This window comes from Castor canadensis, chromosome 5 (genome assembly GCF_047511655.1).
Source record: "Castor canadensis chromosome 5, mCasCan1.hap1v2, whole genome shotgun sequence".
Lineage (NCBI taxonomy): Eukaryota > Metazoa > Chordata > Mammalia > Rodentia > Castoridae > Castor > Castor canadensis.
In genome coordinates, this window is record NC_133390.1 from 157,182,798 (window position 1) to 157,290,257 (window position 107,460).

General features: G+C 49.7%; 2 protein-coding genes and 2 long non-coding RNA genes across 6 annotated transcripts; 3 read left to right on the forward strand and 1 right to left on the reverse strand.

The window, feature by feature from the left end:
- Positions 1 to 4,875: 4,875 nt before the first annotated feature.
- Bpifb3 (BPI fold containing family B member 3) lies at positions 4,876 to 18,746 on the forward strand. 2 transcript variants are annotated; one of them, XM_020151320.2, is made up of 15 exons: positions 5,063 to 5,394; positions 6,214 to 6,370; positions 7,714 to 7,818; positions 8,213 to 8,353; positions 9,232 to 9,295; positions 10,926 to 10,986; positions 11,690 to 11,781; positions 11,909 to 12,088; positions 13,260 to 13,313; positions 14,675 to 14,845; positions 15,407 to 15,474; positions 16,410 to 16,452; positions 17,076 to 17,139; positions 17,624 to 17,700; positions 18,458 to 18,746. In XM_020151320.2, exons 1-15 carry the CDS (start codon positions 5,283 to 5,285, stop codon positions 18,485 to 18,487), a joined length of 1,419 nt encoding a protein of 472 aa, XP_020006909.1. In that variant the 5' UTR covers positions 5,063 to 5,282; the 3' UTR covers positions 18,488 to 18,746. The 2 variants fall into 2 exon arrangements, with proteins under 2 accessions (XP_073928513.1, XP_020006909.1); XM_074072412.1 differs by lacking the exons at positions 7,714 to 7,818; positions 8,213 to 8,353 and having other exon boundaries at positions 4,876 to 5,394.
- Positions 18,747 to 26,311: 7,565 nt separating this feature from the next.
- On the forward strand, positions 26,312 to 50,046 carry Bpifb4 (BPI fold containing family B member 4). Its single transcript, XM_020151315.2, has 16 exons — positions 26,312 to 26,426; positions 27,353 to 27,415; positions 28,232 to 28,733; positions 29,573 to 29,677; positions 30,410 to 30,553; positions 32,607 to 32,670; positions 33,010 to 33,070; positions 34,065 to 34,156; positions 35,630 to 35,830; positions 37,074 to 37,127; positions 39,201 to 39,371; positions 39,844 to 39,911; positions 40,858 to 40,900; positions 43,072 to 43,135; positions 44,921 to 44,997; positions 49,798 to 50,046. Exons 1-16 carry the CDS (start codon positions 26,312 to 26,314, stop codon positions 49,819 to 49,821), a joined length of 1,848 nt encoding a protein of 615 aa, XP_020006904.2. The 3' UTR covers positions 49,822 to 50,046.
- A 19,802-nt stretch (positions 50,047 to 69,848) lies between these two features.
- On the forward strand, positions 69,849 to 73,563 carry LOC141423131 (uncharacterized). 2 transcript variants are annotated; one of them, XR_012447782.1, is made up of 4 exons: positions 69,849 to 70,213; positions 71,536 to 71,606; positions 72,535 to 72,577; positions 73,268 to 73,563. It is a non-coding gene; the product is annotated as an uncharacterized lncRNA (long non-coding RNA). The 2 variants fall into 2 exon arrangements; XR_012447781.1 differs by lacking the exon at positions 71,536 to 71,606 and having other exon boundaries at positions 69,852 to 70,213.
- A 12,528-nt stretch (positions 73,564 to 86,091) lies between these two features.
- LOC141423132 (uncharacterized) lies at positions 86,092 to 86,848 on the reverse strand. Its single transcript, XR_012447783.1, has 3 exons — positions 86,780 to 86,848; positions 86,298 to 86,352; positions 86,092 to 86,181 (listed from the first exon to the last, which is right to left on the reverse strand). It is a non-coding gene; the product is annotated as an uncharacterized lncRNA (long non-coding RNA).
- Positions 86,849 to 107,460: the final 20,612 nt, after the last annotated feature.

The following is a 107,460-nucleotide window of genomic DNA, read 5'->3' on the forward strand; positions in this document are numbered from 1 at the left end:
AGGCCAGGTCAGGAGATCAGTGCTCCCCGAGCACTGATAGGCCCTGGCAGATGGGCCTATCTCAGCCTGGCACAGGTCCATGCCAAGGAGGAGGGAGGCCCGGATGTCAGGGCTGTGCCTTGTCCTTCACATCAGCCTAATCCTCTCTGCCAACACCTATCCAGCTCCGGGACAATAGTAGCCTTGAGGCAGATCTGGCAGGTCCAGGTGCCTGGGTAATCAGTGGATGGTGACACCTGATCCCGGGAACACCGGTGACACCCCCTACCCCCGGCTCCGCCCTGTGTGTCTGACAGCATTGTTCATGGCCACCGACAGTCTTTCTGCCACTTTCCCAGTGTGCAGACAGAGAAACCAGGCACAATGCCCTTAGAGTGGGAAGGTCTTTGTTGCCACCAGACCTTGGACACTGTGGCCTCAGATACGCAGAAGCTCCTCTCTGGGCCTCAGTTTCCCTGTCTATACAATGGCAAAAGGGTTGGATGTTTTGACAAATCTGATTCAATAATCATTGAGTGGTCAGCTACTCTGGCCTCACTCTGAGCTGGCAGAGTGTCCCCACTCCCTGGAGAAGCTGTGATGGACATTCTGTCTCCCTGGGCGCTGCTAATCTTCTAGGACCCTCCAACCCTAAGTTGAGGAAGAGCAGGACAGAGTGGCCTGCCTGAGGGCTTGCCCAAGTTCAAGCCTCCTCCCCATTCCTTCACACCACACTCCGCAAAAGGGTGCACCGTCACCTCAAAACAAAACAAAACTGAGGCACAAGATCATGGAGGGAGAAGGGAGTAGAGGCAGGTCTTTGATCTTGGGCTGCAGCTATCACCCCCCAGGGACAAGTTGGGAAGAGGGAGACCTTGAGACTTTCCACCTACCTCACTTCTCCCTTCCCCACCCACTGTCCACTGAGGGGCTTCTGGGAGGACTTTCTGGACATCACCCTCATCTGAAACCCCCTGGCAACCTCGATGCTCTAAAGTCCATTTCCAGCACCTGTCCTCCAGCAGGACCAGGCAAGTGAGGGTGGGCGCCTTCAATATTAGCCCCTTTTGCAGACAGGCAAACTGACTCTGGGAGTCACTCAATAGTGACAGTCCAGGAATTCTGTCCCCTGATTTCACTGAAGGAACTGTGCTCAGGGTATTTTCCTCCTTTGCTCAGTCCTTTCTGGGACGCCCGTCACCCTCCCTGGGCTGCATATCCATTGTCTCTGGAGACTTGTTCTAGGCCTCCCATCCCCAGTCTACTGAGTCAGAGCTGCCAAAGGCGGTAGGGGGAGGGCAGAGGAGGCATTTTAGTGAATCTCTTCCCACATGCAGGTCCGATCCCTGATCCTGCTTTGGCACCTGAAGGGTGTGGGGATCCCTGGGGAACAGGTGAGGTAGGATGGGAGTGGGTCTGGAAGGAAGAGGGGAGAAGGGCAGGCATTTTCCTGCCTTTGAGAGACTGGCAGGGGCTGGGAGAGTGAGTGTAGAGTCAGACAGCCTAGCTGGACTCCTCTGTGGCCTTGGCCAAGACGCTGCCCTTGCAGAGCCATGGCTCCAAGGAATACGAGCAGGAAATAATAAAAGTGACTGATCTCTCTGGATTAGTGAGGTGACTAGATGTGACCACATGTGTCAGATGCCATGGACACAGTCAATGCTCAGTAAAAGCTAGATTTCCTTCTTCCTCCTTCAAACAAATGTCTTCAGAGCATTGGTGATGCCCCATGCTGACCAGGCCTGGGAGCAGCAGTGGTGAGTCTCACTTACTCAGGGTAGGAGAGAGTGATGGCTTCGAATGACGACTTGGGAAAAGCAGAGCTGTCGCTAGTGGGGCTGAGTGTGCTTGAGCTGCTTGGATCCAGCAATTCCACTCCTGGCTGAAAAATAAAACGCATGTCTCCTCAAAAGACTTGACAGCAGTCAGAGCAGCTTCACTGTAAGAGCCAAACTGGGGAGCGAGGTGCCTCTGGACCTGGAAGGCAAAGCGAACCAAACGGTGGGGTGCTCAGGCAGGAGAGGTTCGTGGTGAGAATTCACCGTTGCCTCCTGTGGCCTCGGGAATGAGTTCCACAGACCCCGTGTGCGGGGAGCCACTCGTGAGGGCCCATGGGCCACTGCACTTGCATGACTCTCCCCCTCTGTGTCAGGACCGTGGTCACCCTTGGGGACAGCGACCTGAGGGGACACCGAGGGCTTCTGGGGTGCTCAACTTAAAATTTGTGATCTGTGCCCCTTTCTGTCCGTGTCTTATATTTTAAAAAAAACGTTTATTTTGTAGGAAGTGTGCTTGCCCGGGGCCCTGCTATCAGGGAAGAAGGTGTGGGGTTCAGAGGCTGCTGAAGGAAACAAGGTGACTGCCACTCCCCTCCTTGTCTCCCAGGCAGGGACTCAGGGCCTGTTCAGGAGACAGACCCATGTGTACAGTCAACACCCCTGTCATGGACTCTGAGACCAGAAAGGCCAGGGGACTGTGGAGCTCAGAGGCCTCAATCCAGGTTGAGGGCCAGAAGGGCTTTCTAGAAGAGGAGATGCCTAAACACGGATCTGCAGAAAACCCGTGAATAAAAGACAGAGTCCTTAAGGCCACGCAGTAGCCTGCAGGGCCACATCACCTCATGGTCCTATCTCGCCCACTTGCCCCCCTGCTGTTCCTTACCTCAAGAGTTCCAAATTATGATCCTTCGCCTGGCACACTCCACCCCGAGACCCTTCTCCTTCGGGTCCAGCTGACTTTAGTTGAGGCCTCGGGACTGCCATATTGAACACTGCCTGCCGTGCGTGCTCCTGGGCCTCTTCCCTGATTTATTTCTGGCTATATCATTGTGTTTGCACCCTCCCGAGCGATGCGTCCACTACAATGGCCAACAGCCACACAAAGCCACTGCTTCAAGTGTGGCAAATCTAAATTGTGGAGGGTTGTAAGCACATCTGGAAAAAAGGGAAGTTACCTCACTTATAATTTTATGTTGAATACATAAAATGATAATATGTTGTATATACTGGGTTAAATAAGCTATACGATTAAGCTTAATTTTAGGGGCTGGAAGTGTAGCTCAAGAGGTAGAGCACCAGCCTAGCAAGTGTGAAGTCCTGAGTTCAAGCCCCAGTACTGACAAAAAAAAAAAAATTACCTTCACCTGTTCCTTGTCACCTTTTACAAAAAGTGACTGCTAGAAGGCCTTAAATGGTACTATTTCTACAGGCCAGCTCCCTCAGGACACAGGCTCATGTCTTGTTTATGAGGGTAGCCCCAACAGACAGTAGCAGATAGTAGGTAGTCCACAAATGCCTGCTGTAGAATGAATGAGTGAATGAATTTCTCTACACTGTTGTCTGGATCAGCCTCAGAAACAGTAGAGGTAGAGTTGGTGACCATCCTCCAAGTCTGCCCTCTCCCCAGACCCATGGCCATCTCCATGTTAGGCCTGGGGCCCATGGCAAGGGTCAGGAGGCCTGGCCTTTAGCTGCTTCTTTCCCTCCCTGGCCTTTGTGGGGTGCAGGGGAAGGTAGGTTGGATTCTGTTCCATTGGGGTGGCTCTGGGGAACCTGGAAAGGGCCCAATAGGGGCTGAATGGGGTGGCACAGCTGGGGGCGGGTTAGGGAGATAGCAGCCTCTGCAGCCCCCATGACTTCTCCCCCATGCCTGGGCACCGACCCCAGTCTCCCTCTCCCCCCAGAAGGAAGGCTTAGTTCAGGCCCTCGGGGAAAACCGCAATTTGCTTCTGACATGACATATTGACGGATTTCTGGCGACTGGGCCCCCTTTGTGTCCCCAGAGCTGCCGTGGGCATATAAAGGCCGCTCCTTGGCTCGGGAAGGTGGAGAAACCAACAGGAGGCCTGGACTCCCCACCCACCTCTGTGGAGTAGCAGGAGCAGGTCGGTAAGACAGCCTTGGCCCTGGACCCAACTCCTGCCATCTACCCTGAGATCTTCTGGCATCCCATCTGAAAAGCAGGCACAGAAATAATTCACTACGGGGGCCTGGGGTATCTGGGGGGTGGCAAGAGAAAAAAAATCCATTTTCCAGATCTGGGGCCCTTCATGGCAGGGATGGGTGTGCTGGGGACAGACTGTCCTATGGACAGAGTTGGAGGGTGCCTATTTTTATCTAAACCTTGGAATTCAGCTGGCTTCCCATCATGGGGACATTTCGTTCTGTGAGAGACCCAGGGGGTGACAGGGCCACTCTTACCTTTGGGCCAAGGAGGAGAAGGTGCCCACCAGGGCACATGGTCAGTGAGTGAGTTGCTGCTGGAATTCCACCCCAGGGCCCCTCAGCAGACACCCCTTCAGCACACACGGGTGAGCCATGTGGAGGCCCGAGACACAGTCCCCGCCTTTGTGGGGCTCACAGAGATGGCAAACAAGGACATTAACACATACTGCATAAATGCAAATTGTCACCAGCAACTTAAAATAAATATTCTGGGTGCTGTTTAGTGATGGGCAAGATTCTCTTGACAAAGTGAAGCCTCTCCCGAGGGGGTGGCAATTGGTCACAACCTGACAGATAAGGAGTCAGCCATGCGGTGACCCAGGGTGAGAGCCTTTCCAGCAAAAAGAACAGTATGTGCAAAGGTCCTGAGGTTGGAGGGGACTTGGCAACTTAAGACAAAGAAGTCAAAGAGGCAGGAAGGGACTATGTGGGTAATGGAGAGGAGCCTGGGTTTTATCCCACAGGCAGTGGGAGCCACTGAGGGTTTCAGAAATGGTGACATGAGGGAATAGTTGGGTATATGGTCAGGTCCCTTCTATGGAACTAGTAATTAGCCATGCTCCACCTCCCACCCCATTTCCATTTTTGGAAATATTTGGAATGGAGGTGGGGAGGAGGAACATGTTAAGTCTAAGTTTTGCATGTCCCTGACCAGTCACTCCTTCTGAGCCAGTGGAAAAACAGTCTGGAACCAGAGCTCTTATCCTGCAGTCCTGGAGGGGCCCAGCTGAGGCTCTCGCTCCACGCTTTGCCATGGACTCGCAGTGGAACTCTCTGCCCCTTCCACAGATTCACTCTGTGGCCTTAGTCAAGTCTCCTCTAATCTCTGGCCTCAAGTTTTCTCATCTGTGAAAGGGGAGAAGGCAAGGCCTGTGTGTGCTGGAAGCTGAACAGCAAGGTGCAGGTGATGGTTGCCATGCACTTCACTGGAGGGCTTTCCTGGGAGAGAAGCTGAACTTGGGCTGTGCCACGTGGGCCAGAAGACTCCAGAGTGATGATGGGCAGCAGGGAGGGAAAAGCCTGGGCACGAGGCCTGTCTCCAAGGTCCTGCTTCAGCCCCTTCTAGGTGCTAAGCCAACGATGCTGGGTGTGTGGTTCCTGCTTCTGCTCTGGGGCCTGGCCGCTCCATGCCAGGGGCTGCTTGAGACAGTGGGCACGCTTGCTCGGATCGACAAGGATGAGCTCGGTAAAGGTGAGCTGGAGGCAGGTGGTCTGGGAGGGCTCGGGCTGCCTGTACGGGCTGTTTAGACAGCGTATTCTCCCAGGACCCTGGGAGTGGAGGGCACAGCATGCTCGGAGAACTTAGTGGTGCCCAAGGCTTGGGGACAGGGGCAGGGTGGGGTGGAGGAGTCACAGAGAAGTTGCTAACTGGGTCTTGCCTCTGCCCCATGTTCCTGAGGTGTGGAAACTCTAGTTGGCATTTGGTGCTGCAGGACCCAGTGGCTCGTGGTGACAATCTCAAAACTGCAGTAGAGTGGTCATGAATAAGAAACACTTCCGAGAGGCCACCCCGGCCTGCTCCGATCCCAGAAAGCAGTCTCTTCCACCTTGTCCTCTCATCACACAGGCTGGGGTGCTATGGGAGGACCACCCCCTTCACAGCGAATAAGCCTCAGTGACTGTGGGCCCCTCCTGCTTTGGTTCTGCCCTCCTTTTAATACAGGGCAGTCCGGGATCGGGAGCCCAAGCCTGATTTGCTGTGCGACTTTGGGCAAGTTTGTATGTGTCCCTAGGCTTTCATTTACCCACCTCTAAATGAAGGAATTGCCAGGGAATTCACTCGATTAACTCCAGACACTCACTGGGTACTTTCTGCATGCCAGGCAGGGTGGGTGGTCACCCTTGCTGTGCTAGGAGTAGGACACTGTCACAGTTCCCACCACTTGAGTGATCTCTGGGTCAATTCCAGTAAAAATGGAGTTACTAAACTCAGAGGACAGGGGCAGCTGGCACAGTCCTGCAGATAAGGTAGAAATTTATTATGTCTTCCTACTTCTCCCCTTCTCTGCAGCCATTCAGAACTCCCTGGTCGGGGGGCCTGTTCTGCAGAATGTGCTGGGCACGGTGACATCTGTGAACCAGGGCCTCTTGGGCTCAGGAGGGCTGCTTGGAGGAGGTGGCCTGCTGACCTACGGAGGAATTTTTGGTGTAGTGGAAGAGCTCTCTGGGTAAGTCCTCCAGGGCCTGTGCATGCCCCACAGGAAGGCTTGACTTGGTTTGCTTCAGGGAGCAGAGGGGAGAGGGACTCTAATTTGCTGGAAGGCAGTGGGGGCGTGTGGGGAGGGTGGTGGAAATAAGATTCTACTGCATGCTTGGCAGGACAAGAATGGCTGCATGCCACGGTCATCCAGGGTTCCTGTGCTGAGGTCAATTTTTGTTACTCCCTGTGTGATCTAGGTCAGGTTGCTTGGTGGTAATGAGTCTAAAGGTCAAAGACAGGCCCCGGAGAAGACTCAGGGCCAAGGCCAGGGCCGGCAGGAGGGTTGGGGCCGGGAGCAGAAGGGAGATGGTATCCATCTCCTAAAATGGCACGAATGCCTGAAACGGGGACTGATGGAGGCTGATGTGGCTCCACTCCATGTCAGTCTGGTAGATGTCATAATAAACCTGGAAAAACCAGAGCAGCCCTGTGACTTGCCTGGAGTCCCATAGTCAGTAGCTGCGCTGGTGTTTGAAGCAGCTGGTGCTGACTGGCTGCAATGTTAGCAGCTACTTGGTGCCAGGAAAGAATTAATCTGTCAAGCAGCTAAAATAAAGCCTGGCACACAGGAAGTGCTCCATAAATGCTATTGCTATAATTATATTCAGTATCTCTCACCCTGTAGACCACCCCTGCTGGGTGAGTCTTGGGTCTGAGACAGGAAGCTGACATAAGAATCCCACTATGTAGCAAAGCCTGATGTGACAATCTCACCAGCTCAGGCAGTGCAAGAGTTAATTGGGTGATCAGAAGCATTTGCCTATGGCTTTCAGTCAGGGAGGCTTCCTGGAGGAGAGGACATCCCAGCTGAAATCAGGAGAGCTGGGAGGGCTCAGCTAGCTGGAGGAGGATGCAGAGGGAAAGAGCCAAGAGAAGGGCGTTCTAGGCAGAGGAAAGAACCTGGGTAAAGACAGAGCACAGAGGATGAATTGTTCAGAGCCTTGTCTGAGAACTTTCTTGGGTTGCATTTGTGTGCAGGTGGGGGACAAAGTCAAGGTCAGAAACCAAACCAAACCAGGCTGAGGCAGTGGGATAGCCTCTGATTGTGATGCTGGAATTATATTTATTGAGCACACAAAGTACTCGTGTCTGCACTGCATAGGCTCACTTTCTGGGCACTTGTACCACCCCACGTTACAGATGAGGACACTGAGGCTAAGAGAGGCAGAGTCCCTGGCTCCAGGGGTCTCAGATGGTTCTTCAGGCTGCAGGTGGGATAGGGGACTGCCCAGACTCCTACCCTGCCTGATCAGGGACATCCAGGCACTGGGCGTGTCTGGGAGTGATAGCTCACCTCCACTGCCACACCAGGCTGAAGATAGAGGAGCTCACACTGCCGAAGCTGTCACTCAAGCTGCTGCCAGGATTTGGGGTACAGCTGGGTCTGCACACCAAAGTGGGCCTGCATGGCTCTGGGTGAGTATGCCCTGGGAACCCCTACCCTAATTATGCCTTGAGTCCTAACAGGTTGCTCCCTATCCCCTGTTCCTTCTCACCCTACTTCCTTCCCAAGGGACTCCCACCCTGCTCTTCTCCCTGGATCCTACTCCATTACCCTGTTCCAGAGACCACTCCACTGACCCCCAGGAGTAGCATCCTCACTTTCCAGATCCCCTCTTCACTGCTGGGGCTAGCAGGAGGACAGGGGCACGCAGACGGCAGGGACGCAGAGTGTGAGAAGATGGCAGGACACTGGACTAGGCCACTTGCTGCCTCTCCCAGGGCTCAGAGGGACCCGAGTAGATGTAGCTGGGCATGGGCAGGTGGGAGAGGCTGATCGCCTGGCCACACCCACTGTCCTGTCTCCCAGCCCCCTGGGGGGCCTCTTGCAGCTGGCAGCCGAGGTGAATGTGTCATCACGGGTGGCGCTGGGCATGAGCCCACGGGGGACACCCATGCTGATCCTCAAACGCTGCACTATGCTCCTGGGCCACATCAGTCTGGTTTCGGGGTGAGTTGCCACTCCATTCTGTGTTCCACCCACTCAGAATCAGCTCTCTGGCACCTGGGTGTCTGCAGGGTATCCCAGGAACACCAGAGTTGTCCCCACTGCCAGATTCAACCCCTGCACAGAGGGCATACCAAGGCCCACCAAGGCAGAGTCTCCCACCCCAACCACTGCTTGTGCCACCCACTTCTGGGTGTCCTTCCTGCTCCCAGTTACAGCAACCCCTATCTCCCTCATCTGGGATCCCTCATCTGAGGTAATCATTGTCTCTGCTCTTAGCACACCAGAGGCCCAGCTGTGCCTTGATTTGCTGTGTGACTGGAGAGAGACCTCTTCTCTGCCTGGAACTCAGTGTCCCCATCTGTATAGTTAGAGGCAGGTTTTGGCTAACCAGAAAACACTTTTACGTCCCTGTTCAGGACACCATGCCCTCATTTCATTTGTGTTGAATGACGAGCCCCAGAGATGGCAAACTTGCTCAAGGTCACATACACAGATGAGGCAGGGACAGTGATGTGCTGGCCTCTGACCAGGTCCGGGCCAGGCACTGTTCTAGAAAGAAGCAAATGCCCCTTGTCTACAAATGTAGGGGCAGACGGGGGACCAACAGGGGGGCAGACGCTTTTTCGAGCACAGATCGCCTACCAGACACATACCAACTCTCTTAATCTGGGCCACAGTACTGTGTAAGGTGGGGAAACTGAGGTCAGCCCTGGGTCCCATGGTGAGGTGAGCCAAGGGTTGAAACCCAAAGCCCCAGCCAACCCCACCAGGAGAGGAGACAGAAGAAATGCAGAGCCCCCAATATCTACCTGGCCCGACCATCCATGTGGCGCTGTCCCTTCATGGTGGCCACAGCCTCTATGTCTCCCTCCACCCAGATTGCTGCCTGCACCACTCTTTGGAGTTGTGGAACAGACCCTGTGCAAGGTGCTGCCTGATTTGGTGAGTGTGGCCCCGGGCCAGGCTTGTCCCTCCCCTTGGCATTCCCCTCTCCAGTTTTGGATAAAGCTGGCGCCAGGTAGGATTAAGCTGCGGTTCCCTTCCCAGCCCTTGCCACCAGGTGATCGTGCCTGGCCTGCTGATGGGCCTCCCAGGGGAATCTGCTAGTCTGGGGGTACAGCACACATTCCTCCCCAGACCTCCAGCCTGTGTTGGCAGCATCTCCGCTCCCAAATCTGTCTCTTTCTTCCTCCTGCTCTATTTTTGCTACTTGCCTCATAACTGACTTTATGGTTTTTTTAATTAGCTTTAAATTATAATTGGGTCATAAGCACAGTATGCTTAAGCTGCTCATGTATGTGCATCCCTGGCCCACCCCAGGCCATCCCAGCATCCATCACTTGGGTCTGGCCTGAGCCCATGTCACTGAGGAAAGGGTAACACACACCAGGGTCACACAGATAGCCAAAGACAGTCAGGCTGGCTGTCCCTGTGAGTTCCTGTGAAGGGTGCCTGTGTGGGTGACAGGGCTGGAGGAGGAAGGCAATGTGAGAAATCAGGGGGGCAGCAGAAGGGGCAGTTCCAGTAGTCCCCACCCCCAGACCCATCTCAGGTGGATTACAACAAGGGGGTGTGATTGCATTTACAATTTACACCGCGCTTCCACCTCTACCAGATGCTGAGTTCTGTGTGACACAGAGGTCTGAAGATAAGAGTTGATTGCTAACATCAAGAAATTGTGGATCTCTCTCTCTCCCCCACCCTCGTAGAACTGGGGTTTGAATTCAGGGCTTCACACTTGCTACACTGGTTCTTTCCTGAGCCATGTCTCCAGCCTGAGATTTCTCTTAACAGTCAGACTTCTGGCTTCTCTGAGCAGATGCTCCTGAGCTGCCCAGTGCCTCCCTCCTATAGTCCACACCCAGCTGGCTGCCACCTCCACGCATGCCCCTCTTCTCTCCTCCTCTAATTTCTGTGACGTGCCTGACCTCAGAGGCCTGGAGTTTGGGGTCCCAGGTTTGCAGTTGCCCTCTATTGTCTGTCTGCAAATAGGCAGGTGGCCTTTCTTCTCTGACACCAGCTATAGAGCGAAGGCACTAGACTGGGGTCCCACTTTGGTGGGTGATGGGTTCTGGAAGCTAAACCACTTGCTCCCCGCTCTCATTTTGGCACCGGGTTGGTAAACACATGGCGGATGGGCAGCAGGTGACCTGACCCAGACTGCCTCTTAGGTGGAAGAGAGGAGGTGCTCCTCTGTGGGCTCTTGATTCTAGGCCTCCAGGTGCCCACCTGGGATGGCAGGACGGGCCTATGACCTCAGGGGGAACCATATCTGCCTTTGCCTCCTCGGGTGAGGGCATTGTCCCCACGCCCCAACTGGCCTCTTAAATATCCTTCTGGCTCCCCTCTGCATGCTTTGGGGTTTCTGATGGGGCTCGGGTAACAAAGGGGTGTAGGCTTGGAGGCCCACTCAATCTGTCACTGCTCCCACTCGTGTCCCTCACACTGGCACCACATTCTGCCTTGCCTTGGCTCTCAGCACCACAGAGCCAACCATTTAGAGGAAACGCAGCTATCCTCAGCACAAGTGGGGTCTGCTTATTTTCCCTGTAACATCTGTCTCCTCCGGCAGCTGTGCCCTGTGGTGGACAGTGTGCTGGGCGTGGTGAACGAGCTCCTGGGGACTGTGCTGAGTAAGTCGGGGCCTGAACCCTCCTCTTTGTCTCTTCTGCTCCCTGCTTCCATCATCCATACAGGTTAGGTACTGAGAGATGCAGAAGGGCACGGGATCTCAGGACCTCTCACTTCCTCCTCAGACTGGCAACGCTGCCACTTCATAGAGGTCTGAGGAGGAGCATGGGGCCGAGGCCTGTTGGGCAGGCACAGAGGCTCTGAGGGCATGGAGGCTCAGAGCATCTGTGTCAGTGGTCCCCAAGCATTGACTGCTGCAGGCCAATGTTTATCGGGCACTTATGGTCAGAACCAGGAGGAAACTATTAGTCTCTGGCCAAACAACCAGACTGAGACCCAGAGAGCTTAAGTAAGGCAGCATGGGCCCATAGTCACAGTGAACCTGTCTCTCTGCATCTTATGGAAAAGGTCAGAGCACAGCTAGGAAAAGGAAAGCGTACAGGGGAATTAGGTAAGAGAGCAGTGCAGCCGGCTCTGGAAGACAGGAGCCTACCTCTGCCACTCTGGGGTAGTGTGACATTGGAATGGTGACCTCCTCTGTCTGAGTCTTGGTTTCTTCCCTTGTGAAAGAAGGTGACAGTAGCTGACAGCCAAATGAATATAGAGTAGAGGACTAGGCATGCATGCAGCAGGCACTCAATAAATGCAAGTAGGGGACTGGACTCATGGGGTCTTTCTGCCTCTGCCCCTCCTTTTCCCTTGCAGGCCTGGTGCCCCTTGGGGCTCTGGGATCTGTGGAGTTCACTCTGGCCACACTGCCCCTCATCTCCAACCAGTACATAGAGCTGGACATCAACGTGAGTGGCATGGAGGCCCTGTTGAGGCTCAGGCACGGGTGTTACAGAGGGCAGGACGGGGTGCTGGGACAAGGCCCAGTGGATGAGTGCCCTAAAACCCTCCCGTGCCTGCTTCCTGCCTCCACAGGCCATTGTGAAGGGTGTAGCTGGTGACATGGTTGATTTCCCCAAGCCCCACGTCCCAGTCAAGGTGCCCCCTAAGAAGGACCACACCTCCCAGGTGACAGTGCCATTGTATCTGTTCAACACTGTGTTTGGAGTCTTGCAGACCAATGGTGCCTTGGACCTGGACATCACCCCTGAGCTGGTAAGTGTGGCACTAGGGGAATTGGGGTGGGAGCTCCCTGCCTGGGCCCTTGGCAGTGCCACATGGTCACTGATTAGCCTTGCTGAACCCTTTTCTCTGTAACAGAGAGCTGGACATGTTTATAGCGTGTACACTGCTAATCCTTAATGGCCCCAGACTCAGTTACACCTCAGTGGAACCTCTGAATCCTTCTCAACTCAGTGCTTCAGGAAGTCGCTTTCAATTGGTCCAAACTGGCCTAGAAAATGAAGCCAACTTGGACCAGATGAGCCCTTTTTGAATCTAAGCTCATTTTTACCCTAAAGTGTGAATGACTAACACCTTCACTACCTGCTCAAGAGCAGATTGAGTTGGAGGAAAGAAAACTAGGGTTGGACCACACCAAAAATCACTTCACTTTTGTTCTGCCTCTTCTGGGACCTCCGTGCTTCCACTGTGGCCCCTCTTACACCCTCGTGGCTTACAAGGCCCAGCCCCTTGATACTTCGTGCAAGGAGGTTCCACCTGCAGCTTAGGCCCCAGGGAAGAGGGGTTGTCCTCTCAGATACTGCAGGTGAGGCCTACAGGGGACAGAGGTGGCCTCTGGGAGGTTGAGTTGGGAGGTAAGAGTCTTTAAACAAGGGCAGTCACAGCCAGGCAGAGACTGAGGGTGAGCACGCATGTGTCTGAGCAGCCTGTGGATGTGGGTGTGGGAATATAAGTTTTGTGGCAAGATATCAGACCCCGGAGGCCGTCCTGGTGCTGTGGTCCTCACGGTATGTTGGGTGAATCTAGGAGTCCAGCCTGGAGGCAGCGTGTATGCTGATCCTGTGTGAACTGGCCCATTATGAGAAGTGAGAATGTACAGTTACACTGGGGGTGGTGAGTATGGGGGTGGTGGGAGGGTACAGGCTATAAACACGTCCAGCTCTCTGTTATACAGAGAGCTGTGTAGTCCCTAGTTCTGAGCTGCTGTACAGGTGAGGTGAGCGAGGGCGTGCAAAGCCCTTGGCATGCCTGGTGTGGCACGTGCTCAGTAACCACTGCTCAGCAGGAACTTGAGTGTTGGTAGTGTCGTGTGGTATAACAGCAGGTGGAGGGTGGGGGTGGACAATCTGCTTTGTGTCTGCTGAGGGACTCTGTTCTCTCTCTGTGCTCACCACCCTCCTCCCCCATTTGGTCTTATGTCCAGGTTCCCAGCAATGTCCCACTGACAACCACCAACCTGGCAGCTTTGGTCCCTGAGGTGAGTGGTCCTCCGCTGGGCTTTGAGCGCGGTAGCTTCTTCCCCAGGAAACTAAATAGACTCCGGAAACTCTCAACACAGTTCTGCAGACAATTGTGATTGGTGGTGAGTCTGAATTCACACTAAGGTGTGAGAGACTAAAACCATATCTTTTCCTGATACAGAGTTGGCTTAGAGAGGAAAGGACCAGGGTGTGACTGCCCTACAAGCCACGTGGGCATTTGTCCTGTGACTGTAGATGTTCTAGCAGGCAGAGAATAGGCGCCCCCTCCCTGCAACTGCCTTACTTCATCTTGACCTTAGATTTTCTGTCCTCAGAAAGAAAAGGGAAAAGAGTCAGGGAGGAGAGACCAATGGGATTAATGAGTGACCCCAGGGCCCACCTCAGCTTTCCCATTCATTCAGCTGGACCGGCCACTTTTCAGCAGTGAGGGACTGAATTCCTACTGAGGTTGAAATGACTACTCTCAGGTCCTTATGTAACAGCAGATTCTGAGAGCGTTTGGAGAGGGGCCCAGAGACCATGGGTGTTCACCAGAAAGGAGGCAGGTGGCAGCTGAGTTTGGGGTGCAGAAGATAAAGTGTGTGGGTCTGTGAGGTTGAGGCTTTCACTTCTAAGAGTCCCTGGGCTACAGGGCAGAGGAGTCTCAGGGAAGGAGCAGGGCAAGGATCAGACTTTCAGAAGGACCTCTCAAGGGCAGGACCTGTGAGGTGGTGGAAAGGGACTTGGGCAGGGATTTGTGGATGTGGCCACTGGGCTGCAGGGAGGGTGGGCTCATCTTAGAAGCCAAACCCTTTGGTTTCCTCCAGCTGGCCTGACAGCTCCAGGGCCCCATGGCCCAAGCTGTGTGTCTGGTTCTGTGGCTTCAGACTCTGTGGAACCAAAGAGGATCTTAGACTTTCCTGATTCTGTGATTCACTCAGCCGATCAACTAACATCCCTTTAGCACTGACTGAATACCAGGCTCTGTACTGGTTCAGCTGGTTCAGGGATGTGCTGCTCCTCACCATGCAGAAGCAAGAAACAGAGGACAATGGATAAAATGTCCCTGTGTCCAGGGGCTGTTGTGGGGCTACCATGCTGGTGGGGGCGGCAGACATTGCAGAAATAAACAAGCAGACTCTAAGAAATGTCAGAGGTGGAGGGGATGGAGTGGCAAAGGTGGGGTGGGGTGCCAGGGTGTGCTTTTCACGTGGGGTGCTTGCAAGGCTTCATTGAGGTGACACATGAACAGAGGCTGTAACCTCAGTGACCAGCATGATGCCTGGTGCCCAGTAGATGCTCAATGACTGTTTGTTGATTGACTCTGATACCGGGGCACTAAGCTGTCCTCACTCTACTCTGTGCCTGCCTTTCCCAGGCTCTGGGGAAGCTACCCCCAGGTCGGCACCTGCTGTTGTCACTGAAGGTGAAGGAAGTGCCCACGGTCATGCTCCAGAGCAAGAAAGCCACAGTCTCCATTGCAGCCATCATCCATGTTCTGTCCTTCATCCCTCAAGGGACCCCTGAAGCTCTCTTCCAGCTGAATGGGGTGAGTGGGCCCAGCACTGGGGTTCTGAAAGAGTACCCTGATTGCAGCGTGGGAGGCCCATGTGGCATGGAAGGCCTCGCCCCCATCATCATCTCCAGGCTGAGCCCTAGAGCACCCGCCTGGTCTCTCCTACCTGCCCCTCGTCATGCCCAGGCCTGTCCATGAGTTGCTCTCACTTGCCCAGCTTCTGCTCAGCTATCTCTTGGATGAGCCTCTAGCTCCCTAGCCTCTACTCCAATCTTCCTCCTGCCTCTACCCAGCCCCCTTCTCGGCATCCTCCTTCCTTGCACCCTAAGCCTCAGTTGTGCAGGCTGCCAGGCTCTCTTCCTAAAGGCTGCCTGGAGCGTCCCTCCACTTCCCTCTGCTAGCTCCTGGTCTTTTGAGGCTCAGTCTTCCCTGAGCCTCTCCAAGCTCCCATAGCCCTGAACTCAGCACAGACCTGACACCCAGCAGGGCCTCAGCAGGGCTCTTGGAAGGAAGACATGGCAGAGATTCACCTGCTGGCCAGCGCAGGCTGTCCTGTGCTCTTCGGGCATGACCTCTGCTTGTTCTTCCTATCAGGTGTTGACTCTAAATGCCCAGCTGGCTCCCTCAGCCACCAAGCTGCACATCTCCCTGTCCCTGGAACGGTAATGTGGGATCCTGGGAAAAGGAACTTGCTCCTGTCACTAGGAACAAGAATTAGGGACCATCTCAAGCAAGAGTCACTTGCCATTTATTGAGCATTCACTAAGCTGGGTGTTTCATCAGCATCGTCCAACCTAAGGGGACATCTTTCTGCCAGGGAGGGGACAGTGGTGACCAACCTGCTGCTGAGACAGTAGGGCTCAGAGAAGCTGGCTGCAGTTTGGGGGCCTCCACAGCCCCCACTCTGCTCTGAGTGTCTCTGGAGGATGAGCCTACACCAGGACACAGAAGTTATATCCCTGCAATGTCAGCCTGAGCTGACCACCAGGACAGCTGTCCTGGACTGTAGGCAACACTTTGTTCCTCACATGACTTGTTATTTCTCTGCTCTGCCCATCCCCATGGCGACTAGGCGTCTTGATAATCATAGTAGCCAAGATGATGACATCACTGACAGCTCTTCCTCACACACACACACACACACATACACACACACACACACACACACACACACACACACACAGCACTTTATAGTTTGCAAAGCTCACTGTGACCCAGGCTCACAGTGGCTCCCTGAGCAAGTCTGCAACCTCGGCCTCACTCTCCAGGCCAGAGCTCTTGTGGCACAGGTTTTCCCAGGGGCCTCAGCTCTGCGTGCTTTGCGCTATAGGTGCCTGGAGCACCTAACTGCATTTCAGTGTCCCCCTCTCACTGCTGCCCCAGATAACTTCGCCCGAGGGCCTGGCCCGTGCCTGGGTCCTCCTCTTTCTGGTGGCAGTTCTTGTCTCAGCCTTCCAGGAGCTGGGCCTGTAACCCCATTTCTGGACCCTGCCAAGCTGTGGTGGGGGTGGGTTCGGGGTTGGCGGGGGGCAGAACAGATCTCAGGAGGGGCCACTGTGGCCATGGGGACCCTGAGCATCCCTCTTCTCTCTGCCAGGCTCGATGTCAAGCTGGCCTCCTCCTTTTCTCGTGCCTTTGATGTAAGTTCCTGGAGGGGTGTAGGGGCTGGAGGGGAAAGAACAGGGCTGTCAGTGCTGAGCTGACCTCACTGTGGGCTCTACCAGAGCAGGCGGTTCTCAGAGCAGGTGTGCACAGGGGTAAAACAAGCACCTTAGGAAAATGAATCTTGCGTGGATATCCTCAGCCCCTCACAGAGCTGTAAACGTCTAGAACTCACAAAGGTCCAAAGTTTGGAACGTCACACAGGGACTAAGGTCCCAAACTCAGGGAGTAAAAGCATTTCAGGGCATCACAAAACTCTGATGTTCCTGCTTCTCAGAGTGCTCCATTCTGGAATGCCATGAGCGTCTTGGGTTCTAGAACATTCTAAGAGTCCCTAAACTGACAGGAACCTAAGGGCAGCCTTCCACCTTTCTCAGGCACTGTTCCCTACAGGAAGGGCACCTGTTCCGAGATAAGAGGCCAGTGGTGAAGCCAGCCTAAATCAGGATTTCCTTTAGTGTCACTAGTGCACCCCCTCCCCCAGGGCTGGGTGCCTGCCAGGAACTGTGTCCTCACATTTGGGGGAGGCTGGGCGGCCGGGCCTCTCTGCCCAGGACAGGGGCGGAGCTCCCCGTGAGCCCCGCCCACTGCGCTGTTGCAGGCATCCCGGCTAGAAGCATGGCTCAGCGATGTGCTCCGGACCGCGTATGTGCAGAAGCTCAATGGTATGGCTGCCTCTGCTATCTTCCTGGACACACAGACGGTCTGAATTTGGGATCATCTAATTCGTTGCCTTTTTCCATTGCTGTGATTCCCATTAGTAACATGAGAAACTGAAGCACTCAAACAACATGGATTAGTACCCACCTCATGCAGGCTCTGGGTTTCCTCAAGGGCTGATCTGACCTGAATCCTGCTTAAAGCGCCCACAATCCAGTGGAAAGCAGTCAAATCAACAAATGATTAGAATAAAGACCACTAGGGTATGCATGCCATTGATGAGCTTCCAGGAGGCCTTGCCAAATCAGAAAAGGGACTTTTCCATTTGGGTGTAGGAGGATGAGTAGGAGTTTGCTAATAGGAAGCAGAGTTCCCAAGAAAAGAAATGACTGCTTCAAGGATAGTTATATAATAGAGTCAAGAGGATCCAAAGGTCCCTAAGGTCTGAGACACCAGAATATCTTTGTCTTCAATCATCCCTCTTCACAGTGGACCTGGAGGTTGGGATTCCCCTGCCGAAAATTCTCAATGTGAATTTTGCCAATTCGCTTCTGGAGATCATTGAGGTGAGTTTTCCCTGCAGATGTGATCCAGGTGGCCGTAGCTTGTGTCTGGAGAGCCCCGTTTGACACTCACGAGGGCCATTATCCTCTGGTGTGTCCATGCACCATTTTCTAAATCATTCAGAGAATTAGAAATGACTTAAGTCGGGAACAGCAAAAACATGGCACGCCAGCTTTCACTCCTCCTTGCCATGCACAGGGCAGGCATTGCCAATCAATCACAGAGCTCTTTCTTGTTGAATTCAGACTCGTCTGGACTTTAGAATGAAATCGCAGATGCGCTCACAGAATCACAGTTCTCCTGGTTCTGGGGCAGCAAATACTTGTGCTCTCCCTCCCTTATCCCGTGGCTATGGCAGACATGGCTAACAGTGTGGTATTCCTTCCTGTTGAGTATCAACCTGCCCTCACAATCCTGTTCAAACCAGTACAACTCTGAGTTGTGGGACAGTTCTGGGAGGTGGACAGAGCAGGGAAATCTGTACCCATTCTTCAGGTGAGGTCAAATTTCTGATCCAAGGGTACACAATACGTTACTGGCAGAAAAGGCTCTTGAAATTGAGCCTTTTAAGTCAGCAACCTAACCCACACTGGATATCATTTATTTATCACTCATCCATTTAATGAGTGCCTGCAGTGTTCCAGGCACAGTGTCAACTGCAGGGTGCAGGTGACCGATGGTGCAGAAGGCATGGGAACAAGGTAAGGATGTTGGGGCACGAGGACTCTGAGGCCTGACTGAGAACTATTATCCTTGCAGAATGCTGTCGTGCTGACTGTGGCATCCTGAGGCTGGCATCACCGCTGCCCTCCCTCTTGACTACAGAATCCTCTCTACCTGCCCATTCTGCCTTTGTTCCCCTCCTTGTCTCTAGCCTGCGTGGGTGACAGTATAAGTGCCCCCTCTCCACCCAGGTCCACCTTGCCGCTGGTCCATCTTGCAGTATGCCCCAGTCTGGGATGGGATCTATCGGGACACCACAGTTCTGCTTCAGAGAGCACTCTAGGGCCTCAGTACAAGTCTAGAGTGTCAATAAACATCTCTTTGGTCTCGGTCTCGTACCACTTTGTTCCCCAGTCACACAGGGCTGCCTTGGCTCAGCCTGCCCTCCCAGCTCCAGGCAGAAACTCCTGGGAGGTAAGAGGACTTGCAGCCCAGTTGCTGCAGTGTTGAGTCTCAAACTTCCCTGGTGACCTGGGCAACCTCTGGGTCCCCTTCTTCCCCCTAACCTCTCTCTGTGTCGCTCCTCTCCCACCCCTGATACCTCTGTCTTTCACTCCGTCTCTCTGAGTCTCTATCTTTGTCTCTGATTTCGGGACACTTCTCAGAAGGTACATGTGAGTTGTATTTGGGAAGGGTGAGGAGGAGGTTTCCAGGGCAAACAGGAGTCTGTACTGCAGGAAGAAGCAAGGATGATGAAGCCACGCCCTACCCTGGAGGGACCCCATAGGCCGAACGGCAGATGTGGATGCCCCTAGAACAGAAGAGCTATGCCAAATGCTCTTGGCGCACATGGGGAAACTGAGGCTGGAGCTGGGCCTGGCTCACTGGGCTGCACAGAAGCAGAATTGGGATGAGAGACTAAGGGTCCTGTCTCTTGGTCCCAGGCTCCACTCTGCTGCTAACAATGGGCCTTGTTGGTGAGGAAAAGCCCCATGAACAGCCTTGGCAACTGGCTTAGAGCATTTGGGGCTAAGGACAGACAGAGGAGGGCTTGAGCCCACTGAAGGACTGCCCACCAATAGGAAAGAGCCCGAGACTTCCTCCCTCCCCCCTTCTTCCCACCCACCACCTCACATTGGCCTCTATCATATGCTCATGCAGTGCTGAGTGACATGTCTGGGGTGACCTCTGATCCCTTCCTTCCCAAGTCTCTCTGACCCCCACCTGGTGAAATGAGGGGCTGTGATTCCTGCCTGTGCCGAATCCCATCCTGACTGCTGCCTAGTGACATGGCCTCAAGCAAGTCATCTCACTCGTGATGCTTTGGAATTAGTGCCCAGTGGGGTGTTAAACCTCTGACACAGCATCTGGTATACAGGAAGTGCTCAGCAGACATTGGCTGTTCCCAGCACTCCTCTGCACAGCCACAGAACTCACCATGACACACAGACGCTATCCCCGACTCTAGGGAGCTCTGGCTCAAGGCGGAGAAAAAGACAGTCAGGAACCATCTACTGTGGCAAAGGCAGTCTGGCCCTGCCTACTTTCTGGGTTGGTGGTGCCCTGTGTGTAAGGATGGGAGGAGTGTGCCCTGCACGCCTGGGGAGAAGACTCCGGGAAGACACAGCTGTGCAAAGGCCTGGCTGCGTGTTACTCACCACGTGTGTCGGTCCCTCGCCCCAGCACTTGACGAGGGGTGCCAGGCTTAGTCCTCCAATGACTTGAGTACACTAATGTTCCCATTTCACACAAGTACTTGCTATGGTCTGAATGGTTCCGCACACTTCCTGTGTTGGACACTCTCCCCCAGTGTGATGGTGGGGCCCAGTGGGAGGTTTCTGGCTCATAGAAGCACCACCCTCACCAATGCATTAAAGCCACTGTGGCAGAGGTGGGTTCATGAATGTGGGAGTGGGTTCCTTAAGAAAGGACAAGTCTGGCCTGCTCAGATTCTCTCTTGCCCTCTCTTTGACCTTCTACATGCTGTCAGGATGGCACAGCAAGAAGGCCCTGCCAACCAATGCCTTGGTCTTGAACTTTCCAGGCTCCAGAACTGTGAGCCAATACATTTCTGTTCATTAAATAAGCCAGAATTGGGTAATCTGTTCTAGTCCAGCAGCACAAAATAGACTAAGACAAAGCCTGAGGACCAGGTGTGGTGTGCACACTTGTATCCCAGTACTCAGGAGGTTAAGGCAGGAGGATCATGAGTTTGAGGGCAGCCTACGCTACACAGTGAGACCCAGGAGTAGGGACAACTGATTGGACCCCTCTCCATGCCTTAGCAGGAGGCCAGGCCATGGGCAGCAAGGAATGCCCAGCTTGGGAGCTTGGATGGTTTCCTGCTGGTACTGAGGAGCTGTCACTGGGGAGGGGGCAGCAAGGCCAAATGCAGTTAAGAACAGGTGGGAAGAGGAAAGGGTGGAAGAGGGGCTGCCAGGGGCTGTGAGTGGAGGAGGGAGTAGGTGTACCAGAGAGGAGATGGGATGGTGCCGTAGTGACAACAGCAGGCAAGAATTGGGCACCTCTATGGATGAGGCACTGTCCACAGTACTGATTTAAAACTCCAAGCCCGTTACTGCATCATCCTGTGATGACGTGTGAAGAAACCCTGCAGGGCCAGACGGTCCCTGCCCTGTTCTCGTTCTCCCTCTTGACCCAGAGCTCCCTAGAGTGTAGGACAGTGTCTGTGTGTCATGGTGTGTTCTGTGACTGAGCAGAGGAGTGCTGGGAGCAGCTAATGTCTACTGAGCACTTCCTGTATACCAGATGTCAAGTCAGATGCTTAATGTCCCACAAGGGGTGGGGGTTTCCATTCTGCTATGGTTTGGATATGTGTCCTCCACAGGCTATGTGTCCCTAGCTGGTGGCGCTACTGAGGGGTGATTGGATTAGGAAGCACTAATTTCATCACTGGGTTGAGGCCTGGTTGGAGGAAGTGGGTCAGTAGGGGTATGCCTTTCAAGGACACATCTTGTCCCTCTCCATGCCTGTTGCTCTCTGCTTCCTGGCTGCCATGAAGTGCCATGCCCTTCTGCCATGATGTTTCTGCCTTGTCACAAACCTAAGAGCAACGGAGCCAACAGACTGTGGACTGAAACCTCTGAATCCATGAGCCAAAATAAATCCTCCTTTAAGTTGTTTTCTCGGGTATTTTGTCACAGCAATGGGAAAACTAACACCCATTCTATTTTGCATATAAGGTGCTGAGGAATGGGACTGGATACCTCCTGGTGGTAGGAGCAGGAAGTTCGTGACTCACACCAGATTCTTCTGCCCTGAGCCCCAGCCTTTCATGGCAATGCTGCAAAAATGATCCCACTGCATTTATTGTGCACCACCAGACACCATTGTATGCGCTTCAGGTCCCTTATGTTACCACGCCTTGAATTAGCACCCCTTCTAGAAACTATTGAGGAAACCAAGACAGAGAGGTTCAGTATCAAATCAAGGCACATGGTTAGGAAATGACAAGGTCTGAACTCAGTCCTGCCTCAGTCCCCAGGGCCAGAGCCCAGTGAACCCCTGCCCTTCGGGTGGGGGGATGGAGTTAAGCAAGTTGTGAAGGCCTCCTCCCACATGGGCAACCTCTGCGGCCTCTGTGAGCTGACCATTCAAGAGGAGGACAAGGGCTGAGGGGAATGGTTGGTAGTGGGTCTGGGCTTCTTTCCTGATCTCAGCACCTCTGGGTGACCCTGCACACATGCACACACTTGGCCCTCTGTGTGACCAAATGACTTTCAGGGCATATCACCTCCCCTGCAATCTGGATGTCCTTCTGTCATCCCCATCGTGTCGCAGCAGTTCCAGACAAAGGGGCCTTTTGGACGCTAAGCCCAGGTGATCTCCCAGGCGCCAGGTTACACTAATCCTCCCGTGATGGTCAGAGAGTCCCCAGGAGACAGGCCTAAGGGCGGAAAGACACCAGCCATCTCTGTGCAGAAACTGCCCTCTGCTGTTGGCAGTGTGTATTGATCCCTGCTCTCTTGGGTGGAAAGAGGCAACTTCAGTCATTCTGCATTTTATTTCAATGTAAAAGGTTTTATGTTTTTTTAACAAGCATTTATATCGCACTTACTAAGAGCAAGCATGGGGAGCACACATGCCCAAGAGCTGACTGACCCTGTGTCATCATTTTAAAATTCTCCCATTTCACAGGGGTGGGGATGAGGTACAGAGAAGAAAGGTTACTCAGCAGGCAGCAGAATTCACTCCTATGTGCCAATTTGGGGGCTGCAGTATAGTGAGCATCAGGCACATTCCAGACTTTTCTTAATCCTTGACACCTCATTGGGAAAGAGAATTATGCCCATTATGCAGGAGGCCAGACAGAGATCAGGGAGGAGGTGTGACCACCCAGACTAAGGGGACAGATGGGGCATGGAGAAATGCAGGTGTGTGGGGCTCTTGGGGTCTCTGTCCCCAGAGCTCTCCAGCCTCCACAAGCAAAGTAAGGCATCCCAAACCTGGGGCTACTTTCTCATTCCCTCCAGGGTCTCTCCAGACTTGCTGCCACGTGGAGCCAGCAGGGAGCCCGGATGATGGGGATAAAACTACCACACACCGAACATTGCTGTGTGCCAGGCCCTATTCTCAGAGCTTCCCAAGCCTGGAAGGTTCTCATCACCATATTATACCCAAGGAAACAGAGAGCTGGCAACAGAATTCAAGCCCAGCAGCCAGCCCCAGCCATACCTTCGACTATTCCATTAATGCACCTGCTGCAGATGGAGAAACTGAGTCCCAAAGCTAGGCTGGCCCAGGGGCACAGATGACACTGGTGGTGACATAAGCCAAGCTTGGTAGGCCTTGATGTCAATGCTACCTGTCTTCAGAGCCCCTCTACTACCAGGAAGGGGCAGGAAGCATCTCCTTGTGGAGGGCCTGCAGTGCATTTGAGAGTGGCCTTGGTTGGAGAGAGGTCTTCCCAGTTCAGTGGAGAGCAAGAGGTTCATTCATTCACTCATTCATTCATTCACATGCTACTGGCATCAGACCAGGGCTGGCCTCGGAGCATGGCACATACTGGATTTGCCTAGAGATCTGACGCATCAGATGGGGCCCAGGAATCCCAGTGGTTCAGAGGGAGAGTAGGGCTACTGAAAACTTCTCCAGCATCTGACAATTTGACCAACGGAGTCAGGAGAAAGACATTCTAGATCACACATGCATGGGCCCCAAGGCAAGGAGGCAGGGGGAAGGAGGGAGGTGACAAGAAGATGATGGAAGGAACAAGCAGCACTGTGTGAGGAAAGGACTGAAATCTGAGCGTGGACAGCCTTGAATGCCAAGGGCAGAGTCTGGTTCGTGTTCAGGTAGACCTTGTAGGGGGCAGAGGAGGCCTCTAAGTAAGCAGGGATTGACTGGGGGAAAGAAGGAGGGAACTTTTGGGTGACAGAAATGCAGTGTGTATGAACTATGTGTTTGGGTGGGTGTGGGGTGTGGGCTACATTTGCATGAAGTTGTCAAAACTCCTCAAAGGATCACTTAAGGTTAGTGTGTTTCACTGTGTGGATTTACAGCAAAAGAAAAGAGTCATGGTGGCATGCATGTGGAAGTGTGTAGTGGGTCACCTACTGACATCTGCACCTTACTTCAAATGCATAAAAAGATGGACTAATGGGTGGTTGCCTAAATATGTGGCCAAACAAATATAATAGGATGCAGATGGCAGATGTAGCTGCAGTACAAGATGATAAGTGTATGTCACTCACTGTGCAATGCTTTCAACTTTGCTGTATGTGTGAAAATTCTATGACAAAATATTTGGGGAAAACCTTCTGCAGGTCCAACAAAGCCCACCTGTGCACTGGCACCATGTTTGAGGAGTTGGATCCATATTCATCTTCCTTAGTCTTCGTATCAGCTCTAGGAATCAGGTGTCAAATCCATTTAACAGATGGAAATAATGTGGGTGGCTCAAGGTCACCCAGTGAGGGTTGAGCAGGGTGTGAAGCCAGGTCATATGATGCTGAGTCCAGTCCTGGGCACCCCCAATCTTCCCCCTCCCCCGATCACCTGGAATGGGGAGGGGGTGTCTGCTAGGGGCTAGAATCTAGATGTGTCCATTTGGGGACCTTTCAGGAACTCCAGGAATATACTCAGACCAAGGCTGATAAACCCTAGCTCATGTAACACCATCTGGGGCTGAGCACACTTCTTGGAATTAGTCACAAACAACAAACTCTTGTGGTTTGGGGGCTCAGTGCTCACTTTACAGAGAAAATCTGAATTCCGGTCTCTTGTAATTGATCTATCATAATTACAGGTGCTTCCCTCTCTGGGTCCTGGCTCAGACTGCAGGTACTATATAAGGGCAATCCATGACCAGACTCAGCTAAAAGCAGCGTCTGGTGAAGGGACCTCTCGGGACTGAGCTACAGGACCTCTTGGGGTAAGGAGGAGCCCCTTCGCTATTCTGTGTCCTGGCCGGCAGTGAAGGCTGAGGCCTGGGGAGGTGATGAGGAGAGAGCCCCAGCTGGAGACTTGCTGGATGGAGCCCCAGTGTCTTGTCTGTAACATCAGCTGAGTCAAGGGCATCAACAAATAGGCCTGAATTGCACCAATTACACATATGAGCAGAGCCCCACTCGGCTTTCCCAGGGATGCTGGCTACCTGGGACCTTTGCTAGCTGCTACCTCCTACATGTCTCAGCTGCTGGCTGATCAGAAATCCCTCCGCTGGTACCCAGCTTTTTAATGGAGGCACTCATTTTTAGAGCTCTGAACCTCCAAAACTCTGCTGGGAGCAGATGGGAATGGGAAGGTTGGAGGTTTTGTGACGTTCAAGAGAAGTGGAAACAAGGAAAAGAGAAGAGAATCTGTAAATGAAAAGGGCTGACACCAACAATTTCAGTGTGACCCACACGGGAGACTGTGATAGAGCTGACTCTCTGAGGCAGGTGAATAAGTAGCCTGGGAGATGGAGTGGGAGAAGTGGATAAGGGCATGGAGGCAGCCAGAGTTTCCCAGAGGCTAGCCAGCTCACCCCAAATGCAGCCTTCACCCTCCAGTCTCATATTCCCCACCCACTTCCTGAGGGTCTGAAATAACAGCCCAAACAGTAAATTCAGTTTACTGAATGTCTGCCATGTACTAGATATGACATGTTTGTCGTTATGAAGCAGAGGTTCAAAAAAGTAAACCCAATTGCCTAGGGATTAGAACCCAGCCAGATCTGACCCAGGGCCCTGGATCTTAACTATGTGGTATAGAACCTACCTATCCAAAGCAGTGGGAAGGGTATTTGCTGGCTGGCTGGAGGTATGGAAGGGTGACTAGATGAATGGGTTGGTAGTGGATGGTTGATGGGAAGATCTGTGGATAGATGGATGGATGGATGAATGATTGGATGATGTGGGGGTGGATGGGAGGAAGCATGGATGGGAGGATGGATGGGTGGATGATATGTGACTGACTTGCTGGTTGTTTGGATGTTGGATAGATGATTGATGGGTGGGAAATGGATGGATGAAGGATGGATGGATGGATGGATGAATGGATGAATGGAGGGAATGTGTAGATGAGCAGATGGTGGGTACATGGTTGGATGAATAGATAGGTAGATCCTGGAGGGATTGCCCCAGAGTCTTACTGCTACCAGTTGATCATGGTTGGAATTCCCATAACCCCTCTGCCTGGGGCTCAATTTATAAATTCCTTCTTAGGCAATAACCAGATATGCAGGCTCGGGGACAACTTGGTTAAATGACTCTGCATTGTCTCACCAGATTCATTTCAGTCTGAAAAATTCAAAAGCTTGTACCAGGAATTCTGGACCGTGCCCTACTATGTGACCTTGGTCCATTTTCCCTGTCTCAGAGTCTCAGGGTTCTGATGTGACTCTGGGCCAAGGGTGACCAGCTCTGCCTGCTGACCAGGGTGGTGATGCCTGGCCACAGCCATGAACCAGGCAGCACACTGTGTCCTCAACAGGGAAGCAGCGCCAACATGTGGACAGCATGGTGTGTGGCTGCTCTGCTCACGGCAGCTATGTGTGGCGTCCACACCCAAATCCAAAAGACAAACACAGTCCTCAGGGTTACGAAAGATGTGCTGAGCAACGGTGAGTCCAGCCCCAAAGCGAGTGGTGGGTGGCATGGGGTGGGCTGAGGGCCCAAGGACCTTCCCCACTAGATTCCATACCGTGTGTCTAGGTGACTTCTCCTCTTTGGCCTAGTTTCCCCTTTTTCTTTCAGCTGCCATTTCCTGGTACTTACTGTGTCAGGCATCATGCTGGGGGCTTTCCACTCGCTCTCATGAGGCAATAGAAAGCAGTGGTTATGAACTTTGGCCTTGGAGTCAGCCTTCCTGGGTTTCAAATCCTGATTGCATGACTTGACTTCTCTGAACTCAGTCTTCCCATCTGAAAAGTGGGTATAATTATCCATATCTCCAAGGACTGGCATACGGATTAAATGTAATGACCCATGGAGACACACAGTTCCCAGTGCACAGAAGGTCCTCAAATGCGGGCACTGTCATTATTCCTGCCCCCAATCCTTAGGTCCCTACTTTGTCAGCTGGCGAATGAGGCCTGGCTCCCAGCCCCAATCCTTGCCTAGGGCACAAGGAGAATAAAAATGAGAGCATTTTATCCCACAGTGGTCTCCAAGCACTCACAGGCCTTAATGTCTCCATCCATCAAGTGGGGACAGTGATTCTGGCTTTGATGTTTCCTAGCGATTGCTAATGCATGAGGAAGCAGATTTTTTTTTCTTTTTTTAATGCTGCAGTGAGGACCACTTGGAAGGGAAAGTGATGGGAGGAAATCCACCAAAGTTTGGCTGAATGAGGTGGAAATTTAGATAAAGGGAAACCAGGCAAACCAGGATGGATAATGAGCTTATTAGATAGGGATGTGCACAGGCCTGGAGAGTCTTCTCCATCCGCCTCTGCCTTTACTGGGGGGAGAAGTGAGGCCTGGACAGCAGGGAAGGCCCAAGGTGGGGCTGGGAGGAGACCCTGACTGACTGCCATGCCTCTCCACAGCCATCTCCGGCACGCTGCAGCAGAGCGATGCTTTCCGCTCAGCCCTGAGGGAGGTGCCCATGGGTAAAGCCCGTGGTGACGGTGGCGGGCCCCTCCTGGGAGGGCTGCTTGGTGGCAGTGGAGGCGGAGGTGGTGGGGGAGGAGGGCTTTTGGGGGGCCTGCTTGGTGGTGGGAGTGGAGGGAGTGGTGGTGACCTGTTGGGTGGAGGCTTACTAGGAGGCAGTGGAAGCAGAGGTGGGGGGCTGCTGGGGGGGAGTGGGGGGCTTCTGGGTGGTGGTGGTAGCCATGGTGGGGGGCTGCTGGGGGGCGGTGGTAGCAGTGGTGGGGGGCTGCTGGGAGGAAGTGGGGGGCTTCTGGGTGGTGGTGGTAGCCATGGTGGGGGGCTGCTGGGTGGCGGTGGTAGCAGTGGTGGGGGGCTGCTGGGAGGAAGTGGGGGGCTTCTGGGTGGTGGTGGTAGCCATGGTGGGGGGCTGCTGGGGGGCGGTGGTAGCAGTGGTGGGGGGCTGCTGGGGGGAAGTGGGGGGCTTCTGGGTGGTGGTGGTAGCCATGGTGGGGGACTGCTGGGGGGCGGTGGTAGCAGTGGTGGGGGGCTGCTGGGGGGAAGTGGGGGGTTTCTGGGTGGTGGTGGTAGCCATGGTGGGGGGCTGCTGGGGGGTGGTGGTAGCAGAGGTGGGGGGCTGCTGGGAGGAAGTGGGGGGCTGCTGGGAGGAAGTGGGGGGCTTCTGGGTGGTGGTGGTAGCCATGGTGGGGGGCTGCTGGGGGGCGGTGGTAGCAGTGGTGGGGGGCTGCTGGGAGGAAGTGGGGGGCTTCTGGGTGGTGGTCTTTTGGGCGGTGGCCGACACCATTACAACGACTACAGACGCGCTGAATTCCCCCGAGGTGTCGGTGGCGTTCCCTACAACGACTTCCATGTCCGAGAGCCTCCCCCAAAATATACCAATGGCAGACAGCTTGGCGGTAATTACAAATATGGTCACGTTGAGGCCAATGACAACACCGCCCAGCTGGGGGGCAAATACCGGTACGGTGAGATCGTGGAGTCGGACGGGAGCACCAGGGACCTCCGGCGGGAGGACTACCGCTACGCGGAGGGCGCGTACGGCGGCCACCGGGGCCACGGGCGGTACCGGGCGGCCGCGGCCCGGCGGAGGCGAGAGCTGCGGCCCGGGGAGCTCCCGCCCGGCGTGGCCACCGGCGCACTGGGACCCGGCGGCTTGCTGGGCACCGGGGGCATGCTGGCGGCCGACGGCATCCTGGCGGGCCAAGGCGGCCTGCTGGGTGGAGGTGGTCTTCTTGGCGACGGGGGACTTCTCGGAGGGGGAGGCGTCCTGGGCGTGCTCGGCGAGGGCGGCATCCTCAGCACCGTGCAAGGCATCACGGGGTGAGCAGGGGCCAGGCCCTCCCTCCCAGACCCTCCCTCCCAAGGCCGGGTGCACAGGGGCGACCACCCCCTGAGGTTTTCAGAGAGCCCCGTGTTAACGTGGTTTGGGCTCTTGGTCTGAAAAAGAACTCAGTCTGAGACCCAGTTCTGCCTTTTATGTTTGTGTGTGACCTTGGGCCATTCCTTTCATCTCTCTGGGTCTCAGTTTCCCCATCTGTAGAATGGGCAGAGTAATACAGGGTAAGTGGAAAAAGCGCAAGGATTTAAAATTACAACACATATGTAGCATATCAGATGATTTTACATATTGTTATATGATAATGTAATATAATTATATCATAATTATAATTTCAACCATGCCTAGGCTCCTCTTCATAGCCATTTAATTCAACAACTTAGGCAGAGCTCCTATTACGTGACAGTGTGTTGGCTCTGGGGACAAACTCAATGGCTAGCTCAGAAAGGACACATCCCTGAGCCCATGAGCTTGAGCTGGTGGGTTAAGTGGATAAAGAAGCCAGGGAATAGTGGACTGATCACATGGTGCGGAGAAGTTCCCGGCCAGTGGGAGGTGCAAAATGAGGGATTTGCTTGAGGGACTTGCTTATACAGAGATCAGACAGCGTCCTGGAGGATGTCCTTGCTGACTCTGAAAAATGTGTGGGAGAGACAGCTGAGGGCCAGAGACAAGCAGAGTCATTTTGACAGGGAGAAAAAGACCAGAAGAGCCGCAAAGAGTGGAGTCAAGGGATGGAAGGGGTGCAGAGAAGGGGTGCGAGGGAGGCTCTCCAGGCAAGTGAGTAGCAGTGGGCCGCCTTCTCACCGACCTCATCCCACAGGCTGCGAATCGTGGAGCTGACATTGCCTCGGGTGTCCGTGCGGCTTCTGCCTGGTGTGGGTGTTTACCTGAGCCTGTACACCCGGGTGGCCATCAATGGGAAGAGGTGTGTGGAGGGGTCCCTGTCACTCTGTGCCCAATGGGGGAGCTTGGTCAAGTGGCCTCCCTCTCCTCTCTACACTGGCCTGCGTAGCTGTAATGTGGGGACCAGAAAATCCCATGTCCTAACTCGAAGTCAGCCTGTGGTCTCCATCAACAGGGCAGGCAGCCGGGTTAAGCTCTGGATGGTTGGAGTCCAGGGCACAGCTTGGGTTCCATTTCTGTTTTATAAGCCTCATGACCTTGGATCAATCTCTTCACGTCACTGAGCCTTAGTGGCTTCACCTGAACAGGGATACTAAGACCACCCATTCTTCCAGGTGGCCATGGCCACAGACAGATTCAGCCTCCCAAATGATACCTGCCATGCAGGAGATGCTTATTAGAGGATATCAGAGCGTGGACTCTGCATTGTTTTGTTCCCAAGGGATAAGGTCATGTATACAAAGCTAAGTGACTGGATGGTTACCTTGGAAACCAGAGTTTACACTGACCCCTGTTCCCAGACTTTGATGCTCTCATGGTCTGAGTAGGAGAGAGATTTATGCGTGGACACCTTGAGGGATCCAAGATGGCTTCAGATTTGGGACCCCTGCAGATGAGCGAGGGGTTTAATAGATGACAGAGAGAGCCAGGGCTCAAGCCTGAGGTCCAGGTGCCAGTTAGGCCTGTGCAAGGGTGAGCTGCCTGGTGGCTGATCTATGGCTCACTGTCTCCCTGGCCTCTTGGTTTCCTCCAGTCTCATTGGCTTCCTGGACATCTCGGTGGAGGTTAACATCACAGCCAAGGTCCGGCTGACCATGGACCGCACAGGTTATCCTCGGCTAGTCATCGAGCGCTGTGACACCCTTCTGGGAGGCATCAAAGTCAAGCTGCTGCGGGGGTGAGCACCGCTGGGCCTTGGGAGGTGCTGAAGGGATCTGTCCCTGTCAAACAAAATTGTACCACTCCCCTGCCCCATGGCCCTGGGGCAGCAGAGCAGTGACACTGTGGGGACAGTGAGGACTCATGCTGAGCCATCCCAACTCCCTTTCTGGCTCTGGTCTGGCACTTGCTTGTTGGGAATTCAAGGGCTGTGCCATTGAGCCCAGGATGTGGGCTTCAGCTAGCCTGAGGAGGGGGTCATGACACACCACATTAACTTTGAAAAGACCTAGATCATGTGCTCAGGAGAACACCTGGGTTCAAAAATCAGCTCCGCTATTCCTTGCTGAGTGACTTTGGCCAACATATGTACACATGCACACACACAGGCACAGGCACACCCTCCACCCCCCACATGCATAGGCATGCACACACACATGCACATGCACAGGCATGCGCGCACGCACGCACATATGCGCACACCCCCACATGCACATGCACACCTGGGCACAGGCATGTACACACATGCACACAAATGCACAGGCATGCACACACACACATGCACAGGCATGCACACACACGTACACACATGGGCACACACCCCCACAAATGCACACACACACATGCACAGCACAGGCACAGGTACACACACATATGCACACACACATACACAGGCACGGACACACACGCACACCACACACACATTCACACATGGGCACACACACATGCACAGGCATGCACCCACACCCGCATGTACACATGGGCACACACACATGCACAGGCATGCACACACACATGCACACACGCACACACACCCACATGCACAGGCATGCACACACACATGCACACCCCCCAAATGCACAGGCATGCACACCCCCCACATGCACACCTGGGGACACACGCACACACACATGCACAGACATGTACACACATGGGTACACACACCCACACATGCGCACACACATGCACACATCCATACATGCACATGCACAGGCACACACACATATGCACACATACGCACAGGCATGCACCCACACCCACATACACACATGGGCACACACACATGCACAGGCATGCACACCCCCCACGCACCCCCCCACACACACGGGCACACACATGGTACATACACATGCACATGTGTTCTCAACCATCCAAAGAGGACTAGAACCTGGATCAGCCCCCTTAGGACAAACCCACTTTAAAAGGGGACTGGCATGCACAGTAGGCTTTGGGGACTTACTCTAACAGGACTTTGCGTTGTCAACCTGGCATGGCAGTAGACAGTCAGCTGCCACCTGGGAGGAGGGAACCAGGCAGTGTCCAGTGGGGCACCTGGGGGCATTTTGAAGGGGCAAGTTCACCAGGGATGCTTTTGTGTTAGGGTTGTCTTGCTTCCCTCTGCTCCTTACTGCAGTGCCCTGAATACAAATTCTTGGATTACAAGTCTGTCTGTCTGTCCATCTGTGTGTCTTGTCTATGAGTCATCAACCCATCATCCTCCTTAGTCACTGGCTAGGATGGTTAGTTAGGAGCCTGCTGGGGCACTAGAACTTGCTCCAGGTCACTTTTCAGGACCTCAGTTTCCTTGTCTGTAAAATGGATCACACATATCCTGATGTTTTTAGCACCATTATCCTTTAAGTGTGGACCACAAGAGCACATTTTACCCACCACATTTCTTCCTCCATCCCTTCCACAAATATTTGCTTAGCCCCTGGAATGTTCTAGATACAGTGTGTTGTGCTTGGATAAAGTAATGTATTCCTCTGCCCTCTGGGAAGATTACACAGGCTGCAGGGCATGGATTTTGCAGCTGAGAATCAGGAACACCCCAGTTCATGCCCGGCATGCTGGAAAGCCCAAGCAGCTTTTGTTTGTTGAGTGAATGAATGAGTGAAAAGATAAGCAATTTGCTGGTGGTCTGTCTAGGTCCAGTGAAGGGCATGCATTCTGTCCTTTTTGTGTGACCGTCCAGTGCTCAAAGGCTCTCTGTACTCCAGGACTGGGCTGGGCACCCTGGTGTAGACATCCCTGGGCCCCTCCATGGCTACACCCTGCTCCTCTCTCCTTAGCCTTCTCCCCAATCTTGTGGACAACCTAGTGAACCGAGTCCTCGCCAATGTCCTCCCTGACTTGGTAAGAACGACGGGCGTGTGAGAGCTGCATCCCTTGGTGCACCCGGAGGGGTGGAGGAGGCAGGGGCCTGGCATGTCCTTGGAAGTTGGAAAGGACCCTGGGAAACATGGAAGGACAAATAGGCCTGACACAGCTCTGGGCTCCACCCCACTGGGCTCTTCCTAGCTGTGCAGCAGGTGGCATCACCTCCCTGAATCCCAGCTTTCCTGTGTCTAAGAGCACCCTGGGCTGTGGGAGGATAGGGCCTGGCCTAGTCAGTCAGCATCAGCAGTAGTCAGTATTACAGGTGCCTATCCTTTCCCAGCTCCCTGCAGAAATCCACGCCTTTTCTCCCCACAGCTCTGCCCTATCGTGGATGTGGTGCTGGGCCTCGTCAATGACCAGCTTGGTCTTGTAGACTGTGAGTGCTTCTGCTCTGTGGCATTTGGCCAGTGTCTGAGAATAGCTGCTCAGGGCCCAGCCCCAGGGACACAGTGGCACTTGGGAGAAGGTTCCAGTATGGGGGGATTGCAGGCCTGCCCACCAAGTCTTTCCTCTTGTCCACAAATACCCCATCAAGCCCCAGAGGCAGGAGCTCCCACCTGGACCAGGGAGGCTCCAATCTGAGACTGCAGCATTGCTCAGTCCTGGCTGCTGTGGACATGAGAAGACCCCCAGTTTCCTTGTCTCTAAAATGAGGGGGGTGGTTTCCACTCACAGAGGGACCTGAGAATAACAGCAAGAGGCTGCACAGATACTGATAGGACCACAGAACCTCAGTCCTGGATTTCTGCATGAATATCCGCAAAGCAAGGCTGCCCTGTACTGTAGTGCAGCTTGTGCACTGCACAATTCTTGGCCCCCTCCTTTCTCGTAATGACGACACCTCAAGTTGTGTAGTACTTAGTCTCTTCAACCACACAGTGCAGCCCTCTGTGAAAGTGATCCACATCTCTGGGATCACCAGGCAGTTTGAGGATGGCTTTTCTGCACAGGTAGAGCTCCCTTTGCAGCCAGAGATGAGGAAGGAAAAGCCCAGAGTGACACTGCCTATTACAGCAGTCAGGGAAATACCAGATCCAACTAAGCACATTGTGGAGTGCACAGCACTTCACAGTTTACAAAGCTCATCATCAGCTGGGATCTCAACCCCCCAAAACACCATAAAGTCCAAGAGGTTACATTAACCCTTTTTACAGAGGATGAAATGGGTCCAGAGAGGTGCACTGACTTGCCTGAGGTCGTACAGTAAGGAAGAGGCAGAGCTGGGGTTTGAGCCTGGAATGTTTGCTCTTTGTTCCTGGAGCTGGAACCTTGGTCCACACCCCACACACAGCCATCCACAGGCACAGGGAGGACAGAGGGTGTCTGGGTGGGTGAGGGGAGGGCCCTGTGACCCCTGCCTTTGCCTGCAGCGCTGGTGCCTCTGGGGATCCTGGGGAGTGTGCAGTATACCTTCTCCAGCCTGCCGCTAGTGACCGGGGAGTTCCTGGAGCTGGACCTCAACGTGAGTGCTGGGGCTCGGCCAGGAAGCAGCCTCCTCCCTGAGCGGGGTGTGGGCGAGGCCGGGGGCTTAGGGGCAGATGGGTGGGAGCACTGTGTGAACAGACCCACTTCTGATTACAAGCGATGCCCTAGGCATTGTGCCAGGATACCTGACGCTGGCTCTCTGTGCACCAGACACATTGTAAGTGCTCTGTGTAGATGGATTCAGTCTGTCCTCCCAGCAACCACATGAGGGCTTACTGAGGAAATGGAGACACAGAGAGGTTATGCCACTTATCCAAGGTCACACAGCTAGTAAATGCAGACCTGAGGTCTGAATCCAGGCAATCCAGCTTCCAGCTGCTAGAAGCTGCTGCTGTGGCTTGGGTTTGCTGGAGGAATGACTGGCCTTGCGGTGCTGGTAAACGTTTAGCAACCAGCTTCCATGAGTTCTTTCTTTCTTTTTATAAAGTCCTGATGGGCAGTGTTTTCTGCTTTCCATGGTAGAAAACCTGCCATGGCCAATTGCAAGCTGCCAATGTGACATCCCTGAACGTGAAGCTGAGAAGAGATGTGTGAATTGAAGCTGGTGTGCACTGGTGTGAGCTGGCTCCTCGGCCCCTGTGGATCTGGCCCTGATAGCACACAGACACAGTAATAACTACCCCAGGCCACACAGACGTAGGCACCTCTCCACCAGCTCCATCAGCATCATGAGACTCACCTGCATAGACAGGCACGCCTGTGCACACGCATGCACACCTAATATATGCATAAACAGAGACACTTGTTGCTGACCTGCTGTGTGCCAGGCCTTGGCTGGGCGTCAAGAGGTGCAGTGATGAGCAAGACAAAGTCTCTTCTCGGAGGGAAATTGCAGTCTATTAGAGTCCAGGCCACAAAGAATCAATTATTGATCTAGGGCTGGGATAGAGTATAAGGCAGGGGAAGGTCAAGGAGGACTTCCTGGAGGTGACTCTTGAGCTAAGATCCACCAGACAAGAGAGACCATCAAGGGAAGAGTGGAGGAGGGGCTTGTCCTAAAGGCTGCCTCCATGTCAGGGGTAGAGAGATGGTCAGAGGACTGACGAGGCCCTGGAGGCTGAGCTTCAGACAGAAGGCAAGGGGCAGAGGGCCTGGAGAGGAGGCTGGAGAGGCCCCTGGGGCAGATTGCACAGAACATCGTAGGCATGGAGAGGACTGTAGTCTTTGGGGAGAGGCAGTGTCAATGCGTATTGAGCAGATGCACACATGTGGTGTGACTGAGACAGAGAATCTGTGCCATATTGTATATCTATGTATGTGTGTAAACTTGTAATTACAAGTGATCGTTAGGCAAGGACCATCATAGGTCCCATTCCATCACGGGCCAAAGAAGAGCTGGAGCCATATGTAAGTGGCCAAGACCTCTGGGCTTCATCAGGGTAGGCTTCCTGGAGGCCTCTCTGCAGTCCCCAGCCTCCCTTCTTGACCCACAGCCTCTCTGCTCCCACAGACTCTGGTTGGGGAGGCAGGAGGAGAACTTGTCGACTACCCGCTGGGCCGGCCAGCCATGTTACCCAGGCCCATGCCAGAGTTGCCCCCCATGGGTGACAATACCAATTCCCAGCTGGCCATCTCTGCCAACTTCCTGGGCTCCGTGCTGACCATGCTGCAGAAGCAGGGTGCCCTGGACATCGACATCACCAACGGCATGGTGAGTGCTGTCCCCGTAGGGCGAGGCGGGTGAGCCTGTGATAAGTGCCTCCCCTCATCCTGCCTGGCCTGTGGCCTTGGAGAATTTGCTTCTGAGTGAACACTGGGGACGGCTGCCCCTGCCTGACCTCCAGGTTTCCGATGGACATCTGTCATGCCACCCATCCACATCTACCCATCATCTCTCCCTTCCTCCCTCCTTCTCTCCCTCCCTCCATCCTCCCGCCCATCTACTCAACCACCTACCGTCCACTTATCCATCCGTCATCCTCTATCTGTCCATCCTGTGTAGTGAACAGTTTCGGGTGATTTTAATTAATTAATTAAGTTGTAGGACTGGGGATTGAACTCAGGGTCTGTGCATCCTAGGCAAGTGCTCTGTACCACTGCAGCCACGACCCCAGTCTTTTCGTATTTAGTTTGTTTTTCAGATAGGATTTTATACTAACTTTTCCCCTTACTGGCCTTGAGCCATGATCCTCCTACCTCTGCCTCCTGAGTAGCTGGGGTGACAGGTGTGGGCAACCACCTAGTTCTACAATTTCAGTTTTTTGAAACATGGCATTTGGCTCCACAAACTTCATTATTTCTCCTAGGAACAAGGTGTTCTCAAAAAAAGCTACACGAATTTTGTCAGTCTTTGATTCCATTGAGAGGAAAGTCTCCATTTAGTGCCAGTGTATAGTTAACCCTATCCCCTTTGTAGTTAAAAGAGAACAGAACTCATGGCAGAGCTCTCCACAAACTGTGACATTTGAGCAGGAGCTTACAGCCCTGCCTCATCCGATTGCCTTGGCCTTTTCTCTTTCTGTCAAGTGCACTGCATCTCCATCTCTTAGCATCTGAGCTCTTAGAAAGTGAGTTGATTTGAAGGAGACACAAAGTAAGTGACAGTACAGGTGGCTGGGATTATAGCAGAAGTCAAGTGTTTGGTGGATACTGGGTTACGAGAGTGGACTCAACAACGCTTGCATTTTAGGAGAAGAAAGATTTGGGTCTTGCTTCCTGTTCTTAAAATTACAGATCCGATGAGTTTAAGTGGCTGCCCTGCTCACTTAGCCATGAAACGGCCATGTGGTCTACACGTGGCCATTGTTGGAGGATGGGGCTCCCCAAAGGATGGGTGGAGAAGACAGACAACCCTGCTGGCTGTCTTAGAGTGTGTAGGAGTCTAGCCATGTGTTAGCAGATCCAGTCTGTCTCTGTCACTTGGGACTCACACGACCCTTGTCCTTGTCTCACAGTTTGAAGAGCTTCCTCCCCTCACCACATCCATGCTGGGGGCCCTGATTCCCAAGGTAAGTAAGTAATCCAGGCGGGGCCCTTGTCTTCAGCCTCTCTCTCCCTCTCGCTGCCCTAGGAACTAGGGTGTAAGGTAAGAGGTTTAGCACTAGAGTGGCTGCTCTAACCTGCACCCCTGGAGTGCAGTGACAAAGCAAGGAGGCCAGAGCCCTGGGAAAAGGTGCATCCTGAACCCCAGCAGTGGACCTGCCTGCTGAGGTCTAATCCTGGCCTGGCTACCCCTTTACCGTGTGACTTTGGACAAAAGTCCTGTTATCTCTGAGCCCTATTTCCTTCATTTGTTTAAAAAAAAATAACAAAAGCATGCTAACACCTATCCCATGGTCCAGGTTGTCTTGAAGGGTAGAGGCATGTAAAGATGCCAACACAGATCCAGGCACACACGGGCACGTGGGAACTCAGAGGGAAAGAGTCAGGTTTTGGAGATGACAGGCTGACTCAGCACATCCCAGTTTTATCACCACAGGCAAATGACTCATCTCTCTCAGCCTCAGTTTTCTTATCTGGAAAATGGGGGCAACAGTGCTCACTCTGCAGGGTGACCTGGAATCTGAAACCCAGGCCCAGAACAGGCATTGGGCAAATGTTAGCTACTACTATTGTTAATAATTGCAATTTCTTTAAAAAATAAAGTATGTTTTTGCCCAATTAGTGGCCACATGTAGGTAGAACAAATGCCTATCTGACGGCATAATCCGGAAAACAGCTCTGTGTAGGACATGCTACGCATTGATGCTGTGGTCTACAGCCATTTTAGGAATTTTCCATCTCTTTCCTGTCCTGTCTAGTTTGGGTGGAAATCGAAGGAGTGGGATGGGAGGGGGGTGATGTTAGAGACCAAACTCAACAAGTGGTCACTATCGCCCTCGTGTGGTTGAAATCAAAATGGCAGAAGCACTATTCTCCCAAGTCCTAAGCAGCAGCTCCGGCCGGCGGGGGGAGCCCTCCATCCCCGAACCTTCTATTAACTAGACTGCTTCCTATGCGCACTACACTTTACAACGTATGAGGCGTTCTTAGAATCTGCTCTTGCGTGTGGGTCTCACCACCCCTCCCACTCCCACAGGAGCACTAGGGACAGGCTCAGAGAGGTCTCACAACGAGGAGGCAGTGCAGAGCTGGGCTAGAACAGAGGCCCAAGGCTAGACACAGAAGCAGGTGTCCAGGTGACCCAGGCTGGGTGGAGTCACCCAGCGGGTCGGGCTGCCTGCCGTTGAGGGCAGACAGTGCAGGGTGCTGAGGGTCTCTCAAAAGGAGCCTTAAGTCTCAGAGATGCCGAATTTCCGTGTAAATGGGCCTCTTTTTGTTCCTTTAAAAGTAACTACATCTGTGCTCTTTTAACACACTGAAGAATATTCCTTAAAACGTATCTCTTGCAAACCAGTTGTTTAGTAAATACGACAGATGGGTCATTTGGCAAACTTTCCCTTAGCAAATCAGCTTTTGGGGAAACAATCTGCAAGAAGGGCTCCAGCCCCTCCTAACTCCACCATGCTCTCTAACTGAATTCAGGTGGGTGGGCAGCCCAGGCCTTGCTTCAGGAAGTCACTGGGAGATGTCCCAGGCACAGACTTTCTCATCCCAGAAAGGGTAGCAAAAGGCCTGGGCTCTGAGCTGCAGACCTGAGCTGGGCTTCCAACCCAGCTGCTGGCCTCGGATGGCTTGCTTGACTTTTCCTCCAGGCCTCAGTCTTACTGTCTGTAAACTGGAAGAAAAATACCCCCACAGAGCTGTGGTGACTGAATGGATGGAATTAAGACTCAGCCCCTAGCCCAGGGCCCCAGGAGATCCTGCTGGGCTCAGTGCTAGGTTTGGAGTTTTTGCATGTGTCCAGGATTGAGCAATTTGACAATCTGCCAACGTTGTCAGAGGTAATCCTGATGATTCCCCATGTGACTCGAGATCTCAGCGCACAGTAGTTAGTAGGGTTGGCTTTGCTGGGGCTCAGGACTGGAGAATCTGAAGGTTCCATGTGGGAAACACTGTGCTCTGTGGTTGGAGGTTGTCTGAGGACCCCTAGGTACTGCCTACTGTGTAGGGCTCGGTTCACAGCCTGGTGTCACCCACAGGTGTTCCAGCAATACCCCGAGTCCTGCCCACTCACCATCAGGATCCAGGTACCCAATCCACCCTCGGTGACGCTGCAGAAGGACAAGGCGCTGGTGAAAGTGTTTGCCACCTCTGAGGTCATAGTCTCCCAGCCTGGTGATGTGGAGACCACCATCTGCCTCATTGATGTGGTAAGTGTCTGGGGATGCAGGAGCTTCCAGCTGGGCCTCATGACAGAGTCACGTGGTCTCCTGAGGCTCCCAGACCCCGGCACATCCCCCAACACAGTGACTACTTGCCCAGATTTGGGCCAGAGTATCTACTTCACATCCAGCCCTTACCACGTCTAGCTGTGTGACCTTGGGCAAGTCACTCCCCGTCTCTGGGCCTGGTTTTTCCTCTACTACATGGAGGTGTCAAGAATGGATTAATAAGAGGCTTGGAGCAGTACCTGGTGAGGCATAAAGGCTCCCCCAAGGCTGTCATTCACCTTGCAGGGTGTATACCACAGGGAAGGGCAAAGGGCCATTTGTTAGGCAATATTTATGTCTTATGCTCAGGGTTAATGAGGCCCTGAGTGGGAGCCAAGGCCCACAGTGAGCCCTCACCAAGCAGAGGCCCCTACGTGATGGCAGTGGTGTTTCACTCTCATTCGTCCCCCAGGACACAGACCTCTTGGCCTCATTCTCCGTGGAAGGGGACAAGCTCATGATTGACACCAAGCTGGACAAGTGAGTGGGTTTGCTGCCTTGGCTTTCTGCCTCTCAGAAAGAGCTCTTTGACACTGCACTGGCCAGTACTGGCTCACAGAGGGCCACCAGGGATGGACTGAAGTTTCCTGCCTCACTGTCATAGCTGGGTAAATTTGAGAGGCTGCAAGGTGAACCTGCCAGACCACTGTCAGAGACCCACCAGGGGGTGAAGCCATGAGCTGAGCAGAAAGAACCTGCTGACACTGGCAATTGTCACCATGCTGGTGTGGAGGCACAGCTGCTCTGAGTCCTTCATCCATGTGTTGCACCCTCCCAGGGAGCCTGTGAGTCAGGGCCATTATTCTCCTTTTTAAAGATGAGAAAACGAGGGCCTAGAGAGATTTACTGACAAGCAAGTTCAGAGACGGGCTGGCAGCCTTCCAGGTCTGTGTGACCTCCTTCCTCAGAATCGTGCAGCAGTAGAGAGCGAGCACTGGCCTGGGCGTGAGTTCTGGGCTCCTGCTGTCCAGCTCTTCCACTGTGCCATGTCACCCCAGAGCCTCAGGCTCCCCCTTCCCTGGCTGCTGTGAAGATTAACTGAGGAAGTGATGATACTGTCCACGCAGGGCACCAGTGGTGTCACACATGGTTCCAAGTGCTTTACCTGAACCCCGACTTAGCCCCAGCAGCCACCTACCCTGCAGATGAGGAAACCAAGACCTAGAGCGGTCATGTAGCTTAGCTAATGTCACACAGGCAGTAAAGCTACGACTTTACTTACATCCATGGTATATAAAGCCCTTAGCATGGCATCTGGTCTGTAGCCAGAATTCAGCACATGGAAACCAGCATTGTTCTTCCAGATTCCCTTGGCCAAGAGCCTCCAGAGGGTGAGGGTAGAGGGACTGTGACATCTGTTTAGTTTGCAAGTGTTGTGAGTTCCAGGGGAACACTGCTTCTAATGGGTTGTTTCCATCATCTGCAGGACCAACCTCAACCTCAGAACCTCAAACGTGGGCAACTTTGACGTAAGCACCCTGCTTGCACCTGGGGCAAACAGAGCCCAGATCTTCTGAAAATAATCTCCGTGAGGCTGGCTGGATCCAGTATGGGTGCAAATTCCAGAGGGCTAGTATCAAATGTCAGGTCTCGTTTTACAGATAGGCAGATGGAGAAACTGAGGCCCACAGAGCAAGTGAGGGGCAGAGTGAAAAGTCCCGGCTCCTGCCACTCTTCCAATAGTGCTGTTCCATCTTAGCAGGCTGTCCCCAGGGGCCCATGGCCCAGATCTCTGTGCTAAGGGCAAGGAGGCCATAGGGGTCCTAGAGGACCTCTTTCCTCCTAGATTTGGGAGAACACTAATCCCCGTGTAACCTTGAACACCACTAGCCCTGACTGAACCTCAGTTTCCACTCCTGAAACAAACAGCTTTGGACTCATTTCAACCCTCTTCTCATCCCTAGTTCTGGAATTCAGCTTTTCTAAGGACCTGTGAGTCTGAGATGTTCAGATTGTAGGATTGGGGTCCTGTTTCATCTCTGCTCATTCGTGGGTCCCCGGCTTGCCTAAGGCTTCAAAAGTTCCCTCCCTCACTCGCTCTCTCTTTAAAACCAATTAACAGATGCTTGTTTTCTGGGGTAAGCTTGGGTGAGATTTCTGCGTGTGCAGAGAAAGGGAGACTTACTCGTTTTGTTGCTTGTTTTTGAGCTTTTTTGACCCCCAAAATTGCAGCCTGTGAAGTAGGTGTCACTAGCTCATTTTTAGGTGGCGAAATTATCCCCAGCTTCACAGCTGGCTGGTGCAGAGCTGGAGCAAGACTTGAAATCGCTGGACTCCAAATGAAGGAAGGACTATGGCTTGGTGTGACATGAGCGCTACTCACACAGGGCTGTAGAGATGTGCACCCAGCATGAAAATAAGCTCTTTTTTTTCTCTTTAATAAGTTCTTCTCTTTAAGCCTCACAGCCTTTGTATGGTTTGGGCACTGTTAGCAATCCCACTTTCCAAACAAGGGAGCTGAACTCAGGGAAGCGACGTGACCTGCCCAAGGTAACAGAGTGGCGAGGGAACTTGTCACTCACGAGTCCCACACATTCACCCTGTGCAGGTCATGGCAGGTTCTTTACACACAGGTGCTTGTATTTGTTTTCAAAACCATCCTATGAGATAAGGGTTATCTACTCCCACCCTCAGATATGGAACCAAAGGCTTAGGGACATTAAGAACATTGCTCAGTCACTCATTGGTGTCCCCAGGGGATTGGTTCCAAGGTCCCCAAGTATACCAAAATCTGAGAATGCTCAAGTCCCATCTACAAAATGGCGTTATATTTGGATGTAACCTGTACACATCCTGCTGTGGACCTTAAGCTATCTACAGATTACTTCTAATACTTAATTCAATGTAGATTCATTCTAAAAACACTTCAGTCAGTGATTGACTGCATATATGGTGGTCCCACAAGATAATGTCACAAGGTTATATGACATTGTAGCCATCTTAGCTCATGAAGCACACTCTGGTGTTCATACAAGATGAAATGTCCCAGCCACACATTTCTCAGAAGCGTCCCTGTGGTTAAGTGCCATAAGTAACATATACTGTAGATGTTGTGCTGTATGTTTAGGGAATAATGACAAAGGGTCTGTTCATATTTAGTACAGACACAATTTTGTGTCAAATATTTTTAATCCATGGCTGGTTAAATCTCCAGATGTGGACTCCATGGATGCAGAGGGTATACGGTGCACTAAAAGCTCAAGGGCAGGCATGCTGTGTGAACTGCCCATATCCTTCCTGCGTCCTTGCAAGCTGACGGTCTTAGAGCTGAGGGTCAGGAAGGTGCTGGCCCCAACGGGGCTGAACTGAGATGGGTCTCTGGAGTGTTGGCTATGGGGCCAGAGGCCTCCAGTGATGCTAGCATGTCTTCAGGACAGGCACCCTGTGCCTCCCAGAGAGGCCTCCCTCAGTCCTTGGCATAGGAACCTTGGACCAGCACCTGTCCCCTCCAAGCCTCAGCCTCCCATGTGTAGGGTGAGCCCTGGGACTGTTGGCTGAGAGTCCCGGGGACTCTGCTTGTCAGATGCCTGGGCTCTCCCAGAGCAGCAGCAGCTATTCATCTTGGGCTGAAGGGAGGGGTCCCAAGGGGCCCTTCAGTCTGGGTGACCCCCTGCTAGGCTCAGTTCTCTCTCTCCTGCAGGTGTTCATCTTGGAGAGGCTAGTAGGGAAGATTTTTGACCTGGCGTTTATGCCCGCGATGAATGGTGAGAGTGGGGATGTGGGGGACAAGCCTCTCTGGGGCACATAGCTTGGGGACATGGTGACTGCTGGTTTGTTGGGCACATTGGATGTACAGCTATGCTACCTCAATAGCATTTCTGAGAACCTCATTCATTGACTTAAGCCTCTGAATGCAAATGTTTTCCAGGTTTTAAAAAGTTAATTAATTTAAAACATTTTTTAGATATATTTATTTTGAGGGAGGGTAGCCCAGGCTGGCCTCAAACTCTCAATCCTCCTGCTTCAGCCTTCCCAGTGCTGGGATTACAGGTGTGAACCACCATGCCCAGCTTAAGATTTATTTTTATATAGCAAATACTAATTGTGTATATTTATGGGGTATAAGTAATGCTGCCCCATGATGTGTCAGCCTTCGTATTTTCTTCTGTCTTTTCTGATTACATATGAAAATTGTACGTGTGCAAATTTTAGAAAGTATACAATGATTTTTAAAAAGCTCTCGCTTCCCAGAGGCGATTCATTTGAGCAAGCTAGGTGTTCCCTGGCTTCCTTTAACTGCGTGTGTACTTTTAGGCCCAGCACAAATGGCTTCTGTTGTGAAAGCTCCACTGGAGTGTCCTGACCCATGTCCCTCCTACTAACCCAGAACCGTACCCTCCCCCCCACGGCTATATTATCGGTGGGAAGGGCTGCTTGCTCACTTCATAAACAGGGCAGACTGAGGGGGCTTTATTCTCTCAGTGGCATCCTAAGAACACTGAGGGAGGCTCAGTTGAACTGAGGCTGGGAGCCCCATTGTGATCGGGGACCTCAGCCCCACTCGAGCTGAGCTTCATGAAGGAGAAATGAAGGGTGGTATTTCCTGCTCATGTCATCAGCCATACCAGTCGCGGCTCCTTCAGATACCTTGATGCTAAACAGACCCTTATTCTGGGACCCATCGCCAGAAGAAGTTGGGTGTCAATGACAGAGAAAGAACTGGTCACAAAGCCCGTGCCTATTCCTCAGGGAGAGAGCATAGTGTCAGGAGCTGGGCTGGGCTGGCCTGGGAGGTGAGTGCTGGAGAGTGCACTTGGGGCAGAAGTGAGAGAGTGGACTAGATCCATGATTCACCAGGTAGCCACACAAATACTTGGAGAAGGTGCTCTGTGGCTAAACAAGATCAAGTTGCTGAGTGTAGGCTACTGTGTCCTTAGCTCTCTGAAAAGTCCTGCTGGATCAAGGTGTCTGTTTAACTTCACTTAATCCCTGTCCCCATCTGTCTTTCCCTCCCCGCTTCTCCTTTCTTCTCTTCTTCCCTTTCTTTCTAGAACATTAGCCAGTGAGTCTAGTTAGGCTCGAACAATCTAAAACCAAACAGCATTTCCGTGGCATTCATGTGTTAGGGTCCCACATGTGCCATGTCATTCCTCATCTGTCCTCTCCTCTGTGCTGGACCAAGGGCTCCAGGATGCGGGGGACACAGTCCTTGTCTATAAGGAACCACAGTGGGGCAGGAGCGACAGGCACAGAAGCAGAGAATTTGTGCTTTGTGACTTCTCCATAGTGGAATATAGAAGTCGGGTCTGCCAGGGGCCAGGAAGCCCCAAAGGTGACAGGACATAAACAGAGTCTCAGGGAAGGCTTGGAACTCACGGTGACCAGTGACCTGGTGTGCTCCAAGGCAGGAGGACCTGCCTGGACCAAGGCAGAAGCACAAGAGAAACTGCTAGGCTTGTTGCGAATGCTGGTGACTTGTGGCAAGGCTGACACCTCTCAGCCACACTGAACACACTTGACCTTTTCTTTCTGTCTTTTTGTTTAAACAGCCGTGCTGGGTTCTGGGGTCCCTCTCCCCAAGATTCTTAACATTGACTTCAGCAATGCTGACATCGACGTCTTGGAGGTAAGGGAAGGTGGAGCCCATTATGCCTTCTCTCTCTGCCCTTTGCTGTCACCTTTGGCCACTGCATAAAGTCAGGCCAACGACTGGGAAGAGGAGAAGAGGAGGGACCCAAGGCCTCTCCCTTCAACATAGAGGCTGAGGGAACAAGGAACAAGGCTGTTACAAATCCTTAAAGGAAACTCATACTCATGATCCTAGTTAGTCCTAACCACCATGACACTGCACCCATCTTTCAGCAGGGAAAACTGAGGCTCAGAGCAGTGACGTGTGTGCCCAAAGTAGAAGTGTGATGTAGTTCATTGGGAAAATGTTCACTGAGCACCTACTGTGTACTGGACAGTGTGCAAGGGCTGGGACCCAGCAGTGAGCCAGGACAACCCTGGCCCTGACAAAGCTCCCCCAGCCTGGTGGGGAACCAGGACTTCAAGTAAATATTCCTGAAGTAATTAACCAATTAAAATTATGGCAGGTGCCTTGAAGTTCAGATGCAGGCGCTTGTTTCTACGATGAAAACCACACGTGCTCAGCATTTGAAATGTGGAACATATGCAAAAGATGAAACTAACACCTGTATCTTCTCCTAGACATGCACGCACCCCAGAATCATCCCTCAGAACACTTTGCTGTTTGTCATTCAAGTCTTTCTGGAGTTTTGGCTTTAAATGTGGCTTTGATCAGAGTCAGGAGAGCATTGAGGCTAAAGAACGGGGGCTTGGAGCCCAACAGCCCACATCTAAATCTTGCCTCTACCAGTTTGCAACTGGGAGAGCCTGGGCAAACTACTTTACTTTTCTCCTCTATAAAAGGAGGCTATTCAAGACAGGGTGTGGTGGCTCATGCCTACAATCTGACCTACTTGGGAGGTGGAGATAAGGAGGGTTGTCGGTTAAGACCAGCCTGGGTATAAAGTTCTCCAGATCCCATCTCAGTCAATAAAAGCTGGGCATGGTAGTGCATGCCTGTCATCCCAGCTACTCGGGAAGCATAAATATGGGAGGACTGTGGTCCAGGCCTGCCCAGGCATCAGTGTGGGGAGAAATACTTAAAGCAAACAGGGCTGGAAGCATGGGTCAAATGGTAGAGCACCTGCCTAGCAAGTGCAAGGTCCTGAGTTCAAACTCCAGTACCACCAGGAAAAAGAGGTAAAGAGAAAGGGGGGCTAATCATAGTATTTTCCATAGGGCTGCTTTGAGGATAAAATGATTTTCCATGTGTAAAGCACTTGCACAGCCCCTGGACGGTAGTAAGCATTCTGGAATCGTCCACTCTTACCAGGACCCCCCTTATGATAAAGCTGCAGTGAACATCTTGGTGCCTAAAAATGCTTCCAGATTCAGAATTTTGTTCCTTGGAACACATCCCAGAGATGGAATCCATGGCCCTATGCTCCAGACTGGAAATTTCCTTCCTAATTCACTGCACCCATCCACCCTGCTATTGGCAGTGTGCAGAGCACCGCTCCTCGCACGTGCACCAGGCTTGGACCTCAGCCAGGGGAGCAGCCCTCCCCATCACGTTAGGGGAGTGGTGAAGGGAGCTGGACAGTGACCTGGGGTAAGCAGTGTGAGCTGGAGTCAGAGTAAGCTCTGAGACAGTCCCCAGGGGTGCCTGTGCTGGTCCCAACCTGAGCTCCTGTAGGACTCGGACACCGTTCTGAACCTCAGACACTTCATCTGACAGTGGGGATCAGTGGTCCCATCTTGGGAGTTTGTGGTGAGTCACAGGATTGTATTGCTAACTGGTATCATTCACTTAAAAGAAAGGGTCAGGAAGTAAGAATAGGATTGGTACAAAGTTGTCACCGTTGTTCAGCACGTGCTCCAGGCACTGTTTGATTTTAGTTTGGGGCTCGCTACAGCCCTGGCTGGTGTTTGTCTTCACAGGCTGGGTGAAGGACTTGAGTATCTATCAGAGAGCGCTAGCCATTTACCCAGTTGGTGAGGGGTGGAGTTTGCACTGACAAAATGTGAAGCAGCTCAAACCCCTGGGGCTGCACTGTACCCCACTTTTCTCCAGAGCCTTTAGGACATTGATGGGAATGAAGTTTTCCTTCCTAAACAATCATGGTTTAGTATTTTCATATCAAAATACACATTGTTTTATTATAAATAACTTATCTCTTATCCCAGTAAAGGGAATTATGCTGGTTTTTAAAATATATGTGTAAACAGGTTACATAACCCATGGGTTTTATTCCAGAACCGTAAAGGAGATGATTCAGGTACTATAGGAATTGTCATCGGTGTTAGGTCAGCAAGTTTAAAGACAACCTCAGTCCTGTGTCTGCCTTTGCAGCCCTGTAGATGGCGCCTTGACTTTTCTTTTACCATTTTACATCAATCTAGCTGGCTTTTACCTTTTTTATTTTGATATGATTTTAACCTTTCAGAAAAGTTGCAAAAATAGAACAAATTGTTACAGAATATTCTTTTCCCAGCTTCCCCTTGTGTGAGCATCTTATGTAACCAGAGCACAAGATGGAAAGCAGGAAATGACAGTGACACATAGTCAATCCACAGACCTTACTGCCCTGTCTCCCACATGTCCGTTGTCAAGTCCAGGATCCCAGCTTGGATTTTCTTGTCAGTCCTCGAATCCTCCAACCTGGACAGCCCCTCCCTTTTTCTTATGTTTCATTACTGTGCCATTGTGATAAACCTGCCTGTTTTGTGAGAGGGACCTCAGTTTGGTACTGAGGTTGTGTCATTTGGGCAGGAGCCTCAAGGAGTGGTGCTGGGCCCCTCTCATCTCTGTGCTGTGTACACACACTCAGGGCACATGGTGTCCCCTTGATTATTTCCCAACAAGTTCACTTTTGTCACTTGCCTCAGGCTGTTCCTGCCAGGCTTCTCCCAGGGGAAGTTCCTATCGTTCCCTTGTCACTAATAAACCTCTTGGAGGACTTACTTTGAGATAATGCGAATAGCCCGCTTCTCACCACACATCTCCCACAAACTGTGGCTTCACTAGTGGCTCGCCTGCCACCATTATGTCCACGGTGGTCACTATAGGGGATTTTCATTCCTATAAACCCTTTTATGTTTATTAGTTGAATTCTTCGGTCAGGAAGAGCCGTCCCTTCCCCCATTTATTCATTCACTCAGTTTTTTATTTGCATTATATCCCATGGGTTACAATCTATTACTTTTGTTATTTATTTTGTTGTAGAAATTTTTTTGGGGGGGTGTGGTAGAATAGCTTTATTTACCTTTATTTATTGAGTCACCTGTTCTACCACGTGAGGAAAGAGAAAAAGAAGGGCTGGAGTCTTTTGGTTCGTCATTTTTATATCACCTTGAACTTGGAGGTGGGAAGAGAATACATCATCACCTGACTCCTCCCTGTGGGCTAGGGAGAGGAGCCCTTGAGTCAAGAGGGGGAGCAGTCCCATCCCAGACTGTCCCTACCCTAGCCTGCCTCACCATCCGTTTCATCTGTATTTATCCAGTACACTTTCTGACCATTTGTTCACAACGCCAATACTGGTACCCACTAAAAATGAGTAGGTCCCGAGTCTCACCAGCTATCTACTGACCAGTTGTTTCCTACTGTACTCATGTTTTACTCTGTTTGAATAGGGATCCCAATGAGACTGGTGATATGTCTAAGTCTTTTTCTTTTTCTTTTTTTAATTTTTATTTTATTCACATGTGCCTACAATGTTTGGGTCATTTCTCCCCCTTCCCCCTCCCCCTCTCTTACCCCCCACTGCCCCCTCCCTCTCCCCCCCATCCCGTTGCTACCCGACAAAAACTATTTTTCCCTTATCTCTAATTTTGTTGAAGAGAGAGTATAAGCAATAATAGGAAGGACCAAGGGTTTTTGCTGATTGAGATAAGGATAGCTATACAGGGAGTTGACTCACATTGATTTCCTGTGCGTGTGTGTTACCTTCTAGGTTCATTCTTCTCGAACTAACCTTTTCTCTAGTTGCTGGTCCCCCTCTCCTATTGGCCTCAGTTGCTTTAAAGTATCTGCTTTAGTTTCTCTGCATTGAGGGCAACAAATGCTATCTAGCTTTTTAGGTGTCTTACCTATCCTCACCCCTCCCTTGTGTGCTCTCGCTTTTATCATGTGCTCAAAGTCCAATCCCCTTGTTGTGTTTGCCCTTGATCTAATGTCCACATATGAAGGAGAACATATGATGTTTTGGTCTTTTGGGCCAGGCTAACCTCACTCAGAATGATGTTCTCCAATTCCATCCATTTACCAGTGAATGATAACATTTCGTTCTTCTTCATGGCTGCATAAAATTCCATTGTGTATAAATATCACATTTTCTTAATCCATTCGTCAGTAGTGGGGCATCTTGGCTGTTTCTATAACTTGGCTATTGTGAATAGTGCTGCAATAAACATGGGTGTGCAGGTGCCTCTGGAGTAACCTGTGTCACATTCTTTTGGGTATATCCCCAAGAGTGGTATTCCTGGATCATATGGTAGATCAATGTTTAGCTTTTTAAGTAGCCTCCAAATTTTTCTCCAGAGTTTGTTGTAGAAATTTTGTAAATTATGTAACCTGGATTTTTGGAAGACTGCAGGGAGGGGCTCAGGCCTGCTTTTTTTTTTATTTGGGGAAGAAGGAGATGCAGGGCAGAGGGAAATGAATTGCCCAAGGTCCTCTAAACAGTGTAAAATAATGGCACAGCTTTTAATGTCAGGTCTACATGACGCTGTCCATCACTGCTGCTAAGAGTCACTGCTTCCCAGATACAGACTCACCCCATCCAAGGCAGGCAAGTCCTGGCTACAGCCAGAGCCACCCCACCCACTCACCTGGTTCTCTGCTTTTCCCTCCAAGGATCTTCTGGTGCTGAGTGCATGAGCCACAGAAAAAGAGACACTGTAAGAAGCCAGAACTTGCCCTGGAGAGGATTTGCCTGGATACAGTCCTTGGCCTTGAGTCCCTTCAGCTTCACCAACAGGTCCCTCCCACCCTCTTGCTCACCTGCCCTCAACCTGGGAAAGGTTCCAGCCACAAAGGATGCTATGCAAGCGCAGCTCCGACTCCGTCGTGAGCATCTTATGCTGTCAATAAAACATTCCATTTTCCCTGCAGTTGCTGAGTCTCAGTGAAGGAACCTCCCTGGGGTCTGCATGGTTTTCTTCCCTCTTTGGCTGCTCCTGAGACATTGGCAGCCAGAGTTACATCTGGGTGGAATGGTGCAGCCTAGGACTGAAAAGTGTCAGAAGCAACAGAGGAACCCATGGATGTGCAGGAGGGGCTTTGGTTCAGTTCTTTGTGCCTTTGTTCTGCATTCACCTTGGCTGATCCCTCTTGCCTCGATTTCCCCCATGAGATCTCAGTGCATGGGGAGGGCCAGGACTCAGGAGCAATAAGTTCAAAGTCATCAGACATCAAACTGTCAGAGGATTGTCATAGTCTATTCCCAGAGTCACTGCTTCCCAGACTTGCCCCACCCAAGTCATAGCCTATTCCTGGGTGTCATTGTGACAAGGGTCTTCTCTGCTTCGTGGCTTTCATTTGCTCTCTCTTGCTTTCCCCCCCTCCTGTTTCCCTGCTATGACTTGTCCAGGTCTGGAAAGGGTGTGTGCCAAGTCTCAGAGGAGAAGTGAAAGGGGCAAAAAACTCAACATCCTACCCCCAAAATCCAAACCAGGACTGGCATCTGCCCCATCCCCCTGAGAGCTCAGGTCTACTAAGTTCTGACTACCCAGTACTGAGACTTGGGAGTCCACCTTAATATCCTCACAGTGGGATAGGCACCAGGATGGCCCTTACTTCACAGATGGGGAAACTCAGACACTGACAAATGCAGGGACATGCCCAAGGTCACACAGCTGAGGGTTGCACCTGAGGAATTCACCCTAGGATCCACATGTTAACCTCTCAGCATCTCAAAACAAGTGGCAAGGGCCTTCTAGGCTGAATTTGTCCTCAAAGTCACAGAGTTTCCAGGCAAGAGAGCAGAGCAGGAAAACATCCTAGCAGGGATGTTTCTGCTAGGAAGAAATGTCAGCTCTGCTCACATTTCATGGCAAAGGAAGTCACGAGCCCCTACCTGACCTGCCAAGGCAGGGAAGGACAACAGAAACGCCGGTGACCCCCATGAGTTTCCCATGCTGTCCTGGGTGGGTGGTGCTGGTGAAGCACCTGAAGGGGACAGTGGCTCTGCTGCCATGGAGATTGTGCTGTGGATCCAGAGACTGTGCAGCCGCCCAGAGAAGGTTCGAGGGGGCTCCAAATCACCCTCTGGTTCTAGATATAAAGCCCAACGGCGGTACACTCAAGGAGACTAGACCCTGGTCACCTCATTGTCCCTCAGGACTTCCGGAAACCCCAGCTGCTAGACAGTGGGGGAAACTGCTGTCTCTTCACATTAAGAATGGTCAGCAGCATTGTATGAAGGGTCCCCTGCAAACAGGACAGCTTTGGACACCAATGCCAGAGGAGCAAGAATTTTGGAGCCAGGAGGAGGGGATTCAAATCCCACCTCAGGCTTGTGACGGGGTGACATCCTTGGCCTTTGAATTCCAATTTTCCCAGCTGGGAAATGGATAATAAACAATGACATGCTAAGATGGGCAGGGGTATTAAGTATTTCTTTCCTGAGGTGCTTAGCACTGTGGCTGGCATACAGAAGGTGCTCAATATGTGTGCGCTGTGGCTAGTAACAGAACTAAGGCCTTGGGCCTCCTGGCCCCTGAGCAGAGCTGACAGGGTAAGTGGAGGCATTGCCACATCTCTTGGCCTAGACAGTGTCCAGAGGATGCTCCCAGAGCAGAGCGGAGGCAGGGCTGCGCCCACACATCTCTGTGCCCACCTGCAGGCCAGTTTGAGGGGGGTATTTGATCCCAGCTCTCGCCTTGGGTGGGATAGGGGTGCAGAAATATTGAAGTCGCTGTTATACAATAAAGCTGGTTCTCCTTCTAGTGATTTTTAAAGCTTTTTTTCATGTCTTGTTTGCTTTCTTTCACTTAAGAATCAGGAAGTTACACCTGGGTTGTCTGCTTCAGTATTTGACTCATGGCTTCATCATTCCCTGAGCCCTAGCACTGTTTTAAGCACTGGAAACTGGATGCTTGACAACAGAGATGGAGCTTCTGCCATTGAGAAGCTTAGGGTCTGGTCCACAGGCAGATCTTAAGGAATGAACTCTCACAGACAATAACAAGTAAACAAGGGAAAGAGAGACGGTTCTGAGATTGCCGTAAGGGCTGTAAAGACAATAACCAGGCGAACATGTCAGGAAGGGAGGGAAAATTAGGGGCCACTCTTGGCTGGTCAGGGAAGGCCTCTCTGAGGACCACTCTGGGGCCTTCTCTGTCCATCACCCAGGGATCTTCCACCTCCCAGGAATCCAGTCTCTGGGTCTCTCCTGGTCTCCTTGATAACACCCAAGCGAGGCTCCTCTCGTAGGAGGAGCTCTGAGAACGGTAGGTTGAGACTTCCATTCAGTCTGTGGGAAGGGCTGGAGATAAGGAAGCTGGCCTCTGGGGAGGGGCATTGAGTTCCTCTGGACGGTTGCTCTCTCCAACCACATTAGACCCAACTCCTGTTGGTCCTCGTGCGTCCATCCATTTGTTCCTGGCACTGTTCTATCCATCATCTCTCCCATGGATGCTTCTCCAGGCTCCTCACTGCTTCCCCTGGTACCCCTGCAATCTACCCCTACTCAGACGCCATAGGTTGGGTTCTAAAATTGCAAATGCAATCCCCTCTCCCCCCGCTTCAAGCCCTTCTCTGGGTTTTCATGGCACGCAGGGCGACATCTGGACCTTTCAGCACTGCCCCAGGACCCTGCAAGCTCTGCCCTCCTGCTGTGTCACTGTGTTCTCCTGGTCCTCTGTTAGAGGGCCTCCTCTCTTTCCTCATGAGGACCAAGGGCCAGAGAGCCAGCGCTGTTGTGTCAGCCATCTTAAAGCACATACACACCCTTGAATGGTTTGACTCACTCTGCTATTCAATTTTTGAAACTTTCAATAAAACTTTTTGGTTATCAATAACGCATTTAATTTTCCTTTGGTTATGATTTGACAAAAGTCAGTGGTCATGTCTGGGATTCTTACAGAAGGAAAAATGGAAGGATTTGGAGAGTAGAGAAGGAGGAAGAGACTGGGTTGGGTTAGAATGGAATGCGGGCAAAGTGGCATGGACTCAAAGGTCCTGATGATGTAGATGGTCTAGAAGGCTTGGCCTTCTTCCCAGAGGAGTGAGGCATGATGGGATTAGGCTGTTGACTCAAGAGTGGGGCCTCAACACTCCACCTGATGGTTCAGGCCTCAGGTCACACTGATCGCTCCCCTTCCTCAGGGTGAAATGGATCAAACCACCATTGCGCCCTGAACCTGACAAGGACAAAACCAAAAGAGTGTTCTTTTGTTGCTGTGTTTGAAATTCTGCATGCAAATGCTGCTAAGCATCTCTACCATCTTGGGGTGATACACCCGTTTTGATGACAAAACTGCTCCTCAGGACTGCGGGGATCCCATGCCACTGTCTGGTCCTTGTAGCACAGGTGACAGCAGGTCTCCTTGGTGAACCTGTGTGGTTAGGATGAAGTCTTCTAGTTGGTGGTGGTAGTTTTGCCCTTGGTGGTGTTGGATTGGGTTGTGCTTTGGGGTAACAAGCATTTGGTAGAGTGAGAGGAATGCTAAGGGCTGCGTGTGTGTGTGTGTGTGTGTGTGTGTGTGTGTGTACACTTTTCTTGGCCTGGAGGTGGTGGTCATCTTCATTGTCCAGTGGCCAGTTTGATGGGACTGCCAATGGGTTCTCTTAGTAGGTCAGCTGGACACTGATGAGCCAACAGTACACAAACTCCTCAACCTGGTGCCAACACTCCACACACTGAGCACAGAGCACCTCTGCTCAGATGGTCCTCACTTGTGTCAGTGCCACCCCAGCCCTGCATCCTGACACTCTCCCCAGCACAGCGCTGGAGCCAAGTGTGCCAAGAGTCTCAGCTCTCAGCTCCAGCCACTTTCTAGGCGAGAGGTGATTTGAGAAAGGGCAGAAGCAGGTTGGCTTGATAAGAACCAACCAGGAAGTGGCCCCAGGGGAGCATCAGACTTGGTTCTAAGGAGCCCTTGTTTTAAGCCATGAACCCATTCTCCAGGCCACCTCTCTCCCTGGCCCTGAAGGCTGACACCTCACCTGCTGGCCAGCCCTATCCACATGCCCCTGGGGAAATCTGCCTCTCCCTCTGCCCCTCACCAGGCTGCCTGCAGCTCTCTCAGTCCCCACCTGTCTTCATCCCTCATCCTGCATCCCCTCCAAGGGGACCAACTCAAGCTGTTTGGTTGCCACTGTCCTGGTTCTGGCCTTTGTTCCCTGGTTTCTGTCCTGCCATCTCTCCCCCTCACCGGCCATAGACCTGCCTTGTCCTCAGCACCCTGTGTTGGCAACAGTTCTGAGCAGTTCATGTGGGAGAGGAGACAGCTGCCTCCCTACTGGCCCCAGTTTGAAAGTGGATCTGCTATTTGGGGGCCAAGTTTAGGCTGGGAAAACTCGGACAAAGCTGGGGACTTGACACCATCTTCTGGGACCTGTCATTTCTCCAGGGTGCTGTAGGGCCAAGTGCAGCTCCAAGGCTCCTTTCCAGCTCTGACACCCCTCAGGCCCCCAGAAGGTTATAGTGCATGCTGTTCTTGACTGGGGAGGGATAAACAGTCCCATTTCACAGATGGGGGAACTGAGGCACTGGAAGCACATGCTTTGACCAGGCTACATGGTAGAAAAGGATGGCACCTGGAGACCAATCCAGACCTCCCGAGCTCTATAACAGCTTACCCGAATCCTAAGAGTAACAAAAGATGGAGTTTACCTGGTGTCGGGCAGGTGCTAAGGTCTTGGCATGAGATTTACTCAACTGTTATGGCAGACTTCTAAGCAGGCACAGGCAAGAAACTGAGGCTTGAGAGGCAAGCTGAGGCCCTGTGTATGAGAAGCAGAGCTAGGATTTGAAGCAGCTTATCCTGGCTTCACAGTGCTTGCCCCTGACCTAAGCCACAGAGACTAGGGTGGAACTGAAACCCAGCCTGACATGGGGCCTGGAAAGTGGCTGGAGGATGTGGGCAACAGTGAGAACCAGCAGCGCCCAAATGGACCCTCTCCCAAATGATGGGAAAACAAATGGCAATGGTTGTTTGGGTCACAGGGGGTGGTGCTGGGACCCCTCATCCCTGGCTAGCCCCCCATGAACGAGGACTTTCGTGGTAAGTGTTATCACCGTGACAGCCAAGATTCTCTGAGCACTTGCCAGGTGTGGGTGCTACATTGCTAAACCTTAGCATCTCCTTACTTATCTTCTTTATTGATCAAATTGATTGAATGATTGATTGATTTTCTTGACAGCCTCAATCTCTCACTCCTGCCTCCACCTCCTGACTGCTGGAATTACAGGTGTGTGACATCACACTCAACTACTTTCTTGTCTCCATTCTACAGATGAGGAATTGCTACTTGGCCAAGTAGTTTGAGCAGTACAAGAACACACAGATAACAAGTGAAGACCGGGTACCCACAGCTGCAACTTGCGGCAGAGATACAACTTCCCACGAGTTGGAAATAGCAGAGGATTTAAGGGAAGTCCTTTGCAGAGTCTGAGCAATGGTGCTCTCTTTCCCAAGAACTCACCTTTCAAGACTGGCTTCTCCTCTTGCACCTTCCCTTCCACACACATTTTCCCTCCCTCTTTAGGGAAGAAATCCATGTTCGTCTTTGTCCCTAATCTCTGTTTGGTGCATTGCCTGGGAGCAGCAGGGCTCTGAACAAAGGCACTGTGAGTGACCCTGTCAGGTCAAGGAAGCAAGCCAGGTGGCTGTTAATCTCCTGGAGTGATTGAGAAACAGTTTCTGATCATGCATCCTTGAGTGATTGTTGGCACAGACATTGACTCAGTTCTAAGAACTGAGCAGCACCGTTGGGTGAAACTCCTTCCATTCTTGTCTGCTTGCAGAAACGGAAAGTTTTTGATAGCACCTGGGTCACTAAAAGTGACACTTAGGTATCTAGGGTGCCGACCTTGCCTTTTTCTAGCAATGAGTGAATCCATTCACAGATAAAAGAGCTGATAGGAAAACCCTCTTCTTCATTCAAAGATCCATTTCCTAAAGCATATTTTTTTGTATTTCATCATTATTAAATTCACCTTGCTCTTAATCATAACAATAACAATCTAAAAGTTAGTGTTAAATGTTTTGTGTCTTATGGTCCTGAGAAGGTTTGAAAAAAAAGTTTATCTTTTTTTATTTGAAATTTTAATCAAGATATATGTTCTTTTTTCTTTCCTTCTTGTTCTTTTTCTTTCTTTCCTTCCTTCTTTTTCTTTCCTTCCTTCTTTTTCTCTCCCTTTCTCTCTCTCTCTCTCTCTCTCTCTCTCTCTCTCTCTCTCTCTCTCTCTCTCTCTCTCTCTCTCTCTCTCTCTCTCTCTCTCTCTCTCTCTCTCTCTCTCTCTCTCTCTCTCTCTCTCTCTCTCTCTTCTCCCTTCCTTCATTTCTTTCTTTCTTCTACACAGTCTACAGGCCTTGACCTCTCAATCTTCTGGCCTGAGCCTCCTGAGTGCTAGAATTACAGGCGTGCACCAACATGCCTGGTTGTAAGGTGTTTTTAAATGGATAATGGTGAGAATCAAATCTTTACAGTATTTACATTCCATTTGATATATTTACACATGTATACAATTAAATATGAAAGCAGTGTTATCAATATGTATAATACTCCGAAGATAATAAATTTTGCAACTACTTAACTCATGCTGAAAATTTTGAGATATCAGCTTACAATTGTTGCATGTCACCTGATACTGCCAGAATGGCTCAAGTGAATAAGATGGAGAATGCCCAGGGTTGGTGGCTGGTACTTCATGGAACTTCATGAAGTTTACCACATGGCAATGAAAATGAACAAACCACGGTCTCCCTCAACAACACGGATGAATTCCATAAACAATGTTGAGGGAAAAAAACCAGACTCAGAAGATCATGTTCCATAGACTTCATTTACGTAATATTCAAAATAGGCAAGATAAATCTGTGGTGTGAGGACAGTAGTTGCATTTGGGGAGAGTAAGAGGATAGGACGAGCCCAGGGGAGGGTTTGTCTGGATACAGGTCACGTGGGGTTTGAGTCTGCTAGGCTGCCATAACCAAGTAGTCATGACTAGGTGCTAAGCAGCAGAAATTCACTTTTTTCCAGTTCTGGGTTTGGAAGTCCAAGGTCATGGTGCCAGTGGGGTTGGTTCCATCACGAGGCCTGTCTCCTTGGTTTGTAGATGGATGACACTTTCTTTTCCCTGCCTCTTCACATGGTCATCCCTCTGTGTGAGCGTCCTGTCTCTTCTTACACAATAGTCCTATTGATCAGCCACCACTGTGACCTCATTTTAAACTAATCACCTCCTTAAAGATCCCATCTCTGAACACAGTCACATTCTGAGGCCTGGGGGGCTATCACCCCAGCATATTAATTGTAGGGGGGGAGCACAGCTGAGCTGCTGACACATGGGGTCACTTTATAGAAAATCCTCTGGCTGTATGCTGATGACTTAGGCCCTTTATGTGTGTGCTCAGCTGCGAGGGTCACATGGTATCTTAAATTCTGTAACAAATCAAACAAGAAGTTTTGGAGTCCATCCAGAGAAAGTTGCCCCAACTAGAAACCACAGGAGTCCTCCAAAGGCTATAGGGTAACGCCCCTGTAACTCCAGAAGGGAAGAGAAAGGCCACCAGCATACCAGGTCAAGTTCTGGGGAAAAGCTGGAAGGAGGTGGGGCACTGGGAAGGCCACTCCATCAGTCCCCAGCAGATAAAGTTGTGACCAGTCCAAGAGGAGGCTCTGGCCTTGAACAGAGGCTCAGGCTTCCTGTGTTGCTTGCAGATGGTGCAGCTTGAGACTGGGGAGCAGGAGACTGGGCGCCTCCTCCCTGCACAACGCCCCTCACTCAGCCTGGCCACACTGACCTGCCCCCATGCCAGGCATCCCTCACCCTAGTGGGGCTGTTTATCTTCCTCTTGTGACATGGGAAATGGCAAAGATACTGTAGGCAGGCGGGAGGTCCACCAGCCACCTGGTCATGCACCCCGTGGCCTGGCCACCTAGGGACTGATTCTCTGTTCTCATATCAGTGTTACCCTGAAGGCACTGGGTACGCCAGGCTGCCTGGGAGGCACAGAGGGTGCAATAACAAAGGTGCTCAGATCCGAGCACTTGGCTCTCTTCCAATTTGGCCCTTATGGTGTGTTCTTGTTAAGCCCCTTCGCCTCTCTGGTCATAGGCTCCTCTGGCTCTGGCGTTTCCCCATCCCCACCCTGCAATTGTCCAGATAGAGTCACATGGAAGTGGAGTGATGGTGACAACAGCCCCACCTTTCACAGTTTGCACATTACCTCCCTGTTTAACAGGGTGTGTAAAAGGCCAGTTCCTGGGGGGGATCTGAGAACCAGATGGGAAAGGACACAGTCAAGGACACACAGCTGGCCACGAGTAGGAGTAGGGCAGGACCACCTGTGAAAGACCTCGATGCCCCCTAGGGAAAGAGAACTGGGAACAGTAATGGGCGATTCTTGAGAAGTTCCAGACTAGCCAGAGTCAGAATCCTTTCAGGAACACCCACATTCCTGAGGAACACTGCTGAGTCCTGGGGTCCCTTAGCATCTGTGGGGCACCCCAGAGGCTTCCACCTTCTCATGGTGCCACTGTGTACCAAGGAAGCACTGAGCTATTGCTGGAATTCTTTCAGAGACAAACCAACAATCTTCAGAAATAGAGGCCACCAGTCCTCAGGAATTCGGGGTGTTTTGTCAGGAAGATGTAAATTGTGAGGGAATTTTGACATTTTTCTGAGGAATAAGAAGACCTCAAAGGAAGGAGATGGTCTTCCCTAGTCAGTGTCTGTTCCAGAAAGGAGACTCCACAGTGGCTCAGTCACCTTAGAATTGGGAGCAAACTTGCGTGGGTCAGGTTGGGCACCTGAGGAATCAGGTCAGAGGTGTCACCTCTTTCCACAACTTTGTACATACTCATTCAGAGCAGAGTCCAGACACACACACACACACACACACACACACACACACATGCACAAGTCTACAGACACAAACACCCACGTGCAAGCACACACACAGACACACACAGCCACATATGGATCTGTGGTGACTTCAGGAAGTCCTGCTTCCCACTCAAGTCACAGGCACTCGTCACTATGGTCTCATCTTCCTCAGGCCCCAGGGCACAGCCCTTCCCTGCCCTCCCACCTTTGCCCTGGCATCAGCAGATGTGGCCAGTCCTCCAAGAGCCTGCTCAGGTCTCTGGGGTGTCTGCCAGGCCCCTCTGTCCCTGGCCCTTCCCTTGGCCTGGTCCTCCTACTACTTAAGCCTCCCTCTGCTCCTGGCCCTCACACCAGAGGCAGGTGCAGGAGAACCGCAGGTACTGGGTGACCAGAACCATGTTCCAGGTAAGGGCCCTGCATCCCCCACTCTCAGGTCTGGAGAAGAGCCAGGTGGTGGTAGTGAGGAAGGAGTTGGAACCCTGAAGTCTAGTTCTGTCTCTGTCACTGACTTGCCAGGTGACTCTGGGGCCACAATTTCCAGATCTGCAAAGTGGGGAGCCTCTGCCTTCTGTGTATTATGTCTGATAAACAGTGGAGGAAACCTGGCTCTCCTGAGAGCAGAACCCTATCAGCTCACGACGTTCTGTGCTCTTTGTGCTCTCAGTAGGTAGCCTATTTTAGAGGCACAGGGAAGACTGGTAATATTGTTGGTAATTTCTTATTCTGACAATCACAAATAATGATTCATCAGCAAGAAGAAATCAAAATAGTTCTGTTAAATGTGACTGAAAACAGCACTCACCAGATAAGCTGAGAACACAAGAATACAACCAAATGATCTGAACCAAATGCTGGGAACAGGGCCTGGCAGAGTCTTTGTCATTGTCTTGCCATTGTTCAGTGGGCTCTGCTGTTGACCCCAAACAGAACAGGTGCGCTGTTTTTCAGGACTTCTTTGAGCTGCTTCAGCAAAAAGGTCAGGTGAGCAGGGAGCAGAGACAGTTGCAGGACTGAGTTCAGGCCAAGGGTTGGGGAGGGGGGCAGCAGTGTAAGAAGCCACAGATGGAGTGACTGTTAAGCTGGAACTTTGCAGACAACAGTTGTCGTTCTATTTCTCTGTCCAATGTATGAAGAGAGCTAATTCCATCTACTTCATCAGCAGGGTCCCACGGGGGGGGGAAACTGAAACGACGCAATAGATCACATGCACATCATGCTCCTGTGCGCTATCAGGAAAGGAGCCTCACTGCTAGTTACACGCATTGAAGACAAGATGCATTCCAATTTCAGAGAGAGCAAAATAAGGAAAAATGCATGCCCCTGAGCCAATGAGACTCAGTAGGGAAGGCCACCATGGTATGATAGAGACATTGTTTCTCATCCTCTAGGGGCAAAGAGTAGCCCTGTTCTCACGTCCTACCTTCCCCTCTCCTCCTTCCTTTCCTATTTCATCATGCTTTTAAACAGAGTTTTATGTTACCACAGTACAAGGCACAGTTAGGTGACTGTACCAAGGTGTCCATCCTGTACCTCTTAGGGTTGTGAGGAAAATCTGATTACGTGAGATAGTGAGTGAAAAGAGTGTGGAGGAGAACAGAGGGGTCCTCGGCAAATGGTAACCAATGATTAAAGTTTTATGACAGTGTGGGCCCAGGCCCAGACTGTCTGGCTTTGAATGATCACTCTGTCACTTACCAGCTATGATCTAGGTAGTTATTTTACCTCCTCACATCTCATTTCTCCCCCTGTAAGATGAAGGGAACAATAGCACTTATTTCACAAGCGTGCCACCAATCAGTTAAGGATTCTTTTGCTCAATCCAGGATAGGAGCTGGGCACCAGTGGCTCATGCCCACAATCCTAGTCTCTTGGGGAGGCTGAGGTTTGGAGGGTTGAGGTTTGACGTCAGCCCAATAATAGGGTATCTCCATAATAACGAGAGCAAAATGAACTAGAGTCATGGCTCAAGTGGTAGACCACAGCTTTGCAAGCACGAAGCCTTGAGTTCAAACCCAGTCCCACCCCCCACCCCCCAAAAAAATCAGAATTGGAATCACAGAAAGGCAAAGTATAGCTCATTTAATGTCACCAGATCATTTTGGTGTTACCAGCTCATCCTAGGGTTCTCTTGCTTAAGTGGAGATAGAAATTCAAAAAACCAAGCAAAGTCATCCCAACAAGGCTTTCCTGGGGCTTGTGCTGCAGCACAAAGGACACAGTGCACAGGTAGGGGATTCCCAGATTGGCTTTCTTAGGACAAGGGGAGCAAAACTCACGTAGACGAAAACGGGTAGGCTCACTGAGGCACACGACCTTCTGTTGCACATGATCCCAGGAGTTCTGCACATGTCTTGTCAGGTACTGGGGTTTGAACTCAGGGCTTTGCACTTGCTAGGCAGGCGCTGTACCACTTGAAGTACCCATCCAGTCATTTTTGACATAAGGGTCTTGCTTTTTTCCCAGGTTGGCCTGGACTCTGATCTTTGTATTTTATGCTTCCTGGTGTAGTTAGGAAGACAGGTGGCTCCACCCACCCAGCATTTTCTGTTGAGATGTAGTTTCATAAACTCACATCATCCCAGAGTGGCCTTGAACCACTGTTAGAGGTGCCCACTCCTGCCACCCCAGGGAAGGTCATGAATTGATCAAGTTCAGGCATATCTAGTGCATGCAGGGCTTGTGGGAAAGCTTGGGAGAGGGGTCAGCAGTTCCTGAACCTGGTCATTGGTGGAGAGATCTTATTGAAAATAGCTTATGTTAGGAGGGAAACCTTGGAAGGGGGGGAATCAGGACCTTCCCAGTGGAGCTGGAGATGTTGCTTAGTGGTACATCTCAGAGTGCCTGCCTTGCAGTACTGCAAAATAAAGAAAAAATACAGGAAGAAAAGGCAACAGTGGTTAGAGGACTTTCCTGCTTACAAAGGGCCCCATCTCCAGTGCCAGGTTTTCCTCTCAAGTAGTGAAAAGCTACTGGTTTTACAGATAAGGAAATAGGCTCAGAGAAATTGAGTGGCTGTAAAGACCAGATGGGACTCTAGGACTCACCAGCCCCAGATTGATGTTGCCCAGTTGGCCAACTCTTGTCTCAACAGGTGCCTGCAGTGGGTGTGAGAATGCTGTGGACTCTCCTCTTGCTCTGGTGCCTGCTTAGCAGCAGCCGTGCTCTGCTGGAAGATTCCAGTTCCAACACAGGTAAGCTGTCATCCTTTACGGAACTTCCTTCCAAGGAGAGTCCAGGGGAAGCAATATATCCCTGTTGGACAAACTGATGTCTGTCATCGCCAAAGACTCATTAGAAAAATGAGGTTTGTGAACGTGGCAGAAGGAACCTGGACACTGGGCCTTCCCCAGAGGCTCCTCCTCCCCTTGACCACTCTTGGTATCCAGATCACATATTTAATGCAAGCCACACATGCCTCTTTGCTGTCTTATCATAGTCTTCTATTCTTCTATTTAGTTCCTGGGTAAATCTTTCTGACCTCCATCCCCGATGAGGTTGTAGATAGGTGCTTGACACACATCACGGACTTTGAGCTTCTACTCTTACCATGACAGACCTCGAAGCCACACATAAGCTTCAAGTCCACAGCCTGGCTCACACTTTCTCTGCAGAATTCTCATCTGGAACCAAGTCCTAAGACCAAGTTCTCCTTAGATACTGTTTGTTGCAAGAAACAGAAACTTCTACAAAAAAGACAACATTATTTAAGAAAAATTACCTATGAAAAGGGAAAAAAGGGTAATCCCATTGACCTTAAATTTCAGAAGCCCTCTGGACTTCCAGGACACCAATACCAAGATCAGGAGCCTGGCATGGTCTCCAGGGGGGTAGAACACTAGCCTAGCATGTGCTAGGGCCTAGGTTCCATCCCCCACAAAGGAAAAGAAGTAGAATCAGGATCTAAGAAACTGTCAATAACCAAAGCAGCTCCCCCTTCCCCATGCAGCCAGTGCTTTATTTTGTTTCTCTGAGCACAACTGTACCATCGTTTTCCCTTTATGTTTTCTCAGTTCCACCATACGTGGCCCAAATGTGGTTTCCACGGGTCTGACTTTTCATTGCCTCCTGACCCAGGTGCTCAAGAAAATCTAGTACGAGGTCCCAGGAAGTGGTTGCAGATAAGACTCTGCAGAGAAAATGGACTTGCAGGCTGTGGACTTGAAGCCTGTAAGTGGTTTCCAGTGTCTGTCATGGTAAGACTTGAAGCTCACAGCCTGTGATGTGTGTCAGACGCTTCTCTGGCTCCTCATAGGCTTAGATCATCATATATGGAGGCCAGGTACCATCTTGGTTCTGCGTTTACACGTGTTGTTCTCACCCTGCTTCCTGGGCCTGATCACAGCTGGTCCTCAGTTGAGCAACTCGTTCCCATGGCCCCAGTGGAGAATGTGCCCTTGGATTCACCCATGTGTTTCTGTCTCAGCAGGTGATCGAAACGGAGGTCCCCAGGACAGCGGGGGTCTGTTTGGCTCAGGACTTCTCCAGAACAGGCAGCTGTTCGGCCTTCTCAGCAGGAGTCAGCAGAAAGCCAAGACCAACCATGATTCTTCACAGAGCAGAGGAGCTGCCTACTTCCATGAACAGGACCCAATTGAGGATAACCAGGAATACATTTACCTGAGTGGTGATGACACTGGAGACAGTGCCCAGCTTCCCAAATCCAGTATGCCTCCAGTCCTACTCTATAGCCCCAGGGCAGATACAACTCCTGCTTCATCTGTGGGAACCCCTGGACCAGTCAGGACTCTGTGGGTGACCATGTTCAAAGTGATGGGAGCCTCCAAGGCAATCCTGACAAAAATGACAGGGTCTGCCAAGGATCCTTAGATCACAGAAGACCAATTCTCACCTCCTGATTGTTTGACCAAAAGGGTGTGAACAGCCCTGGCCACTGCAAACACACATGGTCAAGCCAGTCTGGCCCTTCAGGTGTGAGTGGCACTAGCTTCTCAGTCAGTGGTCACCCTTCCAGTGCTTCTCCAGGTGCCATCAGGTTTGAAGTGGCCCCGCCTGGCAGTTTGGTCAGTCTGGGGCGAGGCTGACTGGTGGCTTGAGTCCATCTGGAACAGAGTTCATGGGTGGTTCAGCTGGGCTCCATTCCTCTATTGGTCATGGTCTATCTCAGGCTTGTCATCTAATGGTAGGGTCAGTCTGGTGCAAGGTCAGTGAATGGTCAAGTCTGTTGACTGTGTCAAATGAGGGCCGGGCTATGGTCAGTTTGAGATGGGGCATTTTGAGGGTATGGGCACTCGGGGAGCAGAGCATCTGGGGTTTGGGTCAAGCTGGAGCAGGTTACTGAGTGGTCCAGCTGGGTTTTGCACAGGTAATGGCTTTGGTCAGTCTGGAGTTTGGTCATTGGGTGGCTATGATCAGATTAGGGCTCTGGTCACTCTGAAATGATTATGGAAAGTCTGAGACAAAAATCACCCTTGGATCATGGCCAACCCGGGCATTTTCACCCCAGTGAGGAAGAACTGTCTGAAGTTTGGGGCTTCATGGAAATCCCAGGATGGCAGGGCTCCTCAATACAGCAGTTAAATGAGGACAGTGCCCTTCCTTCTCCAGATCCTCATGTTCAAGGTGAAGACACCAAACAGAGAGCTGAGAACCCTATAAATCAACAGTCATCAACAGACAACAAAGACCTCCGGGCTCAGCTTAAAAGGCTGATGAAAGACCTTCTGTGGAACACCAGGAGCACGTTCAAGGATGCTGAAGAAGTACTGGACAACTTCTTTGGAACCAGCACATCTCGTGATGATGAAGATGACCTCCAGGAGGAAGCAGGGCCACTAGCTCTGGAAGGCCTGCTCTGCAAGGGTCCTTTGGAGGGCCTCTGTGGCCATGGAAGTCTTGTTGGCATGAACGATGTTCTGAGGAGCACTCGTCCTGGGAAACTCAACAGCAGGTGAGTTGGAGTTCTTTAGAAATAAAATAATTCCCCAAAGCATTAATTGGAAAGATCCAGGAACCTGAAAGACTGCCATCTGTGCCACGATATGTGATAAGCATTCTTCTCTTTCTAAGTCCTTAGATTATTCCCCATTTTCACTCCTTATATAACTGTAAGATTAATATCTTAGTAACAGATCTCTGTTTGTATCTCTGATTACTTGCTCAGGTGTCTGACTCACCTGTTTAGAATGATAGCCGCAGCCTTCCTTCCACCCGCTGCCCGGCACTTCTCATCTCTGTGTACGAAATTACGAATCGTACTGGGAAGGCAAATTGCAGAAGCTCTGCCCAGCTAAATCGTAGTAATTCTTCAATCCAGTGATTAAAACAGCACCGTTGTTAACTTTGCCACCACCATAGTTATTGGCTGATGCTTTGCATGTGAGGTCTTCATTGTCCTTTAGCCTCTCACTTATTGGTCGATGGTTTCCTGTCTAGAATTCATGGGACTGGGATTTGGGCTGGACATCTAGGTTAAGGATGGGAAGGCCCAAGATGGAAGACAGGAAACTCACGGCAGTTTGAGTTTTGAGTTGAGAAGCCTGGATGTCTGCTTTCCCACGCTTCTCCTTCTGCAGGCTCAACATCACCAACTTCAATATTGTCCGGGTCTCGGGGAACACCTCTGCTTCATCCACCCCCCAGCTGGAATTTCAGACCAAGCTGATGATCCATTTCTCAGGGTGAGCCATGGGGAGAGCGAGCAGGTGTGGAGCATTCCTGGAGGTGGGGGAGGGAGGATTTTTATGTTTAACAACTGACGAAATAGCCTTAGTTCATTCTTAGCATTTTCCAGAAATTCTTGATGATGTTTGCATAAATACACAAGCTCTTTAGAGATGACAGTTATAGTAAAATAGGAAGAGGAATAGACCTTTTACTTTTCTACCATTTTCAAAAGCTTTGTTGAATAAGCTTGGGGTGAAAATTAGAAAAGAAAAAAGTCCCTAATCTTTCAACTCAGAGACAATTGCCTGTTAACATTTCAGTTCTCTTATCCCACAACATTTTCAGCACCATTTTGAATGATGAGGAATATTCTACCACACACACGCACCATGGCACGTGATACCCACTCTTCTCTTGTTAGGTACTAGATTATTCCCTCCTTATATAACTCTGTGATTAACATCTCAAGTAATATCTCTGTTCACATCACAAATTATTTACTTAGCAGTTCTCAGAACTGTAATTTATACCCTGTTTGTTTTGGGTGCTGGGCATTGAACCCAGGACCTTGCGCATATGAGAAAGGTACTCCGCCATTGAGCCATGTCCCCAGTTCCATAATTTAACCATTTTTGATAAGCATCACCAAATTGTCCTCCATGAGCAGATGATGGTGATAGATATAACTAATATTATTGAGTGCTAAAGTTTTGCTGAATAATCTCATGTCATACTTACTACAACCTTCAAAAGGGGTGCAGTATTACACCCATTTTACTGAACAGAAAAACAAAGCCTTAATTAAATTGCACATATGTGGATGTGGACACACACATAATATCTCTGGAAGAAGGCATCAGAAATACTGGTGATAGGTTGGGTGTTAGGAGGCAGAGATTGGGAGGAATGGGGTTTGAAGTTAGCCTAACCAAATAGTTTGCCAGACTCTGTCTTGAAAATACCCAACACAAAAATAGGGGGTAGTGGAGTGGTTCAAGTGGTAGAGCCCTACCTAGCAAGCATGAATCCCTGAGTTTGAACCCCAGTATTGCCAAATAAAATAAAATCCACTGGTTGGGCCAAGCGTGGTTGTGCACATCCATAATCCCAGTACTAGGAGGCTGAGGCAGGAGGATCATGTGGAAGCCAGTCTGGTCTACATAGTAAGACCCTGTCTCAAAACAAAACAAAGAAAAGAAACCCTGGTGCTGTGGTGACCTATATGATCTCAACAGGGTTGCTAGGGGACATTGATGGGATGCAGCCTTTCTGCTACTATTTTTTGTGGTATTGGAGTTTGAACTCAGGGCCTCACACTTCGTAAGCAGGCCCTCTTCCACTTGAGCTACTCTACAGCCCAGAGTGGGTTTGAACTGCAATCCTCCTGATATCTGCCTCCAAATAGCTAGGATTACAGGTGTGAACCACTGGACTGGCAGAGTGACTTAAGTGGTAGAGCACCTGCCTAGCTAAGTGTGAGGCTCTGAGTTCAAACCCCAGTAATACAAAAAAAACCAAAAACAGCTGTGAGCCATTGTCTCCCAGCAATAGGTACTTTCTCTCATCTTTTGAATCCTGAGGGATGAATACCTATTCAAAAAAAAAAAACAAAAAACTAGAGCATTTCTTAGAGAGGGATAGGGGGAGGGAGAGAGAGCCCATATATATATATATATTGAACAGTAGGCATAATTTAAAAATATGTTTACATGCATGGGTCACCTCTCACTCACAAACACCCACACTTGTTGCCAAGTTTGACCGAATTCTTTAGAACATTCCCAAACTTTTGCTGAGTCCTATGGCCTCTTCCTGTGCATCCAGGCTGCTCGGCTTCTTCAGTGGCTCCATGGTGGATGTGACCATCAAAACCCCCTTTGGGTTGCATCAGACCAAGTCCGGCCGAGTTTTAGTTCTGCAGGACTGCCAGCCGATCCTCACTGGGATCCACGTGCGTGTAGGGTAGGTACCTACACAGGGAGGGCTGGGAACTGTGCAGGACATGATGTTGGGGCAGTGCCATGCACAGAGTGGTGACCAGTCTCACTGGGGGTCACCATTAAGAGAACAGCAGCCCATTCTGGAGCCCAGAGCATCTCTCTTCTCATTTCAGACCCCCCTGTTCAGCTCAGCTTTCTCCCCAGGGAACATGGATGTTTAGACAGAAGGGGACACTTTCCCTAGAAGTTAGACTCCCTTGTAGTGCCTGCCTGTAGACGGAGGTGCATGCTCCCGTGTCTGTGCTCACACTGAGAGTCCGGCTATGTCACTTCTTGTGCTGTGCTGTCATTGCCTGATTATGCTATGTGACCTCCATAGGATCAGAAGCTGCTTTACATTCATTATTCATTTATTCAGCACACACAGAGCTGGTGGGCACAGTGTCATTCCCAGAGATGCACTGGAGAACAAGACAGAGAAAGATGTGTGGCTGGGCGGATGCAAAAATGAGTGGGATGATGGATGGGAGAGGGTGGCTGGACAATAGTTGTGTGAACAGATGGAAGCTGAGTAAGTGGATGGATGGACGCTGGTGGGAAGGATGGGTGGATTCAAGTACGGATGGAGGAGAGGATTGAAAGGAGAGTATGACACACTGTAGATCAAAAAGACTTTGGTCGATTACCCTGGAAATCCAAGTTATGTTCACCAGATCAGATCTAAAAATGTGTGCTTACTGAGCTAATCTGAAAATCTGATAAAGAAGATTTTGGACCAAAACTAGTCAAAAGAGACAGGTGGCTTCACATTAATCAAGGGAACAAGAATCTGTCAAGAGGGAATAGCAATTGTTAACATATATGCATCAAATGTTAGTGTTCCCAACTTCATTAAACAAAAAGTAGAAGACTGTCCTTGCAACAGAAAACACACCTGTGAGCTCCTGCAGCCAGCAGTATTCATTTTGCACCAGCAATTTTAGACCTTGTTTCTAAAGGGAAGTTCTCTCTACATACCTCGAACCAAGCCACAAAGAATACAAAAGATGCCCTGTTGAGGTGACAGGTGCCCTTTTGGTGATGGGTTGAATGTCCTCCAGTCCACCTCTTTCTTTCACTCAGTCTTCACAACAACCCTATTTCACATTTTAGAGATAATATACACAGAGAACTTATATAAATTGGGCAAAGTCAAACAGCCAGGACACAGTGGAGTTGTGATTAAGCAATACGTACTTTTAACTATATGGTAATTTGAGTTCATATATACCCAGGCTAAGATGAGTCCCTGGAGAAGAAGCATCATTTCGTAGCCAGTAGTCACAATGATTATTTCGAATGTACCTGTTTCCCTCCCCAGTTCACTCTCCACAGTGATGGAATCCCTGCTGAAATGGTCTTTGAAGATCTCTTTACCCAACGTAGTAAGTCTGACCCTGAACTGAGCTGTGGAGAAGGCGTTGTGTCCAGTCGTTTTGGGGAATAGCCCATAGGAGAGCAGCCACTCCAGACAGCTTTATTCCTGGGCTCACCAGCCTCCCATAGCTCTGTTTTCTTGTCCTTTGTCAAGGTCCCTGCTGCTGGGGAAGGGAGGAGGAAGGAACTGTTGATGGGGGACCAGTAACCAGGCCGTTTACACCTGAAGTGGAAGGAGACTTGTGTTGTTTTTGCAAAAAGTAATCCAATGGAATCCCTCAATTTTATATGAGAAATCCACCCTGTCAAGAGGCAGGTATAGAGCTTTTCCTAATTTATCAAAAGGATTCAGCATCCATAACTGGTCAGGTCCATTGTGGTGCAGCCAGCGAGGTTCCCATCATCAATGTCATTATTACAAGGTCAGTGCATGCAGGCAGTTTCTTTGGGAAAATAAGAGTTTGCAACCAAAAATGAACAATGCACTTTTCTACGGCAGCTGTGTAACCCCACAAACCTGCCTGCTTTAGAGCACACATGGCAATGCTGGAGAAAGAACTGAAGAAAACATTCTGAAAGAGAGCCCTGTGCCCTGCTGTGTACTCATGGGTCTCCCCCATGAGCAAGTGCTGGGACAAGGATTCAAATCTTATTTCAGGGCAGGACTTTGATTTGGGCAATGGTCCCAGGAGGTGCCAGTAGGAGAGTGACAACAAGAGCCAGGGAAGGAGCGGGCGGGAGTGGAGGGAGTGCCATCTGACTCACTACCAGACTGAGCTGAGACACATCAGAGCAGTGGTTCTCAGATCCAGGGCAAGTTGCCCAACCCACCAGCCCTCAGGGAGCCCTGGCAGTGTCTGGAGACTTTGTTGGCTGTGACAACTAGGGGAGTGTTGCTCACATCCAGCGGGTAGAGGCCAGGGACACTGCTACACACCGTACAGAACACAGGACCGTCCCACACAGAGGATGACTGGGTCCTAAGTGCCAACATGGAGAAGCCAGGGTTCAGTGATCCATGATGAAGGCGATGTTGCCATTACCATATAGAAAATGGCAACCTGATTGCATCATCCAGTCCCCTTACGGGCCTATAACCCTGTGCAGGACTGGGCTGGGAGCGGTGCCCAAGTCTCCTCTCGCCAAGGCCTCTGCTCCTCTGTATTCCAGCTGTGCCCAGTGATCCGATTCTGGTTCTACATCATCAATCAACAGCTGGCCATTCTGAAAAGTAGGTTGTGCTGTTCTTGTGCTTAGACTACTGCTGTAGCCCCCCTGCCCATTCCTGCTGCCCCCCTTTATTGCTGCCAGAGAGAGTCATGCATTGCACCTTTGATCGAAACCTTCTGTAGCTGAGCATTCCCAGGACCAAGTGCCACCCCCAAGGCTGGTGGCCAAGGTCTTTCCTGCAGTGTTGCAGATGTATCCCCCTGTCTTCCTCATCTGCTCCAGCTGTTGATGTCAGCTACCCGCTGTACACTATGGGCACCTTCTTTCTGTGCCTAGAATATCTCTACACCTTCCAAGGTGTGACACAAATGCTTTTTCTTTCCCAAAGCCTTCCCAGATCTCTCCAGGCCGGACGCCCTCCTCTGGACTTCAATCTTGCATGCACTCAATTGCCACTGTCCTGTTGTGTGGAGACTGTCTCTTCCACTAGCCCAGAGCAGCCTGAGAGCAGGGACTCTGTGGTGCTCCTTCTTGTATTTGTCTCACAGTCCTGGTTGGGCACAGAAAGGCCCCCATGTAAAGTCTGTTGGAGTGTGAACTGCGAATGAAAGGCTGGAATATGGATGAACAGAAGTAGGAATGAATGGTAAAAGAGAAGACAGAAGGAGGGATAGAAGCCTGGGTGGAGGGATGACAGAGGAGGGATGGATAAATAGAAGAAATAAGGAGGGAAAGAAGGAGGAGATTTAGATGGAAAGTAGCCTAAGGTGGAAAAACAAAGCAATGGGTGGATATAAGAGAAGTTGAAAAGGTGGAGGATGGATAGATGGTGGGTGGAAGGAAGAAGGGAAAGAAGGAAGAGTGGAGAAAAGCATGAGAGGAAAGAGGGAAGGAAGGGTTGCTAGGTAAAAGGAAGAGAGAGTGAAGTATACATACATGATAGGACGGTTAGATGGGGAGAATGGAAAGACACATCTACTGCTGGATTGTGGCAAGGTGATGGTGACTGCCTGCATGGTGGACAATAGATGGATTTGTGAACAGGTGGAGGAGGCAAACATGCTATTGAGGTGAATGGACAAAGGAAAGAAGAAAGGAAGTTAGGCAAATTCGGTGGCTCAGGGGGTGGACCAATGAGAAACAGGAAGGAATATGGTGTTGAGTAGGGCAGGAAGGGGATGGGGATGGATGGTCTCCTGGAGAGGTGGATCACCAGCCACCAAGCTGAGAGCGCTCATCTCCCGTGCTGGAGGATGGAGGTGTTTCGACACAGATAAATCTGTGTGTGACAGGGACGAATAGTGAGTTTTATGAGTCATTGTTTCAGTCAGTTTCATCTCTTGTGTCTTCTTCCCATTGCTGCCTCTCTCCTGTTGCCATCAGCTGTGACCTCACCTGGGTTGTTTGGGAACTTCAGCTCGCCTCTCTCCCTGGAGTCCCTGCCGAGTGACCAGGTACATTCCCTGGACTTTGAGTGGCTGCTTCTGTCCCAAGCAAGCTTCCAAGAGAAGCGGCGTCTTCCTTTCTGAGTCTGGCTCAATGGTGTCCCCCACAATCCATCCCTTGCTCAAGTCTCCTTCTCCCGTCAAATGTGCCCGAGCTGTCCCATCAAGAGAGATGGCATAGGCCATGGTTTTTGATAACTGTGCAGCCATGAGCAAGTCCCCTAACCCCTCAGAACCTCAGGGCTTTTGTCTGTCAGGTGAGGATGATTTTCATACCACACAGTTACCACAGTCCACTCCTCCCAAGACACATAGTTTCTATGTTGTAACATTTCTGAAATTGGAATGTGTCTTATATTCAATGGTAAGTCTTCGCTTACTTGACAATTTAAAAATGTCTTAGTGGCCCATTTTAATCAATGTTGCTTTATGTGCACGAGGTATGAAATGATGATTAGATAAGAAAACGCCTAGCACAGAGGAGGAACTCACAAATTAGAGGTTTCTTCTGTTTTGGCCTTGATTTAACATTTTTAAAGCAATAACTAAATTTGTTACGTGGCATCGTGATGAATGGGGGCCTCAGAGTACTGGAGCAGTGGTCCCTGGTGACCACCTCTAAATCTTGCCCACTCAGCTTCTTCTAGGCAGTAGCATGGTCCTGCACAGCCCCCTGTGCAGAACAAATCATGGGATTTGTTCTACCAGGTGGGAGCCCCTGCCTCCTGCAACTCAGCTATCCAGGGGCACAGTTTCAGGTCCAGATTTTAGGAACGGCTGTGCCACCAGCTCACCTTCTGACTTGGGCAAAGCTAGTCATGCCTTTTCCTTGTCTATAATCCTTATGCTGAAGGTTGCTGTGAGGATTAAGCCAGAAACTAGGAGCTCGGCGTACAGTAGATATGCACCTAATGCAGGTTTTCTGCTTTTTCCTCAGGACAAATACTTCCCTGCTTCATTCCTCAACTGGCTATTTAGATGTAAGTTTTCTTCCTCATGTCCTCTCCATGGTTCCCCAACCTCACCTCCCTCTTCAATGGCCTGCATCCTTTCTGAAGCATGCTGAAAACAGTGAAAAAACACAGAATCCAGTTGTGACCAATCTTACCAAAGCTGGACTCCAGGACAGCCAGCTCCACAGAGACAAGTGTCACAGTGGGGTTCCTGAGATAGCCCACTCCATAGCTGTAGTCAGTGTTTGAAATATCTCACTCCATAATAAAGATATTGCCATTGAGTTTCTGGGATAGCCCATTCCCTGGTACTAAAGTAAGGTATTAGGGTTATCACGGTCTAGGTGTTAAGATGAAGTTCCAGGGTTATTCCACAATTATGAAGAACATTGTGGTGGGATAGCCCACTACTGTTCATGTAGTCTTTCCTGAAGGACCAAATGAGTCTGGAGGAATTTATAATATATATATATATATATATATATATATATATATATATATATATATATGATTATTCTTCCATTCCATTCCCTAAATCCCCTCTTCCCACTGTTCAGATGGGCTGGAGAAGGGGAATTTTGCAAGGAGGAGTCACTCCTTCCCAGAGTCACTGCTTCCCAGAAACTGACTTGCCCCACCCAAGGCAGGCAAGTGCTTACCTGAGGCTTCAGCCAGAGCCACCCCACACACTCATCTGGTTCTACTTTTCCCTTCAAGAACCTTCTGGTACTGATCATGTGGGCCTAGAAGCAGAGGCACTTCATAAGCCAGAACCTGCCTTGGAGAGGATTGCCCTGGATACAGCCCTGACCTTGACTGCCTTCAGCCTCTACTACAGGTCCTCTGGCCTCACACCCTCTTCTCCACCTGCCCCCATCCCAGGAAAGGATCCAGCCACAACCATGCCATGCATGGGCAGCTGGGAGTCTGAGGGCAGAGGACTTATGCCAACTCCATGCTGAGCATCTTATGCTGTCAATAAAACCCTGACGTTTTATTCACTGGTCTCAGTGAAGGACCCTCCCTGGGGGCTGTGTGTTTTTCTTCCCTCCTTGGCTGCTCCTGAGACACTGGCAGCCAGAGTTACATCAGGGTGGAGATGATGCCGTCCAGGACTGAAAAATGTCAGATGCATCAGAGGACCCCACAGATGAGCAGGAGGGGCTTTGGTTCAGTTCTTTGTGCCTTTGTTCTGCATTCACCTTGGCTGATCCCTCTTGCCTTGATTTCTCCCATGAGACCTCAGTGCATGGGGAGGGCCAGGACTCAGGAGCAATAAGTTCAAAGTCATCAGACATCACACTGTCAGAGGATTGTCATAGCCTATTCCCAGAGTCACTGCTTCCCAGACTTGCCCCACCCAAGTCATAGCCTATTCCTGGGTGTCATTGTGACAAGGGTCTTCTCTGCTTCGTGGCTTTCAGTTGCTGTCTCTCTCCTTCCGCCCCTCCTGTTTCCCAGCTATGACTTTCCCAGGTCTAGAAAGGGAAATGAGTGTATGTCAAGTCTCAGAGGAGAAGTGAAAGGGGCAAAAAACTTCATCATCCCATCCCCAAACCAGGACTGGCATCTGCCCCATCCTCCTGAGAGCTCAGGTCTACTGAGATCTCACTACCCAGTAGGCCCCGTACTGAGATTCAGGAGTCCATCTTATTTATCCTCACAAGAGCACCAGGATGGCCCTTATTTCACAGATGGGCAAACCAAGACACTGAGAAATGCAGGGACATGCCCAAGGTCACACAGCTGAGGGTGGCACCTGAGGATTTCACCCCAGGTCCACAATTTAATTACTCACCCTTCTGCCTCCTCTGGTCACAAGTGGCAGGGGGCCTCCTAGGCTGAACTTGTTCCCAAAGATCACAGAATTTCCAGAGGCAAGAGAGGAGAGCAGGAAAACCACAGGCAAGCACTGGGATGTTTCTGCTAGGAAGAAATGTCAGCTCTGCTCACATTTCATGGCAAAGCAAGTCACGAGCCCCTGTCTGACCTGCCAAGACAGAGATGGACAACAGAAACGCTGGAGACCCCCGTGAGTTTCCCATGCTCTCCTGGGTGGGTGGTGCTGGTGAAGCACCTGAAGGGGACAGTGGCTCTGCTGCCATGGAGATTGTGCAGCCGCCCAGAGAAGGTTCGAGGGGGCTCCAAATCAGCCTCTGGTTCTAGATATAAAGCCCAACCGTTATACACTCAAGAAGACTAGAGCCTGGTCACCTCATTGTCCCTCAGGGCTTCCAGAAACCCAATTGCTGGACAGTGGGGGAAACTGCTGTCTCTTCACATTAAGAATGGTCAGCAGCATTGTATGAAGGATCCCCTGCAAACAGGACAGCTTTGGACACTAATGTCAACTGTGGCATTGGAAGCCAGAGGAGCAAAATTTTGGAGCCAGGAGGAGGGGATTCAAATCCCACCTCAGGCTTGTGACGGGGTGACATCCTTGGCCTTTGAATTCCAATTTTCCCAGCTGGGAAATGGATAATAAACAATGACATGCTAAGATGGGCAGGGGTATTAAGTATTTCTTTCCTGAGGTGCTTAGCACTGTGGCTGGCATACAGAAGGTGCTCAATATGTGTGCGCTGTGGCTAGTAACAGAGCTAAGGCCTTGGGCCTCCTGGCCCCTGAGCAGAGCTGACAGGGTAAGTGGAGGCATTGCCACATCTCTTGGCCTAGACAGTGTCCAGAGGATGCTCCCAGAGCAGAGCGGAGGCAGGGCTGCGCCCACACATCTCTGTGCCCACCTGCAGGCCAGTTTGAGGGGGGTATTTGATCCCAGCTCTCGCCTTGGGTGGGATAGGGGTGCAGAAATATTGAAGTCGCTGTTATACAATAAAGCTGGTTCTCCTTCTAGTGATTTTTAAAGCTTTTTTTCATGTCTTGTTTGCTTTCTTTCACTTAAGAATCAGGAAGTTACACCTGGGTTGTCTGCTTCAGTATTTGACTCATGGCTTCATCATTCCCTGAGCCCTAGCACTGTTTTAAGCACTGGAAACTGGATGCTTGACAACAGAGATGGAGCTTCTGCCATTGAGAAGCTTAGGGTCTGGTCCACAGGCAGATCTTAAGGAATGAACTCTCACAGACAATAACAAGTAAACAAGGGAAAGAGAGACGGTTCTGAGATTGCCGTAAGGGCTGTAAAGACAATAACCAGGCGAACATGTCAGGAAGGGAGGGAAAATTAGGGGCCACTCTTGGCTGGTCAGGGAAGGCCTCTCTGAGGACCACTCTGGGGCCTTCTCTGTCCATCACCCAGGGATCTTCCACCTCCCAGGAATCCAGTCTCTGGGTCTCTCCTGGTCTCCTTGATAACACCCAAGCGAGGCTCCTCTCGTAGGAGGAGCTCTGAGAACGGTAGGTTGAGACTTCCATTCAGTCTGTGGGAAGGGCTGGAGATAAGGAAGCTGGCCTCTGGGGAGGGGCATTGAGTTCCTCTGGACGGTTGCTCTCTCCAACCACATTAGACCCAACTCCTGTTGGTCCTCGTGCGTCCATCCATTTGTTCCTGGCACTGTTCTATCCATCATCTCTCCCATGGATGCTTCTCCAGGCTCCTCACTGCTTCCCCTGGTACCCCTGCAATCTACCCCTACTCAGACGCCATAGGTTGGGTTCTAAAATTGCAAATGCAATCCCCTCTCCCCCCGCTTCAAGCCCTTCTCTGGGTTTTCATGGCACGCAGGGCGACATCTGGACCTTTCAGCACTGCCCCAGGACCCTGCAAGCTCTGCCCTCCTGCTGTGTCACTGTGTTCTCCTGGTCCTCTGTTAGAGGGCCTCCTCTCTTTCCTCATGAGGACCAAGGGCCAGAGAGCCAGCGCTGTTGTGTCAGCCATCTTAAAGCACATACACACCCTTGAATGGTTTGACTCACTCTGCTATTCAATTTTTGAAACTTTCAATAAAACTTTTTGGTTATCAATAACGCATTTAATTTTCCTTTGGTTATGATTTGACAAAAGTCAGTGGTCATGTCTGGGATTCTTACAGAAGGAAAAATGGAAGGATTTGGAGAGTAGAGAAGGAGGAAGAGACTGGGTTGGGTTAGAATGGAATGCGGGCAAAGTGGCATGGACTCAAAGGTCCTGATGATGTAGATGGTCTAGAAGGCTTGGCCTTCTTCCCAGAGGAGTGAGGCATGATGGGATTAGGCTGTTGACTCAAGAGTGGGGCCTCAACACTCCACCTGATGGTTCAGGCCTCAGGTCACACTGATCGCTCCCCTTCCTCAGGGTGAAATGGATCAAACCACCATTGCGCCCTGAACCTGACAAGGACAAAACCAAAAGAGTGTTCTTTTGTTGCTGTGTTTGAAATTCTGCATGCAAATGCTGCTAAGCATCTCTACCATCTTTGGGTGATACACCCGTTTTGATGACAAAACTGCTCCTCAGGACTGCGGGGATCCCATGCCACTGTCTGGTCCTTGTAGCACAGGTGACAGCAGGTCTCCTTGGTGAACCTGTGTGGTTAGGATGAAGTCTTCTAGTTGGTGGTGGTAGTTTTGCCCTTGGTGGTGTTGGATTGGGTTGTGCTTTGGGGTAACAAGCATTTGGTAGAGTGAGAGGAATGCTAAGGGCTGCGTGTGTGTGTGTGTGTGTGTGTGTGTGTGTACACTTTTCTTGGCCTGGAGGTGGTGGTCATCTTCATTGTCCAGTGGCCAGTTTGATGGGACTGCCAATGGGTTCTCTTAGTAGGTCAGCTGGACACTGATGAGCCAACAGTACACAAACTCCTCAACCTGGTGCCAACACTCCACACACTGAGCACAGAGCACCTCTGCTCAGATGGTCCTCACTTGTGTCAGTGCCACCCCAGCCCTGCATCCTGACACTCTCCCCAGCACAGGGCTGGAGCCAAGTGTGCCAAGAGGCTCAGCTCTCAGCTCCAGCCACTTTCTAGGCGAGAGGTGATTTGAGAAAGGGCAGAAGCAGGTTGGCTTGATAAGAACCAACCAGGAAGTGGCCCCAGGGGAGCATCAGACTTGGTTCTAAGGAGCCCTTGTTTTAAGCCATGAACCCACTCTCCAGGCCACCTCTCTCCCTGGCCCTGAAGGCTGACACCTCACCTGCTGGCCAGCCCTATCCACATGCCCCTGGGGAAATCTGCCTCTCCCTCTGCCCCTCACCAGGCTGCCTGCAGCTCTCTCAGTCCCCACCTGTCTTCATCCCTCATCCTGCATCCCCTCCAAGGGGACCACTCAAGCTGTTTGGTTGCCACTGTCCTGGTTCTGGCCCTTGATCCCTGGTTTCTGTCCTGCCATCTCTCCCCCTCACCGGCCATAGACCTGCCTTGTCCTCAGCACCCTGTGTTGGCAAACAGTTTGAGCAGTTCATGTGGGGAAGGAGACAGCTGCCTCACTACTGGCCCTAGTTTGGAGGTGGGTCTGCTATTTGGGGGCCAAGTTTAGGCTGGGAAAACTCGGACAAAGCTGGGGACTTGACACCATCTTCTGGGACCTGTCATTTCTCCAGGGTGCTGTAGGGCCAAGTGCAGCTCCAAGGCTCCTTTCCAGCTCTGACACCCCTCAGCCCCCCAGAAGGTTCTAGTGCATGCTGTTCTTGACTGGGGAGGGATAAACAGTCCCATTTCACAGATGGGGGAACTGAGGCACTGGAAGCACATGCTTTGACCAGGCTACATGGTAGAAAAGGATGGCACCTGGAGACCAATCCAGACCTCCCGAGCTCTATAACAGCTTACCCGAATCCTAAGAGTAACAAAAGATGGAGTTTACCTGGTGTCGGGCCGGTGCTAAGGTCTTGGCATGAGATTTACTCAACTGTTATGGCAGACTTCTAAGCAGGCACAGGCAAGAAACTGAGGCTTGAGAGGCAAGCTGAGGCCCTGTGTATGAGAAGCAGAGCTAGGATTTGAAGCAGCTTATCCTGGCTTCACAGTGCTTGCCCCTGACCTAAGCCACAGAGACTAGGGTGGAACTGAAACCCAGCCTGACATGGGGCCTGGAAAGTGGCTGGAGGATGTGGGCAACAGTGAGAACCAGCAGCGCCCAAATGGACCCTCTCCCAAATGATGGGAAAACAAATGGCAATGGTTGTTTGGGTCACAGGGGGTGGTGCTGGGACCCCTCATCCCTGGCTAGCCCCCCATGAACGAGGACTTTCGTGGTAAGTGTTATCACCGTGACAGCCAAGAGTCTCTGAGCACTTGCCAGGTGTGGGTGCTACATTGCTAAACCTTAGCATCTCCTTACTTATCTTCTTCATTGATCAAATTGATTGAATGATTGATTGATTTTCTTGACAGCCTCAATCTCTCACTCCTGCCTCCACCTCCTGACTGCTGGAATTACAGGTGTGTGACATCACACTCAACTACTTTCTTGTCTCCATTCTACAGATGAGGAATTGCTACTTGGCCAAGTAGTTTGAGCAGTACAAGAACACACAGATAACAAGTGAAGACCGGGTACCCACAGCTGCAACTTGCGGCAGAGATACAACTTCCCACGAGTTGGAAATAGCAGAGGATTTAAGGGAAGTCCTTTGCAGAGTCTGAGCAATGGTGCTCTCTTTCCCAAGAACTCACCTTTCAAGACTGGCTTCTCCTCTCCCACCTTCCCTTCCTCACACATTTTCCCTCCCTCTTTAGGGAAGAAATCTTTGTCCCTAATCTCTGTTTGGTGCATTGCCTGGGAGCAGCAGGGCTCTGAACAAAGGCACTGTGAGTGACCCTGTCAGGTCAAGGAAGCAAGCCAGGTGGCTGTTAATCTCCTGGAGTGATTGAGAAACAGTTTCTGATCATGCATCCTTGAGTGATTGTTGGCACAGACATTGACTCAGTTCTAAGAACTGAGCAGCACCGTTGGGTGAAACTCCTTCCGTTCTTGTCTGCTTGCAGAAACGGAAAGTTTTTGATAGCACCTGGGTCACTAAAAGTGACACTTAGGTATCTAGGGTGCCGACCTTGCCTTCTTCTAGCAATGAGTGAATCCATTCACAGATAAAAGAGCTGATAGGAAAACCCTCTTCTTCATTCAAAGATCCATTTCCTAAAGCATATTCTTTTGTATGTCATTTTTATTAAATTCACCTTGCTAATTGTGTCTTGCTCTTAATCATAACGATAACAATCTAAAAGTTAGTGTTTTGTGTGTATGGCCCAGAGAAGGTTTCAAAAAAATGTTTATTTTTTTTATTTGAAACAAATTTTGAACAAGGTATGTGTCCTTTTTCTGTTCTCTCTCTCTCTCTCTCTCTCTCTCTCTCTCTCTCTCATTCCCTCTCTTACTCTCTGTTCTCTCCTCTTTCTCTCTCTTTCTTTCTTTCTTTCTTTCTTTCTCACACAACAACGTGGATAAATCCCATAAACATAGTGTTGAATGAAAGAAACCAGACTCAGAAGAGCATGTTCAGGAGATTCCATTTATATAATATTCAAAATCAGGTGAGACTACTCCATGGTCTGAGGAGAGTAGTTACATTTGGGGAGAGTGAGAGAATGGGAAGGATCTAAGGGGAGGTTTTGGGGTGCAGGTGATGTGTTGTTCTTTGTCTGGATACAGGTCATGTGGGGTTTGAGTCTGCTAGGCTGCCATAGTTAAGGAGCCCTGATTGGGTGCTAAGCAGCAGAAATTCACTTTTTTCCAGTTCTGGGTTTGGAAGTCCAAGGTCATGGTGCCAGTGGGGTTGGTTCCATTACGAGGCCTGTCTCCTTGGCTTGTAGATGGATGGAACTTTCTTTTCTCTGCCTCTTCACGTGGTCATCCCTCTGTGTGAGCGTCCTATCTCTTCTTACACGATAGTCCTATTGATCAGCCACCACCGTGACCTCACTTTAAACTAATCACCTCCTCAAAGATCCCATCTCTGAACACAGTCACATTCTGAGGCATGCGGGGCTAGCACCCAGCATATTAATTGTTGGGGGGGGGGTGGGAGCACAGCTGAGCTGCTGACACATGGGGTCACTTTATAGAAAATCCTCTGGCTGTATGCTGATGACTTGGGCCCTTTATGTGTGTGCTCAGCTGTGAGGGTCACATGGTGTCTTAAATTCTATAACAAATCAAACAAGAAGGTAAGAAAAAGGCCACCAGCATACCAGATTAAACTCTGGGGAAAAGCTGGATGGAGGTGGGGCACTGGGAAGGCCACTCCATCAGTCCCCAGCAGATAAAGTTGTGACCAGTCCAAGAGGAGGCTCCGGCCCTGAACAGAGGCTCAGGCCTCCTGTGTTGCTTTGCAGATGGTGCAGCTTGAGACTGGGGAGCAGGAGACTGGGCTCCTCAACCCTGCACAACCCCTCTCCCCCGCTCAGCCTGGCCACACTGGCCTGCCCCCATGCCAGGCGTCCCTCACCCTAGTGGGGCTGTTTATCTTCCTCTTGTGCTGTGACATGGGAAATGGCAAAGATACTGCAGGCAGGCGGGAGGTCCGCCAGCCTCCTGACCACAGCTCTTTGGCTTGGTGACCTAGGGAGTGACTCTCAGTTCTCACATCAGTGTTACCCTGAGGGCGCTGGGTACACCAGGGTGCCTGGAAGGCACAGGGGGTGGAATTACAAGGAGTGCTACAATCGGGTCACTTTGATCTCTTCCTGTTCAGCACTCATGGTGTGCCCTTGCTCAGCCCCTTCACCTCTCTGGTCACAGCCTCCTCTGGCTCTGACATTCCCCCTTCCCACGCTGTGACAAGTCCAGGAAGAGTCACTGGTGACAACTGTGTAATGTCACAGTTTGCACATTACATCCCTGTTCCACAGAGGGGTGTAAAAGGCCAGTTCCTAGAGGGAATCTGGACCCAGCAGAAGGAAGGGACACAGTCAAGTTTGCACAGTTGGCCACCAACAGAGTGGGACCTGTTGTGAAAGCCCCCCATGTCCCATGGGGGAAACAGAACCAGGAACAGTGATGGGCAATTCTGGAAAGTTCTGAACCTATTTCCGGTCAGAATCCTCTCAGGAACACACATATTCTGAAGAACGCTGTTTGGTAATGGAGTACCCCAGCTTTGATGGGGCTCCCACAGAGGCTTTACTTTTTCCTGGCACCACTGTTTCCTGAGGAAATGCTGAACTATTGCTGGAATTCCTTCAGAAACAAACCAACAAACTTTCAGAAATAGAGAGGTTCCCCCAAAGAGAGGCCAACGGTCCTCAGGAATTCTGGATGTTCTGTATGGAAGGTATGAATTCTGGGGGAATTTTGAGATTTCTCTGAGGAACAAGAAGACCTCACAGAAGGTTGACAATCTTCCCCTGTCAGTGTCTGACCCAGAAAGGAGACTCCACAGTGGCTCAGTTACCTTACAATTGGGAACAAACTTGAGCGGGGACAGGTTGAGCACCTTGGGGAGTCAGATTAGAGGTGTGAACACTTTCTGCAACATTGCAAGTATTCACACAGAGCAGATTCCACAGATGCACAGACACACATGAGCCTGCAGCCACACACACCCATGTGTAGTCACACACAGATGCAGCACACACAGACACACATGCACAACACACAGAGACACACACAGGCACACACAGGCACATACGGCTCTGTGGTGTCTTAAGGAAGCTAGTTATGCCTCTCAGTGCCTTTCCTTGTCTATAATCCTTATGCTGAAGGTTGTTGTGAGGATTAAACCAGAAATTTGGAGCTCAGCATACAGTAGGTGTACACTTAATGCTTTTTCCCTGCTTCATTCTTCAATTGACTATTTAGATGTAAGTTTTCTTCCTCATGTCCTCCCCACGGCTCCCCAATCTCACCTCCTTCTTCAGTGGCCTGCATCCTTTCTGAAGGGTGCTAAGAGCAGGTGCAAAGACACAGAATCCAGGTTGTGATCAACCTTGCCAAAGCTAGACTCCAGGACAGCCAGCTCCACAGAGACAAGTGTCACAGTGGGGTTCCTGAGATAGCCCACTCCATAGCTGTAGTCAGTGTTTGAAATATCTCACTCCATAATAAAGATATTGCCATTGTGTTTCTAGGCTAACCCATTCCCTCAGTATTAAATTGAATGATTGTGGTCATTACAATCATAGTGTTAAGACTAAGTTCCAGGTCTATCCCACTACAATGAAGAACTTGTGCTGGGATAGCCCACTACTCTACATTTCCAGTCTTTCATGGAGGACCAACTGATTTCTGAGTCTAGAGGAATTTTTTTATAATTGTTCTCCTGTTCCATTCCCCAGATTCCCTCTGCCCACTGTGGAGGTAGGCTGGGGTGGGGGAGGTGGCCAATGAGTAGAGTGGTCCTGGGCCACACTTCTGCACTGCCACATAGATGCCACCTCTGCCTATCTGGGCTCCTTGCTGAGATTGGGTCACAGGCAGGAGGCAGAAGAGATGGTTCCCCCTTGGGCAGGAGAGGCTCCCGTTTCTCCCCTCCCCTGTGGTAGAGCCATGGAGAACTGACTCATCTGGAAGCTTCTTGCTGCTTCCTGGGGGCTGTTCATGATTATGGTGAAAGCCAGAAAACCAGAGCTTAAAGGGCCCCCTGCCTGGTCATCCTGAGGCTGGCGTTCAAATCCCAGTTTGGCCACCAACTTCCTGGGGACCTCCTACCAGTCCCATCGCCTCTCAGGGTTCTTCTCCTATCTGTTAAGAGTGCCTTGTCTCCTAAAGGCAGTTTCTTCAATGGGGAGGGGGTCAAGGCCAGAAGCCAGAGAGGTCTCCAGCAAAACCATGGCCATGACCTCGTGGTAGCTGATATCTTCTAGTACCTAGTGTCTCCAATCAGTGTCTTCTCGTCTTCTTCTAATGCCTATGCTGTCAGTTACAGGAACCCAGCGGCATCCATAGGGTAAGGAAGGGCCTCTGGCAGTCCTGCAGAACTCTCCAACTCCACCTCGGAGGCTGTGGCGTTTATCTTCCCTCTAGTAAGCTCCTCAGTCAAACCCCAACAGTCTGTCCCCTTGGGCTTGGGTTTGGCCATGCCAACGTCAATCCCATGGGAGGGGATTTGAGCACAGGGCTGCTTGAGGCAGAGCCCCCTCTAGAACCAAACCAAAGGCATGTGCTCAAGTGGGAGAAGGCGGACCGTGAGTGGCCTCCACTTCAGGCCTTCCGTCTGATTGACAGTCTGATTATTCTCTGGGACCCTCTGAAGCTGGTGGGATCTCCAGCCAGCAGGGTGATGGCATTCCAGTAAAATGTAGAACCAGGAAGTTCTAATCCTCTTAGAAGTAAAGGAAGAAGTAAAGTGCTGCTGAAGAAAGCGCTCCCTGGTTTCCCTGAGCCCGAGGCTCTGGTCGGCCACTCTCCTCACTGGGTCTTCCTCTGGGGTATAAGAAAGGCATTCCCGGTGGGCACAGTGGCTCAAGCCTCCAATCCTAACTGCTCATAAGGATCATGAGGAATGTGGTTCCATGCCTGCCAGGGATAAAAGTTCACAAGACCTCATCCTCACCAATGGCTTGGCACCGTAATGCATGCCTGTCATCCTAGCCATGTGGGAAGCACAAATAGGAGGATTTTTGGTTCAGGCCCACCCAGGGAATTAAGCGAGACCCTATGTCAAAAATGGCCAGCACAAAAAGGATTGGGGGCATGACTTATGTGGTAGAGAGCCTAACTAGTAAATATGAGGCCTGAGTTCAAAATCCAGTACTGGAAGGAAGGAAGGAAGGAGGAAGGGAAGTAAGGGAAGGAAGGAAGGAGAGAAAGAAGGAAGGAGGGAAGGAAAGAAGGAAGGAGGAAAGGAAAGAAGGAAGGAGGGAAGGAAAGAAGGAAGGAAGGAAGGAAGGAAGGAAGGAAGAAGAGGTAGGTGCTTCATAGCACCTGCCCGGGCATGTCAAGAAAGCCAAGATGACGCACATTTAGAGTTGTAGGTCAAAAGCCCGGAACCCTAAGACCTTTGCAGTGGATAACCGTGCTGGGGAATGTGGGATCCCACATGGGTGACAGCCCTGAGCCTTTCCTTGGCATGGAATTCACACAATTCAGTCCTGAGTTCTGGGAAGGAGGGGCTCCTGTCCCCCTCTATGGTGCGAATGTGAAAGACTCAGGCTTTAGAGACTTTGGTAGACCTGAGTTCAAATCTTACCCTTCCACTTACTCTCTGAACTTCGGTTTCCTCTTTTGTAAAAACGGAGTGATAATGGTACCTGTCTCATATGATGACGTCACACGAACAAAAAACAGGGGGATAATTTGAGCCACTGCCACCAGGCAGAGCAAACAGCTTGAGCAAAGTTCCGGAGGGGAAAACCTCAGGAACTGTGAGAAACCCCAGTCAGAACTTCCACCTCACCCCGCTCCCCAGAGACAAGCGGAGCACAGGCTGGAAACTGCATATGCTTCAAATGGGTGAAGGGAAGACCAAGAATGGCCCAGGCACCAGGACTCTGGCAGGGGATGGGTAGGGCCAGGCAGGTGCAGTTTCCTGGTTGGCCACAAGGAAGAGCCATGACCTCACCGATTCACATTTCTCATGCTTAGCACATGAGGCTACTTGTATAAAGATGCTTTTCTTTTCTTTCTTTTTTTAATGCCAGTGCTGGCCCTTGGCTTTCAGGATCTAGTTTACTATTTTAATATTTTTCTCAGACACCTTTCAAGGTCAGCAGTTTCATTTTCTCTACTTCAAGATAAGGATCCCGAAAGTCAGAATTCTTGGATTCCAATCCTCATTCATTGGCAGACTAAGATATTTAACTTCCCCATGCCTCAGTCTCCCCATTGAAAATAGGACTAATCAGCAATTTAATTTTACTGTGCCCAGAAATGGGTCAATTCATCCCATCCTCACTACCACCCCAGCAGGTGACTGTTTACCACCCCTGTCTTACAGATGAGGAAGCTCAGGCTTAGAGAGGTTTCCACACAGCTGTAAGGAAACAGAGGCCTTCTGGCAGAGGGCAGGAACTGAGAGAGGCAGCAGTGCTCAAGGCCTCAGGGGTGCCCTGCTATGTCCTAGAGGAGTCCTCCATGCTGCTCTAGCCTCAGTTTCCCCACTAGTATCACATGGGGTCGGGATGTATAAAGTGGAACTCCTTTACCACCTCATAGCCAAGACACCACATCCTGGGGGTTCCTGGGACTGGGCCCTGCCTCAAGAGGAGTGCCACACGCGCACAAAGCCACCCAGATCCTAGGCCCAGAGGGGTCAGAGCCTGATGACTGGGGTGCATGGCTGATGCCAGCATTTGCCCTCTCAACCTCCTTTTGTCAGGACCTTCTTCCCGAACACCTGAGGCCCTGCAGGCCTAGGGCAGCGAGTGAAGGTGCGCGAAGAGGGGACAGAGAGGAGGTGGAGCTGGCTCTTGGTGGTCACCCCATAATCTCCAGGAGCCCAGCAATGAAGGATCTGGTGGAGGGCAAGGTGGCCCCGCACCCACCCGTGGGAAGTCTTGGGAAGCACCTTCACCAGGACAACGTTCATTCTTTCAGGCAACAAGTACAGCCAGGTCGCACTTGATAGGAGTCTGGCTTTCGCGAAGCTGACACGGGGTTCTGCGAAATGCTGGTGGCATTTCATGCTGTGAACAGAAAGCTAACGAAAACGGAGCTCCGCCCACATTTTCCATTGCTCCCCATCTCAGGAAGGATCAATGTCCCTCCCGCCTTGACTCACTTGTCCTCCAGCTGTCCCTTGCCTCTCTTCCCCTTCATGGCCAGGCTCCCTGGAGCTGTGCTTCTCAGCCTTGATGTGCACAGGAACCACCTGGGCTCTGCTTAAAATCAGGCCCAGGTGAGGGGCTGACCTGGGGAGAAGCTGGGACTCTGGGTCCTCAGGCCACCCCCCGAGCAGGGCGGTTCTTTTGGACACTGCTACCCTTCCACCTACCTGGTGTCCACTGTGACCCACCAGGCCAGCCCTCTGCAGGTCCGTAGCCGTCAATCTGTGGGGCAGACAGTAGACCCTGGTCAGCCTCATCTTTCTTGAGCAGAGCCTGGACCCCACCCCTCTCCCAGAAGCCATTTCAACCTGGCCTTGGCCCCTGGCTGTCCTCCCACCCCACCCTAACTGTATTGGCCAACAAGTGTCTTCCTCCACCCGGGCTCCTGTGATTGGTTTAGAGTTCAGCAGGGCCAGCGGCAATCTGTCCAAGAACTTTAGAAGACATTAAGAAGCGTTAAGAAAGAGCAGGCCTCTGGCCACCATCTCTGCCACTCCATTGGCAAGTGAAGCCAAATGCAAAGGAAAGCAGGATCAAGTCACGGAGAGAAACCCGGTCCTGAAGATTTCTTTTGAGCACCTGGATTCAGCTCTTCCTGAAACCCATAGGCTGCACGTTACATGAGCCCAGTGACCCCTTTCACACTCACGTCAGAGCGGGCTGCATCTTCCATGTCGCGAGTCACCCAAAGACGCCTGACACACAATTGGCACACGTGCTTCAGTTCAGTCTGTGTTATCCCCTGTGGAAAATGAGACACAAGTCCCAGACTGAGCTTGGCCTCCCAAAGCTGGCGACCCCGTGTGTGTGTGTGTGTGTGTGTGTACATGTATAAATGTGGGTATATGTATGTGATATGTGTTTTAGCATGTGCTGTGTAAGGGGGGGTCTGTGTATATGTGTGACTGTTTTGGGGTGTGAGTGTGAGTGGGTGTGTGTGTGAGTGTGTGTTTTGGTGCGGGGGGTATATGAGTGTGTGTTTGGGTGTGTTATGTGGAGTGTGTGTGTGTGTGTGTGAGTGCATGTGTGTACATATGTGTGAAGTGAGAAGGGCAAGCCGGCTGCATTAATGAATGAAGACTTTCAGGTGTGACATCCTGGGACCTGGCTCCAGCGCCAGGAGGAGGTGATGCAGGGTCTGGGTGGCTTTGAGGCTGGCCCAGAGGAGACTGAGGCATCTGGAAGCTGAGCTGTCATAGTGTGAGTTCTGTGAGGACCGGGGAAGGGTCCCCTAGCTCTCCTCGCTTTCACTGAGTGGACACACCACGCCATATTCCCATCGCTTTTTTGTTTTGGCAGTGCTAGAGCTTGAACTCAGAACCTTGCACTTGCCAGGCAGGAGCTCTTCCACTTGAGCCCCAGCCCTGGCCCTTATTTGCTTTAGCTACTTTTCAAGTAGGGTCTCACGTCCCCCCTCCCCTGTCAGCCTCAGACCGAGGGCCGCCATACACCCGGCTCACTGCTCTTCCTTTTATTTATTTATTTAACGCTCCACAGTCCCTCCTGCCAGGATAAGCAGTGTCTTAGAGAGGAGGAGATACTGGCTCTGAGAGCTGACCTGCCTTGCTAAAATCACACAGCAGGTGTGGCAGGGACTCTGCATGTTTGCCACCCCAACCCTGCCCCTGGGGTGGCGCTGCTGAGTCGTCCTTACTGAGTACTTAGGTACTTCATTCATCTCCAACCAGCTGCAGCGCATGGAGTCCATGATGAGGCAAAGGAGGCGCAGAGACACTGTGTGACTTATCCAAAGTCACACAGCTAGAAAGCAGCAGGGTTAGGATGCAAGTCAAGCCCAGGCTGATTACCAAAAGCCCCGCAGGACAAATACACTCAGAGTCACCCTGAGCTTTGGAACTCTGCCAACCTTTGTCTTCTTTATTACCTGTCTCTACCGACCCCCCAAGGTCATGTCATATTCTCTTTTAGAACCAAAGATCTCCATTCAGGACCTTCATTAGACTGGGCTCCATACCAGGGACGGCAGCCACAGCTGCAAAAGGGGAATTCTGACCTTTTCCTTATGACCATCAAAATACAGAACGCTTTCAAGAACAACATGTTGCTGGGTATAGTGGCTCATGCCTGTAATTCCAGCTACTCAGGAGGTGGAGATCAGGAGGATCTCATTTCAAGGCCAGCCCAGGTAAAAAAATTAGTGAGACCCCCATCTCAACAAATAAGCCAGGCATGGTGGTATGTGCCTGTCATTCCAGCTACCCAGGAGGCTATAGGTAGGAGTATCTAAATGTCAGGCAAAAACACAAGAGCCTACCTGGAAAATAACTAAAGCCAAAAGGGGTGCGGGTGTGGCTCAAGTGGTAGAACACTTGCCTACCTGAGTTCAAACCCCAGTACTGCCAAAAACCAAAAAAGAACATCACTTGCTCTTGGGAAAGCAATTGCCAGTGTGAATTCTGTCTCCACCCACTGCTGCCAGGGCCTGAGGGCGGCAGACGCACATGGGTGCTTTCTGGGGCCCAGAAGAGCAGCGCCATGGGCGAGTGGCGAAGGAATGAATGACCGGAGGTGAGCAGATGAGGGATGGATGCTTCCTGCTGACTTGGGGGTGGCATCTCCTGCATTTGCCTATTCAGCCCACCCATCGGGCTGCTGACCAAACTGCCCTTGTCACTTTAATTCAATCTAGTGTCTATTGTCTATAAGGTCCCTGACCTTAAAAACCCCAGTCTAGCAGAAGAGAGAAGCCTAACCCTCCTCCCTCCAACCAACTACATTTGCGGATTATTTTTTGGCAGTACTGGAGTTTGAACTCAGGGCCTTATCCTTGCTAGGTAGGGCTCCATCATGTAAGCCATGCCCCCAGCCCTGATCTCTGCCTGCTGAGTAACTGGGATTACAGATGCAAGCCACCACACCCAGTCCCCAACTGCATTTTGTAGACAAGTGGGCTACCACTTGAGCCACTCCCCAGCCCTTGCATTTTTTAAAAGAAATAAGTTTTATGATGTATATTTAAGGCACATATATGGTGTTATGGTAGTAAACCTGTTACCATAGAAGCAAATTAACATATCCCTTGTCTCACACGGTTGCTCGTTGGTTTTGTGGTGCGAGTAGCTAAAATCTACTCAGTTAACCTGAATATACACTGTAATTCTATCGCCTCTGTACATTAGCGCTCCAGAACCTGTTCAACCCGCATACCTGTTACCTCCACCTCCCCTTGTCTCCCCCCACCCCGCCCCCGATCACCACTGTTTTGTTGTAATCTGTGTGTATTTGATTTATTTCTTTTTTGTGTTCTACATGTCAGGGCGGCCATGCAAAACTTTCCATGTCTGGCTTAGTTCAGGGAGCTCAATGTCCTCCCAGGGCATATGCATTCCACCAGCTCACTTTGAGAGTGCGTGGGGCTGGGGGTGCTAGGGAAACTGACGAATGTGAGCACTTACTGCCCTGGGAGAGCAAATACAATCCGGGGGAGGGGGTCCTACAAGGAGTGGCTCAGATCCTGGAGTCTGGAGCCAGACTTGCTGGGTTCAAATCCCAGCTTACTGGGTGTGTGACCCTGGACAATTCATTTCGCCTCTCTGTGCCTCAGTTTCCTCATTTATAAGGTGGGAATAAAATGACAGCTGCCTGTGCTTGTTGGGAGGAGTAGTAATGTTCTTTTCTAAGTCATGAGCTGACCACACTGGAGGTCAGGTGTCCCATCCGTGGGACAAGGATCAATCCATTCATCTTTGACTCCAACACAGGGCTTGGCCTCAGGAGGTGCCCAGTAGACAGTTATCAAAAGAACCAGGGGTTCCAGCAGGAGATGGTTTGTTAAAGGAAAACCAAATGAAGGATGGGCTAGATAAAGACAGATCCACCTCACAGGAAGGGACTGGAGGACGACACAGGACCTGGGGAGGTGGGGGGGTCAGCTGAGAACAGGGAGGGACCAGAGCGCCTCATAGCCAGAGGTCACTGAGTTCATTCCCCTGTGTAGCCAGGCAGACAGTCGGTCAAGGCCAATGAATCAGCCCAGACTTGGTGCCGGGCACTGGCAACCCAGGGACTGTGTGAACCTTGCCTTCAAAGTCTGGGCTCTTTGGACATGGCTGACTTCTCACCTTTTCCTCTCCATTCATCCTCCCTCTCTCCTTCCCTCTTTCTTTCTCTACCTCTTTCCTTTCTCTCTCCCTTCTTTCCTCCTATGGTGACAACAGCCAACCATGCAGGGGCTAGAGGAGGAGGAAGTTTCATTGCAAAGTCCTTCTTTCTGCACATGAATTTTTTTTTTGGAAGATTTGAGCAAAATACTCAGGGAAATTTCCATGGGACAGGAGGAAGAGGACCCCAGCCTGGGGTAGGTGATACCCCTGTCCACCAATCAGTCCATGGGAAAAGGCTCTGCATCTCCTAGGGACAGATGGAAGTGGGGGAGGGGGGTAGGAAGTGTTGGTGCTATGCAATCCCACAGGTGATCTGAACCAAGACCAGGGCTTGGGGAAACATTTGTGGAAGAAAAAAATGAACATGTCACCTCCAAAAGAAAACAGCAATGTCAAAATTGCTGAAAGTGTAAGTAAAGGTCTCCAAACACAAATATTATGACAATTTCATTCATGGCTATATTTAGCTGGTGTAAATGTGACAGTGAACGCATTTTGGGACCTTCTTCTTATACGCAACATATTCCCCAAAAGGCAGTTTGAGTGTAGAAGCCAGGGCCTGTTATAAGTTTAATTCTTCGTATACCTGACTGATTCAAAAGCAACGTGATAAGAAATTTCATTTGGGAGGTGAACTGGGAATGCCTGTCTGTGTTTGTTACTGAGTGGGGAAGGGCCAGGGAGAAGGAATGTCAAGGGGGCAGAGCCTCAGGGCTGTAGTTAGCAGCCCAGAGCCTCACCACAGCCAGGCCCAGTTCCTGTGTGACCACTCTGCACCTGCCAGCCTTCTCTGGTCTCAGTAGCCTGATGAAGTCTTAGACCCTTTCCAGCCAGAGGATTGAGCTGCATTTAGAAAATGATCCCAGCTCATTGGTGAAGGGCTGGGTTGGTGGGACCAGGAAGCTGCCCCAGCAAGGGATTAGTGGTCACGCCATGGGTAGAATGTGCTAGGCTTGGGACAGCTAATCCTTAATGCCTCATTGAAGATTTTCAATGAGAAATTCATCCCACGACCCTTGTGGCCAGGGCCTTTGTCCGTGACGGACAGGTCCTTCCCATGTGAGACTTCCTGTGCTGGGGAGGGATGGGGGACCCAGAGAGCTGTCCTGGTTCCTCTTTCTGGAATGACTCAGACCAGAAGACCAACCCCCCCCACCCCCAAGAACGCTTTATGAGTGTTATGTAATATTACTACACTTAAAATCATCACTATTGTCCCTGTCATGTGGTGTTGAGAGTCTGCCGTGTGGTAAGATGTTCACGTGCATTTTCCCATGTTGGCCTCACTGTACGTGGATGCTGGGGAGGGAAATACAATTATTAGTCCCACGTCACAGAGAAGGAAACCGAGGCCCCATCAGGTAAAGCCCTGGCTCAGATCATGTAACCAGTAAGGGGCAGAGTGAGGATTTGAACTCAGGTCTCCCAGCCCCAGGGCCAGGCTCTGGTCAGTACCCTCAAAGCCCGTTCCCCGCCACTGAAACCTGGGGTCAAAGTGTTTATCCCTTTCTACAGAGGAGGTACCTGAGGGCTGGGGCCAGCAACAGGTCTGAGGTCCCCCCATGTTGCTCAGACCCCCAAGGTTGTGCTCCTGGAGTGTGACAATCCCTTGTCACAAGATTTCCTCACAGTCTTTGGCTCTGAACCTTGCAGCTGGAGAAGAGGGATGGCAGGCAGGCAGGAAGGGGGTCTGAGGACTGGTCCAAGCTGTAGCAGGGCTCCGATGGGCTGAACTCTGGGGACTTGACTGCCACCCGCTCCTGCTGACACCCTGCTCTGTGCTCCCATGGTGGAGCCACGGCCAGTGCTAGGAAGCCTGGCTCCTAGAAACACAGGGCTGCACTCACTGTGCCCTGGTCACACTCATGTCAAGGACAGGCCCATAGGTCCTTGCTGGGTTGCAGAAAGTGAACAGAAGGGCAAAGACAGCTTCATGCCACGTCCCCAGACCAAGGCCAACCCAGCTCCCACCCAAGTCTCTTTGCTATCCAAGCTTGACAGGGGCCATGCGTGCCCAGCTTTACAACCAACTCAAACAACGTGACCAAGGAAAAACAGGATCCATGAGGCCAAGGGTACTGCTGCCCTGCCAGCTGGCCTCAGCCTTCCTTGGATGAAAGGTATTCTCTGGGGGCCTAAATGCCCACTTTTTGCCCTTGTCAAGTCACCTACTCTGAATCTCAGTTTCCTCAACTGGAAAATGAAGTTCTCCAAAGCTGCCTACTAGAGCCATCATGAGGACCAGTAGGGAAATGTGTAGCTGAAGCTCCAAGCCCAGCATCAGGCACAAAGTAGCTGCCAGGTGCCTGCCTGCACCTAGTGGGGGCTGGGCCCTGGGACAGAAGGAAACAACTCACTGCTGCCCCCAGGAGGCTGAGCACTGGAACACCTACCCTTACACTCCTGGGTTCACATGTAAGCACTAGCTTCCCATATGATTTTGTTTAATCCTTTTCAGGCTATTGAAAATTCTAGCAAAACTAAAAAAGCATGCAATGGAAGGAGGAAATACATGGGTTCAAGATCTCTGTGCAGCCTTGAGTGAGTCCTTCTCCCTCGCAGGACCACAGTCCCCAGACTTTGCAGCGAGGAGGTTAAACAAGCAGTCTCGCCTCCTACCACCATGTCTGTGATGTGCTGAGTGTGGTTGTGTGGCCTATGAACTGCGTAGGATGACACCAGTGTGTCTCAAATGCACAAGTCAGGACTGCTATGGTCTTGAGAGGCAGGTCTCCAACTCACATTGATTTAAGAAAAAAAAAAAAAAAGCCAGAATGGTAAGAGGACACACCTGTGATCCCAACACTCAGGAGGCTGAGAAGGGAGAATCATGAGTTCTTGGAAGATACAAGAGAGAATCTTTATTTTATTTTATTTTATCTGAAAACCCCAGGGCTATATATAGCATCAGGCATCCCTGGATCCAGGCCTTCAAATGATTTATACTTTCTTAGTTCCTTAGTGTTGGCTTCATGTAAATGCTTATTCAAGAGTTCTCCACAGGGCAGATATGGTGGTTCAGGCCTGTAATCCCAGCTACTCGGGAGACAGATTTGAGACCAGTGGTTTGAGACCAGTCCAGGTAAAAGTTATCAAGACCCTATCTCAAAAACAAACTGGGTAGGGTATCCATACCTGTAATCCCAGCCATGAGGGAGGTGAAGGTAGGAGGATGGTGGTCTGAGGTCCGCCTGGGCAAAATTGTGAGACTCTATCAAAAACAAATAAAAAAACAAAGGACTGGGGGTATGGCTGAGGTGGTAGAGCACTTGCCTAACAAGCAAGGCCCTGAGTTTGACCCTTAGCACTGAGGGAAAAAACAAGAAAGAAGAAAGAGAGAGCCAGGCTCCAGAGGCTCACACCTGTAATCCTAGCTACTCAGGAGGCAGAGAGCAGGAGGATCATGGTTTGAAGCCAGCCTGACAAAGAGTTTGCAAGACCCTATCTTGAAACAAAACCTTCACAAAAAAAAAGGGCTGGTGTAGTGGCTCAAGATGTAAGCCCTGAGCTCAAACCCCAGTACTGCAAAAAAGGAAAAAAGAGTTCTCCACACATTCAGGAATAGGATTCAGAGGCCCTGGGGTTCCAGGAAGGCAATGCTGGGGTCTGGGAAGGTGGATCAGGGGAGAGGAGGAAAAGACAGGAAAGAGGAAAGAAACTCCAGGAGAAGGACCATGAAAGGACACAGTGAGATTCTCTGAATCGTGGCACCCAGAAATCCAGAGCCATCCCAGGGTCTTCGTGGTCTCTAGTCCGGGTTCTAAGCACTTCTGGGGATGGGTCTCACTTCCTTCCCAGGGAGGGTCCCCAAAGAGACTGTGAGCATTCCTGGGACAGGAAATTCTGGGAAGGAAAGCCCCAGAGCACAGGGCCTGCCCCCTGCTGAGGGTAGAAATAGCTAAAAAGTTCAATTGTGATGGAGTTGTGAAGGAAGCTAGCAAGGTGCTGAGGTTGGGGTGGTGGGGAGGTATCAGCCCAGGTGTGCAGGCGAGAGGACATGAGAAGGTAACAGAGAGCCAGGGACAGTTGAGAAGAGTTCCAGGGAGAGGGCCTGGCCTGTGCAAAGGTTTCAGGAGGAGAGGCTGTTTTCCAGGAACAAGATAAAGGCCAGGAGAGGCTAAGGCGGGGGAGCAGGGATCATGTTAGGGCTTAACAGGAGTCTGGGGGGACAGCTGGAAGGTGACACAGGTCCCAGAGGTCATAGCAAAGGCTTTGGGGTTGAGCCCTCCCCGCTTCTCCCTGCTGGACTGCTGCATTGATAGTTGAGCAGTGGGGACAAGTCTCAGAGACAGACCAGGGACAAGGCTGGTGATTGGATCTCCTCACACTGGCCATGCAAACACAAAACACAATCTCTCTGAACCTCGCTGTTGACCACAGCTAACCCCAAAGTGGGTTTTGCTCACCCTCAGGAAGTACATTCTATCCTCCAGGTAGGACAAACTGGATTTGGGGAGTTGTGGTCTCCCCGTCACAACAGACATTCCCACTGAGGCCCACTCTGCTTGGGAGAGATGAGGGAGAGGATGGGGCAGAGACACCTGTCGGTCACAATTCTACCTGTCTTTCTAGATGACATCAGACTGGTGGCTTTCCCTCTCCGAGTCTCAGTTTCCAAATGATGACTGATTTAAATGATCACTGTGGATCTCCAATCCATCTCCAATTCATTCATTGCCAGTTTTCTCCCCACCCCTGTCCCAGCGAACACTCCCTTGGCAGCTTCAGGCTCTGAGAGACCTGGCCTTGATCTTGGCTGAACGTCCTCCACACATCCATCACTGTAATTCAAGCAGCCTGGGTGACCTTTGAGTTGGGAGTCTCTTGGCTCAGCCTGGGTTGTTTTCTTTGGAATCTCTTTGGATGGTCCCGGAACCAAGACTGGCTTCTCATCCTGTCACCAGCATATAAGGCCCCCCACAACCCACGGAATCCCAGAAGACTGTGCAGGGGAGCAAGGATCTCATGAGCATCCTCCTCTAAACTTCCAAACCTGTGAGTGGTGGGCTTAGCTCCAGCGACACTTCCATGGGTGTCTTTGGAAGGCTTTGGGGACAAGAAGCAGAGGGATGTGGCTGTTGAAATTAGCAAAATTTGACTATGACAAATTTAGAGCTATGTGGATTATATTATGGGATGTGTCAAACTAATGAGCAGTGCACAGTATAATTTACCCACACTTTTATTCAAAAATATTTTACTGCATAAGCTTTTTACTGGCACCAAGGGGTTCAACAGGGACATAAAACACAGTCCTTTGCTACGGAGCTCACAGCCCGGTAGGAAAGTCATCACGTAATTGATACTCAGGACCTTAATCAGAGAATGAAGCGGGTAGGTGGTGGAGTGAGGACCCCCCGACCTGGACTCTGGAGGAAGAACCGAATGTAGGCTGTAGCAAAGAATTGTGGGGAATGGATACAGGTGACAAACTGAAGAAGAGGAAAGATATTTCAGGCAGAGAAGTATGTGAAAGGGACCATTGTGTCAAGTGTGAACTTAGAATCAAGTCTGACTTTGCAATCTCCAGCTCCTCTACTCAGTGGCTTTGTCTCTCTGGGCAAGTTACTCCAGCTTTCCAGCTTGGCTGCCCTTCTGTCACCAGGAGATAACCACATCTATCTAGAATGAAGATTAAGTGTAAGAGTGACAGGGGTTCACTGAAGATTCTTTTCGCCTCTTGTTCCTGCCATGATTGTCCAGGTGTTAGGACGAAAGATGGCTCAGCTTTGGAAACTTGTTCTCTTGTGTGACCTGCTCAATGGGATCTCAGCATCTCTTCTTGGAGATCTTAGTGGTTCCTTGAGTAATGTGGACAATCTGAAACCTGTTGTTAGCAGTGGTGACAGTACACTTGAAGGTGAGTCAACAAGGGCAATGATCAGTCCTAAATACTATGTCTGCAATACCAAAGGATACCACTAGGGAATGCCCTTTTTGGATGGTTTACTGAGAAAGATAGCCATGCGATTTCTTGCTTGTTACTTATTTTTCTAGAAATAAAAAATGCTAAATAAATATCATTTTATATTGGTAAATTTTTGCTAATACATGCATAGGGAAAATTACTAAGAGTAGAATTTCAAAAATTCAAAAAGTATGCACACTTTAAATGATGGTAGGCGTTGACAAATAATCCCCCATGTTAACATTTTCCCCAGCAGTCTATGAGAGTATCATCTACCCCACCCCCTGCCCCCACTAGGTCTGGAAGCCTTTCAATGTTTTGCCAGCCTCATAGATGAAAGATTGTAACTGATTTCACTTTGCATTTCTTTAATTATGAAAACTCTCTTGTGGGGTTTTTTTCCATGTATTTATTTTCCTTTTACATATTTTAAAATATGTTGCCCATATTGTTAGAATATTCTTCTGTTGAGTTGTTAACTTTCTCTTACTGATCTGTGTCAACTCACTGGAAATTAAGGAGATCAGCACTACCTAGTCTAGGTATCTATAAACCTACCTATTTTTATATTTCATTAAACCTCAATTTCATGTTGACTTATAAGAGAATTTGGCTTTCTTTTCATTTTCTGGAAACACTAACAGCACACTGACAAAATGCTCTTATAGGGGGAGGCAACTTCTGCAAATGGCTGTTTTTCAAACCTTGTCTAAGCTTAGGCAAACTTCAAAGATAAAGAAAAGGACTAATTTTCTAATTTCAGTTGAGAAAACTGAAGCCTAGAGATAAAAGCATCTGGGTCAAGGTCACACAGTGAGTGACGTGAACTGGTGTAGTTATATAACCAACTGGATTTAAATTGACACTCCCTGCATCGTTACGCCTAGGTAGGTGATGAGCGATGCAGGGCCAAGTTGCAGTGCTATGATTACAACTCTCTTTTAACACAGCTTTTTGTTCTCCCTTAAATTAATGATTGCTTTGTTGTTTCTCACTTGAGTTACTTTCTACACATATGTGCCTAATTGTTTTCATATGCACCATCCAGCATCTGCCATGTCATTTTTTCTATCTCATCCCTGGGTCCTTTGGAAGCCTCCCACTAGCACACTCTGTCTTCCTGCTACCATTTGAATTATTGGTCTCTGGGCCTGCTACAAAGCTGTCATTCTGGGATCCCTATTTTCCACTTTCATGGGTTGGCACCATATTTTTCTCCTTGATCCTAAATTTTCCATTTCTTAGTTAATTCTCTCATTTTGTTTCACTAATTTTTCAAATTCACATGAACATCTCACTTAGAGCAACAGATCCCTAAGTCACTCCAAAACAGGTGTACAGAATCAATGCCAATCGCCAGGTCAGGCTGAAGGCATGACTCCAGTGGTAGAGCACCTGCCTAGCAAGCACAAAGCCCTGAGTTCAAACCCCAGCACTATCACAATAAATAAATAAATAAGCAACTAAAAAAAGGCTCTCGATTGCCTGGTCAGTTGATTGATTGCTTTGTTGATAAATGTTTAGTAAATATCAGAATGGAGGCAGTATGGAAAGAACGAGAACTCCCTAGCTGTGTGACTAGACACATTTTATAAACTTTTTGAAACTTTATTACTGTAAAATTACCTAGTTACCTTTATTAACTTTTTGAACCTTTTGTTACCATAGACTGACGGTAATAACAATACCTATCTGGTTGAGCTGTGATGGAGATTAAGTGAAGTAACACGGGCAGAGTGCATTAGCTGCTCCGTTAGTGGTGACTGTTTTGAGCAGGTACCTTACAGAACCTGAACAACAACTTGGAGTCGCTTCAGAAATCCGAGGCTTTCCAAACAGCTAAGCAGCAGCTTCTGAATGTTGGGAACTTGTTGGACAATACCTTTTCTAATTATTTGGGGTGCGTTGCTGCTTCGTGGTGGTCTTTGCTTTCTCCGAAAAGGGAATATTTATCTTTGGGGAGGTCAGATTACGATCAAAGCTACCTGGGCAACCCTTATGCTCTCCCTGCAGAGCTGAGGTGGTCTGAGGCCAAGTCCACCAGAGCTGGAGCAAATCAGAAGTAGGCTGTAGGGCCCAGCATCTTGGGGGTTTGGGTTCCTACATGCTATAATTTCAAGGTCAAGGTGAAGATTCTATTTACCTTTCGTGCCACCTTTTCCAAAGAATAAAACCTCTCCTCCAAATATAGCTTGGGATAAAAGTACAAATCCTTTAAGGGAAAGGAAATTGGAGTCCACATCACTTAGTCCCAGGCAGTGGTTCCCCACTTGGAATTTTGTAGTCAGAAGTTCTGTGTTCAAATTCTGACTCTTATACTTATTCCCCTTGGGCGAAATCACATCTGCCTCAGCCTCAGAGGTCGGCTATGCCTTAGAATTCAGAGAATCACACTTCCGATCAGGGCATAGCAAAGACTGAGAGGGCAAGGTTGGTGAGGCTCAAGGGCTCTACAAATCACCAGCCTAGAGGGTGTTCAGCAAATTGTGCCCAGGAGGAATAACAGGGGCCTTGTGTATTTTGAACAGGTTGAAAATTATCAACGTGAACTTCCAAACTATCAAACTGAACCTGAATACTGATGGCAAAAGCCTCCAGCTGACTATCCCAGTGGCTGCTAACGTCTCCATGAACTTGTAAGTACTCGCTAGGCTAGTCAGTACAGCGTGGCCACTGGTCCCCAACCTGGAAACTGGGCACCTTCACAGGCTGCTGTGTGGCCTTGGCCCTCAGTTTCCCAATCTGCAAATGAGGGGGTCTTTCCAGGTCTAAAATCCCAGTCTTTAAAATATTCTAGTGAACCTCACCCATACCAAGTCTCTTTGAATGCTCCATTCAATATATTTTTGGTATTATAACATTGATCTAATTGCGAGGTTTGAAAAATTGAGATGACATGAACATTTATTAAACTTTGGCAAAAATTTCTCCCAGCATTCTTTCTTTTTTTTTTTTGATTTTGTATGTTTATTTTGTATCCTGCAACTGTATTGAATTGATTAACTCTAAGGTTTTTTGTAGCGTAGAGTCCTATAAATTCTATTTTCCTCTCCTCTCCTCTCCTCTCTCTTTCTCTTCCTCTCTCCTTCCGTCCTTCCCTACCTCCTGCCAAAGTCTTACTATATATCCAGGCTGGCCTCAAACTCTCAGATTACAGGTGTATACCACCATATCCTGTTTACTAATTACAGGTCTATTTACTAGTTATAGGTCTATTCAGATTTTTCTGTTTCTTCTGGAGTCCATTTCAACACTGTGTCTTTTTTTCTTTTGTTTTATTCATATGTGCAAACAATGTTTGGGTCATTTCTCCCCCCTTCCCCCTCCCCCTCCCTTACCCCCCACCCTACCCCCTCCCTCTTCCCCCAAACCCCCTCGATACCTGGCAGAAGCTATTTTGCCCTTATCTCTAATTTTGTTGAAGAGAGAGTATAAGCAATAATAGGAAGGAACAAGGGTTTTTGCTAGTTGAGATAAGGATAGCTATATAGGGAGTTGACTCACATTAATTTCCTGTGCATGTGTGTTACCTTCTAGGTTCATTCTTTTTGATCTCACCTTTTCTCTAGTTCCTGCTCCCCTTCTCCTATTGGCCTCAGTTGCTTTAAATATCTGCTTTAGTTTCTCTGCATTGAGGGCAACAAATGCTATCTAGTTTTTTAGGTGTCTTACCTATCCTCATATCTCCCTTGTGTGCTCTCGCTTTTATCATGTGCTCAAAGTCCAATCCCCTTGTTGTGTTTGCCCTTGATCTAATGTCTGCATATGAGGGAGAACATACGATTTTTGGTCTTTTGGGCCAGGCTAACCTCACTCAAAATGATGTTTTCCAATTCCATCCATTTACCAGCGAATGATAACATTTCGTTCTTCTTCATGGCTGCATAAAATTCCATTGTGTATAGATACCACATTTTCTTGATCCATTCATCAGTGCTGGGGCATCTTGGCTGTTTCCATAACTTGGCTATTGTGAATAGTGCTTCAATAAACATGGGTGTGCAGGTGCCTCTGGAGTAACCTGTGTCACAGTCTTTTGGGTATATCCCCAAGAGTGGTATTGCTGGAACAAATGGTAGATCAATGTTTAGCTTTTTAAGTAGCCTCCAAATTTTTTTCCAGAGTGGTTGTACTAGTCTACATTCCCACCAGCAGTGTAAAAGGGTTCCTTTTGCCCCACATTCTCACCAACACCTGTTGTTAGTGGTGCTGCAAATGATGGCTATTCTAACAGAGGTGAGGTGGAATCTTAGTGTGGTTTTAATTTGCATTTCCTTTATTGCTAGAGATGGTGAGCATTTTTTCATGTGTTTTTTGGCCATTTGAATTTCTTCTTTTGAGAAAGTTCTGTTTAGTTCACTTGCCCATTTCTTTATTGGTTCATTAATTTTGGGAGAATTTAGTTTTTTAAGTTTCCTATATATTCTGGTTATCAGTCCTTTGTCTGATGTGTAGCTGGCAAATATTTTCTCCCACTCTGTGGGTGTTCTCTTCAGTTTAGAGACCATTTCTTTTGTTGAGCAGAAGCTTTTTAGTTTTATGAAGTCCCATTTATCTATGCTATCTCTTAGTTGCTGTGCTGCTGGGATTCCATTGAGAAAGTTCTTGCCTATACAAAAGTGTATTTCCTACTCTTTCTTGTATCAACTTAAGAGTTTGTGGTCTGATATTAAGATCCTTGATCCATTTTGAGTTAATCTTGGTATAGGGTGATATACATGGATCTAGTTTCGGTTTTTTGCAGACTGCTAACCAGTTTTCCCAGCAGTTTTTGTTGAAGAGGCTGTCTTTTCTCCATCATATATTTTTAGCGCCTTTGTCAAAGACAAGTTGGTTATAGATGTGTGGCTTCATATCTGGGTCCTCTATTCTGTTCCACTGGTCTTCATGTCTCTTTTTGTGCCAGTACCATGCTGTTTTTATTGCTATTGCTTTGTAATATAGTTTGAAGTCGGGTATTGTGATACCTCCAGCATTGTTCTTTTGACTGAGTATTGCCTTGGCTATTCGTGGCCTCTTGTGTTTCCATATGAATTTAACAGTAGCTTTTTCAATCTCTTTAATGAATGTCATTGGAATTTTGATTACTTTTGGGAGTATAGACATTTTTACTGTGTTGATTCTACCAATCCATGAGCATGGAAGATCTCTCCACTTTCTATAGTCTTCCTCAATCTCTTTCTTCAGAAGTTTATAATTTTCCTCCTAGAGGTTGTTCACATCCTTTGTTTGTTAGGTTTACACCTAGGTATTTGATTTTTTTTGAGGCTATTGTAAATGGAATTGTTTTCATATATTCTTTCTCAGTTTGTTCATTATTAGTGTATAGAAATGCTAATGATTTCTCTATGTTGATTTTATATCCTGCTACCTTGCTATAGCTATTGATGGTGTCTAGGAGCTTTTTTGAGTAGAGTTTTTTGGGTCTTTAAGGTATAGGATCATGTCATCTGCAAAAAGGGATATTCTGACAGTTTCTTTACCTATTTGTATTCCTTTTATTCCTTCTTCTTGCCTAATTGCTCTGGCTAGGAATTCCAGTACTATTTTGAATAGGAGTGGAGATAGTGGGCATCCTTGTCTAGTTCCTGATTTTAGAGGGAATGGTTTCAGTTTTTCTCCAATAAGTATAATGCTGGCTGTAGGTTTGTTATATATAGCTTTTATAATGCTGAGGTACTTTCCTTCTATTCCTAGTTTTCTTAGAGCTTTTATCATGAAATGGTGTTGGGTCTTATTAAAGGCTTTTTCTGCATCTATTGAGATGATCAAGTGGTTTTTGTCTTTGCTTCTGTTAATGTGGTTTATTACGTTTATTGATTTTCATATGTTGAACCACCCCTGCTTTCCTGGGATGAAGCCTACTTGGTCATGGTGAATAATCTTTTGATGTGTTGTTGAATTCAGTTTGCCATTACTTTCTTGAGCATTTTTGAATCAATGTTCATTAAGGAGATTGGCCTATAGTTCTCCTTTTTGGAGGTGTCTTTGCCTGGTTTGGGGATAAGTGTAATACTGGCTTCATAAAATGTGTTAGGAAGTTTTCCTTCCCTTTCTATTTCGTGGAACAATTTAAGGAGGGTTGGTGTCAGTTCTTCTTTAAAGGTCTGATAGAATTCAGCAGAGAATCCATCAGGTCCTGGACTTTTCTCTTTTGGGAGACTCTTGATTGCTGCTTCAATTTCATTTTGTGTTATAGATCTATTCAGGTGATTAATATCCTCTTGGTTCAGTTTTGGATGGTCATATGTATCTAGAAATCTGTCCATTTCTTTAAGATTTTAGAATTTATTTGAATATAGGTTCTCGAAGTCGTTTCTGATGATATCCTGGACTTCTATGGTGTTTGTTGTTATCTCCCCTTTTGCATTCCTGATTCTACTAATTTGGGTTTTTTCTCTCCTCATTTTAGTCAGGTTTGCCAGGGGTCTGTTGATCTTATTTATTTTTTCAAAGAACCAACTTTTTGTTTCATTAATTCTTTGTATGGTTTTTTTGGTTTCTATTTCATTGATTTCAGCTCTTATTTTTATTATTTCTCTCCTTCTATTTGTTTTGGGATTTGCTTGTTCTTGTTTTTCTAGGAGTTTGAGATGTATCATTAGGTCATTGATTTGGGATCTTTCAGTCTTTTTAATATATGCACTCATGGCTATAAACTTTCCTCTCAGGACTGCCTTTGCTGTGTCCCATAGGTTCCAGTAGGTTATGTTTTCATTTTCATTGACTTCCAGGATCTTTTTAATTTCCTCTTTTATTTTATCAATGACCCATTGTTCATTAAGTAATGAGTTATTCAGTTTCCAGCTGTTTGCATGGTTTTTGTCTTTACTTTTGTTGTTGAGTTCTAGTTTTATTGCATTGTGATCAGATAGAATGCATGGTATAATTTCTATTTTCTTATATTTGCTGAGACTTGCTTTGTGCCCTAGGATATGATCTATTTTGGAGAAGGTTCCATGGGCTGCTGAGAAGAATGTATATTGTGTAGAAGTTGGATGAAATGTTCTATAGACATCAAGTAGATCCATTTGATCTACTGTATATTTTAGATTTAGGATTTCTTTATTGATTTTTTGTTTGGATGACCTATCTATTGATTGATGAAATTGGGTGCATTGACATTGGGTGCATATAGGTTGATAATTGTTACTTCCTTTCGGTCTATTTCCCCTTTTATTAGTAGGATATGTCCTTCTTTATCTCATTTGATCAATGTAGGTTTGAAGTCTACTTTGTTAGAAATAAGTATTGCTACTACTGCCTGTTTTCAGGGGCCATTGGCTTGGTAAATCTTCTTCCAGCCTTTCATCCTAAGCCTATGCTTATTTCTGTCAGTGTGATGGGTCTCCTGTAAGCAACAAATTGTTGGACCTTCCTTTTTATTTATTTATTTATTTTATTATTCATATGTGCACACAAGGCTTGGGTCATTTCTCCCCCCTGCCCCTACCCCCTCCCTTACCACCCACTCCGCCCCCTCCCTCTCCCCCCCACCCCCTCAATACCCAGCAGAAACTATTTTGCCCTTATTTCTAATTTTTGGACCTTCCTTTTTAATCCAGTTCGTCAAATGGTGCCTTTTGATGGGGGAATTAAATCCATTAACATTAAGTGTTAGTACTGATAGGTATGTGGTGATTCCTGTTATTGAGTTGTCTTAGTTGTTTGAAGGTTTGATTGTGTGTACCTAAGTTGAGGTTACTCTCTACTTTCTTCCTTTTTCTTTTCCTGTATTTTGGTGCTGCCTGCCCTGTCATGGTTATGTTGGGTTTTACTTTCTGTGTGCAGAATCCCTTGAAGAATCTTTTGTAGTGGTGGCTTTGTGGTCACATATTGTTTTAGTTTCTGCTTATCATGGAAGACTTTTATTGCTCCATCTATTTTGAATGATAGTTTTGCTGGGTAGAGTATCCTGGGGTTGAAGTTATTTTCATTCAGTGCCCAGAAGATCTCACCCCAAGCTCTTATTGCTTTTAATGTTTCTGTTGAGAAGTCTGCTGTGATTTTGATGGGTTTATCTTTGTATGTTATTTGTTTTTTCTCTCTTACAGTCTTCAATATTCTTTCCCTAGTTTCTGAACTTGTTGTTTTAATGATGATATGTCATATGGTAGTTCTATTTTGATCTGGTGTGTTTGGTGAGTTGGAGGCCTTTTGCATCTGTATGGGAATAGACTTCTCTAGATTTGGGAAATTTTCTATTATTATTTCATTGAATATATTATGCATTCCTTTTGCTTGCACCTCTTCTCCTTCTCCAATGCCCATGATTCTCAGGTTTGGTCTTTCGATGGAGTCGGTGAGTTCTTGCATTTTCTTTTCACAGGTCTTGAATTGTTTAATTAATAGTTCTTTGGTTTTTCCTTTAATTAACATTTCATCTTCAAGTTCTGAGATTCTGTCTTCTGTTTGTTCTATTCTTCTGGATTGGGCTTCCATTTTGTTTTGCAATTCTGTTTCATTCTTTTTTCTGAGGTTTTTCATATCCCGAGTCCTTTCCTCTTTAATGTTGTCTATTTTTGTCCTGAGTTCATTTATCTCTTTATTAATTGTGTTCTTTGTTTCACCTTGGTGTTTATACAGTGCTTCTATGATTTATTTTATTTATTCTTTTGCTTTTTCAAATTCTCTATTTTTGTTGTCTTTGAATTTCTTGAGTGTCTCCTGTGCATTTTGGTTTACCATATCCAGTATCATCTCTATAAAATTCTCATTGAGTACCTGTAGTATTTCTTCTTTTAGATTATTCTTGTGGGCTTCATTGGGTTCTTTGGCATAGTTTATCTTCATTTTGTTGGAGTCTGGATCTGAGTATCTATTTTCTTCATTTCCCTCTGGTTCCTGTACTAATTTTTTGCTGTGGGGAAAGTGGTTTGCCTGTTTTTCTGTCTTCACGTCATTGCCATTGGTGTTGTTATTGTCCCTGTATTGTGTGCAATTAAGTATTTTCTAGCTTGTAATAATAACAATGGTGATATTTAGAATGGAAGGATGAGAGGAGAGGGAAAGGAAAGAAGTTAAAGAATAAGGGAAAAACAAATAAACAAGTAGAAGAAAACAAAACAAAGAAACAAAAAAGTTTCAAAGATATAAACAGGGAGAGATAGTGTACTAATCAACAGTAAGCTGAACAGGCATTAGAGAGACAGAGAGAGGATTGAAAATAAAAATTAAAAAAATAAAAATAAAATAAATAATAAATAAATGAATAAATAAATAAATAAATATTTAAAAATCTCCAAGTTCAAATGCAATAAAGTTTCAGTCTTAATAATTTTGGTGTTCGTCCCTAAGCCTCCAATCCTGGAGATGGTGTCTCTTAAATAGTTCTGTCATTGTCTCATCAAAGGGGAAAAAAACTAAAGAAAACAAAACAGCACAAAACAAAAAAAAAACCCACAAAGTGTCCCAAGTTCAAGTGCAATACAGTTTCAGTAAGTTTTTCAGCATGCAGGTGTAGTTCAGTTGTTGTCTCATCATAGGTAGGGAGAGAAAAAAAAGAGTCTGGAGACAGGTCTGTGAATGGCTGAGACTGTGGCTCACCTGCCCACTGCTGTCAGCCTGCTGTTGCTGGAAGCTTTATTTAGGCAGATCTCAGAAGTGAGCTTAACACTCACCTGGCCCTGCAGTCTTTGTTTGCTCAGAGTTCTCCTGTGCACGAGCCTCTGCTACAAGCTTTCCCCTTTTCAATCACACTGGGGGAGGTGGCACTGCACCCACTTTCTCAGGCCTGTGTGTTTATTTACAGTTCACATAGGAAGTGGGCCTTCTCCCCTCTCCTTTGGAGTTTTCTTCCCACCACCACTTTTACATGCTTTCCCGCTCCTGGTTGCTGGGCATGTGCTGCTGCTCCTGCCTTCTCCAGCAGGCTTGTTTATTTACAGTTGCGTGAGGGATTCCCCTCCCCCCCTTTGATGCTCAGGGCGCCCCGCCCTCTTTGCTACGTGTCTTTTATGTTGTTATTGCTTATTATTCAGTTTCTCTTTTTTCCCTGGGTGGGGTTCGGTCTGTCCAGGGGGCTATGCTGATCTGGCCAGGGTTATCTGTGGGAGTACCGTGTACCGCTTAGCTCACCTTGTGGTCCACGTCTTTCCAAGTCATCTGGGCACTGGCGTATGGTGGTGGCATGGGAGCCCTCCTGGTTTCTCCATTTAACATGAAGTGGAGTTGTCCTGCACAGGCTGAGGGTGTGGAGGAGTCAAAGTTTTGCCTCTTCTCGGTGGTTTTTCCTGTAAGGTGTATCTCTAGCATTTCTCCAAGATTTTACTTTAGGAGGCACGCTTTCTGCTTCCTCCCTCTAGCCGCCATCTTGCAATTCCCCCCAGCATTATTTCATACTTGATATTCTCTTAATAGTGGAGATCCTTACAGATAAATGCATAAAGTAATGTGTATTACACAATAAAGAACATATGTATATAAAATACAATTTCAAAGCATTTTAATTTTAAAAGAGATAAGAAATGACAGGAGGGAACAACTGTAAAAGAATTCCTATAAGTGAGGAGTGTAACTCAGTGGTACAGCACTTGCATAGTGTTCAGGAAGCCCTGGGTTCAATCCCAGCACTGGGAAAGAAAAAAAAAGAATTTCTGTAAATTAAGTGCACCAGTGATGCCATGCTGTGAGATCTCAGGATAGTTGTTCATCCTCTCTGAAAGCAGGTTTTCTCATTCAGAAAAGAGAGTATGATGTCCCTCATAGCCTGTTGTAATGATTAAATAGATTAATTCAGGTAAAATGCGTTAAGCGCCTGTAGATAACTTATGCTCCAAAAAATTTTAATTAACAGTGTAATACTGAACACAAATTTCATATGAACTATACCCACATGGCTCAGAGCGGAAGCCCTGACATAAACATATGGACCGTGTTGGCATTACCAGACGATGTTCATGTTACCCATCGGTAACCTGGGTAATGTCCACACAGCTAGAGGAACCCCAGGGGCAGCATGCAGGGCCTTTTAGATTCCTGTTCATTGTGAATCCTGTTTCCTGCAGGCCTATTGTTGGCCAGGTAACCAACGTGGCAGTCTCTGGGGACCTCAAGGCTACACTTGGGATTGAATTCGATTCCCAAACCAACCTCTTCACTCTGAAAGTGGAATCATGCTCCATTGACTCCAGCCAAATCTCAGTCTCCTTGTTAAACAGGTAAGGCCTGTCCATCTTTGCATAGGTAGAGTCTTGCATAGGATCCATAATTCCAGCCCTATTCTAATACCCGGGAGGTGGCACAGTGTGTTGAATGAAGTCAGGCTGGCCTCCTGTCAAATGTCAGCTCTGCCACTAA

Coding starts and splice junctions, on each gene's coding strand:
- Bpifb3 (XM_020151320.2), top strand. CDS start 5,283: ATGCTGGGTGTGTGGTTCCTGCTTCTGCTCTGGGGCCTGGCCGCTCCA. Junction 9,296..10,925: donor GCAAGGTGCTGCCTGATTTG/GTGAGTGTGGCC, acceptor CTCCTCCGGCAG/CTGTGCCCTGTGGTGGACAG. Junction 14,846..15,406: donor CTCTCTTCCAGCTGAATGGG/GTGAGTGGGCCC, acceptor TCTTCCTATCAG/GTGTTGACTCTAAATGCCCA.
- Bpifb4 (XM_020151315.2), top strand. CDS start 26,312: ATGTGGACAGCATGGTGTGTGGCTGCTCTGCTCACGGCAGCTATGTGT. Junction 28,734..29,572: donor ACCGTGCAAGGCATCACGGG/GTGAGCAGGGGC, acceptor CTCATCCCACAG/GCTGCGAATCGTGGAGCTGA. Junction 44,998..49,797: donor CTGACATCGACGTCTTGGAG/GTAAGGGAAGGT, acceptor TTTCCCTCCAAG/GATCTTCTGGTGCTGAGTGC.